Below are 109,067 nucleotides of genomic sequence, written 5' to 3'. Positions count from 1 at the left end.
CCCACCTGTGGGCTGTTTAAAGCCTTGAACCAGTCATTCCCCCTCTCTGGGCCTCTAGCTTCCCATTCCTACCACACCAGGGACCTCCAAGGACTCTTCTCACTCTGATAGGTGGTCCAGTGGTGGTGTTTTTTCTTTCTGGGATCCCCTGAGCTGTCGGGTGGATGATCTGGTAGGAGTCACCTCTCTGAACCTTCCAACCACCAGCAAATCACAGTCTTCCCAATATGGCTGCTACTTGGGGGGGCCACCCAGCATCCACTTCCCTTTAGTTTTGTTGGGGGAAGCCTCCCTCCTCCACCTCAGCCAGGTTCAGTCAGTGGAACTGACTTCCTCCCTGACTCCCTGGGGAGGAAAGTGAGCAGACAGGGAGATCCCTGCATTCCATTCCCTGAGCTGTCCAGGGTAGTCATGTCAATTCCAGTCAACGCCAGTCAGGATCAGGAACTGTCCCAAATGCAGAGAAGTCTGGAAGCATAAAACCTGGGAAGGCTGGCGGCTGAAGCTGCTGGCAGTCATCCTGCCTCTGTCAGGAATGGATCTGCGGCAGGGAAGGCAGAGTTTGGGGCGGAAAGATGCAGCTGCTGATGTAATTCAGTCCCTCCAGTCCCACCGCCCTGGGCTTTTCAGGTCCAGGAGCCAATACAGGCCTTTGTCACTTACAGCCAGTTTGAAGTGGCTATCCTGTTGCTTACAACCAAAAGAATAGTGACTATTTTGTTGGAGTTAACTTGATTCTACAACACCATCAATAGTAAGAATTTTTTTTTAATAGTAAGAATTTTTTTAAAGATTTATTTATTTATTTATTTATTTGACAGACAGAGATCACAAGTAGGCAGAGAGGCAGGCAGAGAGAGGAGGAAGCAGGCTCCCTGCTGAGCAGAGAGCCCGATGTGGGGCTCGGACCCAGGACCCTGGGATCATGACCTGAGCTGAAGTCAGAGGATTTAACCCACTGAGCCACCCAGGCACCCCAATAGTAAGAATTTTTTAAAGGCAAATATTATATTCATTGAAATAGCAGCTTTTTTTTTGATGAAAAGAGGAGTGTATCCAGTGTGCTCTTAAAAGACTGACAATAATATGTTCGTATTTATAAAACTGTCTCCTTTTGATCAAAGTTCTTCACATTCAGAGTCTAAACTTTCCTTGGATGAATTTGGCAGTTTTTACTTCTAATTGCATTGGCTGGCTGGCGATAGCTTTCTGTATACTTAGCCTTATGCTTCCACATGGCGTCATTTTAGAAGCCTTGCTAAGTGATAATTAGGGATGCGGTCTGATAAAATTCCATCAGGCTCGACTGTGGCCACCTGAACTACTGGGGAGCAGACAGCAAGGACGCCTAATTACCTTCTGCCTGCTGACTGGCATGTTTCTTGGACATCACCTGTGGGGCCCATCCTCATTCCAGAAATGCTAAGCTGCCAGTGTGAGCCCGGTGTGTCAGAACTCGTTCTGATGCAGCTACCACTTCCTGCGGGACAGGCACCAAGCTAAGCGGAACAGTGTTAGGACCTTGGGCAAGTAACATCACCACTCTGTTTCTGTGTTCCCCCATCTGTGAACGAAGAGAATAGCTCCACAGCGGTGTTGAGATTTAATGAAAATATCAGTGTAATGCTTGTAGAACAGTGTTGGCATATAAGGATCACCCAGTACATATCAATTACTGCTGTTTTAATTCTCGCCCTTGGAAGTCAATAGGATGGTCCTACTTGTAGTTTAGGACCCTGAGATCAGAGACAAGAAGGGCCATGCCCCAGGTCACTCACTGGGGAAGGAGATGGTGGATATGGGACTCAAAACCAGGTCTGTCCAGTACCCAGGCTGATGTTCTTAACCATAATGCCACGTGGACCTGCCAGGGCACAGGCTTGGGTGGGCCAGTGGAATCTGGGGTCCAGTTCTTAGACACAGAGCAGAGAAAAGTCAGACTCACTCACCAGGCCAAGCTCACCGTCCAGACCACTGTCTTTGTCTGATTTGTGGAACCCTAGGCCTTTGAAAACTCCAGAGAGAGAAAACACCAAGGCCTCAGTGGAGATGGGATTGTCCAAGGCCATATAGGGAGAGACAGAGGTCAGGCTGGAACTCCCCATTCCCTGCCTCCTCAGATCCTCCTGCTTCACTGCCCTCCCTTATAGGCATCTACCTCGGCAGCCCCTCCTCTGAGAAGCTCTCCCAGATTGCCACGGCCCATGTCCCCGTGCCTTGCTCCTTGAAGGGTCTCTACACTCACTGGCATTTAAAACATGCTCTTTGGAGTCAGACCGACCTTGGGTTTGAATCCTCCTTTGCCATTTTAACTATATAATCCTGGGTTCCTTTTCCCCATCGCTGAGCCTTAGTGTCCTCACCTGTAAAATGGGCTTTTTACAAAAGCCCATCTCATGGGGTCAGCATCAAGTTTCAGGGGAGGTCAGGGCTGAGTGCAACCTGGTACAGCAGCCATCCCCTCCCTCCCTGCCTCTATGCAGCGGAACTACTTACATAAATAATCTGAAATAAAATGAATAAGGACAATGGGCAGAAAAGAAAAGCAGAGAGTGAAAGCTTTTTATTGAACTACTCACACATATATCATTGTGGCAGCGAAAACAAACTAAACAAATAATACAAAATTATACTTCTGTAAATAGAAGAAGGAAACAGTAACGAATTAATACTTCTAAGTTACATTGTTATTGTTGTTGTTGTTATTATTATTATTATTATTACTATTACAAAAGGAAAAAGAGCACATTAAGAAACACTTGCAGAAGAGTGGACCTGGGAGATTCAGAGCGTGTGATGCCTTTGAGCCAGAGTGAGGCTCCGGGAACCTGGCTTCTGCCTCTCACAGTCACGCGGCTGTCTCGCCATCACACAGCTGGTGCTGCTTGTCCCTCACCTGCTGTTAAATGCAGGGCGATGGGGAGTACTGGACGGAGCACCAGAGGCCGAAGTTGAGTTTAACCATTCCAAACAGTTACCAAACTTGTAGTAGTTGAGTCTGGGCATGCTGGGAGCCGAGCGTACAATGAGGTTTTCTGGACGAACTTCCATTTCAACCCCCGTGTTCATCAAAGTTAACGTCACCTTTTGATGTGCTGATCTCATATTAAACCTAACAAGAACAGCAGCAATTGTTTAGAACATGGGCTAATGAAATATTTGGGCTGCGAAGAGTGATTTCCTCACCAGTTTTGGTGAGAAGGGCCAGTGCAAAGTGATAATAAAAAGCAAACCGACTTTTAGAGGTTTTGTTATTGCTTTTAAACGCTGCAGATGCTGCTCCCCTCACTGCTTGCACGAGACAGAACGACCTCTGCTCCTTGCCTCTGTCCTCCACTGTGCTCATCTCATGGTAAGTGTTATTTCGATGATCATTACATGATTTAACCCCTGGGCATCCCCAGGAAGGGGTGAAGGAGGGAGGGAGGGGAGGAGGGAGAGAAGGAGGCAGCCTGGAACAAGGAGCAGGGGCTTCTGAGTCCTAGGCCTGACTCAGTTATAACATGCTGTGGGTCTTAGGGAAGTCACACCCTCTCTGGGCTTCAGACAGGATGGGGCATCCTTCCCCAGCTTCCCTCAGCCCTGACAATAGAGATGCCAGGCCCAGGGACAGAAGCACACGACAAATGCATGTCTGGCTCTAAGCCTGGGCCCCTCTTTCAGAGTCAGGCCCGCCTCCCCGGCTGCTACCCCTCCTGCCCTAGCTGCCTGGCTGTCCTTAAACTGTGACTGCTCCACAGCAGCCCCTCACGTGAAGGGGGCTGAGCTCTGGTGCTCTGCCTGCCCCTGACTCCCAGTGACCTCTGTCACTGGAGTTACCTTGTGGTGGCCACTGCAGCCACCCCGTTTCCAGCCCATAAGGAAGGTCTTCCTAGTGTCCAGCTGTTGCAGAGGCCCCACTGCCCCAGGCTGGGGCCCCAGGTGACATCTCTCAATCCCGTCACTCAGCCGTCTTCTGTCCGGTGGGCTGCGTTACAATAGATCTTGGTTAGAAAGCAGCCTCCTTCCCTCCCTGGGACCTCAGCTCCCCGACCCACTGCAGGGCTGTGGGAACACTGGCCTGCCTGGAAGAGGACACACACTCCAACATGCACCCCCATGTCACATCGATTTAGCCAAGGGCACATCTCATGGGAGCAAGGTGGCAAAGAGCAGACTCGATAGGTGGTGGCCCAGCTTCTCCAGGTCCTTTGGCCTCTCTGTGGGACCTCACAGCTGTTGGTTCTTTCTCTGAGTAGGTAGCTCCTTCCAGAACAGAGACAGAGGCTGAGTTCTTGCTATGCTACCAAATCTTTTATACTCAGGTTTCATCATCGTCCAGGAGAACAGCCATTAACAATGTAGGCAAATTCTCAAAAGGAATGTTCTCAAAAGCAATTCGACCAAGGTTGAATCCCCCGGTCTCCGAGTCTGCATTTCCAGCCCTCCAGTGACCTTCAGAACTGTCTCCCCAAGCTCCCTGGCATTGAGGAATCCTCCACGTCTTTTTGTGGCTTGATTTCTTTTCATGGCTGGATAATACTTCATTGTCAGGATATAATGAAGTTTGTTATGCACTCGCGGATGCAAGAACATCTGGGTCGTTTCTAGGTTTTGGTGATTATGAATAAAGCTGCTATAAACATACACGTTTTTCATATAGATGTAACTTTTCTAAGATTTCATTTATTATTTGAGAGAGACAGTGAGCACACTCATGTGGAGGAAGGCACAGAGAAAGAGGGAAAGAGGGAATCCCAAACAGACTCTGCACTGAGCGTAGAGCCTGACACAGGGCTCGATCTCACGACTCTGGGAACATGACCTGAGCCCAAATCGAAAGTTGAGCACTTAACCACCCAAGGCCCCCAGGCGCCCCTAGACATAACTTTTCAATGCAACTGGGTATGTACGAGCACAGCTGCTGGATTGCATAGTAAGAATGTTTACTTTTCTAAGAACTGCCAAATTGTCTCCCAAGATGGCTGTACTAGTTTGCATTCCCATCAGCAATGAATGAGAATTTCTATTGCTTTTTTTCCTTGCCACTGTTTGGTATTAAATGTTTTGTGAATATTAGCCATTCCAAAAGGTATGAAATGATATCTCATTTTATTTTGCCATCTCCTAATGACATATGATGTTGAACATTTTATTTGCTTCTTTGTCAAACCTGTCTATATTCTTTGGTGAAGTGTCTGTTCAGATCTTTTGCCCACTTTTGAATTCTTATTGTTGATTTTTAAATACTCTGTATTTTGGGGGTACCAGTCCTTCATCAGATATGTTTTGCAAGTAGCCTCTGTCTGGAGAAGTGGCTTATCTTTTCGATCTTTTTTCACAAAGCTGAAGTTTTTACTTTTAATCAAGTTCAACGAAATCATTTTTTTCTTCTATGGCTTGTGTTCTTTGTGTTAAATTTAAAAATTCATTGCCAAACCCAAAGTCACTTAGATTTGCCCTTATGTTAGCTTCCATAGGTTCCATAGTTTTGTATTTTACATTTAAGTCCAAGATCCATTTTGAGTTTACTTTGTAACAAGTGTAAGGGCTGAATCTAGCTTCACTGTTTCGTGTTTGGATGCCCAGTTGTTCTAGCATCATTGTTGAAAAGAATATCCTTTCTCCATTGAATTGCCTTTGCTTTTTTGTCAAAAAAAGTTGGACTCTTTTTTGACTACATTTGTGTGGGTCTATTTCAGGCCTCTTTATTCTGTTCCACTGATCAACCTGGGTATTTTTTCACCAATGCCATGCAGTCTTGATTATTGTAGATCGATGGTTAGTCTTAAAGTCAGATAGTGTGAATCCTCTGACTTCATTCTTCTTCCTCAGTATTGTGTTGGACATTCTGGGCCTTTTGCCTTTTCATATATAAAGTCAACTTGTTAATATTAAAACAAAAACTTGCTGGGTTTTGATTGGGATTATGTTGAATTTGTAGACAGAATTAGGGAGAATTGACATCTTAAAAATATTTAGTTTTCCTAACCATGCACATGAACCCTCTCTCCATTTATTTGTATCTTCTTTGGTTCCTTTAATTGGAGTTTTATAATTTTCTTCTTATGAAGCCTGTACCAATTTTGTTGGACTTATGCTTCCATATTTCATTATTTTTGCTGCTGGTGTAAATGGTATTGTTTCTAACTATTCATTGCCAGCAGAGGAAAGCAATTGACTTTTACATGCTAACTTTATATCCTGTGACCTTCCTATAATCACCTATTAGTTCCAAGAGTGTTTTTGGTCTAGTTTATGGAATTTTATACATATGTCCTCTATGTCATGTGTCATACATACGTCCTCCTGCCATGTCCTCTGTGCACAAAGACAGCTTTATTTATCTTCTCCCCTCTCCATATGTATATCTTTCCTTTTCTTACAGCATTAACTAGGACTTCCAGTCCAATGTTGAATAGGAGTGGTGGGAGGGGATTATCTTTTTTTTTTTTTTTTTTAGAAAGATTTTATTTATTTATCAGAGAGAGAGAAGCGAGTGAGCACAAGCAGACAGAGTGGAAAGCAGAGGCAGAGGGAGAAGCAGGCTCCCTGCCGAGCAAGGAGCCCGATGTGGGACTCGATCCCAGGACGCTGGGATCATGACCTGAGCCGAAGGCAGCTGCTTAACCAACTGACCCACCCAGGCGTCCCGGGGATTATCTTTTCATATTCCTAATTTAAGGGGGAAAATGTCCACTGTCTCTCCATTAAGTATGATGTTAACCATAGGATTATGGTAAACACCCTTTATCAATAAGTTTGAGAATGTTTCCTATTATTCCTAAATTGTTCAGAGTTTTTATCATGAGTGGGTATTGGATTTTGTCAAGTGCTTTTTCTGCATCTACTGATATGATCATGATTTTTCTTCTTCAGCCTGTGGAGTGATGTGATGGATTATATTAACTGGTTTTCGAATTTTGAATCAGATTTCCATACCTAGAATAAGTCTCATTTAGTCATAGTGTATATCTTTTTATACATTGTTGGATTTGATCTGCTAACATTTTTTGAGTATTTTTGCATCTACATTCATGAAAGGTATTGGTAATATCCCTCTCATAAATATCTTAATTTGGTTTTTCTCTATTTCTTTAGTAAATATTGAACTATTGAAATTATCTAATTCTCCTTTTGTGAGTTTTGGTGGTTTGTGTCTTTCAAGGAATTGGCCCACTTCATCTACATTAACAAATTTATGGGCATAAAGCCATTCATAATATTCCTTTATTATCCTTTCAATGACTCCTCCTTCATGTCTGATATTTATACTTTCTTTTTTTTTTTTTCTTGGTTATCTTGGAAGGTTTATAAATTTTAATGGTATTTTCCCCCAAAGAACCAGTTTCCATTTTGTTGATCTCTGTTGATCTCCTGTTTTCAATTTCATTGATTTCTGATTTAATTTTTTATTACTTCTTTTCTTCTGCTTATATTGCTCTTCCTTCTCTATTTTTTATTTAAATTCAAGTTAGTTAACATATAGTGTAGTATTGGTTCCATATTATATATAATACCCAGTGTTCATCAAAGGTGCCCTCCTCAATGCCCATCTCCTGCCCACCTCCCCTCCAGCAACCATCAGTTTGTTCCGTATAGTGAAGTCTCATGGTTTGCTTCCTGCTCTGTTTGTATACTATTTTTCCTTCCCTTCCCATATGTTCACCTTGTTTCTTAAACTCTGGTTCTTAAACTCTTAAACTCTGGTTTCTTAAACTCCACATATGAGTGAAATCATATTTCACAATCATATTTCACAAATCATATTTGTCTTTCTCTGACTTATTCTTATTTTGCTTAGCATAATACCTATGAATTCTATCCATGCTGTTGCAAATGGCAAGGTTTCATTCTCTTTGATTGCTATATATATATATGATGAATAGCTAAAGAAGGTGTGGGTTGTATTTACATATATGTGTATATATACATATATGTGTGTATATATATGTATATACACCCCGTATCTTCTTTACCTATTCATTAGTTGATGGACACTTCTAGTTTCTTATGTTGGAAGCTTATTGATTTTAGATGTTCTTTTCTGATATTATATATTTAATGCAATAAATTTCCCTCTAGGCATGGCTTTTCATACATTTTGATAAGTTCTGCTTTCATTTTAACTCAAAATATTTGTAAATTTCTTGAGACTTCTTCTTTGATCCATGAATTATTATCCAAATACGTTGAGATTTTCCAGCTATCTTTCTGTTACTGATTTCCATTGTAGTCTAAGAGCAAACCTTATTTGATTTCTATTCTTTCAAATTTGGTCAGGTGTGTTTTACGGCCCAAAATGTGGTCTATTTTGATGAATGCTCCACATGAGCTTTCTAAGAATGTCTATTCTGCTGCTGCCCAGTATTCCATACATGTCCATTAGATCTAATTGGTCTTTGGTGCTATTCAGTTCAACTATATCCTTACTGACCTTCTTCTGCTGGACCTGTGAATCACTGATTGAGAGGTGTTGATATCTTTAACTGTAATAGTGAATTCATCTATTTCTCCTTGCAGTTCTAGCAGTCTTTGCCTTGCATAGTTTGTCGCTCTGCTGTTGAGTGCATGCAAACTAAGGATTTTCATTTCCATCTTTTATTATTATATAATGCCCTCTTTATCCCTGATAATTTTCCTCGCTCTTAAGTCCTCTTTGTCTGAAATCGGTACAGCTATTCCAGCTTTACTTTCATTAACATTAGCAATGGTATATCCTTCTCCGGCCCTTTACTTTGTATCTACCTGTGTCTTTGTAGTTAAAGTGGGCTTCTTGTAGACAACATGTCATTGGATCTTGTTTTTATTCACTGTGACAAGGGATTTCAATTGATCTTTTCATTTAGACCATTCACATTTAAAGTAATTATTGATATAGTTGGATTAATTTCTATGTCTGTAACTCTTTTGTATTCATTCCATTTTTTTCTTTGTTCTTTGAATTCTTAAAACTCCCCTCTGGCAGGTTTTCACTTTATATGTTTCTATTTTCACTCCTTTTGGCCTATCAATCACTTCTTTAAAAAAAATGTTAGTAGGGACGCCTGGGTGGCTCAGTTGGTTAAGCAGCTGCCTTCGGCTCAGGTCATGATCCCAGCGTCCTGGGATCGAGTCCCTCATCGGGCTCCTTGCCCTCCGCAGGGAGCCTGCTTCTCCCTCTGACTCTGCCTTCCACTCTGTCTGCCTGTGCTCGCTCTCGCTCACTCTCTCTCTGACAAATAAATAAATTAAAAAAAAAATGTTAGTAGTTTCCCTAAAGTGTGCAATGTATGTTTACAACGAATCCAAGTCCACTTTTTAAAAACTGACAGATAATTGACATGCTAGTTTCAGATATGTAACATAATGATTTGATTATCTGCATGTAAGTATCCTTCAAATAACACTATACCACTTCCTGGGGAGTGCGGGTGTCTTGTAACAGAGTAGCCCCAAATTCCTCCCTCCCATCCCTTATAACATTGGCTGCCACTGCCTTCACTTACCCATATGTTATAATCACCCAGTTCGTTGTTGTCTCATTACTTTGAACAAAGAGTTATCAATATGATTAGGTAGGTATACAAATAGCAAAGATTTTTTTTTTTTTAAGTTAAGCTCCATGCCCAATGTGGGCCTTAAACTCAGGACCCTGAGCCAGCCAGGTGCCCCTTTTTTTCTGTAATTTGAATATGATACACGTATGTGTGGATTTTTGGTATTTGCTCTGCTTGGTATTTTCTGAGCTACCGGAGTTTGTGGTCTGGTGTCTATCATTAATTTTGGAAAATGGCCATTACCACTACTTCTGCTTTCTCCTTCTTCTCCTTCTAGTGTTTCCTGTTTTGTGTACATGACAACTTTTCTTCTTTACTATATAATTATTATTTTTAAAGATGTTATTTATTTGAGAGAAAGAGAGCACAAGCAGGGAGAGCAGCAGAGGGAGAAGAAGTGAGCTCCCTACTGAGCAGGAAGCCTGACTCGGGGCTTGATCTCAAGACCCAAACAGTCACTTAACTGACTTGAGCCATCCAGGCACCTCTATATAATTATTTTTAATGTCCAGCGTTGAGGGCCAGAACTTTCTCCCCAACTCAAGTTTATAAATACTCAATTGGCTTGTGAAGCCGATAGGGATACTTTTTGTCTAATTTGATTTCCGGGAAGACTTCATTCAGGTCCTCAATCGTCATTGGATCACATGGAATTATGATCATCTTCTCTGGCTCTTTTTCATATTCCTCAATCCTGGCCTTTGAGAGAGACAAAAATTCAGCACAACTTTTCACATCTTCTTTTTCTTTAGCATCCACCTGAACAGTGTATTTCTCCTCCAGCAGAGGAAACTTCAGGGCATTAAACTTCTCAAAGTAATCTCCCAAGATAGCCTTTGCCACACTGGCCTTGTAGTAAGCCCAGTCAACAGCAGGTGGTTTCTCAGGGAGAGTAGCCCACCTGGGGAGGTAAAGGTCTCATTCCAGAATTTCAGAAGTTAGCAATGGTCTTCTGGTTTTGGGGTATGATTTCCCCAAAAGCTACTCAGTCAATGGCTTTTAGAGCAAGTTTTTCCTGGCCATCTTGAGATCCTTCACCAACCCCAGCAGCCCACAGTCCACCTATGTTACACTTTTTGGAAATGTCCCACAGTTCCTAGGTATTGTTCTAGGTTTCTTCATCATTTTTTCACTTTTTATTTTTTTCCAGCTTTATTGACATATAACATATAACACTGTGTAAACTTAGGGTATACAATATGATAATTTGGCATACTTATATATTGCAAAATGATGCCCATGGTTGGGTTAGTTAACACCTCCATCATGATTACTATTTCTTTCTCCTTCTTCTTCTTCTTCTTCTTCTTCTTCTTCTTCTTCTTCTTCTTCTTCCTCTTCCTCTTCCTCCTCTTCCTCTTCTTCCTCTTCCTCCTCTTCTCCTTCTTCTTCTTCTTCTTCTTCTTTTTTTTTTTTTTCTGGTGAGAACATATGCGATCTACTCTCTTAGCAACTTCCAGGTACGTAATACAGTATTGTTAACTATAGTCCCCTTGCTGTATGTTAGATCCCCAAAACTTGTTCCTCTTCTAACTGAAAGTTTGTAACATTTGACCAAGTATCTTCCAGTTTTCTTCATCCCTCACCCTTGGAAAGCACTCTTCTACTGTCTCTATGAATTTGGCTGTTAGTGCATACTATTTTAGGATTTTTAGGATTTCTTGGTTTGGGGTTCTTCCAGCTTCTTTAATCTGTAGTTTTATGTCTTTTGCCAAATTTGGGGAGCTTTTAGCCATTGTCTCAGTATATTTTCTGAACTGCACTTCTTCTCTTCTTCCTGTAGGATTCCCGTGACACACATGTATTTTGGTATTTTCCCACAGACCCCTGAAGTTGTTCATTTTGTTTATTTGTTGTTTCTTTGTTCAAGTTGTAGAATTTTTAGTGGTCTATCTGCAAGGTCACTGCTTTCCCCTGTCATCTCCAGTGGGCCATGGTGCCCACCCAGTAAGTTTATTGTTACTGCATTTTTGGGGTTTAGAATTTCCATCTGGTTTTTCTTTATATCTTCTTTTTCTCTGTTGAAGTTTTCTTTTTCTGTTTCAGGTCTATTCATGGTTGCTCACAGAAGCTTTTCTTTTTCTTCCTTTCTTTCTTCTTTTTTGGGGATAGCTACTTTAAAATCCTTGTCAGATAATCCCAACATCTGTGCCATCTTGATGTTAGCATCAGTTGTTTTTGTTTGTTTGGTTGTTTTTTTGTTTTGTTTTGTTTTTTAATTAAGGGAAGCACTGTGCCCAATGTGGGGCTCGAATTCATGGCCCTGAGATCAAGAATCACTCACTGGGCTGACTGAGCCAGCCAGGCACCAGATGTTAGCCATCCCTTCATTGCCCTTTTTCATTCCAGTTCAGGCTTCTTCTGGCTTTTGGTATGATACAAACTATTTGATTTTATCCTGGGCCTTTGGGTATTATATTAGAAGTCACTGGTTCCTTTTTAAAACTATGTTGGTATGTATTCAACTTGTTCAAGTTCAGAATGAGCACCGTGGCTCACTTTTGTGGTCTGTGAACTGGAATGTCAGTTTAGTTTAAAAATCAGTACAATTTTGGTCTGCCGTGCTGTGTGCTACCCAGAGGCCATCCTGAAACAGTATGGTATTCCACATTGTAGTTGAGTTCTCAAGCTTTCACTATGTTAGTTCTGGTGGGTTGCACACATAGGTCACTTGTGGGTGGGTGTACCTGCACTTCATATACAAATTGAAGCAATCTCTTTTTGTAGCTCCCTCGTCTGTAATCCTCCCCACATGCTCCAGCTGTGAGAGGGTGGGTGCTGCCTCTTTGTCACCTTTGCTTAGTGCAGTGCAAGGATGCCTACCTTCCTGTCACAGCACTCCATGAGGATGGGAGAGGAAGGGGATTCTCGCTGATCACACTTGTGCAGAGTGGGGCTGGCAGAGCTCCACATCACAGCCATCACTAGAAAGGAGAGCGAGGACTACCCTGACGGTAGTGCACAGCTGGGATGGTGGGCAAGCTCCACACCAGTCTCTTCAAAGCCTGCTGGAGAGGACGGGCTGTGGCTTATTTCATGGTGTTTGCCCAGAACAAAGCAAGCATTGTCAAAAAGTCTATCTTTCACTGCTGTCCCTCCCAGCCCTTTGACCCCCTAGAAAGTGGGCTTTCATTGGGACTTTGTACTTTGGGGATGGTTTTGGGTTTGGCTTTCTCTGGTGCCCAGGCTGGGATCTAGTTAAGTAATAAAGCCCGTGAGGACTCCCAGCTGTGTCATCGCTTGAGACCCAAGTTGTCTACACAGTTCACCTTTTTCCCACCATCATGGAAGTCCGAGAGTTGCTTTATGTATTTTGTCAAGTTTTTGGTTGTAGTAAGTGGAAGGAATAGGGTAGAATCTACTGATTCATCTTGTCTGAAAATGGAAGCCCCATGGACTTTTTTAAAGTCAACTTTTTTTTTTTAAAGATTTTATTTATTTATTTGACAGACAGATCACAAGTAGGCAGAAAGGCAGAAAGAGAGAGAGGAGAAAGCAGGCTCCCTGCTGAGCAGAGAGCCCGATGTGGGGCTCAATCCCAGGACCCTGGGATCATGACCTGAGCAGAAGGCAGAGGCTTTAACCCACTGAGCCACCCAGGTGCCCCCTAAAGTCAACTTTTTGAGGTATAATGTACATGCAATAAAACATACCCATTTCAAGTGTACATTTCCTTGAGTTTCAACAAAGGTACATACCCATGTAACCACAGTCAAAATATAGAACATCCCCATCTCCCCAAAAGTTTCCCTTGTGCCCCTTCCCAAGCAATCCCCCCCATCCCAGGCCTCAGACAAACACTGATCGATGTCACTATGGATTAGACATGTCTTTTTCAGAGTTTCAGATAAAATCACACAGAATGTATTTTTTTAAAGATTTTATTTATTTATTTGAGAGACAGTAACTGAGATACCAAGAGAGAGCACAAGCAGGGCGGAGAGGAAGACAACCAGGCTCTATCCCAGGACCCTGGGATCATGTCCTGAGCTGAAAGCAGACGCTTAACTGACCGAGCCACCCAAGTGCCCCCAGAATGTATTTTTTTGATAAAAGTCTGCTGCCTTTTGTTCAGTTATGTTTGAGATTCATGTGTATCACCCAGTGTATCAGCAGTTCATTCCTTCTCATTGCTAAGTAGGGTTCCATGATATTTGTATGTATGCTTTTCTTTGGATTGTCGCCCTCCTCTGCTCTCGAGACAATGGACCACAGCACCTCTCTGCCACAACCACTGCTGTGTTTCTGCTCTCAGAGCTCTTTCTCTTTGATCCAGGAGAGGAAAAGCTTGATGCATCACTTAGTACTTACTTTAAGGGATGGGTAGGATATTATTTCAGGATAAAAAGATGGTTTCTTCTGGATTTAGCTCCATTGATCTGCTCTGTCATACACTTGCTAATCACATGCTCAGACCAAAGTATATGAAAACAGTCATTGTCTTGGCAGGGTGTTTTAGGGGTTTGTAACTTTGGTCTTATATTGCTGTGTCCTCTGAATTAGTAATAGGAATATGGACATGCTTTTCGTTTTATGTAAGGATAATTATCCGATCACAGGGATGCGTAACTAATGCCATCCCTCCATGTTGAACTCCTGGTGGCTTGTGATGAATTGGGTACCTCAGCAAACAGTCTTATCCACATCCTCAGGTTCTCGGTTTTTCTGTCCAACCCATGCACTCATACAAATTCCATAAAAGCAATTTGGTACTAGGTAATCAGCTGATTCACTTTGTGATGGCAAGGGACACAGTAGCGAAGGGATGACTTGTAACCTGACCTTGTAGATTCTCTCCTGGCTAGTTACATTTACCAAGTGGATACATGCTTTCTTTGATGGCTGTCTTCTCAAAATTCTGCATTCAGACTCACAAATGAAGTGCAAAGTGGTTTTTATTATATAAGAAAACAAGGCCAGTTTTCTTTCCTACCAGTGCAAGTTTGGAAATATTCTTTTAAAAAAGATGACTGAATATTCCCATTTAGCAAAGTCTTAAGGTAAATAGATGGTTGCCAGGTTTCTAGTTACACTGGTTTCTGCACTATCTATCTGTTCAGACACAAGCTCCTTTTAAAATGTGCCTAGTCAGAATTTCTTCATATACTGCAACCAAAACAACATATTGCAACAGATGGAATGCAGAAGTAGATGTGAGAACTCAGCTGTCTTCTATTAAGCCAGGCATTAAAGGGATTTGCAAAAAAATGTAAAACAATGACACTCTTTTCTTTTTTACTTTTTTAGAGAGTGGAGAGAGAAAGACCATGGGTAGGGGGCGCAGAGGGAGAGAGAGAATCTCAAGCAGGCTCCAGGCTCAGCACTGAGCCCGACACAGGGCTCAGTCTCCCAATCCTGAGATCATGACCTGAGCTGAAATCAAGAGTTGGACACTTAAGTGACTGAGCCACCCAGGCACCCTAATGCTACTCTTTACTAGGTTTTGTGAGAAAATATATTTGTTGAAAATTGAGCTGTCAGAAAAATAATTCAGGAAAAACTTTCAAACTACATTTCCAGATTAAAGTGACTTTCTTTTTTTAAAAGATTTTATTTGTTTATTTGAGAGAGAATGAGTGAGAGAGAGCATGAGAGAGGAGCCCTATGCGGGACTCGATCCTGAAGTCCGGTATCATGACCTGAGCCAAAGGCAGTCACTCAACCAACTGAGCCACCCAGATGCCCAAAGTGACTTTCTAAATGCCCAGTATAGTAAGTGCAAAAGAGGGGGAGATAAAGAAAAAAAAGAAGACCAACACATGGCCATATTATGAAATTTCATTATACTATAGATTAGCAGAAGATCCTGAAAGATTTCAGAGGAATAAAAGCAATCACATATAAGGAAACAAACAAACAAAAAAAATGGCATCACCCTTCCCAACACCACCAGAAAGCAGAAGACAATGCAGAAATGCCTTCATTCTTAGGGAAAATAATAAGCAACCTACAATAATATTCTCAACTAAACTATCACTCAAGCATGAGAGTAGAAGAGAGACATTTTTGGATATCACGTGGTACAGTATGATAGTAATGGTCCCCAGTGAGTCACAACTCCCTTTTACCATATCCCTTTGTGATGTGACTTTGCTGTTCCTCCCAGTGACAGGAGTCTGTTTCTTCACCTCTTGAGTCTGGTCTGGTGGAGTGACTTGTTTTAACCAACAGAACATGGCAGAAGTGATACTGTGTGAGTTCTACAGCCAAGGCTTTAAAGAAGACTTCACATGTCCCCTCTCATCTTCTGGGTCAGAGATCACTGTGGAACTGACACCATGTTGGGAAGGTGGGGTACATCTACTGAGGATGAGGCCACATGAGAAGATATCTAAAAGTGAGGCATCAATACAAAACAGAAATGTGAAATTCTTAGAACACCTTAATGGTGTCTCCTATTAGATTGTCATTTTCTTCAGAATTGTTTATATATTATGTATTTGTTTTTTATTATAATTGTTTATATGTTATATATTTAATGTATGAGATTTTAATATTTTGCAAATATTTTCTCTTCATTATTGGGGTTATGGTGTCTTTCAGGACAGATTTTTTTTTAATGGTCATATCAACCATATTCTTTGTCTTTATGTCCTTGCAATTTTTTTTTTTGACCTTATTTATTTGACAGAGAGCACAAGTAGGGGGAGCAGCAGGCAGAGGGAGAGGGAGAAGCAGGCTCCTTGATGAGTGGGGAGCCCAATGCTGGGCTCAACCCCAGGACTCTGGGATCATGACCTGAGCCAAAGGCGGATAGACGCTTAACTGACTGAACCACCCAGGCATCCTGTCTTTGAGCTTTAAAAAAAATTTTATTTATTTATTTGATGGGGGTAGGGTGAGGACAGGCTGAGGGAGAGGGAGAGAATTTTCAAACAGACTCCCAGCCAAGTGTGGAGCCTGAAACAGGACAGGATTTGGGGTCTCAGGACCCCAAAATTGAACCTAAAGTGAAACCAAGAGTCTGCTGCTTAACCGACTGAGCCACTTAGGTGCCCCCTTATTTTTCTTTTAAAGATTTATTTATTTTAGAGAGACAGAGATTAAGAGAGAGTGGGGGGAAGGGCAGAGGGAGAATCTTTGAGCAGACTCCCCACTGAGCTCAGAGACCAATGAAGGGTTTGATCCCACAACCCACGAGACTATGACCTGAGCCGAAACTGAGACTCAGATGGTTAATCAGCTGAGGCACCCAGGCGTCCCTTTGTTTTTTGATCCTCACCACCACCACCAAACCAGTATACGCAACTGGTGCAAAATGGTGGTCACTGTCAAAGAGAGAACTGAGAATTATAAATAGTTGTTTCTAAGGCGTGGTCTGGAGTTAGGAGAGCCAGGCAAGAAGCTGCTGCTTTTCTACTGACTTTTCCCTCAGTCCAGGCTAAAAGTCACACTGACAAAGTACACCCTGAGCTGGACTACTGACTATCCTCACTTCTTCCAGTCTGGTCAAGTTTTCTTTCCTACCTATTATCTCTGGCCTAAATGATCCCAACAACTGGCTCACTGGTGTCCTGCTTCCACCCCTGCCCCCATTTGTTATCCATTGCTAGGAAATGAACTACTTCAAGACCAGTTTATTAAATCTCCTAATACGTTGGTTTTCCTGAGCTGACAGAGGTGGTTCCTCTATTCATGTCATGTTGCTGGGACTGTGGGCACTTGTGGGCAGAATATCCAAGTGGCTCACTCATCTTCTCTGGCAGTTGGTTCTGACAGATGGCTGGGTCCTCAGCTGGGACTTTGGGTCTCAATTCTCTTCCATGTGGCCTCTCTGTACAGCTTGGACCCAAGAGCTAGCATTCCAAGAGGAAGGGAATTCTCGTAAGGCCTGAGCTTGGAAGTCCCAGAATATTCCTTCCACTGTCTTCTACATGTCAAAGCAGCCACAAGTAAGCCCAGAATCAAGGGGAATGGAGGAATCACTGGGGGCCATCTTTGGAGACAAGCTTTCATGATCCCTCCTTTAGTCTATTTTCCACTTTCCAGAGACATCTTTTTTTTTTTTCTTTTTTTAAAGATTTATTTATTTGAAAGAGGGAGAATGAGAGTGTGTGCATGTGCATGTGGTAGGGGCAGCGGGGAAGGGCAGAGAGAGACAGAATCTCAAGCAGCCTCCCCTCAGAGCACAGAGCCCAACACAGGCCTTGATCCCATGACCCGTGAGATCAAGACCTGAGTCAAAACCAAGAGTCAGAAACCCAACCGACTAAGCCACCCAGGAGCCCTTCCAGAGACATTGTTTAAAAACAAATAGACATCACTCCTCTGCTGAAACACACCTAATGACATCATCATGCTCAGGATACCTGTCACGTTTCATGCCCTGTCTTACCTGGGCCCTGCCCAATCCTATCCATACTTCTGCTCTCCCCATATTTGGTCCTTACCATCTTCCCAGTACCCCTAACTCACCACCCTGAATTTTGTACTTGCTTTTCCATTAGCCTGGAACAGTTGTCCTCCAAGCCTCACTTGGCTACTTCACTTCATAGTTGGGATACCTGACATTATTAACTTATTCATGCGTTGGGTCTCAGCTAGAATTTAAAGTCCCTGCTGGCCATGCCTTTCTTGGCCCTATCCTGTATTTATTTCTCACACCTAAAAAAGCATTAATCATGGGGCTGCCATACCATAAACATACCCTGTAGTTAACAGAATTGATTTCCCTAAATCCTGAGGATGTACTGCCTTCAGAAATATATGAATTAATTTTAAAATAGGCAAACTACAGTGGCAATTAGCACATGGATCCGAAAGTGTACCCATTCTATATACCCACTGGCAAATATTTCTACCTTCCTAATGAAGCTGACAGCTGCCTTCTGTGTGACTTTGTGGGTCAGCTGCTACAGCAAGCCCAGCCTCTGAGAGGTCCGTCATCAATCTGCCCTGTGTGTGCACGGAACTCAGGGAACTCAAAGGGACTCATTGGACATACTGGGCAGATGCCGGGACAGGCTACCCTCAGCATTTTTATTTTGATCCATTTTGGTGTCAGCTGTCCCACATTAATTCACTGAATTTAATTAGAGGGTCGAATGAGAACCCTTCAACTATGTCATCTAAGTGACCACTGCAGTCCAACACTGTCAATCAAAGTGAACCCACATATATCCAGGAAGCAGGCATGCATTACCGGGGGTATGCTTACAGACACACATCCCACATGTCAGAGATAAATCTAGGCCCAAAATAATACTAACAAAGCTTCTTTTTTCATAAACCGGCAGCAAGAGAACCCTTCTGCCATCACCCTTGTTTCAGCAGGCATTCAAAGGTGTCAGGGAGTATATTTCACGGAGTAAAAAGGAAATGCTGTCCCATTGAAAAGCATTCTGCAAAGGTAGGATTAGTGGAGTGAGGAAGACTCACTGGTCTTCCAGTACATTTGGCCATCCTTGGTTAGCTGCAAGGGGGCAAGTGAGCAGTTTGGGGACATTTCAAAAGAGGAAAGGGCGGAGGGTTTTCTGTGGCCAGCCATTTCCTGGAACGAGTGGGGGTCGACGAGATGCTTGTCTGTAGTCAAACTGTCATCATGGTTATTTGGGGGGGGGCTGCTTTCCTGCATAAAGTTTCTCATGTGATCATTCCATTTAAAATAATTATAATTTTAGAGTTGAACTTTGACCCACTACCCATGGTTCCCAACCCCCAAGTCTATTCAATGATTGGAAAACCTCAGATACAGGGTAATTTGCAGTTTAAGCCTTAGCTAGCAATGGTCAGAAACAGAATCAGAAGTTTTCCTGAATCCTAGGGCTATGGATACAACCACCATGCTTCTCAAAAATAAAACAAGGAAAACAATGAAAATAAAGTCAGCAGCAACAAAAACCAGTTTCTAGCCAAGCCCAAGGATACCCTTGCTTCTGTAACAGAGCCCTGACCCTGTCTGTTACGGAGTTCGGAGGCTCTGGTTTTCAGGGGAGCCTAAGCCTCTCCCCAGTACTGGAAAGAGTCCTCAATCCGTCCAAGTCAGTCAGTTCTCCACAGATCTTTTTCACCAGTGAACAGAAGGCAAAAGTAGGTGGGTGGGGACTGGGGGGCAGGGGAGCATCTGGAAAAGAAAATTTGAGGGTTCTTAAGGGCCCATAGAAGTGGTATTTTCTGCGGTGGGACACGGGTGGGGTTTGTTTTCTGTGTGTGGGAGAAAGGTTCATACAACTTGGCAATGTTAATTGAAAGTTAGAATCCTTTGACCCGACAATCCCCCTTCTAGTATGTTATCCTACACAATCAAGGCTTTTAGGAAAGAAAAAAATTAACACAAAGACATATTGGATTTTTGTTCTAATAAAACCAAAGAAATGGAACTACCCCAAGCATCCAACAACAGTGCATCAGGAAACAGCGTGGAAGACTTTGAAACAAGTCCCCCCAACCTGCTGGCACTTAAAGAGTGCTTTTAAGCTACTTGATCATGATGCAAATCGAGGGAAACAGATCACGCAGGTGATTCCTGTCCATACATATGCAAGTTGCACCATGTAAAGTCCTAAATGTAACTGATTATTATGGAGTAGATACTGGCTAATTCTGCCAGCTATGTATCTACTAAAGCAAATTTTTCAGCATTCCTACTGGGCTAATTATATTTTTATTTGTTCTCTGGATTCTCCTTTGAACCAGTTAAAACATCTTAACTTGTTCTCTCCTTGATGAACAAATAATATCTTTAACATACTTGTTTTGTATTTGAGTCATGATTTTACTTTCTAAAAACAAAATTTATCCTTCAGCAAGGTGGTTAAGTAAATTTAGTATATTCATTTGATCTTACCTACAGCCCTCTTCAAACCAGTTATAAAGACAATATAGCTGGGTGCCTGACTGCCACAGGTGGTTAAGTGTTGGGCTCTTCATTTGGCTCAGGTTGTGATCCTAGGGTTGTGGGATTGAGCCCCGTGTTGGACTCTGCGTCAGTATGGAGTCTGCTAGAGATTCTCTCTCCCTTGGCCCTTCCTGGCTTGCGCTCCCTAAAATAAATAAATAAACCTTAAAAAAAACAAACAAAAAACGTATACATTAAAACTAAGAGAGGGGCACCTGGTGGCTGGATAGGTAGAGCCTACAACTCTTGATCTCATGGTTTTGAGTTCGAGCCCCATGATGTATACAAAGATTAACTAAAAATCTTTTTTTAAAAAAAGATTTTATTTATTTGAGTGACAGAGAGAGAGAGAGCATGAGCGAGAGGGAGAGGGACAGTCTTAAGCAGGCTCCACACTAAGCATGGAGCCCGATGTGGGACTCAATCCCAGGACCCTGAGATTATGACCTGCGCTGAAATCAAGCGTCAGATGCTTGACCAACTGGGTCACCCAGGTGCCCCTTAAAAATCTTAAAAAAATAAAATAAAAATTTAAAAATTTAAATTAAAGAGAAACAGGGGCGCCTGGGTGGCTCAGTGGGTTAGGGCCTCTGCCTTCGGCTCAGGTCATGATCCTGGGGTCCTGGGATCAGGCCCCACATCCGGCTCTCTGCTTGGTGGGGAGCCTGCTTCCTCCTCTCTCTCTGCCTGCCTCTCTGCCTACTTGTGATCTCTGTCTGTCAAACTAAATACAATCTTAAAAAAATAAATCAATAAATAAAGAGAAACAAAGTCTCCACATTAGTTTCCTCTTGTTGCTGTAACAAACTACTACAAAGTTCATGGCTTAAAAACGACACACATTTATCATCTTCGTTCTAGAGGCTAGAAGTCCAAAATGGGTCTCACTGGGCTAAAACCAAAGTGTTAGCCAGGCTGGTTTCTTCCAGAGGCCCCGTGGGAGAAGTGTTTCCTTGTGTTTTCCAGCTTTTTGAGGCCACCACAGTTCTTGGCTTCTAGTCCCTTCTTCCATCCTCACGGCCAGCAAGCAAGGCATCTTCAGATGTTTTTAAGGAGTCTTGTGATTATGCTGGACCCACCCACACAATCCATGAAATCCAATCCTGAAATCATCTCCCCATTTCAGGGTCCACCACATAATCCTATCTGCAAAGCCCCTTTCTCCTTGTAACCTAGTCACAGTCCTGCCTAACTTTAGTAAGTTTAGTGAGAACTAACAGCACCCCTGTGTTTCTGAGTGAAGGTATCACATTGGGTGCTGAATGCAAGAGCTCCTAGTACAGATCTCCTTTAAATCTAATTCAGAAGTAACAGGCAATACCAGAGTAGGAAAACAGAACGGCTGCTGACTCTGGGGAGCTAGTGGGGACTGAGAAAGGGCATAAAGGAATTCTCTGAGCTAGTGGTCATGGTCTCTATTCTGATAGTGTAGGGTGCAAGAGTATAAACAAATACTAAATTCTAACAGATATTTAGAGGGAACTGTGATGTCTGCCATCCTGAAATGTGTTATAGAAGGATTAGGGTTAAGGTTAGGGGGTAAATAGGTGATAAGCAGGTACAGTAACGTATTTATGGTAGAAGCTAGGTGGGGAGTACACAAGTGATCACTATAAAAATCTTGTGTTGTTTGACCATTTTTATAAGGGAATTTTGGAAAAAAGGAGTGATGACTCCGCAATATCACTTCAGTGACTTAAATGAATAAAGGGATGGGTCGTGTTTTGACAGGTGCAGGAGTACTACTGACCGTCTCCATCACAAGGGAGGAGGGGAGTATTACCAGCACACACAGGGTGGGGGCCAGAGAAGCTACCAGAACTAACTAGCCTGCCCACATGACAAAGAACTTCTACACCAATGGCACCAAGGAACACCAATTCAAAACCCCCACCTTCCCTGCGTAACCCTCTATCAGTTTGCTGCAGCACATCTCCAACCGGGTAGTGGCTTGTTTCTTGAAAGCCGGTTGCATCTCCCACTTCTTGCTAACTCCAGAGAACTCAGCAAAACGCTCTACCCAGAACACACATTTAAAAAACATCTGATGATGGGCGGTAGGGGGTGGGCCTGATAGTTCCTCCACCAGAGAAGATGCAAACCTACCCCCTCTCACCCTGACACTCCAGAAGGGCCAACAGGGAAGGACATTCCTGCTACAGTTCTTTTGCCTAGCCCCAATCTCCGACACGACCACGACATCCCCACTGACAAAGCCCCTACCCCACCCCCCTATACCAAATGGCCCGGAGGGCACCTGAAAGTAATCACGATCACACAGGGCTGAGAAAAGCCAGCATAAAGCACTTTTATTGCAATAATAAAACTTGAAACTCATACGTAGTGCGGGGAGGTGGGGGTGGGGGGGTAGGCAGCAATAATTTCTCTCACCAAATCACTACACAGGACAGCAAAGGGGTGAGAGGGGGAGGAGAGGAAGCCAGAAAACTCTGATTATCAGCAGGGGGAGCCGAACATCAAAAACCGGAAGATGCTGAAGCTGTGATGACCAGCATCATTTTCTCAAGACAACACTCAAGGGTTTGTCATGACGGCTGGGCTTTCATTGGGTGTTAAGTGTCTACAAACAGCACCTTCAATTTAAACTTTCGATTAAAGTTCTTAAAATTTGGGAAGTGAAGCTTGGACAGCTATGAGATTACAAAAGTCCTGAATATCCTTTAGAAAAACCACAGGATGGGGAGAGAAAAAAATAAAATAAAATAAAAGCCAGGCCACGGAGAAGGCTTCGGAGGTCCCTGCTGGCCTGGGGACAGATACCTGTAGTGTCCAACATCGCAGTGAGAACGATTTGCTTTCAAAAGGCAGAGGGTTTAAGGGGAGGTTGGGGCAGGGCAGTGGAGGCAAAAGCTCTCCCCCCGGCCACCACTTCAGTTTTAGGTCGGGCTTTTAATACAACCCAAGGACATCTCTCAACTGGGAGAGTAATTCGGCCCTCGACAGCGCCTCAAATCTGCTATGGCTTTGCAGCGCAGCAGCAAGAATGTTTAATATATAATAGATAACAATTTCATCCAAAAAAAAATAAAATAAAATAAAGATTCTTGCATTCCCCCCCCCACCCCGACACCAATTCCTATTCTAAAGTTAACTCATTACTTGTGCTGTTAATACTTGACTAATACTTAAGTGGAAACCTAGATCCAAAAGATTGAAACTGAACCTTCACCCCAAAACAAAACGAAATAAAATGAGTAACTTGAGGTTTATGGCATATAGTTTAGGTCAACACACATACGAGGAAAAAGGGAAAGAGCAAAGCCGGGTGACAGAACACATTCAGTCGGGGTCGATGTTTAGACAAAGAGTGTAGTGGAACATCAGGAAAAGCTCCGTCCGGGTTCACGTATGCACGCACGTCTGAGGGCGCCACATCCCTCTGCGGCACATCTGTTGGGAACAGAAAATCCTTCAGTTCCAGCAACACGGCGCTCTGTATGCATGCTGAGGACAGGCATGGGACATCAGCCATTCCAAGTCCGGGGAGCTGCAAGGTCTCACCCGGAACAAGCCACCTCCGCTCCAGCTGGGGAGAGCCTGCTGGGCTTGAACTGGCTTCCCAGAGCAGTCTCCTTGTTTAAGCTAAGGTGCCGTCTACCTTGCTGAGGAGAGCAGTGACGGTCCAGTTCCCCATTACCACTGGGTCTCCCAATGTGGCTGCACACAGGAATCACTTGGGGCTTTAAAAGCATGTCCTGCTGGGCTCCCACTCCTAGTGGTTGCGGTTAACTGGTCCCAGGTGTGGCCCAGCCATCGGCAGTCTTTGAACTGAGTCTTCCTGCGTGACTTCTGTGTGCGTGGCACTAAGTTGGTACATCCCTCAGGTTGAAGAGATTTAGAAAGCGTCTGTGCTCTTTATTCATTTATTCAAACCTACGACTTTCTAGGTCTGGCCTTGGGCTTTCTCTTAAGACCTGTGCAAGAAGCTGAGATGTTCTTTGGCGATGTGGGGGAGGCTCTGGCCAGGGTGACTTGTAGCCCTCTCTCCCTGCCTTCCCCTCCCTTCATCCTATCAGATTTACAGAATGCCTGTACCTAAATCAGCGTAATTCCAAGGCTCCCTTCAAACAGTTTTATGTCCAGAGGATTCAGTTCTCAAAGAACAGGAAAGTGGGTTTGGACTAGGTGTAGACCTTTGGGCAGACAGAGGCTCTGTAAAATGTCAAGAGGTCCCTCTTGGTGAGAATGACAAGCAGAGAAGCCAGGGTCGTCAAACCTGACCCAGGTATATACGGTTCAAATCAAAGAGAGAAAAAACAGCTAAGAATTTAAAAGCCCTTGTATTTAAAGACGTCCATAGCAGAACAAGGTTAGACTATAAGAGATAGGCCGGCAGCCACTTGTCCCAGCTTTCAAACAAAAGCATTCTCACCCAGCCCCTGGTTGTGGTCCTCTGGTTCCAGGGCCAGGAGGGGGGCAAACCTAGAAGTCTGGGGCCAGCATTCATGTGTTTTATGATTCTGATACCCACACGAAAAGTTATGAGCCATTAAGCCACTGAGTTTGGCTTCTCAGTCCTAGTCTGCCACTGCCTGGAAGTGACCTCAAGTGACCTCAGGTCCCTCACCTATTACACAGGAAGCCTGAGCAACCCCTCAGATCTCTTCTTTAGGACTGAGGGCACCTCTATACTTCACAAGCACCCCAGCCCGCCTCACTCTTCCAGCCACAGACAGTAAGTGGGCCTATGTGCTCCAGTGTCCTGGGCGCGGCCCCAGGGCAGCCCGCCAGGTGACAGTGCCTCTCTCACACCCCCTCAGGCAGTGGCCTCTCTCTACATGGTGAGGGGCTGCGTGCACTACGTCACAGCAGGCAGTCCTCAGCAGCCTTCCTTCTAAAGAACTAAAATGTTGCCATTATAAATTTGGCTATGTTTCCAGTTCCCAACTCAGTTTTAGTTTCTAAGTTAAATATAAAACATCCTTCATTGAAATGGCTACCATCAGCTGCCCCATCCCAATGAGTTTTTTGGAGAGCATCCGCCATCCCTTTCCACAGTGTGACCAACTTTTACATTCAAGGTGTACACTAATAACTCAAACTGAAAGGCTACCCAACTGAGCAAGAATGTAGGGGGAAAGAAAACCCATGGCATTTTTGGTTCTGCTACCCACCAAGCACTGCGTGTGACATGGGAGGTACAAAGGTAGGAAAAGACCCTTCACATTCACTGCCTTACCCAAGAATGGGGAGCTCATGGAGGAGGCCATTCCTGTCATTCCAGTTTCAGAAGCTCCACGTCAAAGACAAGAGTGGCATTTGGCGGGATGATGCCTGGGTGCCCAGTAGCACCGTACGCGTAGTCTGGGGAGATGGTCAGTTTCGCTCTCTGACCCACACTCATCTGTGAAAATAAAAAGAAAGACTCAAGCGGACACACTCCCCAACTGTCTCTGTAAGAAGCAGGGCTGCTTATTGGGGTGTCCCTTAGGCAGCGTCCCAGGACTCAGACATGCCAGTGACTGTGTGGCTGGTCTGGGGGCTGGGCACCTCCCAGTGCAGAACATGGAGGCTGGCCATTAGGCTGCACAATCCCTGCATCTGGCTCTGCAGGGCCCAAGTCCGGTGACACGCACCTTCCTGCATAGGCCTCCCTGACCTGACCCCAGGCAGCCGGTACTGTGTCAGTGCCACCACGCAGGCCTTCAGCAGTCTGTCACTCAGAGCCGTGTTAAGTGGCATCCATGCTCTTAAAAAAGGAGCGCTTTGACCAAAACTCCGCTTTAAAAGAAAACATATACACAGAAAGCAGTATTTGGGGTAGTCTACTCTTCTGTACTTTTCATATTTTATACTTATGCTCATACAGAAAAACTTTAAAAAGACAGATTTTACAATCATGTCTATATGTCTACTATATATATCATGTCTACTATATCGGGTATAGTAGACTACCATTTGTATGAAAAAGAGGGAAACATTTATATATTTGCACCTTGCCTATATAAACAGAAAACACCTTTGGAAGGACACAATTCCAGCATTTTTCCATGGGGAGAACAGAGTACAGTGGCCAGGATGGAGGGAAATTTTTGACTTTTAAAAACACATTTGTACTGGGGATCCTGGGTGGCTCCGTCAGTTGGGCATCAGCTTCAGCTCAGGTCATGATCTCAGGGTCCTGGGATCAAGCCCCATATGGGGCTCCCTGCTCAGCGGGGAGTCTGCTTCTCCCTCTCTTCCCCACTAATGCTCTTGAATAAATAAAACCTTTAAAAAAATACATTTGTGCTTTTTCATTTCCTAATCGAATATATAAATAAGTTTCCATATGTATTTTCTGAATGGTGAGCAGGCACTCTGCTGTGTGTCTGTCCTTCCAGCACACTCTGCTCAGCCTCCTGGTGTGCTCCTGGCTCTATGACCTGGCCCCAGAGACAGCGGCTAAGACGGAGCCACAGGCTGTGCTCAGAACTTGATATGACTTAGAACCTGTGCTCCCCACATCTCCTTTCAGAAACCGGGACACACTGGACCAGGGTGGTAGGCAGTTAAAAGCATATGGTTTAATCTAATGAAATTCAAAACAGTCGTGTCCTTTTACCCAGCAATTCCACTTCCAGAATCTTCCACTAACCACCCAAATGCCCATTTCAAGGGGAGCGGTTTCACAGGCCCATATGCACCATGGGTCAGCCACTAGAAAGAACACCGCAGCCTTGAGTGCACTAACACGGAAAGATGGCAAAGACACAGACGGGAAACAAGCAAGCTGCCCAAACAGCACCTATGGCAGGACTGCACACCTGTAAACACGTAAGAGCAAAACAACAACAATATCAAAAGAAAGGGAAAAGGGGCACAAGACAAACCCTCTTCTTCCTGTGCTTTTAACTCACTCAAAGAAATATCCTGTGGAGTTTCAAAGGTGCTCTGTGCAGGTCTCAGACCACCCAGACTTCTCCCAAGTGACAGGCCTGGGACTGACCCCCAAGCACACTGGGTCCAGGGGTAGACTAGGCATCTCCCCAACACTCGGTCAGGCTTCGCCAAGCCTGGGATGTAAAATAGGCTGATAACACTATCTCACTGGCCGCCAGATCTCTTGGAACACAACACAGTTATTGTTCCAGTGTCGGAAGTGCCACAGAAGATGGCTGTGGTGTGGACAATGGTTGGCACGGTCGTGGGGGATGGGCTACAGACCCAGAGCCAGCCAGACGCAGGCGGCGGGGACAGAGGTTTCCAAAGGGAAGTGAACCACAAAGATCCTCTCGTTCTTGTACTGCCAACCCTCTACCCTGAAGAACAGAAATCTAGACACTTGGGAGCGGGATGGCTTAAAGTTTCTGCAAGTTGAGCAGGTCACTGGGAGATAAATCAGTGATGGTTTCTAGAGGAAGCAGAGCAATGTGTATTCTGGAAACGAGAAAGACCTCTTTCCCTCTACTTCGGTTACCCCTCAGTTCTCTTCGGTGGGAGGGAAACAGACTGATGGCCCCTCACACAGGGCTCACTCTAAAGCCCCGTGTCTCAGGACGCCGGAACCTGATCAGTGCTGGGAGAAAGCCTCCTGGGCTTGACGGAAGGCTGGAACCCAACTGGAATTTGGCACCCCGGGTCCCCTGTTGTCCACTGGGAATTCTGCTGTGTTGGCAGAACAAAACCTGGTTACACACATGGGGAGAGAAGGCTGAGGAAACAGACACAAGGCAAACAAAATGCCTCTCTCCAAGAGCATGAGCTCTCAGAAGGGGTGTGACACAGCATGGCCAGCAATTAGACAAACGCAAATTAAGACCACATCAAGGTAACAGTTTCCCCTCATTGTCCTGTCCTGAATCCAAAAGTTGAACAAGACGCTGCTGGCGGGGCTGGGAGGAGACAAACACCCTCACAGCCCGCCCACTGGGGGCAGCTCGGGGTCATCCCGAGGGACAGCGACTGGACAGAATGTCAAAACACAGTTCACATAGCCAGTGACCCACTACCCCTCCTTCTGAGAACCCGCCTGTGGCAACATGGGACACAAATGTAAAATTCAGTCCACATGAGACTCATCACTGCAGCACTGTTCATGATAGCAAAATACTGGAACTGACCGTCAACAGGGTACTGTCCCGATGAAACAAACAAAACACGCCCGCCTCAGGGCATGTGGGAGGAGAGCGTCCTCCTCTTACGTCCAGATATATAAAGTGTGAAAGATTAAATGGAAAAGCAAAGTGTCGAACACTGTGTGAGACTACAGCAAAAAAGGGGAAAAGTATGCTTTCTTAGAATGCTTAAGGAAACTCTACCAAAAAAACAACAACAAAAAAAAAACAAACCATGAGTTGCTGGGGGTGAGGGGACTGGCAAGATGGGGTGAGATGGAAGTGAAATTTTCCACTCGCACCTTTTATTTTTGTTTGTTTCTGAACTGAATGAACGTCCTACCCACAAGCATCATTTAAAAGGCAGACACCAGGAAAGAAAACAAAACGAACGAGAGCATACCTGGGCAACCCCTTCTTCCCAGCCTCGGATCACCTCCTGCTTGCCTAGCATAAACTTAAAGGGCTTGTTTCTGTCCCGGGAGGAATCAAATTTCTTTCCATCTTCAAGCATCCCTGTGAAAAAGGGCAGTTGTAACATGAGCAACAAGGAGTGATGACATGAGGCGAGTCAGAAGCCGGCAGCGGAGCGCCCATCCCGGATGCTGGCGCTGAAGGGCCTTGAGGGGCTGCCGGAGGCCTGAGGAGGAAGTGTGGCGTCCAGGGAGGATTTCCTGTGTCCTCAGTGGCCCTCCACAGAGCTGGGATAGTCCCTCTACCCCGGGGTTGTGAACGTTCTGCCCGACTCCAGGCAGTAGGCTGACCACCAGGTGTGAGAATGGGCAAGCGCGCATGCTCCCGACATCGATTTCCAGCACGCTCCCAGGCTAAGAACAACTGTGGGCCCTTTAGGCACATGCAGCGGCTGGCAGTCACACGCGGCCCAGAAGCAACAGGCCTTCCTCAGTTCCCCCATCCCCTTTTACAGAAACGTGGGTGGTGTCAGAACTGAACTGAACGGTTTGGACGTCCGGACACCAGCTGGTGTCAGAATCAGGGAAGGGACAACAGAAAAGACACTGAAAGCCTCTCCACGGGGAACTCCCAACAACTCCAGCAGAACTTGGGCCGGGCTGCCGCTCGGAGTCAGGGACTTTCCATACATGAACCTACTCAGTCCTCCCGCAGCACCGTCCCCAATTCACAGAAGGAAGTGAGGCAGAGGGAAGTGAAGCAACCTGCTGAGTAGTGAAGCCAGACTATAAATCCAAAAGCCATGTTCGTCCAACTTCTCCAGTACCCCAGGAGCCAGACAAAGCACAGGGGCAGCCTCTACCGGGAGGGGGACTTCCAGAGATGGAGATGCCAGACGGTGAGTGCCACGAGAGGAACAGATTCCTGCCACTCCTCGCTGAGAAAGGACTGCCGTGGTGGCTTCTCTGGAAGCCAGAGTCAACCAGTCACAGCCGTCACTGAGGTCCTGAACTGTCAAACCCCCATCCCACACTGGAAGGGGTAAGCCAGGTGTCCACATACAACTAACACAAAGCAGATTTTCCCGGAGGCAGAGGGTGGAAGCCCACAATGGTTCTAAGTATCACTTGGAAGACCCAGCAAAACACAGAATTCTGTTGTGTTCGGATGTTTTTAGAGGAGGAGGGAAATCCTAACATAAACCCTAGCGTGAAAAACAACGTCAAACTTGCAAGTGGGATGGGGAAGCATAGATCAACTGAGAGCTTTATCAGAGCCGCCAGAAGAGCTGAACTTTGACAAAATAGGAAATGGGCAGTGGCGGGGACGGGAACTGCTGTCCTAACAGAGCAGGAAGGCAGGCAGATGTCCTGAGCAGAGTGGGTGCTGACGCCGCCCGAAGTCTGGAGCTGGGGGCCGAGGCCTGAGAGGTAGACAGGAGGGCGGGGATCCACCCCTGCCAAGTCAGTGCGGAGCCAGGAACTGGTGCCCCACAATTAGCAAGCTGGCGTGTATATGGAGCTCATCTCTTTACCAGCATACAATCATGGCCTGATGAAAGAAATGACAAACGGCAGCACTCGAGTAGTCTTCTATAAATGAGCAGCTGGGAGAAAAACAAGTATCCGCCCTCCACAACTCTCACAGTAGTCCGTCCCCTACGAGCTCTACTGCATACACTGAACCTGACCTTCTGGAACCCTGCATTAAGGGTGAAAGTAGGCCATGAGCAGTCCGGAGTCTGAGAATCCTTTCTCTGACCAGGCAGAAAGCCTTTCCAGCCACGCACCCAAGCCTGCTTAAAACAAAAATAAGGAAACCAACTCCAAGGTTTAGTTAACCTGCCCAAGGTCAGAGTCAGTGCATAGTGGGGCCTGCGAGACAGAGAAGCAACACCCACCACAGCTAAAACATGGTTTCTGAGACATTGGGCACAGCAGTAAAGGAGAGCGATCCCTGAGGGGAAACTAACAAGGCCAGCCTGAGGACCGCCCAGCTTACACCCTTGGGCGTTTCCAGGGAGAGGGACCTGGACGGAGCTCAAGGCATCTGGAGTCCAAAGGACACAAACCAGGAAGGACAGAGGTGTAGAGTGAAATCCCCGGAGATGTGCAGAAGGTCCCTCTTGAGTATTTAACAGAATACTAATCAGCACATGTGTCTGAGGAAACTACTTAAGGCCAGGAAAAGAACTATCCAAAATTAGAACAGTACCCAGCACTTACACAGAGCTGGGATCAGTGACTGTTCCAACGAGGCAGACTGGAGAAAATCCTGGTTTATGAGGCGCTGGGTAGGACACCCAGAAGATCTCATCTGAGCAGTGGGGAATAATCAGCACCAAACTGAACACTGCTCCAGACCCACCTAACAAATCATAAAAGACCCACAAGGATCAAACTGTTTCCAAATAACTTATGTGCTTCCAACTACAAAGCTCAAGAAGATTTATAGGAATAAAAATGTCCAGCACCCCAAAAGGTAAAATTTGCAATGTCAAGCACCCAAAATTACCAAGCATGCAAACAGGAGGGAAAACACGACCCAAATTGAGGAGACTAATCAATCAACTGAAACCACCCTGAAACTGACAGAGAGGGAAGGACACAAAGAGTCCGACCAAACTTGCAGACATGACAACTACATTAGGCTGCTACAACTGGATACCCACAGGCCAAAAGTAAAACCTTGGACCTGCACTTCACATCATAATCAAATACCAATCCAAAACAGATAACAGACCTAAACATAAACATAAACCTATAAAAATTCTAGAAGAAAACATAGGGAAATAATGTCTGTGACTGTGGGTCAGGCAAAGATTTCTCCGATATAAGGCCAGAAAGCACTATCCATAAAAGGATCAACTGAACTTCATCAAAGCTAACAACTTCAGCACTTTGAAAGATACTTTTAAGAGAATGAAAACTCAGGCCATAGACTGGGAGAAAATCTTTGCAAAAGCACCTATCTGATAAAGAATTTGTGTCCAGAATATAGGAAGAGCTCGCAAAACTCAACAACAAGGAAACAAATAGCTCAATTTAAAAAGGGCAAGAGAGGGCGCCTGGGTGGCTCAGTGGGTTAAGCCTCTGCCTTCGGCTCAGGTCATGATCCCGGGGTCCTGGGATCGAGTCCCGCATCGGGCTCTCTGCTCAGCAGGGAGCCTGCTTCCCTCTCTCTCTGCCTGCCTCTCTGCCTACTTGTGATCTGTCTGTCAAATAAATACATAAAATCTTTAAAAAAAAAAAAAAAAGGGCAAGAGATGTGAACAGATACTTCACTGAAAAAAATAGCCAAGTGGCAAGTAAGCACATGATGAGAAGATGCTCGACATGACTAGTCATGACAAAAACGTGTATGAAACCACTAGGCGATCCGACCACTACTTACTAGAATGAGTACAACTGAAAAGACCGAGCACGTGACGCTCTGTGAGGATGTGAAGGAACTGGAGTTCCGACACGCTGCTGATGGGACTATAAAATGGAACGGCCGCTCTGGGAAACAGGTTGGGGACCTAAGTTAAACAAATACCTTCCGTATGACCTGACCGGTCCATTTATCCTGGATAAAGACCCAGGAGAAATGACAACCATACAAAGACTTACATAGAGACGTTCACAGCAAACTCACTCGGAATAGCAAAACGGGACCAACCCAAACAAGTGCCAACTGGTGAACGTATAAACAAGTACATCCACACAACAGGAAACTATTGAGCAGTGAGAAAGAATGAACTACTGCTAACACGGAATGACCTAAGAATCTCAAAATAATTATGCTGAGCAGAAGCAGCCAGACACAGGTCTATACACTGTACAATTCCACGTATACAAGCTTTTAGAAAACACAAACTCTGCTGAGAAGAGCTGGCCAGGGGTGGCAGAGGATGGAAAGAGGAGGTTTCAAAGAATGGCAAAGACACATATCAAAACTTAGGAAATTGAACCATTTAATGTAAGCAGGCCACTGGATGTCAATTATGCCTCTACAAAACTGAGTTTTTGGTTTTTTTTTTTTTTTAAAGAGAAAAAAGTAATAAAAGTGGGATTCACTAAAATCCTACACGTGTTTACCTCCTGCAGTCAACCCGGTAGTGGGCGGTGAGGTGCTTCCTCTGTAAAGCGAGGGAGCAAGCGAAGCAGGTGGCCCGTCAAGTCTCAGCCGCAGCTCCCACTTCAACTCCAGACATCTGTGCCAAGACCTGGAGCCCTTGAACAGCAAAACCACCTGCCAAGCTAGTGCCATCATTTCCTCGAGAAAGCACGCTCTGATGAGAGAAGGCAACTGAGGTTACAGTTCAGACACGACAGCTGACACTCCGAGCTCCGGAGGCCGCTCTTAGCAAAACCCATCACCAGCGTGGCCCTCTGTCGGTGGCACTGATGGATTTCATTTCTGACTACACGCAAACCTAGGCCTCACAACCCACAGACTGCCTGGGACGGCTCTGTATTCTCCATTTTGAAAATGGCTTTTTTGTCTCTCCTGACTGAACACAGCTTGAGGCCAGAGAGCGGGCCTCAGAGTCCTGTGTCCCTGCAGCAGTCACCTCAACCCCAGCCCCCGCCGTGCTAGCAGCACTCGTGCCCACTTCGAGACAGGCTTTGCCTGCACGACTTGTAAGAACCAGCAGGACAGCATGAGGTTTCCATATTTAGACCTCTTCCGTGTGGTAGGAAGAATCGGAGGGGTAATCCCAGGGTGACAGTTTTCACTTTCAGCACCTTTAAATGACTAATCAGTGAGGAAAAAAAATGTGAAAACTTGAGGGGCCTCTAGCTAAAAGCACAAGGACCATAAGCTATGGTTGTGTGAGGGACTGTGAAGCAGCCTCTGGTGGCGAGACCATGGATGTCCCCTTCCTATGAGTTGCCTCCCCAATAATTCAGTTGTTCTTCTGGGGAAGAACCAGACTCCAATCCTCGGAGAGGGAGCAAAAAAAAAGATGTAGAGAAGACTCTTAAGTTCAACTCCCCTACAGCAGCCTACTCCTTCCTGCTCGCTCAGAAGGAACCAGGAAAGGCAGACCTGGCCAGGGGCTGCTGAGCAAAGCACCCATGGCCTATGCTCCTGGTACTCAGTGCATCATGGAAGGCAGAGAGTCCTGTTCCCTCTCTAGGGAGGGCGACCGCAGAAGGACCTGTCGTGAGAGCTTCACACCTGGCTTCACACCTGCACCTGTGGCACCTCCAGTTTCTGACTCACGCTGTGGTTTTCAGTTGCTGATGGAATCTCTGCAGGTGGTTTTCGTAAGCAGCATTTTACAGGGTTCAAGCTACTGAGAGTCTTAAAGACAAAAAGCCCAAACCTAAATCCAACAATGACAACAACAAAACAGAACATCCCACACTCTAAACTTGCCAAAGCTTTTGCTATTTACAGCTGCAAGGCGAAGAAAGGACTTCTGCTTTCCACTCAACAGGTATTTTCTTAAGTACAAAAGTACAATGGTTGAATGGAGGAGGGGGAACCAAAGTGAAAGTCCCTGATCTTTCTGAAGGTTTACACTTGAAGCCACTTGGAACACTCCCAAATACATGTGCTGACCCAGGTGCAAATGGGCAGAGTGACCCAGGCCGGGCTGTTTCCCTTCCTCCTTATTATATACAGAAGCTCCCTCAACCTTTCACCCAACTGCCTCGCTAAAGACTCCTACAAACCACAGCATGCACAGCTCCAGCCCAGCAAATGAGCCTTCAGTCCTGTCTCTAGTACCACCTGATTCTTCTTGCCCGTGTGCATTTTATCCTTAGGGCCGGTCAGCTATGTTTACTCTCAGACTCATTTATGTCAGTTATACTTATTGAGTACAGAAACAGAAATAGTATGGAAAGGGATGAAGTAGGAGTGTAAACAGAGAAAAGAATGGTCCTAGCTGGCCCTTTGGAAAGGCTCAACAAAGGCAAGTCACAAAAAATACTGCTAATGAATAAATGTGTGTCAATGAGACTAATGTATGTTTAAAGAAAGAAATCTTTTTTGGGACACCCGGGTGGCTCAGCTAGTTGAGCATCTGACTTGATTTCAGCTCAGGTCATGGTCTTAGCGTCCTGGGACTGAGCCCTACGCTGGGCTTCTCGCTCAGCAGGGTATCTACTTGAGGATTTCTCTCCCCCCCACCCCACCCCCCGCTGTCTCTAAAAATAAATAAATAAATCTTTAAAAAATAAATAAATAAATCCAGAATGGTTTGGCACTGATAATAACCTCTTAATAGTCCTTACCGTCTTGACTTTAAAAGAATATAAAATCAGATTTTTCCAAGAACTCTGATAGCAAACTCTATGAGAAGAGCCATCCTACAAGAAAGGCATGGCCTTTAGCAAGTGATTCATGTTTGGATTTCAAATAAAATAAAATAAAATGTTTAGAGAAGCCATGTCACTTTTATGATCAGCTATCCATTTGTCCCCATCATGATGACCTGAAAAAGAGATTTTCCACCCTGCGGGAGCTAAGACATACATATCCAAAGCTTAGGTCTATGCTCCATTTCCAGGCCTCTGTGGTTGCATTCCCTGGGCAACCTTCCTGAATTGGGAGTTCTGAGAACCCCACGCACGTGGTACGATCAGAGGTCATGTGCCTACCCAAAGAGGGAGCCAGCTTCTTCCTCCCCATCACACAAACCGAGTGCAAGAACATAGCCCACCTCTTATCTGGAAATGCTCCTAACCTTTTGCTAAATCTTTTTCGATTCTGTGCCAAAAGTATATTTTCAAAGGATGTCCCATGAGGGTAAGAACGCATGGGATCCCAGAACACAAACCAGAATGTGTGACCTTGTGGGCACACCTTGCCATTTCCCACTTTATCACAACACAAATAAAAGGACAGCCACATTATATGTCATGGGGCTGGGGGGGGGGGCAGGGAGAAGACACACAGAGGAAAACAATACTTAATAGTGGCTATTTGGTAATGGTAGATGCATGATCTTTAGCTTTTCTTTTTTCCTGTTTTCCAGAAAATGCAGAGGCGGGAAGCCATCGGGTATAATGGGTAAAAGCGTGAGTTCTGGGGCTTGGCTCCAGATGATTACAGTAATCCCCTCCCTGGTGGTCCTGCTTCTGCCCTCTTTCTCTTACAGTTTAAACTTGGCACAGCAGCTAGAAGGACATTTTTCTAAAATCCAAGTCAGACCCTATTCCTCCCCTCTGCTCCAGACCCTCCTATGACTCCCCATCTTACTCAGAATAGAATCCAAAGTCCTAAAAATGGCCTAGAAGCCCTGGAGAGGCTGCCACCCCACACTGGCATGCCGCTGACTTCATCTCTGATTACTCTCACACTTTCCACTCCAAGAACATGGTTTCCTTCTGTTCTCTGTAGACACCGGTAGAGTTACTCCCACCACAGGGCCTTTGTCCCTATTGGTCCCTCTGCCTAAAATGCTCTTACGGGAGAGCCACATGGATTACTCCCTTAGCTCCTTCATGTCTTATCTCAAGTAGTTTCTCATTGAGGTCCATCTAAATCTCAGACTTCTCCTGCCCCCTCCTTTGCACTTACCAGCTAATGTACAATATATTTTTGCTTATTAATATATCTGTTATCTGTTTTTCCAACTACAGTGTAAGATCTGTGAGGACAGGGACTGTGTTAGGTCTTCTTTGTTCCCATACTCTTGGTGCTCAGAACAGTGCCTTGCACAAGATGCTCAATAAGAACTTGCAGAAAAACCAAAGGTACCCTTTCCCCCTCCAGGCCTTTGCACACACGTAGCCAGCTCTTTCCTCCCCAGCCTGAGGCATACACTGTCCAAGACCATGTGGCACTTCTACCTCAGGTGTGGGCTACTCAAGGCACCTGTCTTGTAAAAGCAGGCACAGGGAAAGGCACTCCCTTAAGGTAAGCACCTCAAAGGCAAGGCCAAGGCTTTCCCCAGTTCCTAACACATCTGTTGAATGACTGAAGGAAGGGCTTGGTATGCTGGCCTGCGTGTAGTAGGTGTGAGAGGAAGTAGTCGTAATTTTATAAATCCACAGTGATGGGGGCAAAGTCCAAAACATAAATATTCTCATTCTTATTCTAACTTAAAACGAAACAGAGGGCGCCTGGGTGGCTCAGTGGGTTAAGCCGCTGCCTTCGGCTCAGGTCATGATCTCAGGGTCCTGGGATCAAGTCCCGCATCGGGCTCTCTGCTCAGCAGGGAGCCTGCTTCCCTCTCTCTCTCTCTCTCTCTCTGCCTGCCTCTCCATCTACTTGTGATTTCTCTCTGTCAAATAAATAAATAAAATAAAATAAAATAAAAAAAAAGAAAACGAAACAGAAATATTATACCAAATATAACATGAATGTGGGCTTTGTTCTGCTAGAGTCCTGAGTAACTCCATGCCAGGCACTGATGCAGGGGCAGAGGTCCTGGAGACCACCACCAGTATGGGTCTGGTCTCCCGAGGCCTGCAATCTGCTGGGGAGAGTGGAGACAACCAGTCATCCACAGCCTGACTGCAAGGAAGGCCACAAAGGAAAGGAACAGGCACTCTACTGGACAATCAGAGGCGTGTGCTGTGAGCATGTCTGAAGAATCACTTTAGTCAAGGGTCAGTCAGGGGACACTCAATGAGGGGCACCCTGGAGGCTGTGAGAGAGAAGAGCCTGCCTGTGGCAGGGAGTGGTGGCCCTGTGGGAGCTGCTCTGCACAGGGCTAGAGAGCTTCCTCCTAGGAGGGGAAGAGTAAAGGTCGTGAGAGCAGAGCCGGCAGCACCCAGGAGTGGATTATCCCCCACCCCTTCCTCTTCCTCCTCCTTGTCAGCTTTGCACTGCTAGAATTTACCCAGACAAAGTTAAGGGGAGCTGGGGAAGGAATACAAGGACTCAGCTGAGTTCTTCAGTAGGTAAAAGAACAGGAGAGGAAAAAAGAAAAAAAACACAAACATCACCATGAGCACCAAAGGGAGAACTGGATAGTTTACGCCTAAGTTATCCAAAATACCCCTGGCCTTTTCCAGGGGAACAGCAGGTGACAATACTATTTTTGGAGAAAATCCCAAGGCAGACAGGTGATCCCTAGTTTACAGCTACAATGAACCCAACAGCACTTCATAAAATCAGTTTGTTTTTAAGTGGGTCTCCACACCCAACATGGGGCTTAACCACTAACTACACCAATGTGAAGAGTCGTATCCTCTACTGCCAGGCATCCCACAAAAATCAGTCTTTAACCACCAAAAACATTCAAGTTAAAAAGCATCTGGATGAATGGGTAAATTGTATGGTATATAAATTATATCCAATAAAGCTGTTAATGAAGAAAAAAAAAAAGTCCATGAGACCCACTGAAAGGAACCAGAGCTCTCTGGAGAGACGACTAAGACCAGGACCACAGTAGGGAAACCAAGGAACTGATTAAAGAATAAGGGAGCCTATCAAAAAGGTACTGGAGGCAGTCCAAAGGGGCTCCTAGTGGCCAAATCTGGGACAATGTGATTATCAGAAAGAATAAGGAATATCAGTTATTTTAAGCCCTGAGAGAATTTATGAGTCTCCACCATACTAACAACAAAAAACAAAAAAGTTGATGGGGGTGGGGAGAGCCATTTGTCACCACTGGGGAAGATGACAACAGATTTCTCACTTTAGTATTTGATAACTGAAGGAAAAGAATTAAGCTTTTACCCTATTTTATAGAACAGCAGCTGATAAATGTAGAAGGCATAAAGGAATTTTAAAACTGTCGGTCTGTAAATGCTGATGAAACGGTGTCTTCCGGCAAGAATCCTCAATGATGTCAATGCCAGAGGTGGGAAGTGGATGAGGACCAGGCCCAGGGAGGAGGCCCAAGAACCCCAGAAATGGCCGGCTTCCTGCAAAGGGGAAAAGGCGCCTTTACAGAAAAGATCCAAACAGGGGTGTTCACCACGGTGTGCCAGGCATCCTGTGTGAAGCATGGAAGCCATCCCCAGAAACAGGAGGGAGTCCCACAACACCAGGAGCAAACCAGGGGACAAACCAGGGGGCAGATCAGGAAACAGACAGTGGGCATTCAGATGGTAACAAGCCTGCTCTCTTTGAACACCCAGGGTCATTAAGAAAGAAAACCAGTGTGAGAACTCTTCTAGGCTGATACCAGACACAATATCCAAGTGCAATGAGTAAACCTTGAAAGAATTCTGGCTACAAAAAAATAGAACACTTTAATGACATCTGGGGTGGTTTCAAGATGAATTTGGCTTTAGCTACTATTAAATCATTTCAAGTTTTCTTAGATGGACCAGTAGGAGGGTAAGGAGGATATTCTCCTTCTCAGAGCAAGCTCGAGTGTTCAGAGGTACACGGCCGGCCATCTGCAGCTGGACTGACTTATGAACAACCCAGAGACTGTACGCACACGTGTGTCCCCACTGTGAGAAGACAGAAATGCAAAACAGGACGAAACGCCATACATCATAGAATCCAGGCAGTGGGTACAGGGGTATTGATTTTGATTTTTCTCTACGTCTGAAAACTTCACAAGTAAGAGTCACACATACACACAAGCATGCTATGGGGCCTTCAGTTCGCTCAAGTGAACCTTCTGCTCTCACCTGTGCAAGGAGAGAACAGGACACCTGCGTGACTACGTATGCTGGTAATCACAATCCCAAAGGAGAGCAAAGAATGCTTCCACAGCAAAGTCTATTTCCAAAATGTTAAAACCCCATTTTGTTCAGGAAACTTGAGGAGAAAAGAATGGACACCGTCGGACGGCAGCGATGCCAGCGGGAGACCCAGTGTAAAGCACAGAACTGCTCAACTGCTGTGCTGTACACCTGAAACCAATGAAATGCATGTCAGCGATGCTTCAACTAAAAAAAAAAAAGGACTGGCACCTCGACTTACACAGCCAGGCTCTCTCGTGCCCACCAAGAAACAAGGAAAGGGAAACGAATGCTAACCACCTCCCTCGGTAGGTACAATTAGCATATGGGCTGCAACTTTCTTAGCCAGTATGTTCTATTCTGTAGGTAACGTGCAGGCCTGTTTGAACATGAACCTTCACTCAGATCTGTGTCTCTTATCAGTGCCTATTTCCCTACGTGTGAAGGAATGGAGGCTGGGGCTTGGCCCCAACGCTGTCCTGCGTCAGCCTGGGCCACTCAAGGAGCTGAGTGCTGATGCCTTTCTCCCACTCTAGGCATCCCAGGTGATGCTGGCTGGCCGAAGGACCAGCGGGGACACATCACCCCATGCCCGAGGCACAAGCAGCCCCGTGAACGTACTCGCCCCCAGCGGATGGCACACGGAAGCTGAGACAAGCGCAATAATTTGCCCAAGCTCTCCTGATCTGTTACATGGTAGAGGCAAGATCTGAAACCCAGCAAAGAACCTCACATCCCCTTTGGGGTTCACTGTCCACCACCTTTTCCCTCCTGGCCAGGCTGGCACACAACACACCCAGGATACAACCAGAACCCTGTTTCTCACCCTGCCCTCAAAAGTTCCATGATCACACAGCAGCCAGAAAGAAGTGGGCCTGTGAAAACCCAAGTCAGCTCATGACCCTCTAATGGCTGCCGCCTCATTCAGAGAGAAAGCCGATGCTCTTCTAACAACCTGCAAGGCCCCACCATCACCTCCTTCTCCCACCGCTTTCCTCTCCCACCGTCCAGTCCAGCCACCCTGGTCTCCTTGCTGTTCCCCAAGCACAGCAAGCATGCCCCAGCCTCAGGCCCTCTGTCTGGAAGACTCCTTCCCTGGGCAGCACACTGCTAGTGTGTGCCACTTAAAATGCCACTTTGTCAGAGGCCTTTGCCAACCACCCTCACAAAAGCAGCACTCCCTCTGCAAGCCTGCACTCTGCTTTCACCTCTCCCCAGGGCTTCTTGCCACCTGACACACCTGCGAGCCAGCAGCCTTGTCACCCCAGGAAAACCCTGCCAGATCTAGCCTTTGCCTCTGTAGTTCGCTGGCCATGGCCCCGGTGCCTGGCTTGCTGCTGCTGCTCCATAAACACCTGCTGTGGGAAGGAAAAGGAACAGGACAGCGAGTCTGACTGAAGACACCGTGGCGTGGGGGTGGGACCAGACCCGCCTGAGGAGCCTCTGCTGGGCCTCCTCCCAACACCGGATCAGCCAAGAAATGCGCAGCAGCGGGGTGCGCGGAATAAAGCCGAGAGGGGAGTGGACAGAGAGGTGAAAGAAACGCAAGGAGTTGCAGACGGGGCTGCAGAAGAATGGCCCCCTCAGCTGCCCTCCAAGGGGACCCACTGAGGAGGTGAGGCTGAGGGACGCCTGGTTTTTTCTCATTTAGAAGCCAGGCTACTGACAACTTAAACCCAATCCCAAGGGCGAAATGTCAACTATCTTTTAAGAGGATAAAAAAAGAATTCCTTCAATCCACTTGAGGTTGCTCTGACAATGGCAGGCATGTGGCCTGCTGACAGGAGCAAAAGGGACATAAGCCTAGCTGTGTGTCGGGACAAGCTTGACAAGAACAATGACGGAGCTACCGGAGGCCAGGAAGGAGCTGTGGGAATCCACTTGATCCTCAAGGCACATACTTGGCAGGCTATCCCTCCACCTCCTTCCTCCCACCTCAGTGCCTGTCGTGCTACTAGGAGGTCCTTGGCTGGGGACAGCAAAAAAGTTTTCGCTTTCCCTTCTCGCACCGCAGAGAGGTGAGGCAGGCCTTTCTCTGAGGCCATTTGCGTGCTGTGCTCTGCTAGAGGCCACAGAAGGCACCAGAGGGAGCCTTGAGAGTGGCCTCAAGGCTATGACCGGCAGCCACCAGCAGCACTCAAAAGGTCCACGTGGTGAAAGTCAGCCTGTGCTATGCCCACCTCCGGCGGCTGACAGGGGACTTTGGCTACCTTCCTTCTACTGCTGTTTCTTTGGACCTGCCCCGGGAATCAGCAGCAGTGGACAGCAGGCCAGAGCAGGCCGGATCAACAGTGTTTGACCCAAGCCTGGGTCAGTCAGATTCTCCCTCCTAGGAATTGTAATCACTGGAGCCACACAGCCAAGCAATGTGAGAAACCGGGCATGGGGGTGGAAGGGCACGCAGGGGACTTCCAACATCCACCACTTGGGAAAAGGCAGAGAGAAAGAAGTCTGACAAGGGAATACTGACGCAGCCAGACAGAGAAAAACAGGGATGAAAACTAGGAGCGTTACGAGAATGTCTTCTTGTTCTTGAGGCCCAGTGGGCTTCCCGCCGTTGAAGACCCTCAAGTCCTTCTGGTGCTCCCCCACCCCCATCATATTGCCTCAAGATTAATTCTGTTCCCACAGGCTTGAAAGCCTTTGCTGCTACAGATGAAATCTCAAAGCGCCTACCCATTCCTCTCACACCCCCACAGGTCTCAAACAGGTTCTTCCTGGGAGGCTGGTGGCAAAGACCCGCAGGAACAAAGCCGCCTGCCCAAGAACAGCCTATTCTGTGAGCAAGAGGCAGAGCTGGCTTCTCACTGAGGCGCCTTTGTAGAGCTTATCAAAAATGAAATGAAAAAGAAAGCTTTTGTCCCAATGCATGCCAGGGTCCTGCTGCTGTTCTGAGAGCGTGTGGGTGGGTGCCACCCTCAAGGAAAACACAGACTTGAAGAGGCACTGGGAGCCCTGATGGTGTTCTGGGTCCCACGACCATCTGTTCTCTTAGCAAAGGCTCCAGACATGCTGTGTGGGGACGTTTCACCAAAAAGCACAGTGAAACATGGTTCAGGCTATGGATCCAATCCTGCCTTCAGCACCAGAAGATGGGCAAGCCAAGGATGAGGGGCACAGACTCGGGAGTGAAAAAGATATAACCAATTATCCTCATGTGGCTACTTATCAAATGGGGGTGGGAGAAGTCACCTCCTCACCCATGTCCCAGTGTCTGCCCCAAGTGGCTGTGGGAACTAAAATAACTGCTCACTCACCCCAGCACTGTAAAAGGCAACGCTTACTCTTTTCATCCACTGATCAAAAGCAACCAAACTGACAAGATTTCCTCCATTAGAGCTCCTAGGCTCAGGTGCTGACCATGGCCTACAAAGCAAGCCATTTAAAATGTCAAAAGCACTTTCCAGTTTCATATCACAGGCATGAGAAAGTTCCCTAAGAAGATGGGTTTCAATACTTCCTCCTTGGGTAGCCTTTTAAAAGGTTCTAGTCCTTAACTCCCTCTACCCCCTGCCCCCATTTCTGCCCCTGGAGAAGAGCCAGAGAAATAATACAGCCAAATAAGTAAAAGGGCATGGGAAGGGAGATGTGAGGTGCCATTCCTTTCCTTCCCTATGAAAGTCATTTCCCTTAACAGAGGGCTCCCTCATAAACTGGAGAGAAGGGTAGAAGCTTATCCTTCAGCAGCTTGGTCCTAACTGCTCACAGCCTACTAACCCAGGAGGAGGAGGAGGAGAAAGAGGAAAAGGGAGGGAAGGAGAAGAAACAGAGGAAGGGGGAGGAGGAACAGAGGAAAGGGTGGGAAAGGGGAGAAAGGGGAAGGAGGAGGGGGAGGGAAGGTTATTCAGATCAACAACTGTGGCTACACCAATCACCCCCCCCAACCTCCAGCCCACAGCCACGGAGTCTCCGCCTGCTGGGCCTCCACCGCCCCCCCCCCCCAATACAACCCAGGAGGACCTTGTAAGGGCATGGAGTAAAAGATGGGTCTCAAGGCATCCACTCTGAAGTCTGAATTCCGGCAAAGTCTAATTCTGGCTGAAGGTCTACAGGCTCCTTTGGCTTACATTACTGTTTGTTATTCTAACAGAGCCTCAGTTTCTTTGTCTTTAAAATGGGTGGGAGAAAGCCTAGTTGTGGGCAGGGGAGGCTAAATTACAAGTTCCGTCAGCCTGGGCCCTCACCGCCACTGAGGCTTGGATTTCTAAGTGGCTCAAAAGTCAGAAGAGGAAGGACACGGGGCGGATCTAGCTCCTCCAAAGCCAGGTTGAGCCAAAGCAGTTGAGCCTTAGGAACCCGGGCGTTTCTCCAGCCGCGGCGGAGGTACGAATCTCGACTTCGAAAGAAGCAGCTCCAAAGAGTGGAAATTACTTCGCCCTTCTTATCTCCATCCAAGGGAGAGCCGGAAGGGGAGGCAGGGTGTCACCCGGGACACAGAAATGGTACAAATCCTTTCTCATGGTCCCTTGCCAGGGCGCTGCCCGTTCTGGAGCATGTGACCTTGCGCCAGCAACTTCACCTCCCCAAAACCTCAGTTTCCCCGTCTGTGCAGTGGGCACAGGACTGCTCCGGAAGCGCGAAAGCGCCGGCTCAGGCCGTCCCGGGTTCGGCTGGCCAGAGGTCGCCCCCTCTGGGGCGCTGCCACCGCCCAGGCCTCCGCCTTGGGCCACGCGGGCCCCGCCGCCGCCACCACGCCCCGGGCCTTTGCCCCCAAGGCCGCCGTGGCCAGCTGCCCCGAGCCGAGACCTCCCACCCCGCGAGCCCGCCGACTCACCCGTGTAGTGCACCACGCAGGTCTGGCCGCGCTTCGGGAAGGTGCGCCCTGAGGAGACAGACAGGACAGACAGACAGACAGACAGACGGGAGCGGTGAGCGGATGCGCGCGGCGGCAGGGGCACTCCGGGCCCGCCGAGCGCGCCTACTCACCGTCTCCGGGTGAGATGGTCTCCACCTGCACTCCCATGGCGGCGGCTGCGGAGACGGAGGCGGCGGCGGCGGCGGCAGGGGACGCTGGGCGCGCGGGCGGGCGGGCTGCACGGCGGGCGGCGTGGACCCACAGCGGACCTGGCGGCGCTTCCCCGACTCTGCCTCGGCCCTCGGCGCCTCGCCTGCGCACGCGCGCGCCCCCGCACGCCCCGCCCTGCGTGCGCGCCCCACACGGCGCGCACGTCCCCGCAGCCCGGTCGGCGGGCTGGGGGACCGGAAGCCCGGCGGCCCCGAGGCCTCCGGATGCAGCCGTCTGGAGGGCGGTGGTGGCTCCCCGACCCTTCCCTTCCCGTGCTCCCGGCCTGACGGGCCTCTCTCCCCCCAGCTTTCCGCATCTGGGAAATGGGATTAATGAGTGGGGGCCGGCCGCTTACCGGCTAGGTGACTTTGAGCAGGTTCCCACTTTGAAGTACTCGCTTGCGTAAACAGCAGGGTTGTGGGAGGTCGGCGCCTCTGTGCGCTCACGTTAGCGTTCACCGAATGGCTCACGATTCTGAGCTTTGCTTTTCTTCGTGGGAAGAGGAGTCGGTATTTACACTGCCCTGTGTCGGAATGTCACTCATTCATTCATTCGTTGCTTATATCCTTAGGTTCTTACCAAACGCCTACCGTATGCGGTGCCCTAGGCGCTGGGGAAGCAACAGTTGAAGGAGACAGATTGGGTCCCTGACCTCACAGAACTTAAAGAGTCTGGTGAGGGAGAGACCATCAAACTGTCAGAGATCAATGTAAAGTTTCAAATTTATTCGTGCTGTCGTTGATCCGTGGCGTTATGCTCAGAAGCACGAATAACAGAGATGCCTCACTTAGTCTGGGGTCTGTGTGTGTGTCTGTGTACCTTCCGTGAGGTAGCCAGGTTTAGCCAAGGTCTGAAGGAATTGACCCACTGTGTGTTTGCTGGGAAAGAAGGAACATGCAAAGGCACTGTGGCCCCAGGGAACATCGTGACACCACAAAGGATGGGAAATCGGTAGATCTGTATCATCCATCTCTGGGTCTTCCTGTATGTGCTCCTGAGATATTTTAAACATGACCTCAATGTTCTTGGACACTTCCCATCATCTAGGTTCCCTTCCCCAGAATCTCAGGAAGAGGGATGCCTGGGTGGCTCAGTCGGTTAAGCACCTGCCTTTGGCTCTGGCCATGATCCCACTGTCATTGGATCCAGTCCTGCATCAGTTCTCTGCCTGCCACTCCCCCTGCTTATGTGCTCGCTCGCTCTCTCTCTCTCTCTCTGACAAATAACTAAAATCTTTTTTCTTTTTTAGATTTTTTAAAATTTATTTATTTGACAGACAGAGACCACAAGTAGGCAGAGAGGCAGGCAGAGAGAGAGAGGAAGGGAAGCAGGCTCCCCGCTGAGCAGAGAGCCGGATATGGGGCTGGATCCCAGGACCCTGAGATCATGACCTGAGCCGAAGGCAGAGGCTCTAACCCACTGAGCCATCCAGGCGCCCCCCCCCCACCTTTTTTTTTTTTTTTTTTAAGAAGAATCTCAGGATGCTTGTGACAGCTTTGACAATTTTTATATTATTTTGGATATGGACTTTAACAGAAACCAAAGTAACAGTGCATGAAAGAAGACCAAAATTGTTGTCTCTCTTTTCTAACAGTCCAGAGGCAGGCAGTTCAGCTTCACAGGCTGATCCTCCTATGTGAGCCTCTCCATCCCTAGGATCCTACTCCCCGATGCATGACCCAAGTTGACTCTCCAGAATGTTTACGTCCCAACCAGTGGCAAGGGGGAAAGATGGAAGAAGGCAATGTCTCCCTCCTGTAAATACATGATCTAGAAGTTGCATGCATCTGTTCCCTCACACCTCACTGGCTACTACATAGGGAAGAATGTATATTAAGAGACAAAATTAGGGGCGCCTGGGTGGTTCAGTTGGTTAAGCACCAACTCTTGATCTCAGCTCAGATCTTGATTTCAGGGCCATTAGTTCAAGCCCTGTGTTGGGCTCCACCTACTTAAAAAAAAAAAAAAGACAAAATTAAAAAGGGAGAGCTCACCAGTGGCCAGGACTGCCCCCCTATCCCACTCTGCCACCTCCACAACCACCTGAAGAAAGTCAGACTGCAGAGTTCCCGGTCAAGCCCACCCTGAAGCCCAGCAGCCTGTGGCTTCCCTCATTTTCATTCTGTGATCTGATGGTTCTCTTGTGGCTCTGGACTGCGCATCAATTCAGAACATAGACCGGTCTTTGAGACAATGTCCATCCCAATCCACAGACAGAAGAATTTGTTTACCTTTTCATTAGGGAATTTGCCAAAAACCTCAGGTTTGCACCCCCTCTTCTTCACTGTTTTGGGGAATAGAAACATGTGACTATATTTCAGCTCTTCGTAGTCCTGAGATGAATTGGCCACCAGGGCAGATGTGTGCTAGGTAACACAAGGGACACTTATTAAATATTTGTAAGACTTTTAAAATCACTGAGAGAGTTCCTTTCCAACCTGGCTTTTTTTTTTTTTTTTTCTTTTTTACTGAAGTAGAGTTGACACACGATGTTCCTTGAGTTTCAGGCATACAACGTAGTGAACCGACCAGTCTACACATTAGGCTGTACTTGCCACACATGTAGCTGCCACTGGACACCACATAATACTATTACAATACTGTTGTCTGTATTCCCTATGCTGTACCTTTCATTCCCGTGACCTATTCATCCCATAATCGGAAGTCTGTACCTCCCACTCCCTTTCACGCATTTTCCCATTGTCCTGCTCCCCTCCCCGTAGTAACAATAGATATGGGGTTGTCTCTGTTTTTTATTTGATTTATTCATTTATTTTGTGTTTTAGATTCCACATATAAGTGAAATCATATGGCATTTGTCTTATGCAGTCTGACTTATTTACTCAGCATAATACCCTCTAGGTCCATCCATGTCACAAAAAGCAAGTTCTCATCACTTTTTATGGCTGAGTAATATTCCACTGTAGACGTATATCACATCTTCTTTATCCCTTCATCTATTGATACACACTTGCTTCTATATCTTGACTGTTGCAAATAATGCCACAATAAACATAAGGATGCATACATATTTTCTAATTAGTTTTGTTGTTGTTGTTGTTTTCTTTGGGTAAAAAAAAATACCCAGTAGTGGAATTATTGGATGGTATGGTATTTCTATTTTTATTATTTGAGGAACCTCCATACTGTTTTCCACAGTGACTGCACCAATTTACACTCCCAGCAACAGCGCAAGCTGGTTCCTTTTACTCTACATTTTTGTCAATGCTTGTTATTTCTTGTCTTTTTTAGTCTAGTCATCCTGACAGGTGTAAGGTGCTATCTCATTATAGTTCTATTTATAGTTCCCTGATGATTACTGATGTTGAGCATCTTTTCATGTGTCTGTTGGCCATCTGATGTCTTCTTTGGAAAAATGTCTATTCATGTCATCTATCTGTTTTTAATTGGATTTATTTTGGGGGGGGGGTGTTGAGTTCCAAATTGATTTTGGTTCTATGTTCATACATAGCCTAGTTATTACTTTTTTTTTTTTTTTTTTTTACAAAATTGTGGTTTATTTTCTTGTAAGACTTAATTGGCTAGCTTAAGTCTAGTTATTCATTGATAAAAATGTTGTGTTCAAATCCTTTATTTTTTTTAGTGTTTTAAAAAGATTTATTTATTTTAGAGAGAGTCAGGGGAGGGGCAGAGGGAGAGGGACAGAGAGAATCTCAAGCAGACTCCCTGCTGAGGGCTGAGCCCAACACAGGGCTTGATCCCACAACCCTCAGATCATGACTGGAGCCAAAATCAAGAGTCAAATGCTGGGATGCCTGGGTGGCTCAGTTGGTTAAGCAGCAGCCTTCGGCTCAGGTCATGATCCCAGTGTCTTGGGATCGAGTCCCACTTCGGGCTCCTTGCTCAGCGGGGAGCCTGCTTCTCCCTCTGCCTCTGCTTGTGCTCACTCTCTCTGACAAATAAATAAATAAAATCTTAAAAAAAAAAAAAAAAGAAGAGTCAAATGCTTAACTAACTGAACCACCCAGGTGTCCCTTGAAAAAGATTTTCAAATCTTTTAAAATCAAACTTCGGCAGCCAGAAGAACTTAAAACAGAAATAGTGAGTGACTCTAAGAGGTGGGACTAGGAGAAAGGCAGATTAAACTTTTCATTTAATGTCATCCTGAGCTGATTGAATTTACTGTAATCTCTGTGTGTATTATTTTCGTGGTTTATAAAGGACACATGATGTCATTTAAGTCTCAAGTTATAAGCATCCCTGATGACAGGAGAAGGGAACATTCCTTGGTGCACCGAAATCTGAAAAATGGGGCTTAGATTTCTTTAGGATTATCCTGTTTGTATTTCATTCGTCTTCTTGAATGTGTATGTTTATATTATCTTTCACCAAATATGGGAAGTTTTCAGCCATTTTTTCTTCAAATGTTTTTTCTGCACCACTATTTCTCCTGTTCTTCCCAGATTCTGATGACATAAACATTCACTCTTTGGGAAGTGTCCCACCAGTTCCTGAAGTTCTGTTCATTTCCTCCCAATTTTTCTGTGTTGTTCAGATCAGATAATTTTTTTCTTTTTTTCTTTTTTAAGATTTTATTTATTTATTGAGAGAGAGAGAGAGAGAGACCATGAGGGGGGAAGTTCAAAGAGAGAAGCAAGCCCCCTGCTAAGCAGGGACTCCAATGCTGGACTCAATCCCAGGACTCCAGGATCATGACCTGAGCTGAAGGCAGTCACTCCACCAACTGAGCCATCCAGGTGCCCAATTTTTTCTTCTTTTGAGAAAGAGAGAGAGAGAGCATGCACACACAAGATGGAGGGAGTGGCAGAGGGAAACGGAGAGGGAGAATCGTAAGTAGACTCCGCTCAGTGTGGAGCCTGGCACAGGGCTCGATCTCACAGGGTGAGATCATGACCTGAGCTGAAATCAAGAGTAGGAAGCTTAACCTGGGTGCCTCCAAATTGGATAATTTCTATTTTTCTATCATCAAGATCACTGACTTGTTTCTCCACCATCTCTGAAGAGCTTTTAAGTTTTTGCTTATTTTATTTTTCAGTTCAAAGATTTTCATTTTGTTCTTTATATGTTCTATTTATTTGCTTAAAATTTCTATCTGTCCATTTGTTTCTAGATTGTTTGCTCTTATTTTCTGGGGCATTTTTATAGTAGCTGCTTCTTTTTTTTTTTTTAAAGATTTTATTTATTTATTAGAGAGAGTGAGAGAGTAAAAGATGGGGGAGGGACAGAAGGAGAAGCAGGCTCCCCACTGAGCAGGAAGCCTGACACAGGGCTCGATCCCAGGAACCCTGGGGCTCAATCCCAGGAACCCAGGATTAGGACCTGAGCCAAAGACAGATGTTTAACTGACTGAGCCACCCAGGCACCCCTATAGTAGTTGATTTAAAGACTGTCAGATAAGTCCAACAGCTGTGCCATCTCAGCATTGGCATCTCTAGATGGTCTTCTCTCTTGTGAGTTGAGATTTTCAGGTTTCTTCATATGTCAGGTCAATCTGGAATGTATGTGGACTTTCAGAAATTCATCTTATAATACTCAGAGTCTTTTAAAAATCATATGGAGAATGTTGATATTTTCTTCTAACAGGTGATTGACCAGATTGGCTCAGGCTATCGGTTCCAACCAGCCTTTTGTGAGTTATGGCTTCGAGGTCATTTCTATTTTCAAAAGCCTCTCCCATGCCATTTGAATCCATCCTATGTGTGCACGACTTGGTGGTCTGTCTAGGACCTGGGCAGTAGTCAATCCTACAGTAAATTCTCAAAGTCTAGGTCAACTGTTTAGTGTTTAATTCATGTATCTGAAACAGGGGAATGGGCCCAGAAGTTTATAAACAACTTCTTAGGTTGCTTTCCTGAGCTCTTCCCTGTCTGTGATTGCATCAATAAATTTTTGATTTGCTGGGGTTCCTCTTTTTGGTCCTCCAATCAGAAATCTGGGAACTTCTTTGCTTTGTTCATACTTATATGTGGCCTCTTCAAAGGCCATTTGGCTTCCTTACCATGTGGTAGCTGGATTCCAATAGGGGGTGCCCCAAGAGAAGCAGGTGGACTCCCTATCACATTTTAGGACCTAATTCTGGAAGTCACATCACATTACTTATTCCATAGTTAGCCCCACCCCCACACCAGATTAAAGGAAAGGAAACTTACTTAGACCTCACTTCTCAATGGGAAGAGAGTAGAAGTTACATCATGAAGAAGAGCAGGATGGAAAACTCTGTCATAGCCATTGCTAGGACATACAATCCACCACAAAGATTTCGGTGACTATTAAATATTAAAATACCTCCAAAACAGTTACTAGATAGCAGTGCCCCCTGTCCTCTATCGCCTTCTCCCTTCTATTCTCTGGTGCACCACCTTCTCAGACCTCTCTGTAATCTAACAATTGAAGAGTTGATAACTTGGCACAACAGGGACCTCCAGGAACCTGTTTCAACCTAGGGCCAGTCTTGTGATCGGCATTGTCCTGCTAGTCATTAACTCTTTCAAGTATCACCTCTGGCACTGAGGTCCCCCACTCTGGCAGCTTCCCCAGCCTGATCTACAAGTAAGGGGAACTTCAGGGAAATTGTAAGCCTCACCCAAGATGTGGGGTTTTACCTTCGGGTGTGACCTTCTCCAGTGCTTTTGACTTTCCCTTTAACCTAGTTAGCTTTACATTTTGCAGGATTTATGCCCTCAGTGGGAAGCCAGTGCACACAGATTTCTACCTACCTACCTACCCCCCCACCCCACTATGTGACCCCATCCTTCACCCATGGTGGCATCTTTTTTCCCATCTAGCACTGAAACAGATGGCTGACCCCATAATAGCAGATAAACCAAACTGACCAAAATCATATAGCAAAGGCTCTAAAATTTAAACTGTGATTGGAACCGCAGTCCACAAAAATGGTCCAGGACCTGAATGTTAGACCTAAGCTGAGTGCCTGCCTGCTGAAATAAAGGGCTTCAATGGGACTTGTTGTTTCCAAATACAATAAATAAAATGCCCAGAAGACAACTGAAGATCACCTATCCTAATAAGAACCAAGAAAATCACAATTTGAACGAGAAAAACAATCACCTGACTCCAGCACTGAGATGAATCTGATGTTAGAATTATCTGAGAAGGTCTGAAAGCAGCCGTCATAAAAATGCTTCAACAATCAATTGCAAATTAATATGAAATGAAGTAGAAAAATAGATAATCTTAGCAATGAAATAGACCTTATAAGAAAGAGCTGTAAAAAGAGCTGTCAGTAAGAACTATGTTAAATTTAATATAGATACAGATGGTTACATACAGAAATATTTATGGATATGTGTATATTACAGATTAGTATATACACATGTATTTCTTTGCTCTGTTGGCTGTCAGGGACTAAAAGAAAGACATGCAAAGAGCAAGGAGCCCACTTAGCATCCAGATCTCAGTTTCTAATATCATTCTCCAATAAAAGGAACCAGGACTCCTTGAAGAAATAGCCAGTCTAGGATCGGGGTAGGAAATATATAAGATGGCCTGAAGCATCTTGTAGTGATAGGAAATAAGAAAGTGCTCAAAAACAAGCAAGCAAGCAAGCAACCAACCAACCAACCGACTGTCGAAGGATCCTGCCAAGGAATCTGGGTGGGACAGGTGGTTGAGAGCAGGGTCTCTGGAAGCCCTGAGGGGCCGGTGGACACTCAATGGAGGCTACTGGGAGGACAAGGGGCCAGAGAGTGGTGGTCTGGAGATGTTGGTGGCCTTGACAGAGCAAAAAGGCAGGAGAAAAAAAAATTGTCACATCTGGGCTGCTCCATCCACACCAGAGCAAAGTGACTCTGGCGAGGCTGGTCTCCATTCTGCCACCCTTCTGGGGTTCAACCAAGTTCAGGGTAGGACTGAGCCTCACTTAAATATTCTGGTGACATTTCTTCTCTGTCTGCGTGTCCCCACAGTCTCGCGCTTGGGTCCCTAGGGAGCGAGATCACTCCCATGCTCTTAAACCCATTAGCTGCCTTACCTGCTTCCTGCTTCCTTACTGGACTGTCCCTTCACCCCCAGAACCAGCACCAGGCAGGAGAGGCAGCAGAAAGCACCCAGCCAGCATGGGCACTCTCCGAGAGGGAACAAAAGGAGAGAAGCCCACTTAGGCCCCTGCGCTCAGTCCCACCTCCCTACCTCTGTGCGATGAATCCTGCCTGGAGAGCCTTTTCTCCCCACCTCTCCAAATCCCACCCCGTCTTTGAGTCCTGGCTCCAGGCCTGCTTCCTCTCTCAGGCCTTCTCTGCCCCCCAACACTGATTGCTGTCTGCTCTGAGAAACTTTGGGGCCACAGGGACATCAGCGGAAAGAGTGACCACTTCTGCCTCCCTATGGAGCCTAATAATGATAATCACAACCATAACAATAAATGCTAATAATTACTGAACAGCTGCTATTCTATTAGCTCATTTCATTTTTTAAAACATTTTGTTTATTAAAAAAATTTTTTTTTAATTTATTTGACAGAGAGAGATCACAAGTAGACAGAGAGGCAGGCAGAGAGAGGGGGGAGGGAAGCAGGCTCCCTGCTGAGCAAAGAGCCCGATATGGGGCTGAATCCCAGGACCCTGGGATCATGACCTGAGCTGAAGGCAGAGCCTTTAACCTGCTGAACCACTCAGGCGCCCCCCTCCTTTTTTTAAATGAATCTCTACACCCGACATGGGGCTCAAATTCGAACCTGAGATCAAGAATCCGATGCCCTACCAGCTGAACCAGCCAGGCACCTCGAGCTCATTTCATTTTTGCAACAGCCCACGTGGTGGGCTCTGTGATCAGTTTTACAGATGGGAGGAGGACTGAGGCTCAGAAAAGTTAAGGACTTAACTTTTAAAGAGCTCATAAATGGAACCAGGATAGAGGCCAGCTGTTAGGAGTCAATGGCATAAAGTCTGTTTCCCGAGGGTGTCCGTTCCGCAAGGGTGGAGCTAGTGTTTGTCTTTTCCTTGCTGCTGCCCTAGTACTCTGAAGAGTACCTAGCACACCCCAGGGCCTTGTTAAATTTGGGCTGAGTGGGTGAGTGAATATGTCTGGTAGTAAAAATCGTTCCGAAGCAAAACAAAGCTGGTTGAAGGGGGCGGGGTCAGGGAGGTCTTCTAGGAGGTGGCATTTGATCAGACACCTGCAGAGTGTGTGTGTGTGTGTGCATGTGTGTGTGTCTGGGCCATGTAAAGATCTGGAAGGGTGTTCCAGGCAGACGGAAAAGCATGTGCAAAGGCTGGGGGTAGGGCGTGCCAGGCAGGAAAAGTGGAAAGTTTCATTTGAAGCGTTCCAAGCTGGGTTTGGCAGGAAGTACGCACTCAGTGATTATTCACCGTCATCCTGGAAGTCAGGAAGGATTGGCATTCAATGATGTCATTATCTTGGGTGGTGACGGTGGATAATGGAGGACAGTAACTTTTGTTTTATTTAATTAATTAATTTGACAGAGGTCACAAGTAGGCAGAGAGGCAGGGGTGGGGGGAAGCAGGCTCCCTGCTGAGCAGAGAGCCCCACGCAGGGCTCTATCCCAGGACCCTGAGATCATGACCTGAGCCAAAGGCCGAGGTTTTAATCCACTGAGCCACACAGCCGCCCCAACTTTTGTTGTTTTAGATATTTCAAATGATCGGGTATAATCAGAAAAAAATCCTGGTAATATCTTTCCTTTAAAAAAATGTTTTCCCTGTGCAGTGGGCCTTCTCGGATAGCTTGAGTTTGGAAGAAGCAGGGGTGAAGGAGATGGAGAGAGGGGAGGAGGAGGCGAGGGGAGAGGTGAGGAAGCCCAGGCTGCTGGAATGGGTGGTGGAGGCTGCCGTGGCGGTCGTGGCGGGGCAGCAGCTGGAGGACCGGTAACTGTGGGCATGGTGGAGGGGCAGCAGGTTGGAGGGGGGAACACTAGGGCAGCAGGGAGTAGAACACCGTGGAGATGGGGGAGGAGAGGGTGTGCGGGCAGTCCGGCATGTGGTTAGGTGCCCTGAATCTCACGCCCCTGGGAAACAGACACCTTGTTATGGGATCCTCCGACATTCCAAGAAGGGGGCAGATTTGAGGCTCTGTGGGAAGACTACAGGAAGCTTCTCTGTGAAACTTCAGTTTCCTCAGACCCTGACCAGCTAGAGCTGCCAGGTTCTATCACGCCCCCAGGGCTCCGCAGATAAAGCTTAGAGGGAACAAGGCTGTTTTTCCTGACCAGATAGGTTCCCAGTGAGTTAGGCGTCCTCCTGGAAGAAACTCCATGTTGGACTTTGCGAAATCAAAGATTCTAGATCTTTCATCTGAACCCAGACACAGCCAACCATATCTTGGAATGACATCTGTCCTGCACATCTCCCAAGTACCACAAAAGGCAGCTCCTTCTGCTCCCCCCAGGCCTGTGCCTGCGACTAGCATCTCCCTGGGACCAGCATCTCTCTGGCCCCACCATAAGCTGGGCGCCCTCCTGGCTTCTCAGGTTCCCTCCCTGCCCCACTCCTCAGCCCCCTCTAACCCACCGTCAGCACTCCAGGCTGCTCATCTCTCACCTTGACAGTTGCCAACGCCTCCTGGCTAGTGCTTCATTCTGGAAGCCTTTTCTTCATGGGTGACATGCATACAGATAATTCAAAGTCAAAAGTGTGATCTCGATGAATTTTCATGGACTGAACACACTTAAGAAACCATCACCCAATTCAAGCCCCCGAGAAGTCCCACTGGGCCCTTCCATTTGCTCCTTCCCCCTCTCCCGAGGGTACCCTTGATCCTGACTTCCGACACCACAGATCACTGGAATAATACGGTCTGTGCTCTTTTGTGTCTGGATTCGTTGGATGAACACCGTGTCCGTGAAATGCATCAGCGTGTTTGCCCAGTGGTCCCCTGTTCGTTTGCCTTGCTGTGTGGTGGTCGTACATTATGTAACTAGACACATGGATTTGTATATTCTACCATTCATGGGAACTTTGGTTGTTCCTTGTTTGGGGGTATTGAAATGCCTTTTTTGACCTAGGCACTCATTTCTCTGGGGTTTACATCTAAGAAAATTCATTTTCCAAGGTAGTCCTAGCAAGGTGCACTCCCATACAAAGCATACATGTTGTGAACCCATCCTCTTCCCCCAGCCAGCAGGATCTTTAGTAGGCACTAAAAGTGCATGATACAGGGGCGCCTGGGCAGCTCAGTGGGTTAAAGCCTCTGCCTTGGGCTCAGGTCATGATCCCAGCCTGGGATCATGGGCCCCGCATCGGGCTCTCTGCTTGGCGGGGAGCCTGCTTCCTCCTCTTTCTCTCTGCCTACTTGTGATCTTTGTCAAATAAATAAATAAAATCTTTAAAAGTGCATGATACAAAATTCTAAAAAAAAAAAAAAAAAAGGCGTAAAATAATCCCCCTTCCACACCATCCCTTAGCCACCCAGATGCCCCAGCTCCCGGCACCCACGATTACCGTTCAGTGTGTCTTTCCAGAGCGGAGGGGTCTTTCTAGATATAATCAAATATGTATATGTAACCATTTTATTTTATATGGATGGAAGTGAAGGAAACCAGAATGTGTTATCCCCAAATATGCCTCTTTGACATGAAAATTATTTTGAGCTGAAGGCAATTAAGGAGCAAACCCAGAAAAAGCTCCCTCCTCGCTGCCTAAAGGCAGGATATAAATTCTCTTTTTATTGGAGACAGATAAATCTAGAGATGACACCAGAGGAATTTGCAAACAAACGTTCCTCCATTCGTTCCCTCCCCTGTATTTACCTTTCCACAGTCTGTTGCCCTCTGAAGCCTGAAGTCATTTCCCTTTGTCCTGTCATTTCTCTGCGAATGTACTGTCCTTTGGAGAAGATGCTGTCTGGGTTGGAATTCTAAGCTGCCATTTTGAGTGGCTTTTCAGTAGGTTTCTCCAAGTAATGTGTGCTGCATGAATTAATCCAATCCAAGTGTTTTCTCTTGTTAATCTAACTTTTGTTAAAGAGTCCCAGCTGAACACCCAAGATGGGTAGCGGTGACGTTTTGCTCCCCTATAGATGCAAACTACACAATTCTGAAGGAGGGAGGGAAAATGGTCCAGCAGAGATGCTGGATACAGTCCCTGAGTTCAAATCCTGCCTCCCCCACCTGCTGGCTGAGTGACTTGGAACAAGTAACCTATGTTTCATGTTTCTCTTTTCTTTCTCCTGAATGGGGTTGGTGTGAGGATCACAAATGAACTTTCATCGAGTGCTTAGAACAGTGTCTGGCACATGGTGAGCCCTATTCCTGGAAATGACTTATTAGGTATCTTGGAGAATATCCATTTTCATGCATGGAGAACTCATTCTTTACAAATGGCTGCACTGAATTTACTATGTGACTGTATCCAGAATTTACTTGACCATCTGGGTGAATGGACATTTAAAATTCATTTGGAAATGTCTTATATTACAAAGACTGATCCAAAGCCATTCATTCATTCATGTGTGCATGTCTCCCTCTCAGAATGCACCACACTCTTTTGAGCTAACTGGCCTTTGTGCCTTCTGTCCTTCTCCCCAGAACATTCTCCACCTACTCTCTGACCACTTGGTTGATATCTGCAACATCCAGTTTTTGGCTCCAAAGTTTCCTTCTTGGAGAAGGCTCCCTAACCCGCGACATGGGGCCTGTGAGCAGCTCCCAAAGTTGGTCTCTCCCCTACCATCCTTGCGGTCCTTTCATAACCACCCTTCTCTACAGACTCTACATGGGGTGGGGCATTGGACAAACCTGGTGGCTCACCATGAACCCTGGGGTCTGGCACCAAGCAGGTGCTCACCAACCCTTGTTGGCTACATGGGCTACAATTTCTTTCACTTGTTTAACTTTTTAAAATTTTTTATTTATTTTTTAAAAAGATTTTATCTATTTTTTAAAAGATCTTATTTTTTTTTTTAAGGATTTTATTTGTTTATTTGACAGAGACCCACATAAAAGAGAGAGGGAACACAAGCAGGGGGAGCGGGAGAGGGAGAAGTAGACTTCCTGGCAAGCAGAGAGACCGACACGGGGCTCGATTCCTGGACCCTGCAGGGGATCATGACCTGAGCCGAAGGCAGACACTCAAAGACTGAGCCACCCAGGCACCCCTAAAGATTTTATTGATTTGATAGAACACAACCAGGCAGAGTGGCAGGCAGGAGAGGGAGAGGGAGAAACAGAATTCCCACTGATCAAGAAGCCTGTTGTGGGGCTCGATCCTAGAACCCTGGGATCATGACCTGAGCGGAAGGCAGACGCTTAACCGACTGAGCCACCCAGGCACCCCTCTCTCACTTGTTTTCATATTCTAAATCTTTGAGAGACCTGGATTTTACAAACTGCATTTTCTTGTACTCAAGATCTCAGCTGCAAACAGAGAGCTCAAGACAGATAGCAGTTAGCAAGCTCACTTGTCTAACTCTTGCCCTGACCAAGTAACACCAGATGCTCGAGTGTGAGCCTCTATGGATTACTTCACTTCATTCACTCTCTTCCTTTAGAAATGAGGGCATTAAGGCTCAAAGAGGGGGAGCAGGGGTCCAAGGACACACAGTCAGTTAAGGGGTGGGGTGAAATTTAAATTCAGGTCCAGCTCAGGGCCCTGGGAAAATTGTCTCTTGGTTACTTCTACGTGAGCCTTTGGGGCTTCAAGGACTTGGTTTGGATAATTGAGAGGCCTCCGTGACAGCTCTTGTCCCCAGAGAACCTCCCCTGACCCCAGCCCCGCAACTATAGATCTCTGTCATCTGGCTGGAGAGCTGAGGGTGTTTGGAGTTCAAAGTCTCTTTTTGAAATCTGGCCACCACTGGGGATTTGGGCACCTGTCTGGTCTGCCTGGAGGGGAAGCAGTCTCATCTTCTTGGGACCGACGATCACTGATAAGCGCCCTGGTCAAAGCCTTCTGGGTCTCAGCTGATTGGGACCTTGACTTTCAGGTTCTTGGCTGAAAACCAAGCGGGAAAGGGCAAACCCTGGGCCCAGCAAGAGACAGTGCAAAGGTCACTCAAGCTGACCAGCCACCTTATCAGTCTGAAATCTTCCGATAAGCCCTATCACCTGTGCGGATTTAGTTGTCCCAAACCTGCCCTGGAGGCTGGAGCGTGGTTTTCAAAATCAACAGTACTGGCTGATCTGGGGACACAGGAACTCAGAGGTCTGGGAAACTGTTACTGAAAACTCAGGGCACTGGGCTAAGAGCATTTGGTGTGTTGATTCCTTTAATTCTGCAGACAAACCACTTTACAAATGGGAAAACTGCAGAGCAGAGAGAGAGGAGTTGAGGAGGAAGGGCTTGGACCCTAGATTCTGGGGTTCATTTCTGGTTTCATCAGTTTGCTCTCATCTCACAAGTCTGATGGGGGACTTACTCTTGTCCCTCAGTGAGGGAACCAATGCCAGGGACAGCATCCGGTCCCTTACCAGTTGTTGTCCCTGGCAATGGCTCCCTCTCAGAGCCCAGAGGTCCCCCAGATCTGCTTGCCCCATACCTTCACACATCCTTTGGATCTGTCTCTTAAGGAAGGGATATCTTCTTGCCTCTTTCTCAAAGAACCAACCCTTGGTCACCTTTCGTAGTCCATAGTGCCCTCTTCTGAGAAGCCCTCCCTGATTTCGCCCTGACCCAGTCACCTCTCCTGCCTCTGTCCTTGGGCCTGCCTTTTTCACAGCAATAGTTTGGTGGTCAAGGGCTGTGGCTTTGGTCGGGTGGTTGGGATTCAAATCTTGGTTCTGCCTTTTTCTCAGTATGGGACTTCAGGTTAGTCCCCTTTCCATGCCAAGACTCAGTGTCTTTCTCCATTAAACGAGCATAGTACCTCTGGTTGCTGTCAGCCTGCGGGGGGGTAAGGTATATACGGGGCCTACACAAAGTATTGCATGCCACTGTTAGCATCAGTCACAGCTGAAGACCTGGTCTTGACATCGAAGGCCTCAGGTGCTCAAGACAGAGGGTAACTGGCCCTTAATAAGCATCCTTGTTCAGCTCAGTCAGGGCCAAGAAAGGCCTGCAGGGCATTCCCTTCACACCCTGCTTCTCCTCCCTAATACATCCGGTTTTTAGCTCCACCTTCTCAGTGCCTTTGCTGGAAGCAAGAGGTGCCCTTTGGGATGATGACCCCCTGTGGCTGAATGAGAACCTGCTTTGGGGAGAAGGCAGGGCCTGCAGTTACGGTAGCACGACCACATGGGGCATGTGCTGGGCCTGTGCTGGACAGGGTGGTCATCACCCTTGAGCTGAGATAGGGGGATCTTCTCTCTTTCACAGGTTCATCCAACCAGTTATTGGTAGAGGGCCTGCTGAGTCAGGCACTGTGCCAGGGGCTCAGGGTACAAGAGTAAGAACACAAAAGCCCTGTCTTCATGGAGTTTATCATCTAGTGGAGGGATGAAGGAAACAGACACACAGAATATGTAACACACCAGAGGGAGGTCAGAGGAGAAGGGAAATAAAGGACAAAGGGATATGAGTGACAGGCAGGGGCCAGAGCTCTCCAGACCTCAATGAGCAGTTTCTAGAGGTAAAGGCGGGGAGGGGGGGGGCACACCTGAGGGCTTTAAAGGAAGTGATGGGTGTGGTTCCCGTTCGTGAAGAGACTGCCCAGGCAAGGGCAGAAGCAGGGATCAGCGAGGTCAGTGCGGTGGTCGCCAGCAGAGACATGGAGGCTGGGCTGAGAGACCACAGGGGAGGGACCAGTGGCTTGATCTGTGATGCACTTGCAGCTGAGTCCAGAGGACTCACTGATGGACCGGATGTAGGGGGAGGCTTTGGGCCATGCGGGGGCAGAGAGAGAGAAGTCCCAGGTGCACGAGCTGCTCAGCTGGGCAACAGGTTGGACGGCTGAGGTGGGCAGCATGGGATCTGCTCTGATTCCCAGTCGTGGCCCGAGAAGAGTGGACCCAGAAGGGAGTGAGGGAGGCCACAGCTACGGCCCAGGAACAGGAGCAAAACCCATTTAAGGAAGGAAGACCTCCCTTAATTTGGTCCTGGGAGGGAGAAGTCCTGAAGCAGTGCCCTCCAAACATGTTGGTGGCTATGGCAGAGGGTGCAAAACAGCAAACCCACCTTTCTGCACCAGCTGCTTCCCCCCGTGAGCTCCAAGTTGGCTTTAAGGGGTTCCCGGCGGGCATGGGAAGAGGCGCTGCTGCCCTGAAGGGCACTTTGGCAAAGCCAGCTGAAGCCCTAGAGCTACGCTCCACTGCCACCCCACATGCATGCTTCTTCCTGTGGCCACCTCCTGAGAAAGCAACCAGATAGATCCCAGACCATATCTACAGGGTTTGGCACAGAATAGTTTGCAAGACCAAACAAAAAACAATACATGTGTGGCCTGGGAGAGGACAGTTTAAACTGAACTTGGTGAGGCATCATCACCATCACAGTTAACGTGTGTTGTTCACTCAGTGACATATCATTCCATCAGGGAAGGACCCATGTTTTCCAATATATCCCTGGCCCACGCAATGCCAGGAGGGTCCCTTACCAACCAACCAATTCTGGGGATGACTCAAAATCCTTCTCCCAGATGAACTGAATGTTTGGTTGGGAACAACTGCCCTGAATTCAGAAGCCCCAGAACCAGCGACTGTAGTTTTTTCTTAAAAAACCTGTGGTGGACTTTTCCATTTGAGCCACCCAGAGCAGAAAGCTGGGGCTGAAAACATCCTTGCCTGGGCTGGATCCAGACCAGTGTGAGCTCTGGCTCGGTAGCTGGCAATCCCTCTGACCTTGGGCTAGACACCCGCTCTGTCTGAACTGCCGTAGCTGACAACAGTCAGACCCACTGCCTTACCTACTTCCCCAGGCGAGGTGCAAATGTGAAGAGCCCTTTTTAAGTTCTTCCAGATGATGCAGGTCCTAAGTGGCGTTTTTTTATTTTTCCTTTTTTTCTTTTTTTTTTTTCCTAAGTAGCGTTTTTATGATCTCTCTGGTATGTACTAATTAATGCAGAATGAATGTAAGTAGAGTGTATGCAAACAGGGCCGGGGGTTGGGGGATAGAGTGTACACAGACCAAGGGCACAGAGGTTGAGGGCGCAAGCTCTGGAGGCAGGCAGACAGCACCTCATCACTTACCAGCCATGACCTGGGCTTTAGGGTTTGCAATGCAGTAGCTACTGTTAGTATACTCCTTCAGAACAACCCATTAAAAAGTACAAAACTCTGCTGTCCTCGTTCTGGTTTTTAATGGTCAAGGTGACAACAATTTACAAAGTTTTTCCAGACCCACATTTCGTTTCCGTGGTCACCTCTGCCTGCCAGATGTGCTGAGGACCTTGCTGCCCTGGCAGGCCCCTGCCAGGTTGGGATCAGAAATACCAAGCCACATCCCCATGTCAGGATGGGTACCGGGGGAAACCCCAAGCCCTTCCCTAGCTCTGGGGTTGGGAAGCCGTATTCCTGTCTCACCACAGGGGTGAAGCAGTAAAGAGCAAGTGTGTGGTGAGGAGTGTCTGGGAAGGGGGCTGAGGCACATTATGATTCAAAACCAGGAGACTCTGAGTCAGTGCTGATTCAGTCTGTGGTTCAGCTATTAGGGCGGTGGAAGGACTTCCATCTGAGACCCCTGTGACCCTCCTCTGCCAAACTTGCACAGGAAGCACACTGCTGGGAGGAGGCCTTTATCAGGGGGAGCTCGTGCCTGTGCTGTGACACAGGGCAGCAGGGCAGAGAACTGTACACACGACCTGCACACTAGAGCTGGGGACGCTGCACTCGCGCTCGAAATGGACTCAGCAGGGGCCTCTTGCAAACGCTCACACAGTGGAAGGTGTCATGGTGCAGGGAAGGCCTCCCTTCGTCACCATCTGATTTGCCCTGCGCCGTGAGTGGAGAGCACAGGGACATTCGGATTCCCTTCCTTTCCTAGGCTGAGAGCTCTACTCCGCACTCACTTGGGTTGGCAGGAGCTGCTTCCCAATGAGAAAACAACCTATCTTGTCTCCCAGGTACAGATCTATGCGCACGGAGTAAATAAGGCAATGGCAGAACGGCTGAGAAAATCAGGGTGCGAGTAGCCCAGACAGGGGAGGAAAAGGCTGGGGCAGGTGGAGGGCAACAAAATCCCAACTGTCCCAGGTCCAGGGAGCTCGAATTTCCCAGGATTTGAGTGGAAAGAGCACAGGGAAGTGTTTATTTTCACCTGAAGAGCTCGTGGGCATCTAGATCTAACCTCACACTCAGGCACCCCTGCTGCTGCTCAGCTTGACCCAGTCAAGAGGTTTGTTCTCATGGGAGCAAGTGGCTACAAGACCTCTTTCTTCGAGTGCTGGACTCCCTTCCCAACAAAGGGGAACCCTCCACTAGTCATCTCAGGGACGGTGGGTGGATGTTAGCGGATGCAATTGTGGGCCACAAGCCATTTTCAAGCAGCAATCATGGAAGGGAGGCTCCTCCCCACACACCCTGGAAATTAATGTGATTTTAAAGCAATCAAAGGCTGCTTCAGTGGGAGAGGTTCCGTACAACATGCTGGTGATATTCCTTCAATTTTTTTGGTTATTTTTATTTTTTTCTTTAAAGTCCATTGATCGTTCACAAAAACCCAGGAAATGCAACTAAGGAGAAAACAAATGTCCAACCGAGATCTAAGAACCCAGAGCTACGGAGGAGACGTGGCACTGGACTGCTGGGTGTGCGGGATGGGGGGGTGGGAGGGGTGGTCCCCGCGGGGCAGCTGGCCCTGGAGGACGCAGGAGGGAGATGAGGCTGCCAGCCAGGCGGGTGGCTATGTTAACCGCTGCACGATGACGGCGTTGAGGAGGTTGGCTTCCTTCAGGGTTTGGCTCTCATCAGCCAGCTCTTTGTTCGGGAAGGTAGTCATGAGGACAAAGCTGGTGGCAGCCATGGCCGGCCGGGCGTCCACAATGAAGAGTCGGATGTCGCTGATCCTGGTGGAGCGGGGGTGGGTGGGGAGGTGGGTGAGCAGGGCCCTTCTCTGCATCCACAACCCCTGGCCATCCTTCTCCACAGGGCAGCCAAAACACTCACTTGGAAGCACATCAGATCATGTCACTTCCTTGCTTAAGACCTGCACGGCTGCTCCCCGTTACCTGGGATAAACACCTGCCACCGTACTGTGATCCCACCCTCCTTCCCTTCGTTCTCTCTCTTCCTCCTCCTAGATTTTCATCACGCCCGGCTTCCAGCCCACATTCGGGTCCCTCCTCCTAGAGGCTCCTCTTCCTGACCCACCTCCTATAATCCTAATCCCACTCGTGTCACAGGAGACCCCTGTCAGCACGCAAGGACTGTCAAGCCATTCCCACATGTGCTTCTGGTTTAGTTGGCCTACGGCTAATGAAATTCAGATAGGACTATTCCAGAAAAAGGAGTTGCCAAATACCTATAATACTAGTAACAGTCCTTCTCTGCTCATTTCTTCAATCTTTCTGTGCCTGTTTCCCCATCTTTAAATTGAGGTTGGCACAGTTGGCTTTAATCCAGCCCAGATGATCTGAAACAGTAGAGCAGGTATTCTAGTATTCTCATAGGGCATATCTAGAAGAGACTTTGACAGCCCAATGGTTTTCAGAGATCCCCTGGAGGTGGGTGGCTAGAGGAAGCCAACTGGAGGGGATGATGGCCCTCCCGCCCTCCATCAACCACAGTAGTTTTTATTATTCTGTACTTGGGCTTTACCGCGAAATCTTCTGTGAACAAATGCTGTGGGTGCTAAAAAGACCCTGAGAATTCCAATCCCCTAATTTTACAGGTGAGGAATGAGACCCACAGCAGGGAAAAAGCTGTTACTGGCCACACTTAATGCAAGAGCAGGGACTAGAACCAAAGGCTTTTGACCTGCAGACCTTCCCATCCCAATATTGCCTTCGGGGTGGCATGGAGCGCCTGGTGGTGTTCAGGGGGCCCTCCCAGGATAATCAAGGCCAGACGGCGCAAGGCACCTGTGGCTGTGGTTGAACTTCTGCACCAGCCTCCCGCCGTCGGCGAGCCGTATTTGGATGTTTGTGGTGGGCTGTGACTCGTCGATTGAGACGGAAGAGCTGGCTTTGGCTTCGTTTTCTGCCTGTTGGGCTGGAGAGCTGGTATTCAACACCTGGGGGGCCGTGCTGAGGAAAGAGGATCATATCAGGCCGCACACAGAAACAAGGCCCCTGGAAGAAGCAATCCCGCCTTGGAGTTGGTCTGAGCACTCGTTGTATCTGGGACTAGGCTTGCTGCTGCCACCACAGGGAACGGCAGAGACAAGTCTGCCCTCGTGGAACCTACCTACAGGCCCTGCAGGATCCGCTCTATGTCACTGCTATCTTCCTCACTCCTGAGTAACTGGGGCAAGTGACTCACCCCCTTCTTCCTTGGTGTCCTTAAAGCAGTATGCAAGACAGCCCACAGCAGGACCAGATCGGGCTGAGTTTAAGCCTCAACGAGAGAGGGCAGTCTGCAGTAGAGGGGGCCTGACACAGCCTGGTAGGTGACTGCTGGGATGTAGGGACCAGCCCAGACTCCATCTCTGTCACCGAATTTTCTGGCCTGCACTCCCTAGTACAACCTTACTCGTGTGCACATTTATTCTCCTGTGTCAACTATCAGAAGGGGGCAGAAATTTCCCACAGGCCAACCAAGTACCCCATACCACAGGGATTAGTTACACATTACAAACAGGACGTGGTATCTGCTGCCGTGTTTAGAGCTCAGATCTTAGATCAGATGGACCGGGGTCTGAATTCACCCATTAGCTATGTGGTGCTGGGCAAGTTACTGCAACTCCCTTAGTTTCAACAAGGGTGGTAACGAGGACCTTGAACAATGGCTAAGGCTATGTGCCTTACTCCATTTTTGTTAGGGATAAAGCAGACAATTACATACAGCATAGACAGATAAAAAAATGACATATACAATTCTTGGGGTGCCTGAGTGGCTCAGTCAATTCAGTGTCCTAATTCCTGATTTCTGCTCAGGTCATGATCTCAGGGTTGTGGGACTGAGCCCCCTGCTGGCTCCGTGCTCAGTGTGGAGCCTGCTTGTCCCTCTTTCTGTTCCTCTTTGCTAGTGTGCATGTTCACTCTCAAACAAAATCTTAAAAACAAAAGAAAACACCTCCCAATTCTTGACAACTGTTGGGAGGTTTCACTTCTCTTCTGTAAACACCTGTGCATCTCATTTCCCAGCCTTTCTCTTAGCAGACACCCTAGCCCAGACCCATGCAGAGAAAAGACCATGAGATGTCCGCTTGTTGCTTTCCTAAGTCTCTAATGACATCAGTTTTTAAACCTTTCCTTTCGCCCTGGATCTTTATAAGCTTAAAACAGTACCCAGGGCGCCTGGGTGGTTCAGTGGGTTGGAACCTCTGCCTTCGGCTTGGGTCGTGATCCCGGTGTCCTGGGATCAAGCCCCATGTCGGGCTCTCTGCTCCGCAGGGAGCCTGCTTCCTCCTCCCTCTCTCTCTGCCTGCCTCTCTGCCTACTTGTGATTTCTCTCTCTCTGTCAAATAAGTAAAAAATCTTAAAAAACAAAAACAAAAACAGAAAAAACAGTACCCGGTAGCAAATCTAACAGAAAGTGCTTTCCCAAGTGTGTTTTCTGAGATCCAGTCCCTCCATCACCTAGGAAGGTTACAGAAATGCCACAAAACAAACTGGCAGCATCGGAAGCCACTTGCATATTAAACGTCTTGAGAGACTGTGAAGTTAAGGCAAACTTACTTGACCACCACATGCTTTGCATATGGTACTCAAATGTGAGCCAGGGCATACAGAGAAACCACAACACCCCAGACTTCAAGAGATGCTCACGAAGTTCAACATTACCCCTGTAAATGCCCAAGACTGACTCTGTTTTGCTTGGGAGTTCCATGGGCATTAGGCCAACTGTCTAATTAGACTGTAGGTGGCCTGTCCCTCAACTGTTCACGTAACACTTCCAAGGACAGAACAGGTACTCAGCGAAGCTACTGCCTGCCAGAAAGGGATCTCTCACATCTTCAGTCAGGCCTACAACGAGAGAAGCTATTCCAAGAAGGCCCAGAGTATCCGTACGGGAAAGGGTGGGGAACGCAGGGAAATGGGAATGGTGTTCACTTTGCGCACGTGCTGTCTTTGTGGGGGGTTTGATAGCCACAGCCTCATGACTCATCACAACTGTCCTCTGAGACGGTACGGTCTCCATTTCATGGGTGGGAAAATAGAGGTGCATGCCGTAGGGCAGTTTTTCAACTTTTAAAAACTTACGTAACGAACAAGCTTTCTCTCCCTACATTCTGTGTGTTCCTACCAGCCAGGACTTGGTCAAGCTTCACATTCTATGGTTTACTTTAAGAAACAAATACCTACATTAAAATCGCTTTTTCAAACCTGTCCCCTGCTCCCAGAGAATCTGATACACCTCTCACTCATGAGCTAGGGGACCCTCAGCAATTAGTGAACATCTGGGCTTCTCCATTTCCTTTTCTGTAAAAGGGGAATACTACCCCTACGCCACCTCCATACCTCTTAGGGCAGGCAGTCCACTACATGGCAGCCGTTCCCAAGAAGGAAGAGTCAGCGTGATGCTGGAGAAACAGCACAGGACCGGCCATCAGCAAGCTGGGCTGAGGCAGAATATTTCATGCACAGCAGTTCTTTTAATCCTCAGTGGTGTATGAGGCAGGCGTTCATCATTACTTTTTAGGTGAGGAAACTGAGGCACAATGGGATTAAGCAATGTACACCAGTCCCAGGGTAATTTTGAGGTGAAGCTAGTAAACAAGCCAAGCTACCTGGCTCTTGTCCTGTGCTCTAACACCTGCCATAGTCTCCCACCAAGCCTTGGAGTCAGGCAGACCTAGACCTGGACTTATGGAACACTGTCCCAAGACAGTTTGCTCATCAATAACACGGGAGTTAAATGAAATTTCTGGTTGAGATAACAGCTAAAAATAATGCACTGTATCCAGCATAGACTAAGAACACAAACAAAGACCTATGTCTATGTAAGAACATCTGAGATGCAATACAGCATGGGAGGTAAGAGCAGAGACTGGAGGGAACCCATCTCTGCACTAACCAGCAATGTGACCTTGGGCGCGACCTGACCTCTGCAAGGCTCAGAGTCTTCATCTGTAGCCTAGGGATTGAAACAGGATTAAAGGTGGTAACACATATGAAATACTTACTCTAATGCTTTGCTAACAGCAGAAAAGGACTCTAAAAGCTGATTACTACCATTCCTCAAGGTCCTGCCCCACTTATATTTGTCTACACTCTGGACCCAAATCAGCTGGCTGATCTGTCTACATTCTGGACCCAAATCATGCCTGGCCCTGGGCTGTAACTGAAGGTCACCTAAGGGGCACTCCCAACCTACAAAGCCCTCAAGGAGGGTAAGGACTGGAGTAGGAGGAACCTCCACACCAGATCTTACGGTTCTTATTTGTAGCAAGACACTCAAAAAGTAGTAGGTCCAAACTGCTTTAGTTGTTTACGATAGCCACATGCATTGGTTCAAGGGAATGAAGCTTTGGGTCTGGTGTTTCTGGAGAACTGCTGGCACTTGAGCCATACCTTGCAAGGAGTGACTGGGTCATCTGAGGTAGAGAAGGCACTTCACCCAGGGACAGGAATGGTCAGATCAGACATCCGAAAGTTTCTTTACTATCTCCCTGCAAATACCATACAACTCACAGGGCAATAGTGCCTCACCCAGATCAAGAGCCTGAATCACCCAACTGCTCATTTCCTTTGTAGTCAGGAATTAACTGGACACTAAGGTGCTTTGTTGTCACAATTGTAAGCGCTGACAACCTTGCCGTCTCTTTACAAAATGACCACTGCAGAAAGAATGGTGAGCAGCCGAAACCCAATCCTGGTAGCAGCAAACCCACACCCTCCCAGGGCGTTCTTGGTGTTTGTTATTCATAATCAAATAGAGGCAGTCTTTCCTGGACCTTCAGATTAGTTCCCATCCAAACAAACAGACGTAAAACCTAAAATAATGAAGTTTAATCCAACTTTAAGAGTTTTCTCAAGTTTTTGAACTGAGAACAAGTTATTCATTCAGATAACTGGAGAAAAAACCCAGGACTGACTTTTTTTTTTTTTAAATTTGATAGAGAGAGAGGCAAGTAGGCAGAGGCAGGCAGAGAGAGAGAGAGAGAAGCAGGCTCCCTATGGAACAAAGAGCCCTATGTGGGACTTGATCCCAGGACCCTGTGATCATGACCTGAGCTAAGGGCAGAGGCTCAACCCACTGAGCCACCCAGGCACCCAGACTGACTGATTTTTTAGGCAAACCTGAGAACATTTTCTTACTTTTGGCTCTTGATCATTTTAGTTGACAAGATGACAATGTAAAATGATGCAAAATTTATGGGAAAAACTAGAAAAAGCTGTCCATCTAGTTTAGACTGAACAGCTAAAACCTTACTTAGCTTACAAAACCTTATTTAGCTGTATAAAACAAGTCTTTTGCTCATTTTTCATAAAAAGCCATACTGGAATTAAATGAAAGTGGCACTGGCAAAGAATATTTATTTAGACAAAATCAAGCGCTGTCAAACACCTGATTATCAAAATCTGTCTCAACTTATTGGATTCATCCTCCACATAATAAAATTATTCCCCTCTTGCTAGAAGCAACATTTTAATTTTGGAGAGTACCTGGGTGGCTTAGTAATCTGCATTCAGCTCAGGTCATTACCTCAGAGTCCTGGGATAGAGCCTCACATCAGGCTCTCTGCTCAGCAGGGAGTCTGCTTCTCCCTTTGATCCTCACCCTGCTCATGCTCTCTCTCTCTCCTTCAAGTAAATAAAATCTTAAAAAAAATTTCTAAAAATTTTTTGAGACGTGGAGTCTTGCACAAATAATATAGACTTTCCAGTAGTAGCACTTCCTATCAATATAATGAAGCCAAACAAGCCCAACTGTACAGTGTTCTGGTTCCTTCCTTATAATAGCTGGTGGGCAAAAATGGATACATCCTTTCTGGAGGACAATTTGACACCACCTTAAAAATATGAAGACCTTTTGAGCTGGCAATTTTACTTCCAACCCAAGATTAGGGGGTATACGAAGATTTAATTAGAGATATTCATTGCAATGTGGTTCTTAATATTGGCAACTGCCTAAATGGTTCACAGCGGGGACTGGTTAAACTATAGCACATCCTTAAGACGGAAAGTTATGTTAGCATTAGAAATAAGATTGTAGAAATACATTTACTGGTGTAGGTAGCCATATTAGTTTCATTAAGCAAAACAACAAGTGATAAAATAGCATTCTCAATTTACATACATACACACCCACACATATAAGACTAGAATGATACTAACTGGATATATCTGGGTATTAGATTGTTTTTATTCTTGATCTGTATTTTCTATTATTTCTTGAAAGATAAATATGTTTTATTTTAATAATTAAAAAAGAATTATCTAGCGCTCTACAAAGTTTACCACGGAAGCCACAGACAGGACCACTCCGAGGACAGCTGTCTTGGGACTAACCCCTAGGCCCAATGTGGTGGACGAAATGAGAGCAGGGCAGACTTCCTATTTTGGTCTTGGGATATTAGCCTATTGGTCTCTAATGTCCTGAGCTATCATCTTAGCTCCTGATAAGGCATAATGGCCATCAGGGAGGCAGGGGGGTCCAGGAGGGCCCAGCTGAAGCACAAAGGGCCCAGCTGCTGGCAGACCACACTCCAATCCCTACAGATGGTTATGAGGTGAGCACGGGCAGTGCTTAGCTCAAGAGCTGTCAGGTCTAGATCAGAGAGGGTGCTCACTGTACAGGTGTGGGAAGAAATGCCAGTCAGAAGGCCTGGGTTCCAATCTTGGTTCCACCACATACCAGTCATGCCTCCAAGGATAACCCTTAGAGTCCAAGAATCTCAGCACTCCTTCTGTAAAATAATGCTCTAATACTAGCAGGGAGGCTCACTACTCCAAATGCCTCTTCTGGGCACAGCTCTCTCTGAAGAACACTGACCAAGTGACTCCATGGACAGAGCTGAATGGGCCTCCGAGGGAAGGCAGCCCGAGTATGCGTTGGCCAAGGTCTGGTGGGAGAACTCCACCTATCAAAGGCAACAGTGATTTCGACCAATCAGATCCTATCAGGGGTCTGAATGCAAGATGGAGGCAGTGGCAGAGGATACAAGGCTGAAAAAGTCACAGGAAGTGACAGTGAGTATCACACAGGGCCAAAGGAGAGATAAGGGCCGCCACAATGGTGGAGCAGCCACCTGCATAGGGCAATAATGTCCCTGAGCTTCCTTGGCTCCTGAACAAAGTTGTTGTAATCTTGGCTGGGTGGCAGAGTCCAGGATTTCTCATCCCTCCAAACCCCCATTTCTGGTGACCCAAGAAAACACGTGTCTGTTTCAGCCAAAAGCCATGAAGGAGGTTACTAACCCTGCGAACAGGCTAGATTACTGAATCAAAGCAGCAACGTACTGCCCTTCCTGCTAACTGACTGACTGCTCACTGTGGGGCAGCGCTCTGGGCTCCTCAGTTGCTAAGGAGGTAAGGACTCTCATCAGTCCCATTTCATACTTGGGCAAACTGAGATTTGCCCTACAGTCGAAGGTCATATGGCTAGAAAGTGAAGAAGAGATTTTAAATTCAGGTCTTTTAACACCAAAGCCCACGGTCTCCACACTCTTCCTCCCATACAAATGAAATGTACAATGATCTTAATGGTGAAGAGCTACGTGTCAAGTGAGTGAGATGCTGGGTCTACAGGGGCAGGGAGAGCGACTGGCACGTCCCGCTTCTGCCTGTGCTGCTCTTACCTGCCCAGTTTCTGACCCTCTCCAGTGAAGGCTTTGAAGGCTCCCTTGGGCTTCACAAAATCCTCATCCCGATGGTCTTCCATGTCCAAATTCACCTGCCCACCGTGAGCTAACCTCCGCAGCTCTGCTGGCACCTCCCTGCAGGAGAAAAGGCAATGCTGCGGTCCACAGGGAGCAGCATGGGAATGGCAGTGATGGGTGCAAAGGGAGGAGAAACATCCTAGTTCCAAATGAAAGTCGTTCCAAAGTGAAAGTCCCTGGGTCCCCACAAGGAGCGGCTACTTCAGTGGCTACTGTCTGCCTCCCACGTGTCTCTCACTTGCTCAAAGTCACAACTGAGACCTCTATCTTATTTGGTCACCTGGTTTTGTCCCAGGCCCAGAAGGGAAAAATAGACACTTAAGGTTTTAGATCTGTAAATCTGTATTTTAACCATGTTATATCTGCTTAAATTTTTTTCACTGCTTGGGGCACCCGGGTAGCTCAGTGAGTTGAGAGTCCAACTCTTGATTTTGGACTCATGATCTCAGGGTCCTGAGAACGAACCCTTCATTGGGCTCTGCACTGAGTGTGAACCTGCTTGAGGTTCTCTCTCCCTCTGCCCCACCCCATGCTCACAAATGCGCACACGTGCGTTCTCTCAAAATAAATAAAATTTTTTAAATATGGGGGGGAGGGCCGCCGAAGTGGCCCAGCCAGTTAAGCATCCAACTCTTGGCTGCAGCTTGGGTTGTGATCTCAGGGTCACAGGATCGAGCCCTACATCAGGCTTCGTGCTCAGCACAGAGTCTGCCTGAGATTCTCTCTGTCTCACTGTCCCTCCCCAATGCACTGCCCCACTCTAAAATCAATCAATCTTTTTACTTCTGAAATAATAAACATTTCGATCAGCCCCTTCTTTTCCATCTCCCATTCAACTCACTGACATGGAACCCAGAGGAGGGCTTCTCTTCTCACCCTCTGCGGATAGACTCCAGAAACTGGGCATTGGATGGGTCTTGGTAGCTTCTGAGTTCGCCATTGTCCAGGCTGAACCCACTCTTCCAGAGCTTCAATACTACATGAACCTGTGAAAAAAGAAGGTAAGCAGTCCATACACTGTCAGGAAACTGACAAGCATACTAATGCGACCCCGCAAATTAGCAGGTTCTTACTCTTTTCCTGTGTCATTATCAAAACACAGACACGCCACACACATGCATGCATGAGAAAATCCAATCAACCACCAAGTATTAACCTAAAAGAAGGTGATATGGCAACAGATTAAGAGCATGGACTTTGATTTAAGCAGACCTGGGTCTGCATCTCGATTTTGCACTCACTAGCTAAGTGGTTCTGAGCAAGTGACTAAGTTGAAGCTGTGGCTTATCTGTAGGGTTGCCAGTGTGCTTGGCCTATAGCTTGTGCTCAACTCAACTGCCATGGCAAATTTACTCATGGGACTATTCTGCAGTTATTACAAATGCTATCTCTGTTAATTCCCCATACATATTCATAGTAAAGGGTCAAGGCTACAAACCAACATATTAGCAGCTGCTGCTTCAGGTGCATATGGTTTTTATTTTCCTCTTGCTTGACTTTAAAATTACTTATATAGTATGAGACACTTATTGGAGAGGGGACCTTAAACACAGAGAGAAAAGGACTGAACAGTAGTAAGGAAAATTTTTTCAGTTGTGTTCTAGGCCTCCTTGGGTGGAGTGAAGCCGAAGTTCTTTAGCCATGTCCACACCACCAGAAAACCCTAGAATCATCCCTCTGCCCAAGGTTCACAGAATGCTCAGGAAACTCCTTCATTTATCCATCTCCTTTGCTCACCCCTTCTCAGGAGTGCCCCTGCCCGTCAGATAATCCTCTCCATTCAAGGACCACAGTAACGGCACTGCCTCTTCCCTTTCAGAGGCTGCTGGTACAAATAACATGTGACCAACTGCCTCTGAAAAACGACAGAACAGTCTATGAGCTTCCCAAAGAATGTAAATGCACTCACATCCTGGCCGGAATGCCGCCTCCTTTCTCCTGCCACGTAGGCAGATTCTTCCTCCGGTGCTGCCCCCAGGCGATAGCCACCCCCTGCAAATGGCTATAGAACACAAGTTCATAAACATTTGAGGAGAGGGGCAATGGTGATGGGTCACTCAGATACAATGACATACCTCAAGCTTACCTACTAGGTGTACTTGCTCTGGTATTGAACTCAGGGCCACAGGGCCAAAGCAGTATGGTAGATGAATAAAGTGACCAGGATTTGGGGGGGGGGGGGGGGAAGGCACTGCTTGGCTAAAGGGAAGAGCTGCTACTAAGCTCTAGTTAATTATGGTCATGCAGGAATCTGTGTGCAAGGTAATACTGAAGACTTTCTGACTTTTCCAAAGACAACAGAAATCTAGAATTTATGTAACACAGGTGGTACTAATTTAATTAAAACAAAAAAGGTAAAACACTGAGTAAATCAAGCTGGCCAAATAAAACAGTATATAGGACCTGTTCTAGCCCCCAGGCCGAGATTTGAAAACTGCCTCAAATCTTGATTTCATGCTAAAAGGTGGGAGAAACTACACTGCTCTTGCACATGTAAGAGCAAGTGAGCAGTGAAAGACAAAACAAAACAAATTCAGTCACTACTGGAGTGAGAAAGGGGTCCCCCAGCCCGCAAAACCAGAGGCCTATGGCCACAGATAACAACCCTTATGCTCACTCTTGGTTTACTGGTTTCTCCAGGGCTCTTGGTCACTCGCTCCACAGCTACAGCTCCATGTTCCTTGGCACCTTTAAAGAGATCATCCACCAGCTCGTTGGGACTTTTCTTCCTGGGAGGGCCGACAATCTGTTGTCCACTTCTCTCTGAGCCCCCAGCATAAAACCTGCATAGAAAATACATGTCTAACACTAAACACACTTGGAAAACATGAATAGAGCAGGTGTTAGGCTCTGGGCTAGGTGCTAGGCACACTGAATTAAAGGGTGCAATGTCCATCTTTAAGCAATTTACTGTCTAGTTGGGGAAACAGGTTAAGTAGGCAGGCAGGCATAATGCAGTGTGAACAGCAATGCAGGTCAGTAAGGGGTGCTCTGGAGCACTGAGCTGGGGAGGATAATCACGGCTTCCTAGAATATCTTCTGGGCTGAGTCCTGAGGATGAGGATACATTTTATCAGGTGAAGAAACCAGGGGAGGGCATTCCAGGCATGCATGACAACATGCCAGGTCCAAAAATAGTTCCAACTGGGAATTATCCATCCGGTGGCTAGCACCTCTCTAGGAGACAGCAGCTATGGTCACAGGCAGAAGCAGCTACCACTAGCAGCTCTAGGTTAACAGAGGCAGCGGTGTGGTTAGCATGAGCAGCTAGGCTCCGGTGTTCGCTCTGCCACTGAGTGACCCTGGGCAAACCAGTGCATTGCCCTGTATCTCATTTTTCTTATCTCTGAAATGGGAGGGAAGGACCACATGCCCTACCTACCTGCTCCTTAAGTCAGGGCCATGAGGTTCAAATCAGCAGATGTATGCAAAAGAACAAGCACAGAGTAATGCACACATGTGAGGTGGTGTGATAAAGCACCGAGAGCTCACCCAAGCTTCACCTCACCTCGCTATTCTGGTGATACCCTCTGGGGCATTGAGAAGAGGGTACTGAAGGAGGTCAGGGAAAGCCAAATACAAGCCCCAAAATACCCACACCAGGCTCTGCAATGGGCCAAACGTGGCTTGAGATGAAGCTAGCAGTTTTTAATCTGGTTCTAAAAACCAGTACTCATGTAGCCTGGCTAGCCACCTGCTTGTTGCTCCTATTCACTGCTAGGTCAATAGTGTGTCTCCCAGTGGGGAGAGCTGAGAACCTATAAAATTAGTCCCAGCTTTCTATTTCCTGACATTCCCCACTGAATGCAAGGCAAGCCACAGGCCTTGACAAGGACGATAGCACCAATGTCATCAGGTCTGAAATGCTGAGGGGCTGAGGATGTAATCAGGATGTGAAATAAAGGAAGGTCATCACCTGGAGGATGTGACAGGACAGGAAAAGGAGGCAGCGGCCATTTAGAAGTTGGGCATTCACATACTTGATGGCATTGCCTTTCACTCAAGGAATGTAAAACTCTGAACCTTGAATGTATCTAAAAAGAAGGCTGTGAGGCAGTGTAAAGGTCACTATATGGATGAAAACAGAGAACAGAACACATGTAATTTCTCAGCCCGCTTCCCAAAGAGTGACCATCATGAGATTATTAAATTTCCATAAGAGTTACTATAATGATCGTTAAGAATGCCTGACAGACCGAGGCAGGGCCTGTGGGGAACTCCAAGCTGTGAAATGAGGCTGCAGATGAAGTTCTGCTCAGCGGACTGAAAAGTCTTTATAATGGAATCTCAAAGCCTTGGCTTGTGAACTAAGAGCCTGTGATCAAGTGATTAAAAATACTTATTCCCTCGACCTGCACTTTCATTTCTAGAAACTACCCCAAGAAAATAATCTGAAATATAACCTAAGATTAATACACAGAGATGTTCGCAACGATGATATTTACAGTGGTAAAAAACCATCAAAAACTTAAATGTTGGACAACCCGTATGACGAATTATTATTGTAGTTGTTGAAAACAGTAATGAATCTCAATGGTACAGAGAAATACTGAATAAATAGTATTAATCCAACAAAAACAAGAAACAAAATTATTTGACTATCACCATGTAAAATATAATACCAAACAAAGTACATTTATATACAGAGCAAAGACTGAATAGAAATATGCCAAAACATTAATTCTAGTTACTAAAGAGTGTATAACTGTTACATTTTCTCAGTACACTATTCCATCTTCCACAATGGACATTATTTTTATTATAGCATTCCTAATGGTTAAAAACAGACAGACCAAATACTATGTATGTGTTTGCATTGGGGGAATACACACTGATAAGCCTTTAATTCTGTTTATTATGTGATATATTGCCATTTCAATTAAAAAGAAAACAACAACAACAAAAAAAAAACACCAAAACAAAACCTGGAAAGATATACACCCAAAATAACTGACACCTGGTGACCACTGGAAGACCAGGTATTATGAATAACTTTTTTCCTTCTTATTGATTTGTTTCCCTTCCCCAACACTCCTCAACAAATACATCTTATTTTAATAATTAAAAGAAGAAAAACCCAGAATACCCCTAAAGAAAAAAATAGTAACAGGGGAAAGGGATGACTTCTAAGCTAGAGGGACTGGGAGACTGTTTCTGGAATATAACCCATCCAGACTAGGCCACAATAGTAATGGCTGATGATAACTGAGCACATTATCCTTCTAGGTCCTTCTAGATGGCTTACACATTATCAAGGACATTCCAGTGGACTCTGCACCCCCCAGCAAAGACTCACCTCTGGCCCTCTTCCTCCTCCTCCTCCTCGTCTTGGTCATGAATGAGGTCTCTGAAGGATGTCACCCTATTATCGCTGGAGACACAGAAAGGAGCAAAAAGATATTGGGAAGAGTTAAACAAAAGTAGCCCCATTATCAGCTGCTAAGGAGTTGAGGACACAAGGATTTAATTTTTTTTGGTGGGGTAGAAGAGGATCTATATGAAAGAGGACTAACCTTTCTATCAAAATAATGTGGAATTTTTCTTCAAGGTAACACAGGACTGCAAATAAATTAGAGAGGGCTATTGGGAAATAGAATCTATTTAAGCTCTCCTATAGGGAGGAAAGGAACAGTAAGGGGTGTGTACTACTTTAAAAACTTACGACTGGATAGCTATTTTCATCACTTAATTCTTATTACTTTTCCTTTAACAGATTTTTATTATTTTTAGATAATCTCCACAACCAACATGGGGCTCGAACCTACAATCCTGAGATCAATCCTGAGTGCATGCTCCACTGACCGAGTCAGTCAGGCACTCCTCTTCATTTAATTTTTAAATACTGTTCTGGACACTGGGTCTATAAAGATGACCAGACACAGCTCTTATTCTTCAGTTGCTATAGGCTCATGGCCCCTGTTAAATACTGTGCAGTATGGGTCGTAGCAGAGGGAAGCACATGGCACATGTGAGTACAGAATGTCTTGTCCTTCCCAGGGTAGGGATGGGGGAACAATGAGACAGTTTTCCCAGGAAAATGCAACATTTATTTGGACTGTGTGCCAAAGAATGAGTGGACTGCCAGTCAGGTAGAAAAAGGGCGGGAGGCTGGTGGGGGTAAGGGAGCAGCAGGGCACAGCAGGAAAGGGGTATACACACAAAGTAACACTTTCCAGGAAGGGCAAGCTATCAACAAGTGAAAATGAAATGAGTATGTGACTGAGGATATCTCTGTTTCTGCTGCAGGTCAGTCAAGAGCAAGTGTTTATTAAAGTTTAGGAAGAAAGCAGAGCTGTGTGGGGCTAGAGAAGGCACAGAAGAGTCACCTCTGACATGAAGAGTCACCTTCCTCTGACACTGTTTTAAACTGTCACTTTTTTTCTAGTTTAGATTGTCTTCCAGGAATTCAGAAATCATGAGACACATTTTATAAACTGTATTTCTTAGGGGAACAAGTAAGTTCTCTACAATGGGGGGGTAATGTAGGTTTATAGGGGCTAGACTGAGAAGGCTCAAGGAATTATTTTCTACAGAGAAAGGTGCAGTTCAATCTTAAAGATTTATATCAAGGAGACCATGAGAGGATGAAACAGGCTTTGAAGTGCCATCAACTAGAAAGGAGAGAAGAACAAAGACCAATTAATGTAGCAAATGCACTGCTTGCTTGAGTTAGCAGAGAGCAATGACCTGGGCATTCCTGGATCTCTATATGACACAGTTCAAAAGGATCCAAGCGACAGATGTGTACTCTGGCCCTGAAAGGCTAATTTCACTCATTCATCTTCCCAGGGGGAGTTTTCCACAGATGTTCAGCTTCACATCCACGGGAAAAATGCCCTCTCTCTGTTGTTAAACACCTTTAAATACCACGTGTACATGTGCTTGAGCAAACCACTTGTTCTGGCTGCAGATTTGAGTCTTTCTCCAGAAGTTCTCCCATCCAGACTCTGACACTATCTGACACAGACTGTGGTGTCCACATACCTGGTTCTAATCCGGAGTGAGCCCACCCACGGATCTGGGGCATGCTAATGAAGTTCTCAAAGTCTTTGTGTTCTCAGGTGCCACTGGGACCAATCACAGCACCAACCCCTTGGGCTTCTGTGAGCTGTCGGAGCGCTGATGCCTGGTGCAGCACATTACAAGTGCTTCTCAAATGCTAGTCCGAGAGCATCAGCAGTATCTGCAAGACTGAGAAATGCCAGTCCCCAGGCCTGCCTCAGAGCTCCTAAGTCAGAAACTCTGGGAGGAATGCCCAGCGCCCTGCACTTGAGAAGCTCTCCAAGTAATTCTGACACATGGTCAGATCTGAGAGCTGCTCTGGGGCAGTGCTCTGAGATTACCTTATGGCACGGATGACCAGGGGACATCACCAATTTTAGAACAATTTGTCCTTTGTCCTCCACAAAGTGGCAAAATGTCTCGGAAATTTCAATTTTTTCAGCATTGAAACTCTATCTCCCAGGTACCCTGGCACCCTGAAGTGCACAAAAATCCTTTGTCAGATCCATTTTTCATAGAGAAGGAAATGTTGTTCCTATGCTGTCCAGTATGGAAGTCATAGTCACACGTGACTACTGAGTTTCTGAAATGTGCTTAGGATGAATAACTGAATGGGGCACCTGGGTGGCTCAGTGGGTTAAGGCCTCTACCTTCGGCTAGGGTTGTGATCCCAGGGTCCTGGGATCGAGCCCCACATTGGGCTCTGCTCAGCGGGGAGCCTGCTTCCCTTCCTCTCTCTCTGCCTGCCTGTGATCTCTGTCAAATGAATAAATAAAATCTTAAAAAAAAAAAAAATTTACTCTCCCCCAAGTTTCCCATTCCTCTTCCTCCTCCTTATTTAAAAAAAAAATTAATTTAATTTTTAATCAATTTTAATTTTTAAAAAAAATTTTTATTATTTAACTAATTTTAAATTTAATTTAATTTTAACTAATTTAAACAGCCACATGAGGTTAGAGGCTCCTACACTGGATAGTATAGTTTTAGAGAATCAGAAAACGGCAGTCCCTGACATTCTAAGAAAGTATAGTTAAGCTGGATGAAAGACACCGCTACCTCCTGCTCTACCTTGTGCTAGGTACAGGATGGGAGGTGCTGGACAAGGGGGCGGGTAGCATGTGGCAGAAGCAGCTCTTTATATACACAGACTTGGGCTTGAATCTGCCATAACAGCAGCTGTGAGTCCCTCAATCTTTCTAAGACCCAGCACCCAACCTACTTCCCAAGTTGCTGAGGCATAACAACCTAGGTAAGAGTATCTGGCAGAACCAGGCAGATGGTGGGTGCTCCTGAAATCCTAGCCCTCCCACTTCCAGGAACTTCCAATTTACTGAGGGAGAAAAAGTGAAGTTAAGTATCAGAAGAGTTCAAGACGACCCACAAGAGATGTCACCAAGTAGTATGTGGACACGGGTCAAGAAGCAAATGAATTATAGGTGACTAGATTTCTGAGTAACAGGACCATGGCATGCTGCCTATGGGTTAGGGACAACACACTCAAAAGAGAAGGTAGGGACTGAGCTAAACCTGGAAGGACCCATGGGAACTGGACAGAAAAGAGAGCAGGCATGGCCAGTTAGGTGAGAGGCTCAAACAAAAGCAGGAAAACCAAAAATAAGGCAACATTGAGGTATCAATGAATCAGTTTGGTGGGACTAAAGATCTGAGAGACAAGAAAAAGGGGTTAAGATTAGGATGGCTGGTTCAGGGCCAGCTCTGGAGGACCCTATATGTCCATGAAGGGAGGCAGAACATCATTCTCGCTGAGAGGAATGCTGGAAACAGAAACAGAGCTGCATTTAAATACCTGTTTTACCAGCTGTGTACCATGGGAAGACACCCAGCTTCAGTATCTTCATCTGTAAAATGGGTAGAGTAACAGTACCCACACATAGGGTTCTAGTGAGGATTAAAGACATGTACATGTAAAGGTTTAACCCAGGGTCTGGCACCTGGCAAGTGCTCAATAAATGACCGCTGCAATGACTGAGGAGTTTAGACCATCTTTTAGCAATGGTTAACTTCTTTATGTTCCAAAGACCTTGGAAAATCTGATAAAAGCTATGTATTTTCCTGCCAGAAAAGAAAACATACATACAAAATTCTGCCCATAACTTTAGGTCATTTATAAACCTTCTCCCATCATTCCAGATTCTAGTATCAACGGAGGACCTCACTAACAGAGTGCTGCTCCAAAGCAACAGTATATGAAACAGCAGTCAAGAAGAGGACAGCACGGGCGGGGTGGGGCACGCGGCAGCAGGCTAGGTGTCCTGCATGTGGCAGTCCAGTCCCTCGGGGTGGCAGCAGGGACAGGTCACACACGCAACTCCTCTGAGGGGCTAGTACAAGTGTGGCCTCTCCTGAGAATGCACTCCGTCTTTTCCTTCCAGGCAAGGACAATGATGTAACAGACTACGTCCTCCCTCTCCATTTTTCTTGGCTTCACCCAAGCTGAGTACCAGGTCTGAGGCTTACCTGAAGCAACAAAGCAAGGCCTTTAGGCCTGCACATGTGTTCAGTCCCTGTTGGCCTTAACACTAAACTCTATTTCCTCGATTCTTTTACTTATAGGTCTATTTTTTATCTATGTATCCATTGTGGAAAGAGACAGGGGACACACAGAAAATGAATGGGGATGATGAAAACCAATGCTAATAACAATAAAAGGACAACGGCGAACATGTGCTGTGTTCTACATGCTTTGTAAGTTATAGTCTTTTAATCTTTCATGTTATAGGCACTGCCCATTTACCAGGTGAGGAAAACTGAGGCACTGAGATGTTCAGTCAACATCCAAGGACACAGAGCTCCCAAGTAGCAGAGCTGGGATTTGAATGTAGGCAGTTGGGCTCGTAGGCCTATGCTCCAATAAACCACTGCCTTGACAGGGCTTTAAGGCCACTAGCGGAGAGAAGTGCAAACCTGTGACTGGTATCAGGCTACATTTCAACTCCCCCGCCCCCTCATGTCTGACACGCCAATATCCCCACAGTAACCGGGGGTACGTATTAAAGACTCTCCCAGGAAATCAGATGGAACATCTCCCTATTAACCATGTACCCGGTAGTAACAACCAGAGGAGCCATCACCCGTACCTCGTAGGTCAGTCCCTAATTAATAATTAAAAGATCGACTGCCAACTACCTCTTCTCTGGACATGGGAGACAGGGAAAGAAGTTAGGGAGGAACAAAATCTGGGGTTAGTGCTCCTTCTTCAAAGGATGGAAATGTAATTTAAAGCTTGGATGTTCTTAGAGAGAAACATAATTTACACTCCACTGGCAAAGAAACACTCTATCTGTACTCAGAGGTTGATTTAAAAACCAAACAATTTTTTCTGATGAAAACATAAACCAGAGGGCAGAAAACAAATCAGGCTAGAGCAGAGGGAGCTGTAGTTCAGACATCTTTGTAAGAAGAGGCCCTGCCTATCTCCTGGAAGACCAGCACTGTCTCACTCTGCAGATCACAGCAGTGACCTGCCATGGGAACCTTAGGTGGCTGTGACAGGGGATGTAAATTCAATCATAAAGGTTAACTCTGTTTCACTTAATCAATCTGGGGAAAAGTGGGTTTCACACATTTATTTTCTCTAAGACTATATAGGGTAACAGGCATCCTAAAATATCAAGAGCCTTTCTAAAGTCATCTAGTCCAATCTTTTACATCTATGGCCCCCAGAAAGGAAGTCCTTTGGTTTCTACTTAAAAACTTCTAGAGACGGAGAGATCACTCCTCACATTCATAAATAAAAGACCCTGAAATATCTTAAAAGCAGGTTCTGTGGTTCCCCCTACGACTGGGCCATAAACCACAATCAGGTAAGAGTCTGCACCGCAGTGTGCTGTGCCTCTCTCTACAGGAGAGGAACATGTCATGTAAGGAACTAGTATCCACCAGTTAATCTAACTTTCTTTCTCCAACCCACTGGTCTGTATCCCCACGATTAATCCTCCATTAAGTCAGGAAACTGGTCCTCATCACTGTTGGTAGCACACCCAAGTAGCAATAATTGAAGTTGGCCCTTACCTGGGGGCTGTGCCTCTGGACACTGAACTGGGGGTTGCCTGCGAAATGGTCACAATGTCTTCGTCCCCTCCATCCTCATAAAAGCTCGCTAGGGCGATCTGCAACAGAGACGTAGTAACTTGGGATTCTTAAACAGGCCTTCATTTAACACATATTTCCTTTGAGTACAAAAAAGCATAGTCACGAAGGTACGGCTCACACTTAGAAGGTGGTCTCTATCTGGGGACCACATAAAAAGAGATAAAAAGATAGAAAGCATCTCTCTTCTTATCACCTGAAACAAATTCCATCCACTAAGGGAAATAATAGAAGGCAAGAAGGCAGGCTAGGATGGAGACACTCCTCATTCTCATTTTACTAGGAAACGTGATCCAGTAAAAGCAGTGTACATTTATTGAGCATTTATTTATGTGCCACGTTGTTCTGAACATAACTCTACATGTGTTAACTCATTTAATCCTCGAAGATTGGTGTTACTGTCTCATTCTATAGCTGATACAGAAACATGGAGAAATTAAGAAAATTCCCAAAGTTAAGCAATTGGTAAGGACTAGAGCCTCGTTCCATCCCAGGCAGTCTGCTCAGGCCCTTACTCTCAGCTTTTATGAGACAGCCAAGAATCTGGAGCAGGGTCCAAATTGCTTTGTTTACTTTCTCTCTAAGGCCCAGTTTCCTCATCTATGCAACGCAGACACCTGTCCCACCAACCCTGTGCAACAAATGAGAGGATCCAGTAACATTCCTGCACAGTCATGCCTTAGCTCTCTACATATAGCAGGTATACGGGAGTCTTTTGGCCATTTGTGTTTGGCTGTTCTCTCACTGACTTAACAGTTAGGTATTTATGAATCACTTTAAACAAAGGAGTAAGAAAGAGCACTGAGGTCTGCGGAGATGAAAAAGATATGGCTCCTGTCCTCAAGATCACCAGCCTTAGAGTAGGCAATGAGCCCCTGTGAAACATAATCAGCCAGTCAGGAGTATACCTTCATGGGGTATAACCAGTCAGCTGGAGGCAGTGTGCTGTCATAGGACACGCACTGAAATTGAGGGGGGCCTACATTCCAGTCCTGGCCCTGGCAGGCAAGTCATGTCACATGCACGAGCCTCAGTTTCCCTACCTGTAGTGTGAGGAGAGTGGGACTGATGACCTGGCAACTGGGTAACACTGTGAGCTCCTAGGTTTTCCAGGCTGTGGCTGCATTTTGTATTTCTGCCCTGCACAGGGCTGCACGCTGTGTGTACAGGTGTGACACTATACCTAACTCTTTTGCTCTGCGGAAGCAATTTAAATGGTGGAGTCAGCAGACCCAGTTTAAATCCCAACCTCACTGTTTACTGGCTGTGGGATCTGGGACCGATCACTTGCCTTCTCAGCGTCTAACCGCTCACCTATACAGCGGAGCTAGTTTTCTTTACCTCACTGTTATTAGGATTAAACAAATCATCACCTGGAAAGTGCCTGGCACTTGGTGCTTCAGGGCTCTGGAATCAGAACTGAGTTCTAAGGCTATCTTTTCCAGTCTATAGCTAGTGATGCCTTGAGCAAGTTTCTTAACCTCCCTAAACCTCAGCGGCAAATTGCAAAGACTAAGTAATTTTAAGATACGTAAAGGAGTTAGAATAGCACCTGGCTCATGCTAGGGAATCAAGAAATACTAATCATTGTCATCCACCTAAGACACAGGCCGACCAAGACCATTTACACAATTCTTTCTATAATTAATTACTGGGCGCCCATTATGAGCCGGGAGCTGTTCTGGGCACGGGAGATTTAACAATTTACAAAAAATCCCTCCCTCGTGTAGCTCATGTTAATGCCTTAATTAACAAGTATTTAATGAATACGTAGTACGTGCCAGTACATTGGACGATAAACTCCACGAGCCTCCCATTTTACAGAAGACTGAACCAGGAAAGACGAATAGGCTCCCAGGTTGCGCCACCACCCTGGAGCGAGTCTCCCCCAGGAACAGGGTAGGAGGGGGCGTGGGCCAATGCCTGGGCCGGGATGCTCCCTCAACCCGCAGCAGGGGCGGCGTGAAGGGAAGTAAACAATCACCTTCTCCCCCGCGCAGCTCCACCTCGGACCTGGTCATTCCCGCCGGCCTGGCCCCAGCAGAGCCTCGGCGCGGCCGCCACGCCCCCCGGTTTCCTCTCCACGCGGGTCGCGGCAGTGCTCAAAGTCTCGCCGGCCCCGCGAGCGGACGAGGCGGAGGGGAGACCCGAGACCCAGCAGAGGAGGGCCCGGCCGGGGCTGGCCCGCGTTTTCCCACGCCCAGCCGAGCTGGCGACGCGTGGCAAGCGGCCTCAGGACCCTGAGGCCTGGGTCGGGCCGCAGCCCGGCGGGATGACTGTGCGCTTCGGCCACCGCGGGCTTGATGCGCCGGACGCCCGCCTCCCGCAGCCCCCGGCCGGCCCGACGCAGTCGGCCCCGCGCCGCTACCTGCAGGTCCCAGCCGGCCGACTCGAGGAAGAAGCGGGCCCGGTCCTCTTCGGCCCCAGTCACCGCCACGAACTCCCTCAGCGCGTCCTGTCGCTCCGCCGCCATCTTCGCTCTGTGCGCCGGCCGAACCGCTCCGGCCACCGCCGCACAGCCTCAGCCCCGCAGCCGCGTTCCGCCCGCGGGTCGACCAGACCCAGCCGAGAGGCGCCCGTCCGCAGGCCCCGCCCCATGCGGTGCCTCACGCAAAGCCCTCCGTGCGGGAAACTCCCCCTGCTCCGCGCCCTCTGGCGGTCGCGGCGCGGATCTGCAGCCTAAGGGCGGGGTGGAAGCCGGGCAGTGGAGAGGCGGAGCCGGTCTTCCTAGCACCTGTGGGATGAAGGATCTCTGGAGGAGTCAGATACGTAATTATTCATTGACTCAGTCCTTCATTTCATTCATTTATTTATTCGTCCATTCACTTCCTCGTTCACAGATTTACTGAATGCGATCAAAGAGCCTGGTGCTCTTCCAGGGATGGGGACAGGCAAAGAGCAAAACGAATTCCCTGCCCTCGTGTTCACATTCTAGGGTAGAAAATAGACCTGGAACAACAGGTCCCTCCTCTGCTCTCAACACTAACCCCCGGAGCAGACAGAATCTCCTAGCCGGCAAGACCAGTGTGAAATATGCCCGCCCCTCCATCTCATCTCCTAGGCTTCCCTAAATTCCTCTGCTGCTCCCTACTTGTTGCCAAGTATGCATTTGCATCAGAGCCTTGCCAGAGGCGGCACTTCCCTTTTTCTTTACCAGTGGGCAAGGTGTTCCCCGGCTTTCTTCAGGCTCCTGCTCCAAGGGCACCTTCTGAGACCCAATCCCGTCTTTCAGGTCCTCAGCTTCTTTGTCCTCTTGTCTCTTGCCATCCTGCCTGGGATTCTCTTCTCTTCCTCTTCCCTTTATCAGCTTCTGCACATCCCATCCCTTCAGTTTAGGTATTCCTTCTTCAAGGAGGCCTTTCTGCATCCCTGGGCTCTCCATCAGATATCCTGTGCATGCCCTGTGATGTCATGTTAAGTGTCATCCTTCCCCAAGGGCCACCATTCCCGTGACAGCAGAGGCTGTGGCTGTCTCCGGCACAATATGGCTTATCAGCACTCACTCTGGACTCAGCCTGGGGTTGAAACCCAAACATGAAGCCGATTACCTTTAGCCTCAGTGTCCTGATGGGTAAACGGAGCCCCTTATAGTACTTCAGAGGGAGGTGTGAGGATCCAGCGCGAACTGTTCAGAGTTATACTTGACACTTACTAAGCCCTCTGCAAATGTTAGTTGTCATTTTATCTCCTGGAACCTGCAGTCACTGATATAAAATATTCACCTAATGATCTTTTGCTGAATTAATGAAGGAGTGAATGAATGAGACCAAGTATCTGAGCAGCCAGATGAGAAATTCAAGGTCACAATCTGAGGACAAGGATACAGAGTAGGTACCTGGCCCCCCTGATGAGTGGTGAGCTGACTCTGGGATGTGATCCAATTTCAACAAATAAAACTTGTCCTTTTCCATAAAACAGGTGCCTTCGTGGTGGGGAGAAATGGCCTGAGTCCGCCGACCCATAAACATGCCTTCCCCAAGTGAAGGCAGAGACACTGCAGAGACACTGCCCTCAGTGTTCATCGTGGATGCAGGCTGGGGTTGCAGGGACAAGCTGGGTGGTGAGGGCGGGCCTCTTCCATCTCTGGGCCTCAGGGCCTGCTTTTAAACAAGGAGCGGGGGTGGAAGCTGGGCCAGTCCAGTGTTCACAGCCTCCTCAGATCCACATCCTCTTTTTTGTAAAAAACACTTCTATCACCGCTTTGCTACCTTAAATGGAATTCAGATATAATAAAACTGACCTACACATGTTGAAAAAAATCAGCATCGTGCCCTAACTGGAGAAATAATTTGGAGTAAAATGATCTGTATTTCAATTCTCAGGGATAAATATAATGCAAGACAAAATGAGCCATTAGGGGCTTGCTTCTATATACAGGGATGTTTTTTGTTTGTTTGTTTAAGAACATTCCACGCCCAGTGTGGAGCCTAACGTGGGACTTGAACTCACAAACCCTGAGATCAATACCTGAGCTGAGATGAAGAGTTGGACAGCTGTACAGGCGCCCCTGTACGGGGCTGTTTGATGCATGATTAAAATATTATAAGTGTGTTGCTGTGGGTGACATAGTTTTTCAAAATGGTAAGAAAAAAAACCTTGTTAAGTTGTGAGCAACACAAAGTTCAGTCTTCCCTCTGGTGACAGTAGTTTCATTCCTGGGAAACTTGGTATATCTTTAAAACCATGCAAAAAAGTACTTTTAGTTCATATGTCAAATGAGTTAGGGTCTAAGTTCGGGTTATTAAAAGTGGGTTTTCAGCTCTGTGAGGTCCTAGAAGGACATGTGGGTGGAGGGACCTTCCTTTGTGATGCTAAGGCATCAGAACACAACTTGGCAAACCTAGTGGAGTGTAAGAATCACGAAACCTAGATCCCCGCCAACTCCACTTGTGGGTGTTCACCCCATGTAAATGCTGGCATGCACACACCAGGAAACACGATGACATTGTTTCTGTGGGCGATAGTGAGATAATGGAACAAGTCAGGTCTCCAGCATCAAGAGAATCACAAATGTGATGGATTCCTACAGGGGGGTTGCCATATGGTCATGAAGATGCATGACTTAGAGTTACAGGTAATCAACCTGGAGAAATCTCGAATGTTGAGCCAAAGAACAAGGCAGGGAATGACATGTGGGATAAAGTGCCATTATATAGTACCATCTAGATGGTTTAAAAACGTGTAATATCGTGCTTGACTTAGGCCTGGCACCCCCCCTCTCCCCACTGCCCCACTCCCGGCCCAGGAACCCAGATACACTCTGAGCTGTATGTGTTTTATGGGTCATAGTGGGGTATACTTGATCAGACCTGGTACCCCCTCTTGCCCCACTCCAACATAGAACCCTCAAGGCTGCCATCGTCAGGGTGGTGGGATGCAGGAAGCCTCTGTCTATCCCTCCCCTTCCTCTGGCTCCAGGCCTTCTCTGCAGGAGCAAGTGGGGGGCCCTGGAGGCCCAAGCAGAGCAATGTGAACAGACCGATCTCTCTCATTAGGAGCTGCCACAGAGGCCAAGCCTGGGCAGGTTCGACGTGGTTTTTCAGGGAATACAGAGGAGAGGGCAAGAACCATTGGTGGGGAAGGAAGGAGAGAAAGAAGTGGAGCAGGAAAGGAGAAAACAGAAGAACAGGTGGGAAGAAACTGGTGCTCTGATTCAGAGAGACTTGGAGGACATCAATTGACCTCCAGAGGTCTAGATCCTGAGACTCAAACAGGATGAGCCTGTGTTGGGAGCTGTGGCCCAGGGCCCACCCCCTTCTCTGTCTTTGGTGGGTCATCTTGCCTGTGCAGGGCTCTGGGCCTTAAAGCAGGGGAAGGGCTGGAGTGAGCAGCTCTGATTCCAGTTCCTCCCCCACTCTTTCAGTCTGTCAATGGCAGGTTTTCCCTAGTGCCCACCAAGGTTCCCTGAGTTACCCATGGTTCATTTTATCTGCTAGGACCTTCTCCACCTCTTCTTGGGTCTGCTCCCACCCGCATACCCACTGAGGCTGGCACAGTTAATGTCTTACATGCACCAATGCGTTTCAGCCTCAAAATGACCTAAGAAGGGAAATGATAATATCATTATCAGTTTATGGATAAGAAAACCAAGACACTTGGGTAGAACTCACCCAAGAGATGAATAGAGAACAGGAATTTGAGCAGATTCCCAAGATTGTGGATTTTATTTCTACCGTCTACACCCCCTATAGGGGGTCTAACATTTGCCAAGCACCTGCTTGGTACTGACACTTCCTGTGCCATGCCAGGCATACTCCTCAGGGCCTTTGCACTTGCTGTTCATTTTGCCTATTATACTACCCCACCCCCAAAGCTACAAGTCTCTCTATTCACTCCATTCAGGTCTCTGCTCAAATGTCACTTTACCTGTAAGGACCCTCCTGTCCTCCCTAAATAAAACGTATCTCTGGCAAGCATCCCCCCAACCCCAGATTCTGCCTTATTATTCCTTTAGCACTCACCACCATGTGACATGTTACTTATCTATATTTACTGGCTCATTGTCTGTCTTCCCCCAGTAGTAGGGATGCCCTGAGAGAACAGACTTTTCTCTTCAATTCTCAGCACACTGATTAGTGCCTGGCTTATTTTCCGCCTTCAAATACTTTTTATGACTGGGTTTTTATGACTTTTTATGAATGGTGAAAAGTGAGGCCCCTTCCCTCAGTAAGCTCAAATTCTGGAGGAGACAACTGGCCTTCATGAAGGAAATAGACCCATGTTTATTTCAGGCAGCAGTGAATGCCGGGAAGAACACGTCTGCTGCGTGAGGGCAATGAGAGGGATGGAGATGTCATGGTGGACAGAACCGTCTGGGAGCCCTCATGAAGGACACGGTTGAGCAGGGATACTTGGATGAGTTAAGGAATGTGGTGTGGCCAATGGCCAGGTGGGTGTCAGGGCAGAGTCAGTTTATGGGGTGGTAATGGGATAGGTAATTGGGGAGGGGGTTAGTTTGCAGGGACTGGATTGTGCAAAGCCCTGCAAAGTCCAGGAGGTTTGGGGGGCAAAACAGTTCTTCCAGAGGCTTGGTTCCATGTTTGCTTCCTTGCTGTTCATTTCCTGGGGCTGCTGTGACAAACGACCACAAACCTCATGCTTTAGAGCAGCAGAAACTTATTGTCTCATCGTTCCCAAGAAAAAAAGTCTGAAATCAATATCATTGGGCAGGAGTCAAGGTGTCAGGGGGCCCTGCTCCCTCCAGAGGCTCTGTGGAGAAGCTGTTCTGGCTTCTTCCAGCTTCTGGGAGCTCCTGGCTTTTTTCAGTTTGTGGTCACATCACTCCCATCTCTGCCTCTGTGGTCATGTTGCTGTCTTCTCCTCCGTGTCAAATCTCCTTCCTGTCTCTTCTTTATCAGGATACTCTTGACTGCATTTTGAGCCCACCTGGATAATCCGGGACCCACTCCCATCTCAAGGTCTTTAATTCCAGCCGCAAAGTCCCTTTTTGCCATGTGGGGTCCTGGTCACAGGTTCCAGATATTACAGCGTGGATATCTTCTGGCAGGAGGCTATCATTCTGATGGCCATTCAATGCTTTAGGCAATTCTCAGGCTAAACTATCGTCCCCCTTGGCTGAGGTTTTGCAAGCTGTTTTTACTGTTGTTGTCATGAAAAACAGCAAGGCTAATGCAGTTCCCCAAGAGCAGGTGCTAGTAAATGATCACATGGAAAGCAAAAAGGGAGCTCGCAGATACTGAGTGTACATGGTGCACACAGCACATATGAAGCCCACAATAAATGAATCAAATTAGTTCTTAGACAATGCAGAGAAGTTTACATTATGATCTGTGTCTGCATTATTATCCATCAGGGTCCAAGATGCGAAGCGACTGACTAGTCACTAGGGGCACACAGGGAGGGAGTGGGGACTTCGGAATTGCGAACCAGGCATGTCACACTTCCCCCTGGTTTCTTGGCCTTGGTGCTGCTGATGCTTTGGACCAGACAACTCTTTGTTGTGCGGGCTGCCCTGTGCATTTTAGGATATCTAGCAACATCCCTGGCCTCTACTCACTAGATGGTGAGAGCCAGTTGTGACAACCCCCAAGTTGTGACAACCCTAAAACTGTGACAACCAAAAGTGTCTCTAGATATTGCCAAATGTACACTAGGGAGAAAACATCCTCTTCTGGAACACTCCTGTTCTCGCTTATACTCCCTATGGCAGGTGGTGGTCCGAAGATTTGCTTTTTCAGCTGGGAATTGAACTCAGAGCAAGGAAGCAGCTGCTTCTGGCCACTGAGGTAGACATTACTGGTTATCTACTGACATTTGGTCTTTGGTTCCTTTAGTGAAGAATGACAGCTGGGCACAGGGCTGCCAGAATAAAGACTACATTTCCCAACCCTCCTTGCAGCTAGTTGTGACCATGTGACCACATTCCAGCCAATTAGAGGTGATGTGAGCAAGTTCTCAGCTGTGCCCTTGAAGGGGAGGGTCCTACTCTTCTTTCCTGCCTTCCTCCCTAGATTTGTGCCACCTAGTAGCCACAAGAGGAAGGAATCCACTATTGCCTGGCCTGCCTATGCTTGGTTATTACTAGAGAAATCAATTTTCTTCTGGCTTAAGCCACTGTGATTTAAGAGTTTTGTAAAAGTTGCCAAACCTGTGTTTAACTGTTAGCCACCCAAGCCAGCCATGGTGGGGAAGGAAAGAAGGCGGGAAATGGAGAGAGAAGGATGTAAGTGGAGGACCTGGGCAGTCTGGCTCTGCAAGCTCAGAGGTGCTTAGGAAAAACTTCCAGAAAGTCTCTGAGTTGGATCTTGCTGCATGAGAAAATGTGGAGAGGGGAAGACGGGAGCAGCCACTCCAGAAGGGGTTGTAGCAGGAACAAGGACCCTGAGAAGAGAGCCAGGCAAAGCCCTGAAGGACAAGGAGGGCTTTCATGGGCTGCAAAAGGAGACACGCACACCAGAAGGGAGCCCAAGCAGTGCCCAGTGGAGAACTTCACCAGGTGAGTGGAAACCAGATGTAGAGATCCTGGCACTTGGCATGAGACCTGGGGAACATCTAGAGGTTGAGATCAGAGGCAGAGAAATGGCTGGGGAGCTCTGGCCTCTCTTCCGACTCAGAGGAGCCACTCTGGGGCTGACCTCTCACCCATGGCCCATGCCCCATGCTAAAGGGGGGCTCTGTCCTGCTGGGCCTGGCGTTTTGATGTCTTCTTGCCAGGGCCTCCTCCGGCAGGCAGCCAGGGCCAGCAGGAGTGCAGCCAAGATCACTGTCTTCAGCTGCAGGATCAGAGTGTGAACATAGACAGGAGGTCTGGAGGACACAGGGGAGAGCTTAGGAAGGAGCCTGGGTGAGGCCCCAATAGTCCAGACCTCAGTGTCCTCACAGGGAAATCTGGCCCAGCTGCTACAAACCATGGGGCCACATTCTCTCTACACTGAGAGAAGAGATCTAAGACCTCCCCTCCTTCTGTCCTGGATCTGAAGAGGCTTTGCCCAATATCCTACCTGTACGCTTAATCATCTTGACAACATTCCTGACTTCCGACAGTCATAGAAAACTGGGTTCATTTATTGGTTGCTCAGCTCCTCTCCCCTAGACCTTGAGCTAAGTATTTCCTAATTGCCTAATATAATCCTTAAACTTATCTTGCAAGGTAGGATAATAATGTATTGGTACAGATAAAGAGGCAGATTTAGAGAGGGGATATGATTTGCTTAGGGATATATATGTCAGAGAAGTGATGGGACCAGGTGGTCTCGCTCCCAAGAATGGCAGGAACAGGGCTGAGCAATAGGGAGCATCCGAGGTTGCTACCCCAAGTCTCACCCCCAACCTCACCCCAGTCCCAAGTGCCCCTGAGTATTAAGAGGTGATGTGACTTGCATGGTTCTGGTCTCTTGGCATGTGTAAATCTTATCAGATCTACATACAATCTTGTGAGGTAGGCTCTCTGATTCTTATCCTTTCTTCCCTCTAGTACACAGAGCAGGACAACAACTATTTAAGGAGCAAGGCAACCTGCCCACAATCACACAGCTAGAAAGAGGCTCAGCCCAGAATGCTTGTCTACAAAGCCATGTTCTGCAGTGCTGTGTTATATAGTTTCATGCTGTATCCTTGCCCTGGCTCACGGGGGGCTCACTACCTCTCAAGCAAGACTGCCCTCTGAACAGCCAACACTGGTTGTTAGAGAGTCCTTTCTTTGACTGAGCTTCAACATGGATCTCTGTTTTCCTGGTTCTGCAGTTGAGAAGAAGTCCTGGGACTATTTTCTTGGTGGCAGATAACCCTAGAAGTCGGACTGTTCCCTTCCCACGGCCAAGCCATGTTTGACTGCCTTTGTCTGTGGGGACTAGTTACCTTCACAGCAGGTAGGTACATTTACCTGATAGAAACATCCTGTCTACATGCTCATGCTGAATTCTGTCTCTTGGGGAGAAGTGCAGTTTGCTGCAAAGAAGGGAGACAGTCTCTCATTCCCATTTCTTTTCTGTCCTGCCACTTCCCGAGCCCCTATGCTATGACTTGGGGTCATCGAGATGAGTCTGCCTGGGATTGGGGGCTAGAAGTCAAACCCTGCAACTATGAGGGACTATAGTTAGACCTGTGGGAGCATCTCCAGGGTAGGGACAATGTCTGATTCATTGTGGGATCTATAACACCTAGTACAGTGCAAGGCGGTGAAGAGAGGAAGTTAAATCATTGATGGTCTATATATAAAGTTTTGTGGAGCCCAGCATGGCAAGAAATTAACTCTGCCTGGGAGAAACAGAAGGTTTCACAGAGGAGGGGCTATTTGTGCTGGGCCTTGAAGGACGAGTAGGAGTTCTCCAGAGAGAGGGAGAAAGAATTCCAGGCAGAGGAAATGGCTTGTGTAAAGGTTGGAGGCTGAAAACAGCTGACTTATTTGGGACGTGACAGAAAGTTCCCTGAAAGTTCCCTGACACCTCCCCCTCGCCCTGATGCCCCCTAAACCACCTGTCTCACCTTTTACTCTCAGCTTGGTGCCCTGTCCAGACAGGTATTGTCTGTTGAGTTTTCTCTGAAACTTGACACAGTCGTAGTTGCCTACCTACTCAGTGGAGGCACCTTGCAGAAGAGTGCTAAAATCCCTCCTGGAGTCCTGGACTGCTGTCATGTTGGGGTGGAAGATACCTTCAAAGTTGTAAATGGCCTCCCAGCTTAGGCCAGCCCCCCGAAACCACCTAATGGGTTCTGGGGGGACTATCTCCAAGCACTGTGCTGTTCAGGAATACAGTGTCTCTAGTGGTTGCCAATACCAGCCCCTGGGGCTGGATGATCCAGAGGTCTGGGTCTGGGTCCCTGGCTCCTGAAGCCAAAGAGAGGGGCCTTGCTGTATTCTGTTTCTTCCTCCGCTGTCCGCTCATGACCTCCCTCATATCTGCCCTCTCTCCCCTCTTCCCTGATTTCTCAACTCAGCGACTTCCTCTGTATCCTGCCATTACTCTCAAGTAGATTCACCCAGTAGAGAAGTTCTCAGTACCTCTTATGTGCTGATGTTAAGATCTGGAAAAATGAAGCTCAGCAGGGCACACAGATACCCTGCTAGGAGGAACAGATACCCTGCTAGGAGGAAGTTCTCAGTCCGGTGGTGGAGATGGCCCAGAAAATCCCCCTGAGATCGGAAACCTAGATGACTGTAGGACCAAGAGAAGGCTCCTGTCTCAGCTTGGAAGGAGCCCAGAAAGCCCTTCAGACATGCTTGCACCAAGTGAAAATGCACCTTTTCCCCTGCCCCAAGCCACCTGCCACAGGTATTCTGCCTGTCAGCAGTCTACAGGGTAGTTCCACAAACATCCATTCTTCTAGTTCATCACCCGAATGACCTTCAGTGTAGGAATGTCACTTATTCTGCAAGTTAAGCACTTGAATTATATAGAATTGAAGTGATTGATTTAAGAACATACTCTCATTGAATGATAGACCCAGGATTCGAGTACCCAGGTCACCACTGCTGGACTTAGAGATATCATGACTGATAATGTGGGGAGTGCAGTAGATGAAATTATCAGCCCTAGCTCTTGACTGTCCTGGCGGTATGGTGCAGTCATACTCTTGCCAGGGTCTTGAGGTGGGAAGAAGGTTATATATCATGATCTCTTGACTTTGAGCTTAATCACGTGACTTGCTTTAGCCAATGGGCTGTTAGTGGACATGATGTGATTAGAAGCCAGAAACATGCTTGGGGGTATTGGGACTTGTCCTCTTTGTTCCTGCCATTTCCATGACACAGATGTACTCTGGATAGCTGCAAAAAGACATGGCCCTGGAACGAGGCACGTGGGGCAGAACCCCTCCTGCTGCCTGTACACATGTGAGTGCGACACACTTATTTCATGTGCCGCTGGGATTCGTGTGCACAGCATGGCTGTGGGTAAAGGGATGTAGATCAGAACAGGGTGCTTGGACCTGCAGAGCCTGCTACTCAACATTCACAAGCATGGAGGTGCTCTCCTCTAGGACCTGTTCTGATTTCTCACTCAAGTCACTAACCCCCACACAGTGGTAGCTTCCAGCATGCTTGCTGGGGACATTGTGGATATAGATGGAACAGTCACAACCAAGTGGCTCCAGTGTCTCCTGGATCACTGGTGTCACCCCAGGAAAGCAGCCATGTTTGAAGTTACAAATCTCCTGCCGGTGCTGATGGCTCACCTTGACCCATTTAAGGATGTCATCAGTGTCAGAGCCATCCACCGTCCACCACAGTAGGAGTGCTTTACTTTCTGCCACCAGCATGGGGCCCTTGGGCTGTAGCACCTGCCACTCACTCCCTTTGCTCCTACAACAGAAGAAGAAAGTCTTTGTGCTGAGCAGGAAGGACCTGGAGCCCTCAGAGGGGAGCTTGACCCCATCTAGGCATTAGCTGACCAGGAATAATTGATCTGGATGCTGGAGGGATATTGTCAGGGGAGGAAAGTGCAAAAGATGGGGAGGTTGGCTGGAGAGACAGAACAGAGGTATTAGATGGAGAACATAAAAATTATAGATGGCACTTAAGTGCCCACCATGTGCCAAGTCTTGCATGTATGACCATTTATTCTTCCCAATGCTCCTGTGATGTGGGCAGCCATATTACTATCCTCCCAGATGGTTAGGTAAGTTTCCCAGGATCGCTACTTATGGGCTGAATGGCCAAATTCACGGTGGAGTCCTAACCCCCAGTACCTCTGAATGTGGTTGCGTTTGCAGACAGGGTCTTTAAAGAGGCAATTCAGTTAAAATGAGAGCATGAGGTGGACCCCAATCCGATATAATGGGTGTCCTTATAAGAAGAGGAGATGAGGACACAGATACACATAGAGGGAGGCCCGCGTGGAGGCACAGAGAGAAGATGGCAGATGGCTGCCAATCCAGCTGATACCTTCACCTAGACTCCTAGCCTCCAGAAGGAAGAGAAAATGCTTTCCTGTTGTTCAAACCACAGTCTGTGGCCCTTTGTTATGGTCACCCAAACTAACACTTCATCCAGTAAGAAGGGGACAGTCTGTTTCTGGAGCCCCTGCTCTCAGCACTCAAATATTATCACACAAAATGCGTGTGCTGTGATATTCAGGGTAAACATCCTCCCTGCTTTCTGTGACTTCTTTTTCTTTTCCCAAGTGAGAATATTGTCTTATATGACCTTTTCTTTTTTTGTTTGTTTGTTTTTTGTTAATTTTTTATTTCTTTTCAGTGTAACAATATTCATTATTTTTGCACTGCACCCAGTGCTCCATGCAATCCGTGCCCTCTCTAATACCCACCACCCGGTTCCCCCAACCTCCCACCCCCCGCCCCTTCAAAACCCTCAGATTGTTTTTCAGAGTCCATAGTCTCTCATGGTTCACCTCCCATTCCAATTTTCCTCAACTCCCTTCTCCTCTCCATCTCCCCTTGTCCTCCAAAATTTGTAATTTTTGGATTTTCTTATTTTTTTTTAAAGATTTTATTTATTTATTTGACAGAGAGAAATTACAAGTAGATGGAGAGGCAGGCAGAGAGAGAGAGAGGGAAGCAGGCTCCCTGCTGAGCAGAGAACCCGATGTGGGGCTCGATCCCAGGACCCTGAGATCATGACCTGAGCCGAAGGCAGCGGCTTAACCCGCTGAGTCACCCAGGTGCCCTGGATTTTCTTATTTTTAAGTAATCTCTATGCCCAACATGGGGCTTGAACTCACAACCCTGAGACCAAGAGTCACGTGTTCTACAAACTGAGCCACCTAGGTGCCTCCCCTCCAGCCACGTGAATTCATTTTTTTCCCCAGATTTTATTTATTTATTTGACAAACAGAGATCACAGGTGGGCAGGGAGGCAGGCAGAGAGAGAGGAGGAAGCAGGCTCCCCACTGAGCAGAGAGCCCAATGTGGGGCTCAATCCCAGGACCCTGAGACCAGAACCTGAGTCAAAGACAGAGGCCCAACCCACTAAGCCACCTAGGCACCCCTCTATTTTTTTTTTAAAAACTACCTTATTGAAGTATTATTTACATACAGTAAATACCAGAAATTGTACTATATACAGTTCTATAACTTTAAAAACATTTTCTTAAAGTTTGAAGTACAGTTGACATATAAGATTATATTTATTATATTATTATATATTATATATTATTATTATAATATATATAATATTATTATATTATTATATATTATATTTATTTTCAGGGGTCAACCACTTTGGGGGTTGAACTGCTGAGTTTTACCTCAAAATGGACATCGAGAAAGAGGGCTGAGGCCTCCCATGCAAGTTCTTTCACAGCTGGGTTATGAACATCATCTCAGGTGCTCCCCTCAAGAACTCCCTGAGGTAGGTATTATTCTTGTTACCACCATTTTCCAGATGAGAAAACCGATGGGGGCAGAAACATGAGGGCACCATATATTCAGTTGGCTTCATGAACAGGATCTGGACTCAGATCAGGTGACTTAAAGTTCTGCTCAATGTAGGTCATCAGCTTTGTGCCCCAACTTTCCCCTTGATGTATGTGACCATCAGATGGATGACTCCATCTCACCTCAAGACATACGTTTGCAGGATATCATGGTGTTTCTCTGTTGCCAGTGAGGTGGGGGAGTAGGGAGGTGAGGCAGATGTTTCCTTCTAAGAGGATGTGGGGAGGGGATGTGGAATTCTAAAAACCTTTCCCGCCTGTCCTTGGCTAGGCCTGTGCTAGGAGCCCAGGAACCGCCTCACAGTCATACCTCATGTTCAGTCCTAGGGATTGCTTTTGTCTATGGAGCTCTTAGTTCTAAGAAGTTCAACAGCATCTGCCCTCAAACACCATGATGTGAGCCAGTCAGGTCTGTTCACTCTAATCCTTTCTGGTAGTTTGTTCCCTGGCCTCAGGTCGTTTCCCCGCACCTCACACACAAGCACAGAAAGATGCCCTCCACTCAGCACAGGGTTGAGAATAGTGCCTGTTCCCACCAGCCAAACTGGAATACCTCATGATTGACAGAGCAATGGGTAGAACACACAGAAGGGAGTACTCATAGAGAAGTGCTCTGTTTCCATCCAGCAAAGCTGAACAGCAAGACCCTGAAATGATAAAAACAGATAACATTCTATTGTGAGGCTTTGACGTGTGTTTAAGTAAAGTTCTGACAACAGTAGAATAAAGACTGGGCAGTGGGGGAGACACTAGAATCCCTTCGAAGGTTTCCTATCCTGTGCACTTAATGGTGTGCTGTCATTTAAAGATAGATGGTGATAAATTATAGATGAATACTGTAAACCCTAAAGCAACCACTAAACAACAAAATGAAGAGTTATAGCTAATAAGCCAATGAAGGAGACAAAAGGGCATTATAAAAATACTTGTCAATCAAAAGAAGACAGAAAAAGAAAAAAAAAGGGAACAAAGGACAAATCGGACAAATAGGAAGGTACTAAGATCTAAACCTAATCTTGTAAAAAGTCATCTCAAATGTAAATGGTTTGAATACACCATGTAAAAATGAGAGATTGTTGGATTGGATTAAAAAAAGTAAAACCTAACTATCTGTTGCCTACAAGAAAGCACTGTAAATATTGAAGGTGCATGTATGTTAAAAGGAAAATGATGGGAAAAGATATAGCCTATGAATACTAATCAAAGGAAAGCTGGAATGTCTATCTTAATATCAGGTAAAGTAGACGTCAGAGCAAAGACTATCTCTAGGAAGAAAGAATGTTATTTCATAATGATAAAGGAGCAAATTAATCAAGAAGACTTACGAATCCCAAACATTTGTGCACCAGATAATAGGACTTCAAAGTATATGAAACAAAACCCAGTAGAATGGCAGGGGGAATCAGAGAAATCCACAGCTATACTTTGAGATATCAATATCCTTCTTTTCACAGTTGATAGAACGTGTAGGCAGAAAGTCAGAAAGAGTACAGAAGACGTGAAAAGCACTGTCAACTACCTTAGTCTAATTGACATTTGTCGAACACTATGACCCCCAAATAGGAGGATATACAGTTCTTTTCAAGTGCACAAAGAACATTTGCCAACATGGAGCATATTCTGAGTCATAAAAATGGTCTCAACAAGTTAAGAAGAATTCAAGCATACTCTAACCACAGTGTAATTAAATTAGGATCAGTAACAGATGCCTAGGAAACCCTGAGTTATTCACAAGCTGAATAACATACTTTCCAATAACACATGCATTAAAGACAGAATGAAAGGGAAATTAGAAGGTATTTTTAGGGACGCCTGGGTGGCTCAGCTGGTTAAGTGGCTGCCTTCGGCTCAGGTCATGATCCCAGTGTCCTGGGATCGAGTCCCGCATCGGGCTCCTTGCTTGGCAGGGAGCCTGCTTCTCCCTCTGCCTCTGCCTGCCATTCTGTCTGCCTGTGCTCGCTCGCTCTCCCTCTCTCTCTCTCTGACAAATGAATAAATAAAATCTTAAAAAAAAAAAAAGAAGGTATTTTTATCCAAATGAAAATGAAAACACAATATTAAAATTTGTGGGATGCGTCAGGAAATTTATAGCATTTAATGACTATATTAAGAAAGAAGAAAAGACTTAAATAAATGACCACAGTTACTATCTTAAGAAACAGGGAGGGGCACCTGGTTGACTTGGTTGGTTGGATGCCCAACTCCTGATCTGGGCTTGGGTCGTGATCTCAGGGTCCTGGGGGTAGAGCCCTGCATCAGACTCTGTGCTCAGTGTGGGGCCTGCTTGGGATTTTCTCTGTCCCTCTCAGTCTGCCCCTCCCCAACCACCCATGCTTTTGTCTCTTAAAAAAAAATAAAAAATAAAAAAAGGGAAGAAACAGGAAAAAAAGAGCAAATAAAATTCAAAGTAAGTAGAAGAAAAGAAGCCACAAATATCTGTACAAAAATCAACAAAGTAAAAAACAAAAAAACAATAGACAAAAGTCAATAAAAATGAAATCTTTGAGAAGATCATTATAATTGATAAACCTGCAGCCATACTGGAAAGAGAGAAAGAGAGACTCAGAATACTAATCAGGAATGAGAGAGGTGAGACCAGTACAGACTTTATAGATAAAACCACAATGAGCTATTTCTACACACCTGTGAGAATGACTAAAATGAAAAAGATCGACCATACCAATGTTGGCGAGCATGGAGAGGAAATACCATCTTCATATATAAAGACTCATTAATACTGAAGCCTCTGAGGTCCTTGAACCTGACTTTCTGCTATTTGCAATGTGTCCTGTCCTGTGGTTTGGTTGGCCTTTCTCGTTTTCTTTTCCTGTTTTATGTCAAATCCCATGACATGCTGGTTGGTGTTGTTTGAAGGTTTTTTTCTGATGTATGACACACATAATACTGTAGGCAAGTGCACAAGTATTACCTGGGGCTCACTGAATTTTTAGACTTTTGGTATCTGTATATACCTGTATAATTACCACCATGAGCCAGAGAGGGTTCCTTCTGTTCCTTCACATTCAATCTCTGTGTAAGGCCCCGACAGTTGTGTGGGGGAAGGAAACTGTGTCCTGCCTCATCTTAAAAGGGCACTAATCCCATTCCTGAGGACTCCCCCCTCATGACCTTGTCATGTCCCAAAGGCTCCACCTCCTAACACCATCACGCTGAAGGGGGCGTGTATGCTTCAACATAAGAAGTTGAGGGGGACACAGACATTGTGTCCATGGCCAATGGCAGTGCAGTGGGGGTGTGAGCCATCCATGCGGACAGTGGGTGTGTTTTTCCAAGATGTTGGGGAAGGTCATGGAAAAGCTGTGACCACCCATTGACCTGTTAGTTGAACCTACGGACTGGGAAGCTCCACATCGCCTCCTGTCCTCCAAACAGGGGCTCCATGTGCCTTTCCCACACCCAAAGGCTGCTCCAGGGACGTGGCCTGGAGATAGTGATGTGGTGTTAACATTTGGACGGTATATAAGACTGAACCCAGTTAAGGCCACTCTAGAAATGTTTAAACTTTGGCAGTGGAGGGGGCGGATCCATTCCTCTTGCTGCCACCCAAAACAAACCTTGTATGTAAGCTCCTTTTGATTTAGCACGGTGATCCTGCTTAAGATTCTTTCTCCTTCTGCCCCATCCCCCGCCTTTTGTTCTCTCTAAATAAATAAATAAATAAATACACAAATAAAACTGCTGTCTATCAGACTGGAGTGACTGACCTGTTTCTTTGATCTCTCCTGGGGGGGAGGAGGGGAGTGTCTCAGGGGGCCAGTTTTAGATTACACGCAAGAAGTTCCCCAAGAGGGCTGTGAACTGACAGTTGTTGGCTTTTTTCTTTTTTTGTAATGCAAGTGCCTGACTTAAGCTTTGATGGCCAAGGCATGCATTTCAAGGAGGCATCCACTTCTCAAATGAACACCAGGACAGCCCCCAGCCTGGATAAAGAGCCAGGCTTGACCTGCTGCTGTTCCTTTGTTTCAGAGATCTTGGTTAATTTCTCTAACTGACCATTTGGTCCTCTTGCCTTTTTCTCTTCCCAAGCTTTAAATTTCTGCTACCCTTTTTAAATTCAGCAATAAAGAGTGAGCCCAGGAAACCTTAGCGCCCTACCTTTGACTCCAATAAAAGCAGAACCCTATGCCCATGCACACTCACTGTCTTCCTGTGACCTTGCTGTGTGGCTCCAGGTTTACTGTGTGATTTCCAGGTCTCATAAGGAATAATTCTTTATTTCTTTTTAAAGTTTCCTGATGATTGTTGCTGAAGGGCATCTTGGAATCAGAAGAAGAACCACAGGGCAGGTCCTATCTCAATTGTGGTTGTTAATAGGCTCAAAACTCCGGCCTCATAGGTAACCACCAATCTGATTTCTATTACCATAGACCAGTTTTGCTCGTTCTTGAATTTCATATAAATAGAGTCACACAGTGACTGGTGGTGTCTGGCTACTTTTATTCATCTCGAAGCTTTGTATGTGTACTTGTGTTCTTTTTCTCGTATTGTCGTAAAAAACAAAACCCAAACCATAACATTAAGTTTACTTTCTTAACCATTTTTAGGTGTACAGTTCAGTAGTGTTAAGCGTATTTAAGTGGTTGTGCAACAGATGACTAGAACTTTTTCATCTTGCAAAACTGAAATTCTATACCCCTCAAACACTAATTCCCACTCCCTTCTCCCTTCAGCCCTTGGCAACTATCTTTCCACTTTCTGTCTCTATGATTTTGACTATTTTAGAATACTTAATATAAAAGGAATCATATAGTATTTGTCCGTTTGTGGCTGGTTTATTTTGCTTAGTGTGATTTCCTCGAGGTTCATGCATATTGTAGCCTGTGATGGGATTGCCTTCTTCTTAAAGGCTGAATGGGGTGCCCTGGTGCCCAGTTAGTTAAGCATCTGACTCTTTTTTTTTTTTTTTAATGATTTTATTTACTTATTTGACACAGAGAGAGAGAGAGATCACAAGTAGGCAGAGAGGCAGGCAGAGCGAGAGGGGGAATGAGGCTCCTTGCTGAGCAGAGAGCCTGATGTGGGGCTCAATTCCAGGACTCTTGAGATCATGACCTGAGCGGAAGACAGAGCCTTAACCCACTGAGTCACCCAGGTGCCCCTGACTTTTTTTTTTTAAGATTTTATTTATTTATTTGACAGAGAGAGTGCACAAGCAGGGGGAGCAGCAGGCAGAGGGAGAAGCAGGCTCCCTCCTGAGCAAGAAGCCTGCAGGACTCAGTCCCAGGACCCTGGAATCATGGCCTGAGCCAAAGGCAGATGCTTAACTGTCTAAGCTACCCTTAGACAAAAGGTGTCTAAGCTACCCTTAGACAAAAGGTGTTCCTTTTTTGTTTTTGTTTTTTAAGATAGATAGATAGAAAGATAGATAGAGCAAGCTCACCAAGCAGGGGGGAGGCACAGAGGGAGAGGGAGAGAGAGAATTTTAAACAGGTTCCATGATCACTGTAGCCCTATGCAGGGCTCCATCTCAGGTCCCTGAGATCATGACCTATGCTGAAATCAATACCCAACTTTTGTATCAACATGGACAGAACTGGAGGAGATTATGCTGAGTGAAATTAGTCAAGCAGAGAGAGTCAATTATCCTATGGTTTCACTTACTTGTGAAGCATAAGGAATAAAATGGAGGACATTAGGAGAAGGAAAGGTGAGCCTGGTGGTGGGTATTACGGAGGGCACTGCATGGAGCCCTGGGTGTGGTGTATAAACAATGAATCTTGGAACACTGAAAAAATAAAAAGATTAAAAAAAAAAGTTGGAAACTTAACTGACGGATCCAACCAGGCACCCCAGCGTCTGACTCTTGATTTTGCATTTCTTTTCTTTTCTTTTTTTTTAAATTACTTTATTTATTTTTAAATTTAATTTTATTTTTTCAGTGTTGATTTTGCATTTCTGCTTGGAGAGGCTGACCATCTATTTTCATATGCTTGTTGGCTATTTCTAGGTCTTCTTTAGAGAGGTGTTTGTTTATTCAAATCCTCACCCATTTTTGATCAGGTTCTTTTTTGTTGTTATTGATTTGTGGAGGTTTCTTGTCTGTTCTAGATATTAACCCTTTAAAGATACATGGCTTGCAAGTATTTTCTCCCATTCCATAGGTTGCCTTTTCTTCATGTTGATGTTTTCTTTGATGCAGTTTTTTTTTTTCTTAATGTTAAATAATGTTTTTCTGTAGTAGAAGTTTCTAGTTTTAAGTCATATAGTTAGGTCTTAAATCTATTTTTGGTTGATTTTTGTCATACCTGCCTGATGATTTGATTCTTTTGTTACTATATAATGACCTTCTTTATTTCTTGTGATTTTTTCCCCCCCTGAAAGTCTGTTTTATCTGCTATGAGTATGGCCACCCCTTACTGTCTTTAGGTTTCCATTTGCATGGAATATTTTTTTTTCCCATCCTGTCACTTTAAGCCTACCTATATCCCTAGAATTAAAGTGAGGTTGTTGTGCTTGCTTTGGCAGCACATATACTAAAGTGAGGTTGTTTTTTTTAGACAATATATAGTTGGAGAGGGCGTGTGGGGGAGACAGGCAATATATATAAAGTAAATAAGTAAGTCATGCAGTATGTTAGAAAAGTGATCATTCTTATGAAAGAAAAAATGGGGCGAGGAGAGACTGTGGTGAGAAGTCATGGGGGCCAAGGTAAGGACTTTGGCATTTTCTGTCAGTGATGTGACCACCTATTGCAAGGTTTTGGAGCAGAGGAAGGACAAGATCTATTGTTTTGAAGGGCTCCTCTGCTGGCTACATCGAGAATGGATAGGCGAGGCCAGGGCAGGAGCAGGGAGGTCAGTGAGGAGCTAATTGCAGCAATCCAGCAGAGGACGGTGAATGAATTCAGGGAGTGGAGATGGAGAGATGTGGTCGTTTCTGGATACACTTCAAAGCAGAGATAACACGGTTTCCTGATAGAAAGGATGTGAGCTGAAAGAGGAGAGTCAAGGATGCCGCCTAGATTTTTGGCTCAAACACCTGGAGGAGTGAAGTTCCCATGAACTGAAATAGGGAAGTCTGTGGGTGGGGCAGGTTTTGGGGGGATAAGTAGAAGGTCAGTTTTTGAAATGGTGAGTGTGAGATGTTTTTGTGCATCCAAGTAGAGCTACAGAGGAAGCAGTTAGATATAATATCTAAGGGTGAGGTCCCAGTTGGAGAATAAAATTTGGGAGATTCAGCCCCGGGAGCTGGATCTTCATTGGACCACATCAGTTATGGAGGCTCACCTCCTGGCCAGTGATTGGCTGAGTAACTGGTTGAGAGACAGATGTTGAGATTTTGGCCAATCGGATGTGAAGGGAAGAGTATGGCAGCCTGGGGGTTGGGGAGCAGAATTCTTCTAGATTTCTCTGTGCACAGATGGCGGATTTTTAAGAAACCTGTACGGACGGGTCTAATACTTACCGTTATTAAAGCATCATAGAAACTATTGGCAGGATATTCAGAGCTCTAGGTTCTGAGAACCGGTTAATATATCCCGGTTTGATATTATATCCTTGTCTGAATTTTATCCCGGTTTGATTAATATATCCCTGTCTGAATTTGCCTCCCTCGTGACTTTTTTTTTTTTTTTTTCTTTTTTCTGCCAAGCCTGAAATCAATTCCATCCCGGAATCTGGGGAAAAATGAGGTTTCCAAATGATTTTCATGAAACTCATTATTTTCTTTCTTCCCACATTTTAATAATGGAGGAGTGTTGGAAAGTTGAGAACAAGGCACACACAGATTTGATGTTTTGTGTAGTTGAGAGAATTAGTGTTTTATGTGGTTGGATGCATTAGATATTCTCCTCCAAAGTCAAATTGATGTTTATTAAGAAAAGAAACTAAATAACTTTATATAATACCCTCACGTTGTTGCAGCCTTTTAATCTTTTTTTATAGATTTATTGAGATGCAGCTCACCGGGCCTAAAATTCACCATTTAAAGTGTGCAGTTCAATGGTACATTCAGAGTTGAGATGCATTGGGCTTTAGAAAGCATAGACTTCTGACAGGTAATTATAAAATGTGCCTGCTGGTGTCACTGCCTAGCTCTGCAGCCCAGTTTTTACAGATGCCTTTCTCTCCAGTGTTCTGTGCTTTGCTGTGGCCAGGTTAGGGAGAAGATAAATGTAATGCATCTGTCCCAGGGGAGATTGTATAGAGTGTAAATGCATCTTTGAGTTTCAATGGCTGAGCTCAGATGAAAGATGCGGGAGTTTGGAAGAACAGTCTCCTGTAAAGGCAGTTTCTCTCTCTCTTTTCCCTCCCATCCCCTTCAACACACTTCTGAGACTAGGCAACATTGCCCGATCTGCTGGGGAGAAAGGGAGCTAGAGGGAACCAGCACTGTTGGAGCCCTGAGAAGGGTCCTGCAACTTGCTCCTCCTCAAACCCTAGCTCCCATTTGGAGGGATTGGAGAGTCAGGACTTGGACCTTCCTTCTTGGTGACATGACCTGTGGAGTTCCTGCCCCCAGTGTGGCCCCGCAATAGAACAGATCTGGATAGGGGCTCTGTCTGGGTGGAGAGGACCTGAGACCACCCTGCAGAGTTTCCTGGGATCCCAAGGTAGCCAGATTTTCCAATGTGCTTAGGAGGATTGTGAGAAAAGCTGAAAGTGAACAAATGGAGGGAAGGTTTGAGATCAGGAAGAAGTTAATTCTAACACCACTGGTGTGGATCTAAAGTTAAAGGCAACACAGGGTGATGGATATGCTAGCTCATACCTGCAGAGATTGATGTCATAGAGACAACTTGGACACTACTGGGGATGGAGAGACTGGGGGAGCCCTGATTTGACTGAGGATAACCTGAGTGTCAAGTTTAAGTCCCTGAAAGGGTGCTTAAAATAAAAATTATGTTAAGTCATAGGAAAGTAAAAAAAAAAAGTAATACTTAAAAAAAAAGATTTTATTTATTTGAGAGAGAGAGATGGACAGATCATGAGAGGGAGAGGGGCAAGCAGATTCCATGCTGAGCATGGAGCCTGAGGTTGGGCTCAATTCTAGGACACTGAGGTCATGACCTGAGCCAAAGTCATGGTTAATCAGCTGAGCTATCCAGTCATCCCCCAAAATGTAATACTTTTGGCATACCTGGAATGGTGGTTTGAGAGTTGCATCAAGGTTTGGTTGCATTAGGTTAATTATGTCACCTAATTTCTCCAAGACACAACTTTGCTATTTGTCAACAGGGTCTGGGAAAGAAGGGTTGGACTAGGTGTATCAGGTGACATGACCAGCTCAACTTGACCAGGACGTAAAATTGTCAGCCTTTCTCAGGTGTTTAACTGCCCACTTGTGAACATTTTTCTTATAGGTCACCCTCTTTGCAGTCCTCTCCCCAATGTCCAATGAGACTACAGAGAATCACCAGGATAGCCCAGGGTGACAGGGGAGAAGGGGGACATTCTCAGTCCCTGCAGAGATCATATGAATATGCAAGAGAAAAAATATATACACTCATGCTGTCATGATAGGTGGAAACATTTTGTCCTTCTGCTTCTCTTTCCAAGCCATGTCTATAGAAATGCCCCTTTGGTACCAGAGCCAGAGTCTGCATTATGTCCAAGGGCTTTTGGAAGGCAAGAAGGATGAAGAAGGAAAAACTGCCCTAGCCACCAGCTTTCCAGACCCTGACTCTAAAAATCTCTTTCCAGCTCTGACCGATCTCCTGAGCTCCAGACCTGAATGTTCATCAGCCTACTCAACATTTGCACTTGGGTGATGAACAAACATTGTATGTATCATGTTCAAAACTGAACCCTAGTTCCCTTCACCAAACCTATTCTTCCCCCTGTCCTCCCCATCTCATCCATTGCTTAGTCTAGCCAGGAAGCCATTCCCAATGACTTCTCTTCATTACATTCCACCTTCAGTCTTCAAACAGGTACCCTTCACATTAGTCAATTTCCCTTCCTTCCATTGGCACTGCCATAACTCAGCCACCCTCCTTGTCCCCAGTTTACTGCAGTAACCTTCCAACTGAATTTTCCGATTACTTGCTTTCCTCTAATCTACTTACCTCCCAGGAGTCATGGTGATTTCTAAAAATGTATATCTGATTTTGTAATTTATTCTGTGGATTCAAACTCTCTACTATCTTTCCATCCTTCTTTGAGTTAAATCCAAACTCCCCACCATGGCCAGCAACCCTCCGTGATTGTCTCCTGCCCATTTCTTCAGCACTGTCCCATATCAATATTCTCCAGTGCCAGCCTCAATGGCCCCCTTCCTCTTCCTCGAAGGTTCCAAATTCCTTAGGTCTTGGCTCATTGGGATCATGTAATAGGAGTACCTTTCCCCAGGCGCTTGCAGCTTTCAGATAGCAGCTCAAATACTCCCTTTTCAGAAAGGCTTTCTCTACTGTTCTTCCTAGATAGCTGTCATTTAATTCCTGATTCCCTGGCACTCTGTCATTGCAATCTGCAGTATCTTGCGTCTTTTATTTTCTTCAGGACACGTATCACTTTCTTCTTTCTTCCTCCCTCCCTCTCTGTCTCCTTCCCTCTTTTCTTTCTTTAGTATCTGTCCTCCTCAGATTGTAAACTCCACAAGGGTAAGGACCATCCCTACCAGTGTTTACCAATGTTTCCTTGGTATCTAAACCATGCCTGTTACAGAGTATAAACTCAGTAATATTTGTGGAATAAATGAAGGCATTAACTTCTTTGCAATGAGCCATTATTTGTGTGGAGGGTTTGGGCTTGATCAGAACACGAGCTTTCTCCTAAAGGGAGGAGGCATCTTTATGTCCAAGCTGGGACTCTTGTGACTGATTCATTTTCCCTCTGGTGTCAAGGTATGGGACACTTTGGGGGTAGTCGCTATCATCTTCTTGAGTATGACTTAGGGACTGAGAAACTACCTGAAGTTTTTTTGTTTTGTTTTGTTGTTTTACTGAAGTATAGCTGAGCAGATGTTTGGAAAAGACCATTCTGAGGTCTGCGTCGTGTATGGGTTAGAGACTCCAGAGCGAGAATCACGAGGAGGCTATTAGTGTGATGGAGGAACATGCTGATCAGGGTCTGAGCAACCATGAAGATGAACAGGAGGGAGCAGCAAAGTCAGGGGACTTGGACACCGAGGATGTCTAGGACACAAAATGTGATGTGGCAAGTCTTGTTGTTCTTGCTCAACCCAGAGAGAGTGTCTCTCTAAATTTTCTCCCTAGGCAAGGCCTAGGGATGAGGCTGGCCTCATTCCTCTCCTGGCCCTGCTTCTGTGGGGAAGTTTGGGGAAGGGGGGCCAGGGCAACCCCAGGCTCCCAGCATGGGAGGCTGGGGACAGGAATGTTGAAGTGGAAGCCGCTCTACTGCAAGTAGAAAATGTTGAAGGGGAAATTCATATCTGAGGGGGTAATGGAGGTTGGGCTCAGTACCTCCATCTTTGTAACTACAAAGGTTCAAGGGCACAGTGAGACAAACACAGTAGGATGCCTGTTTCCCTTGGGCATATTTTTCCTTCTACAGAGAACCCTTCTCCAGGACTTGGCTTACACTACCTCCCCCAAATCTTTACCAGGGCTATTTTGGGGGCTCAGGACTAATCCTAGATCTACTCCACAACTAGAAAAGTGCATGTGTTCTTCCCTTCTGTTCCCCATTCAGAGACACAGAGTGGGCTTTCATGTAGAACAAAAGGCCTGAGACATTGGGAAGCAGTAGAATGAGGATGAGTCAAGTTCTCCCCACCTGTCCATAGGCAGTAGGCCATGTGACTCCCTGGAAAGCACTGAGCAGAACTGGGTTTTAATCTGGGTTTTTTTGGTTCCACCACTTGTTATCTGAGTGACACTGAGCAGGTTCCTTCAGATTCTTCACCTGTAAAGTGGGGAATGGTGCCCACCTTGTGGGATTGGTATGAGGATGAAATAAGATACTGCTTGTGAAGTGCTAGACCTGTGGTGATACCCATTAACAATGCGTTCCTTC

At 46.5% G+C, this 109,067-nt stretch overlaps 3 protein-coding genes and 1 pseudogene across 5 annotated transcripts; all 4 read right to left on the bottom strand.

The window, feature by feature from the left end:
- Window positions 1-9,347: 9,347 nt before the first annotated feature.
- On the bottom strand, window positions 9,348-12,440 carry LOC309870651 (ATP synthase subunit d, mitochondrial pseudogene; annotated as a pseudogene). The gene is made up of 2 exons: window positions 12,342-12,440; window positions 9,348-10,580 (listed from the first exon to the last, which is right to left on the bottom strand). The product of its transcript is annotated as an ATP synthase subunit d, mitochondrial pseudogene (transcript).
- A 10,199-nt stretch (window positions 12,441-22,639) lies between these two features.
- FKBP1A (FKBP prolyl isomerase 1A) lies at window positions 22,640-44,751 on the bottom strand. 2 transcript variants are annotated; one of them, XM_082744604.1, is made up of 5 exons: window positions 44,342-44,555; window positions 44,190-44,237; window positions 28,816-28,928; window positions 25,556-25,720; window positions 22,640-23,766 (listed from the first exon to the last, which is right to left on the bottom strand). In XM_082744604.1, exons 1-4 carry the CDS (start codon window positions 44,376-44,378, stop codon window positions 25,592-25,594), a joined length of 327 nt encoding a protein of 108 aa, XP_082600730.1. In that variant the 5' UTR covers window positions 44,379-44,555; the 3' UTR covers window positions 22,640-23,766; window positions 25,556-25,591. The 2 variants fall into 2 exon arrangements, 1 of the variants encoding a protein (XP_082600730.1); XR_014315314.1 differs by lacking the exon at window positions 28,816-28,928 and having other exon boundaries at window positions 44,342-44,751.
- An 18,091-nt stretch (window positions 44,752-62,842) lies between these two features.
- On the bottom strand, window positions 62,843-84,863 carry NSFL1C (NSFL1 cofactor). The gene is made up of 9 exons (XM_082745751.1): window positions 84,648-84,863; window positions 82,202-82,299; window positions 76,464-76,538; window positions 73,785-73,950; window positions 73,077-73,169; window positions 72,044-72,153; window positions 71,087-71,224; window positions 64,263-64,427; window positions 62,843-63,248 (listed from the first exon to the last, which is right to left on the bottom strand). The coding sequence occupies exons 1-9, from the start codon at window positions 84,750-84,752 to the stop codon at window positions 63,086-63,088; spliced, it is 1,113 nt and encodes a 370-aa protein (XP_082601877.1). The 5' UTR covers window positions 84,753-84,863; the 3' UTR covers window positions 62,843-63,085.
- A 22-nt stretch (window positions 84,864-84,885) lies between these two features.
- SIRPB2 (signal regulatory protein beta 2) lies at window positions 84,886-97,446 on the bottom strand (the record flags this gene model as incomplete). Its single annotated transcript, XM_082745435.1, is given in 8 exon segments — window positions 84,886-84,958; window positions 91,382-91,526; window positions 91,529-91,546; window positions 93,224-93,308; window positions 93,312-93,458; window positions 93,460-93,559; window positions 94,683-95,039; window positions 97,442-97,446. Coding segments are annotated over 8 exon segments (930 nt in total).
- Between the last annotated feature and the right edge of the window lie 11,621 nt (window positions 97,447-109,067).

Source organism: Mustela nivalis (assembly GCF_964662115.1).
Source record: "Mustela nivalis genome assembly, chromosome: 8".
Classification (NCBI taxonomy): domain Eukaryota; kingdom Metazoa; phylum Chordata; class Mammalia; order Carnivora; family Mustelidae; genus Mustela; species Mustela nivalis.
Note: the sequence above shows the minus strand (reverse complement) of the source record. Positions and strands in the feature narration are given on the sequence as shown.

Bases quoted from the DNA above. Each gene is read 5' to 3' on its own strand.
- FKBP1A (XM_082744604.1), bottom strand. From the start codon at position 44,378: ATGGGAGTGCAGGTGGAGACCATCTCACCCGGAGACG. The intron at 28,929-44,189 runs GTGAGTCGGCGG...CCTTTTTCACAG, and splicing joins CTGCGTGGTGCACTACACGG to GGATGCTTGAAGATGGAAAG. The intron at 25,721-28,815 runs GTATGCTCTCGT...TTATTTTCACAG, and splicing joins GGGAAGAAGGGGTTGCCCAG to ATGAGTGTGGGTCAGAGAGC.
- NSFL1C (XM_082745751.1), bottom strand. From the start codon at position 84,752: ATGGCGGCGGAGCGACAGGACGCGCTGAGGGAGTTCGTGGCGGTGACT. The intron at 73,951-76,463 runs GTGAGTCTTTGC...TTTTCTATGCAG, and splicing joins GAGGAGGAAGAGGGCCAGAG to GTTTTATGCTGGGGGCTCAG. The intron at 64,428-71,086 runs GTAAGAGCAGCA...CTCTTTCCTCAG, and splicing joins GAGGGTCAGAAACTGGGCAG to CACGGCCCCCCAGGTGTTGA.